The sequence below is a fragment of the Amphibalanus amphitrite genome, unplaced genomic scaffold (assembly GCF_019059575.1).
Source record: "Amphibalanus amphitrite isolate SeventyFive unplaced genomic scaffold, NRLGWU_Aamphi_draft 001059F_arrow, whole genome shotgun sequence".
Taxonomy (NCBI): Eukaryota; Metazoa; Arthropoda; class Thecostraca; order Balanomorpha; family Balanidae; genus Amphibalanus; species Amphibalanus amphitrite.
The window spans coordinates 132,653-251,327 of NW_024882553.1; the positions used below are offsets into that span (position 1 = coordinate 132,653).

The 118,675-nt window shown below is 47.8% G+C and overlaps 6 protein-coding genes and 1 non-coding gene across 8 annotated transcripts; 4 read left to right on the forward strand and 3 right to left on the reverse strand.

The window, feature by feature from the left end:
* Positions 1-777: 777 nt before the first annotated feature.
* Positions 778-7,579, reverse strand: LOC122369653 (transmembrane protein 220-like). Its single transcript, XM_043344559.1, has 7 exons — positions 7,549-7,579; positions 5,986-5,992; positions 5,798-5,915; positions 3,472-3,562; positions 2,946-3,111; positions 2,289-2,360; positions 778-1,776 (listed from the first exon to the last, which is right to left on the reverse strand). The coding sequence occupies exons 1-7, from the start codon at positions 7,577-7,579 to the stop codon at positions 1,683-1,685; spliced, it is 579 nt and encodes a 192-aa protein (XP_043200494.1). The 3' UTR covers positions 778-1,682.
* On the forward strand, positions 6,474-6,555 carry Trnas-gcu. The gene has a single exon. It is a non-coding gene; the product is annotated as a tRNA-Ser (tRNA).
* A 5,357-nt stretch (positions 7,580-12,936) lies between the features above and the next one.
* LOC122369660 lies at positions 12,937-37,729 on the reverse strand. Of its 2 annotated transcripts, none has more exons than XM_043344567.1 (3): positions 37,389-37,729; positions 19,331-19,493; positions 12,937-15,153 (listed from the first exon to the last, which is right to left on the reverse strand). In XM_043344567.1, the coding sequence occupies exons 1-3, from the start codon at positions 37,471-37,473 to the stop codon at positions 14,928-14,930; spliced, it is 474 nt and encodes a 157-aa protein (XP_043200502.1). In that variant the 5' UTR covers positions 37,474-37,729; the 3' UTR covers positions 12,937-14,927. The 2 variants fall into 2 exon arrangements, with proteins under 2 accessions (XP_043200502.1, XP_043200501.1); XM_043344566.1 differs by lacking the exon at positions 37,389-37,729 and adding an exon at positions 29,794-29,908.
* On the reverse strand, positions 30,744-34,393 carry LOC122369659 (protein FAM170B-like). Its single transcript, XM_043344565.1, has 2 exons — positions 34,014-34,393; positions 30,744-31,872 (listed from the first exon to the last, which is right to left on the reverse strand). The coding sequence occupies exon 2, from the start codon at positions 31,864-31,866 to the stop codon at positions 31,333-31,335; it is 534 nt and encodes a 177-aa protein (XP_043200500.1). The 5' UTR covers positions 31,867-31,872; positions 34,014-34,393; the 3' UTR covers positions 30,744-31,332.
* Positions 37,730-38,117: 388 nt separating the features above from the next.
* On the forward strand, positions 38,118-63,263 carry LOC122369662. The gene is made up of 7 exons (XM_043344568.1): positions 38,118-38,136; positions 49,239-54,429; positions 54,904-57,314; positions 57,733-57,942; positions 58,474-58,811; positions 59,341-61,959; positions 62,533-63,263. Exons 2-7 carry the CDS (start codon positions 49,276-49,278, stop codon positions 62,610-62,612), a joined length of 10,812 nt encoding a protein of 3,603 aa, XP_043200503.1. The 5' UTR covers positions 38,118-38,136; positions 49,239-49,275; the 3' UTR covers positions 62,613-63,263.
* A 2,209-nt stretch (positions 63,264-65,472) lies between these two features.
* Positions 65,473-74,423, forward strand: LOC122369663 (annexin A3-like). Its single transcript, XM_043344569.1, has 10 exons — positions 65,473-65,653; positions 66,199-66,622; positions 67,001-67,147; positions 68,227-68,294; positions 69,664-69,778; positions 70,208-70,418; positions 70,816-70,971; positions 72,836-73,009; positions 73,338-73,528; positions 74,086-74,423. Exons 1-10 carry the CDS (start codon positions 65,490-65,492, stop codon positions 74,140-74,142), a joined length of 1,707 nt encoding a protein of 568 aa, XP_043200504.1. The 5' UTR covers positions 65,473-65,489; the 3' UTR covers positions 74,143-74,423.
* A 2,468-nt stretch (positions 74,424-76,891) lies between these two features.
* Positions 76,892-83,957, forward strand: LOC122369655. The gene is made up of 3 exons (XM_043344561.1): positions 76,892-77,132; positions 78,370-78,502; positions 82,727-83,957. Exons 1-3 carry the CDS (start codon positions 77,060-77,062, stop codon positions 83,553-83,555), a joined length of 1,035 nt encoding a protein of 344 aa, XP_043200496.1. The 5' UTR covers positions 76,892-77,059; the 3' UTR covers positions 83,556-83,957.
* The last annotated feature ends 34,718 nt before the right edge of the window (positions 83,958-118,675 follow it).

Sequence of the window (118,675 nt, forward strand, 5' to 3'; positions counted from 1 at the left end):
GATAACTTATTTTCGGACCTACGATAACGATAAAACGATAAGAAAGGTTTGCGATAACGATAAATGAAAACGATAAAAAAATAAAAAAAATAACAGCGGATAGCGATAAAATGATAAGACGATAACGATAATTGTTTTTAACAGCGATAACGAACGATAAAACGACAAAACGATACCGATAATTGTTTTTTAACAGCGATAACAAAAGCGATAAGAAATACCGCTTAAATAAGTGTAGGTACTTACAGTGTACAAAGACGGAAACCTGAGCCAAGTTGGCGTAGTTTTTATGCTGAGTTTGACTTTCTGGAGCAAGTTCATTTACCTATATACTTGTTCACTCCCCCAGATATGCGGGAGTGGACCCCCCCCCCCCCCTGTGACTGACCTATGCCCGGTCCGCCGCGCAAATTTATACCATCGGTCGGCCGTCTGACAGATCTGTACACTTAGCAGACGGCAACAGGTTGGGCACACATACCTACTGTCGCGCAGCATAGGTCCACTGTCGATCGTCTTCCATTTTTCCATCATCCCGTTTTACATTTTATCGTTTATCGTTCACTATTTTTGTTACTTGCGACAAGTGGATCGATGAGCGATAATTTTGAAAATTTAGCGATAAACGATAACGATAACCGATTTACTTAACAGCGATAACTATCGTTTATCGTTTATCGCTCATCCTATCGCATGCGGAAACCACTGCACATAGGTACCCGTACACTGCTGGTCTGCCTGTAAGAAGCTCTAACAGGCTTTAACCACCTTAATAGATTGGAGCAAGATCAAATACATTCACATGACATTGGCAATATCGGATGCTGCTTATGCTAAAACGTGTAGCACACAGGCACACAAAACACGACATAGGTACCTACTGTATTATTATTTTAGAAACGGTATCATAATTTATACCTACCTATCTATTTACAGATAGACTGTATGCAGTGTGCATAGACGTAGGTAAGCGACGTTTAATAAACAAGCATGGTACGAGTTCGAACTCCGGTATAACATAAGGATTATCAGCGAAGCAAGAAATGCCTCAACGCTTCAACTTCCGAACTAACACATCTTGCACGCAACACAATACTAGTAAAGGCAAACAATATACATTTTGGCACCCAGAAAATTGGATAAGGTTCCGCAATAATGTCCACAGTTCATTGATCGATAACGAACACACACACACACACACACACATGACACGCGCACACACTGCACACATGTCACATGAAAAGGCACACACAGGTCCTCTGAGCAGTAATGGACAACGGCGGCAGAAAAGTCCCAGCAGATCCGAGCAGATCCGGGCAGATCCAACTTGCCAGGAGATCCACAACAGCAGTCACGACATATGCTATCAACAGGAGACCAAACAGAAGAGTACAACAGTGCCCATTCGTCGCTGGAGAGCTGCAACAGGAGATTTAGCAGAGGCCTTCAAGGACAGAGTCACAGACCTTGTAAGCAGGAGATCCTCAACAGGATCCCCAGAACAGGGCCTGGTAGCGGGAGACTCACAACAGATCTTGCTTGCAGGAGCTCTTTGACTGGCCCCGCTAGCAGCAGATCTAAGACTTTACGAGATGAGTTTGTTAGCAGGAGATCCACAACAGGTCCTATTAGCAGGAGATCCACAACAGGTCCTATTAGCAGGAGATCCACAACAGGTCCTGTTAGCAGGAGAGCCACAGTAGCCCAGGCACCGTCAGTGCTAGAATTAGCAGTCCCGGCAGAAGGCGACTTGTCTGATGACGACTCAGCACCAGCCTGTCAACCAGAATAGAAAAAAGTTAATTATAAGTTGAACATCGTTAAATATACAGAATTCATCCCACTGGGATGCCAAATTTTCCATATTTCGAAATTCAATGAATCGGCCTTTCCATCGGGATTTGCGATTATCCCCGTGCTTGTTGCATTCGTAGGTTGCCAGACTTTGGCTGAATGGTTTTTATTTAGTCGGTGGTAGCGACTAACTCTAGGTACTCTAACTATACGTACACTATCGTGGGGGTTAAAATCGCTGAAATATAGCTACGCAGTTCGCATGAGTTTTACTATATAAGTCATACCTACTACATACCTCTAATAATCAAGTATGGACAGAGACTTAAAATGTACAAAGGCTCCGCTTAAAATGGACAGAGGCTTAAAATGGACGTAGTCCTTTAGCTTATGACTGCAATGCGTAACTGCTCGTTCGCTTTTGGCTTACGGAAAAAAAAAACTCTTGGGCGATGTCTCTTCCTCTGTAATGAGTCCATCGCTTTGCAGCTTACCTTGCGTGGCTGTCGGAGACGTGTTTGGTCATCTTCATCCAGATCAAAGTGATGATTAGCGCCGCCATGTCCCTGGAAAATTGAAGTGGATACCGTCAACTTCCTATTACCTATATGTAATAAGACGTAGGAACGGTGGTCGAAATAGCACGTTGCTGAGTCGTTGCCGTTTATAAGATGTCGAAGGGCATATAGGAGATTAAGCACATTCACAAATACGAGTCATAAGTAATTACGTCAACAATACAAAATATGCTTCCACTTTACTTACGCTGGATATATTAATCGATTGTGTTCGTTAAGAGTTAAGACTTAATCTGTAAAAATAGATTTATTTGACTTTATTTTTTGCCCTTTTGTGGTGTCGATTGGTGGTCGTTAGTCTCCGGCTTTGGTGCGTCCATTAAATTTTGTATGCCACCCCCCCCCCCCTCCCCATCTTTATCCCTCCTCACTCACTCTCACTCTCTCGCTCTCTCGCTCTCTCGCTCTCTCGCTCTCTCGCTCTCGCTCTCCCTCTCTCTCTCTCTCTCTCTCTCTCTCTCTCTCTCTCTCTCTCTCTCTCTCTCTCTCTCTCTCTCTCTCTCTCTCTCTCTCTCTCTCTCTCTCTCTCTCTCTCTCTCTCTCTCTCTCTCTCTCTCTCTCTCTCTCTCTCACCTGGCACTATCGGATAGCTGGTGCGCCTGCAGCGCCACCAGCGGTTGGTGCCGTAGTTCCGTACGGCTCCGGTAGGCGGCGCGCAGAGTCTGCACCAGCACCAGCACCAAAAGGGCCAGCGAGCACCCCGTGTGCACCAGGTAGCATACGCGCCACGGCAGGCACCCTGCAGGTGACACGGAAAATAAATACAATTTTCAGAAATAGGCACCCTGAATTATGAAAACAACGGAAAACAAGAAAGATATTTACAAGCAGACTCCCTAAATGCAACGAAAAATTAGTGCGACGAATCGAAAGTAGTAGATTAGATTGACAGGCACCCTGCATGGGGCATAGAATGAATACGGCTAGATATAAGTGTACGGCAAGGCACACACTCTGGGCATACTTTATAGTGGTTACTGGTTACCAATCGGTGATTTAGTGCGCTTCGACTACAAAGATCATTTTTGTTTTGTATACCCATGTTGATAAGATGCGTCATTTGATGAAGCAGAGCATCATAATTTGCATATTGACAGACCTGCGAACTCCAGTTTGATGGCAACGGCGAAGCACAGAACGGCGGGCACTGTGTAAACTGGCACCCACATACAGGGATGGTCCGAGCCGATCTGAAACAGAAACACATGCGGATCTTGTGAGTTCGAGTAGACGGCGTCCAAGCATGAAGCATATGAGATGGTCCGGCCCGACCATGCAGGTTGAGACCAAAGAAAAAATGCAACAGGGAGTGCCGATAATGTATCGATGTGCTTAGGTACGAGTACGAGCTTAATTTTGTGGGGAGAGACTACGAGTATAGAGCTTCTACTATGTCAAATAGTTATGGAAATTTGCACAAGCACCATGCCGAGCTGGAGCCTGGAGCTGGGCTGATTTTGAGTTTGATTTTGACTTTGACGTGCACTTTTTTATTTATTTCAGCCATGTTCTCCTGCAGAGTTTTATCAGTTTCATAGAGTTGATAATAATTATTGCTTTATTAAGTCCCGAGGATATTAAACTGGCCTTTGGTCATGACCTGAAAACGGAAATTTCAGTCACTTTCTTATTTTATAAGATTACTGAAGCTTAGCACTAACAGTATGCAACTTAACAAGTTACGTCACCGATCGCATGAACATGTTTCAATTAACCCTCGCATGTGTGCGGCGTTTGCCAGCTTCTAATGTGTAGGGGGGGTCGGTTGGACCCCCCCCTTGCCGTTTGGCCCCTGATCGAGCTAGAGCTTCGCGGAAAAAACGAGCGTGTTGCCCGTGACGAGAGGAAGCCGATGATACCCAATTTTAAGGTCCTAGGTCATTGGTTGACCTTCCAGGTCAGGTCAATGACCCAAAGTCGGGAAAATCGGGACCTGTTAGAAAGTCGTAAAGTGTGGCTGCTAAGGGGTTTTCGGGGTGCTGATCACGAATATCGTGTTAGTTTTGATCACAGATGATGTCTTGAAGCATTTAGACCAGGTCGGGTCAGGTCAGGTCAGGTCAACCAGTAGGCGTCGTGACGGGTATTCGTAGTACGTGTCAACCGCCTCTGACGGCTTCGTAACATGTTACGAAGTCACCAAAACTACTTCGTAAATGTTCAAATGGTTGCTAAATTCGAATGCAGCTCCAAAAACTAGCCTAGAAACATGTAAAACTCGAAAAAGTGACCCGAGGTCACCCGAGGTCACCAAAGGTCAATGACCTGACCTGACCTTCAGGTGACCTTGACACACACGGGAGTAACATCAAATCACATGTTTGAACGTTTGAAACCACGAAAAGCTTGCAAACACGCGGCTAGTGCGAGCCGACATACGCGAAATCGCGATTCCGGCCAAACATGGTCTCGGAAAAGAGGTCACAGGTCAAAGGTCATTTGGGTCAGGGTCATGAAATTTTCAGGGTAGGTGTAAAATTGATCAATGCGAGGGTACTGAAAGTTTCGTCGCGATCAGCCGCTTTTTACGCGAGTTATTCGCGAAAAACCATGGGGGGGTCCATCCGACCCCCCCCCCCCTACACATGCGAGGGTTAATCCGCGCCGCGCTATTTGGTGAAAGAACCAAACCAAGTAACATTCCATCGCTCTACAAGCTTCATACGAAAAGCCATCCTCCCTTAGTACCGAATTCGTGGAACCCGTAAAAATACCATTCCCCGAACCAATAAGAGACTGCCCGCCGTCGTCTGGCATTTCTCTTCCCCTGTTCCCGCCGTTGTTTTAAGTTCCGCCGGCACTTGCCCTACAACTTTTGCTACTACCCAGGTGCCCACAGCCGGCTATATTCAGCCAGAAGTCGGTATTAGCACTTAGCACTTATTATTGGCACTTAGGCGAGCTATTGTCGGTAATCACAGACCCTCGAGCTGTCCATCTTCTGGGTTGTTGCCGAATCGATCGAACTTGTTGCCTTGTTTGCAGCAATGGGGGATCGACCAGACTCCAGGGTTTTCCAGGAGGAGGTGCGTGGGAGGAAGTGATTGACGCGTCTTCTCCCCTCCCCGGGCGGAGAGAAGGGGGGGATTAGCCTACAGGTGTTGAGTATTGTCATTTCCTAGAACACGGATGGCATTATTAGGCAGTAACGGAAGGGAGGGGCTGGGAGAGAGAGAGAGAGAGAGAGAGAGAGAGAGAGAGAGAGAGAGAGAGAGAGAGAGAGAGAGAGAGAGAGGGAGCAAGAGTGATAGTTACTAGATCGAGACGAGATAATCCTGCGAAACGCGTGATGCTTAGAAGCAGCCCTGTCTTATAGAGATCGCAGTTTTCTCTTCTTCTATACCAATTCAAGATTGAACCAATGGCCGTATTTTAGACAGAGACCACGAATGGAATTCCAGTCCGTAAAAACTTTTGTTGCTCACCTGACTCACGCCAGCCACGAGCAGCAGGCTTGCCATGAGCAGGGAGAGCGCCCTCCACACTGTGATGTCGGCGGAAGAAGACATCCTCGGCTCCCCGCCGCTACCAGATGTCACCTGCCTGGGGGAGGGGGGGGGGGGTTACAGCTGTTACCAGTTGCACCTGCTTGGGGAACAGTCATATTACTTACCTGTCACCTGTCAGAGGGAAGAGACTAATTGCGGCAGGTATTGGTAGGGCAGTGTGAAACATTTTAGGGAGACGTCTGTCAATTCTGTTCAATGAGTGAACTCGGCATGAAGAAGTACCTAAGAAGTTTCATTCATATAAGAAAACTCAAAGTATCAAACTGACAAAAAGCCTTTAAACGTCTTACACAAACGAGCCATTTGGGAATGCAGGAGTAGCTACGTATATACACAAATTTGGCATAGGTACGCTTACCTACTGCAGCGAAATAATCTACCTACTGCAAAAAAGTTAACATTCAAATTGCTGCGGTCCGGTGGTGGAGTATAATACAACTTTGTTCCGCTTCTCGGGACCGCTCTGTTTAGCGGCAAACGCTCAGTGAATTGATGGTGAACGGAGCGTAACGTAGCAGAGCGTGACGTAGCAATGTTTATAAATGGGGCCATCTGTTTGGCAGCGTTTTAGGTGAATTTGTATACCACATGTGACGAGGTGGCCGAGTGGTTAAGGCGTTGGACTGCTAATCCAATGGGGTCTCCCCGCGTGAGTTCGAATCTCATCCTCGTCGTCCGTTTTGAACTGTGAGGTCATTTGAGGTCAGTCGAGGTCATCATTTGTGATATCGAGGGCGAATTTATGTGATTGGAATAACCGGCATTTGACGTGGTTTATGAGATGCGATGGCGCCCGCAACGAAGTGCTCTTTGCTCAGTCGTTATATGTGCCCGGCATGCACTCGATCCCTCTCCAAACTTTGCTCTCATTAATTGTTTCCCTCATTAGGTATGCTTCCGAATTCACTAGGACCCAACAACCTTCAGATAGGGGGCGCCCAATGCCGCCCAGCATTCCTTGCATGTCAATTTTCAACACTGCCTACACCGAAAAGGCCTATAAAATAGGCTTTGAGTATTGAGTAAACCTAAATAAACAAGCAAAACCAAAGTCTCTCTCAACAGGAAATCGGTAAATGTAATTAATCACTGACTGCAAAGCTCCTGAGAGTACAAGTTTGTATGAGTTTGTTCGAAGTTGGTCACTTCCCAATTTCTAGACAGGCGAAGGTCAAACGAAAGGTCAGCTTAAACTACCTGTTCGACATAGGACCGTGCGTTCACCGAAGGTCAGTGACTTGAATTACAAGGCAGCTAGCATGCACGCTTAGTACAGCAATTCTGCTCTATCGATTGTTCACTTTTTTATGATATCAACTCTGAGTCAAAAGAAAGCCTGTTGGCAGTTAGATTAGGGCTTGATGCTTTACTTAGGAATACACTTCTTCAAATAATGTTTTAAGTAAATCTGTCAAAAACCTCCCAAGCGCTGCGTTTTATTTATCCATGATCAACTACACATACAAGCTGCGTATTTTCTGCACTGAATGCACGTAATTAGACCAAGCTCCAAACTTTGTTGTCTCACTGCCTTCCAGCGATTGTATCCAAAAACATTCAGACCATTCCAAAAACATTCAGTCATTCAGACCCTTGCCACTCTACGGTCTTACCACCCATACAGTATCTACAGTGTTTTTATATACCTTGTTACCACCCAAACTCACCCCTCAGGGCTGTGTCCAGGACTGCCGTCATCTTCCGCGGAGGGACGGCGGACGGTACGCGCCCGGCGGCGTACCGCTGGGGCCGACCGGACAAAATGGGACCCGCGGCGACCCAGTCTGAGGCGAGGGGTCGGCTAGGGTCGACTCGACTTAGTCTCGGGTCACTTTGGGTCGCTGTTGGACTCACGGGAAGGCTTTCTCGTGAGTTTAAAGCGAATGAAGACGGGTCGACTCGGTTTGACCTGCTTACTGCGGGACACTGTATGGGACCTCCGTGGCGACCAGTCTGAGGTGCAGGCCGCAGGGTCGACTCAACTTGGTCTTGGGTCACTTTGGGTCGCTGGGATTCACGAGGAGACAGACCCAGTCTGAGGTGCAGGGTCGACTAGGGTCGACTCAACTTGGTCTCGGGTCACCTCGGGTCACGGCGACCTAGTCTGGAACGGTCGAATAGGGTCGAGTGTGGGTTCCTGCCACTGTTCTGCGGCAACCTAGTTTGAAGCTGTGGACTAGGGTCTATTCACCTGGGTTTCGGGTCACTTTAGGTCGCTGTGGGACCCTCGTGTTGAACTAGCATGAAGTGGAGGGTGGGGGTTCGGCTCGGCTTGAGGTCTTGGTTGTTTTGGTTACTTTGGGTCGATATGTGGTTTCTTGGCGACTCGGCGAGGCGAGAAGATGGACGAGTCAATTTGGCTGGATTGGCTCGGAACCGTTTCTGGTCGGCTCCTTTACTGTGGCCAACAGTATGGACAGTCTATTGTAGACCGGGGACTGCGGACGACCTCAATATTTCAGAGCATAGATTCCACTGGCCTCAAAGTCTCCGACAGCTAACGTGGCTGGTTTGTCCCGTTTCGCCGGGCGATATTCAGAGCATCTTGCTCTCACCCCTATCTTGCGCCGAGTACAGCGTCCACTTACGTTAACCCAGCAATCTTGGACAGCAGACACGTCTGTTGCGCCTTCCTGCACCCGTGCAGTACCAACTTCCTCTAGCCCGTTACGCCGAGGCAGCGTTCACCACCACTCCCCTGCCGACCAGCCACTGCCGGTCTACCCGCGCGGACAGCACTTCAAATCAATGTCGCCATGGTGGCTCGCGCGCCACACACACCGCCACGTGGACCATTCTGGTCGGACTGACTACTACCGGGTCTCGATGCAGTGAATTTGTAGGGTATGTGATATATTCGGGTTTAGCATTGTTTAATGTGCAATTACCGTGACTATTGGTCAGTGGTTACAAAGACTGCTGAGACAGTCAATGGAACAGTTGTCACACATTTATGTATGCTCTAAAGTCCTTTTTTGTAAAAAAAAAAAGAAAATGGGTGCTTGAAGTTATATTTGCCTCAATCAAGTTGCAAGTCTTTGGTCAGAAAAAAAACATGTTTCAAAGACAGTACTGTTTTGTCATGCTAATGTAGAATATTTAATTATTTTGTCGCTCTGCATCGTTTGGCTAAGCTTTCGCCCGCGTTTCGATGAACGTTCAACATTGCCATATTGCTGAAAGAGGTGCAAGCATTTTAACATCGATTCTCATAAAATGCGTTTCAACAACCTTCATGTTGTTTGCAAGGAAGTATATGCTGCTGGTTATTCAGTAGAAGCTATAGGGAACGAATGACTATTTCTATCCATTACTCCGACACAAAGGAGAATTTTAAGAACCTCCTCTTCGCTGAGCCGAATGCCGAGTAACTATTTATATTTGAACCCACTGTAGTACGTTTGCTCAATATAGCCCCCTCCGATAGGAAAAGTTGGACATCAAAAGCTTCAGCGATATCAGATACGGGGGACACAACATTGAGCTGCAGGACACGGTTCCTTTCAACAAATATGGCCGAAAAACTCCCTGAACTGAAATAAAAAGTATGCATAAAACCTGTGCCACCGTTTGCTTTCAGAAACGCACATTTCCTTCTCCAAAACTGAACAGAACTTCGAAGAACTGCAATGGATCTTACGGAGGCGGAGCTTTTAGTAATATCTACATATGAACATTGAATATGTCCTACATTTACCAATTCAGTTCGTTCCACCTCTTCCTTCCGGCGGGCATCCATTCAACAGTTCAGAGTCCAAGACCCCACTGTATGTCCAATTCAAAGCAGCGCGACTGTCTCTGCTGCGGTGTCTACGCTGTGGTGGGCCTAGAAAGCTTGATTATAATAAAAACAAATAAAGAATCGACGCTCGTGTTATATTTCTTGCATTGTTTTTGTTTGAACCAAAACTTCGTCAGATTTTCAATAGGTAGGTATACAGCACAATATAGGCAGATATCATTTGTTTGAGCAGCTTTTTATATTTTATTAGTTCTTTCGATGTGATTTTATCGAAGTTTGCATTGGAAAGCTTACTTAACCCGCGCCCTGCTGGGGGTCCTGGATTTCCACGCCCTGCTGGGGGGGGGGGTGTTTGAACACCCCCCCTTGTAACTCGGCTCCTGGGCCATGTAGCGATACGCGGAAAGCGGCGTTCGAAAGAGCGTAAAAAATAATGACGAAATCACTTCGGTCAATTTTTTGGTCAGGTCAAAGGTCAGGTCACCAGAGGTCATTGAAGGCAAAATTTCGCCGATTTCCAGGTCGAATGTCGAAAGTTTCCAAGAAGCCAACGCATAACTCGGGAACCAATAGAGCTACAGCGCCGCGGAAAAGCGCATTCGATAGCCCTATTAACGCCCTTTCTGAGTAATTATCTCAGAGTTGACCTAACGTCAACGGTTTTGCCTGCAGGGGGCAAAAACTGCAAAAATAGCCGATTTTTTTGAAAACGGTTTTTCTGCAATAACTTTTGACCCAAGCCTTGTACGAGCTTACTTTTACCGGCATCGTGTTTCTCTCGTCAAGACGCATCGAATGAACTATAACTTGACCTTGAAAGGTCAACTTGAAAATTTGACCTCAGGTCAAGGTCATGACCTGACCGGAAAGGGTCATGTTGCATATCAGTCGATCCGTATCGTCGAGCTGAACACATCTAAGGCGTTTTCATCGCTCTAGCATGCCTCTATCAAAAGTTATTTGCGAAAAACTGTTAGCTAGCATTCGTGACCTAAGATGACCTCAGGGCATAAACAAGGGTCACGGACACCATTTTCAAGTTCAGTGTGTCTAAACCACTTGTAATTCGGTGTTTGGGAGTGTTTATAATGTCTTTCATCCAAAAGAGGCGCATTTCAATTTTCTCCCATTGACTTATAATGGGGAGGTCGCAAAATTGGCCTGACCTTAGGTCATCGATATCAAAATTGTGAGATATACATTTTGTACATGCTATTGCTCTTAGCAATCGCTGAAAGTTTCAAAGCGATCGGTCACTCGGTGTAGCTATGACAGACATTGAAAGTTTTTATGAGGTGAGGTCACTTCAAGTGACCTGGTGACCTGACCTTGAATGACCTTGGTCTGAAATTTTCACAATATGTGTAGAATTGATGTATGATAAGGTGTACCAAAAACGGCGGCGCTCCGCGCCGCCGTTTTTGAGATATTCGCGAAAAACCACAAGGGGGGGTGTTCAAACACCCCCCCCAGCAGGGCGCGGGTTAACCCGCGCGGGGCTGGGGTCTCCAGCCGAACGCGCGGGGCTGGGGGGGGGGGGGGTAAATTTTACCCCCCTGTTATCTCCCGAACTAATGGTCGGATTTGGAAAATTCGAACGCCAGTCGAAAGATCTCATCACGAACAACTAAAAACATGTACTTAATTTAAAGTTTGAGGTCAAGGTCAAGGTCAGGTCAAGGGTACAAATTGCAAGTTTCTACAGTATCGGCCTTGCACCGTAGTTGCCGAAGAATGGAGTCATGGACTGAGACTGATTGCCCAAAACGTGTTCTTAGGCTACCAAGACAATATTCGTTGCATATAATATCATTCAGAGGTCAAGGTCAAGGTCAGGTCAGGTCAGGTCAGGTCACCAAAAACAAAATAAAGAAAAGGGCGTGTGCGACACATGTTTTATGGGTCATTTTACTCATAGAATTCAATAGGCACACTCAATAAGTGATATGGACCACCTCTGGATGAATTTCAGGTCGAGGTCAGGTCAAGGTCAGGTCAAGTGAGGTCAAATTTTGAAGTTGGTTGTTAAGGCCTAAAAAGGTGTCTATCTGATGCAGTTTTTCACGGCGAATCGAATGGTGCTATTTTTGTTTCCGTACGAGGTCTAGAACTTCCAAAAAAAATCATTTTTCAAATTTTGTGTGTGCCGTGACGTCATAAAATTTTGAATAACTCCCACATTTTTGAACCGATTCTTCTAAAAATTGGTATGTAGGTGCACATAGACCACCTCTCTGACATATATACCGTTTTTTATACATTCAAAATTTTGGATTTTATAACTATTTTCCCAAAAAAGTCAGTTTTTTGAAGAAAAAAAAAAATTTAGGCCAAAATCCAAAATTTTCAAAAAACCGAGATAACCATTTGATAGACAAAGTAGAATTACGTATAACCTTTTTTGTTACGTCTTGATTCCTTTAAAAATGAAGATGTTAGCGGCGTTTGAAATTTTGCCGTTTTTGAGGCGAAAATGGCGAACATGACGTCACTAAAACGTCAATTTCTCAAAAAATTTCCGACGGATTTCGCTCAAATTTTCAGGGAACGTGTCAAATTGATGTAAGAAAAGGTACTGAAAGTTTGGCGGCGCGTTTTTGAGATATTGCCAAAATTCGCGAGGGGGGGTAAAATTTACCCTCCCCCCAGCCCCGCGCGGGTTAAGATTTACTGCTGTCTTATAGAAGTTCGCCTAATACACCTACAAAATAGAATACATCGTCGTGTCGTGGGGTATATAAAAATTACTTTAAGTTTCAGACATAGCGAACAATAAAAGAACCGCACGTGGGCACAAACACAAACCGAACAGTGGTCTCGGAGTTTTGAAGCGTGTTTGAAACAATGAAATGAAACAAGAATGAACGGTTGTTTGGAACTCTATGGACGTGTAACCTGTTTTGTATTGATCCGTATTACAAGAATTCCTTCCAGGTGCAACCGACACGATACGTGTAGCTTTTATTTTTATCACGATACTGATGGTAGAGCTGATAAACCGACAAACGCTTTCATTTTTAAAATGCGACTTTTCGAAACCAACTACCAAGTTTTGAACTAGTGCCGCAAAAAAAATGCGGGTGTATGACTTATGAGGTAGTGCAAATATTGTTATGTGTATGATTATCTACCGTTGCAAAATCTTCAATTTGCTATGAACGTTCAAATGCTTTTGTGATTTATGTGCATTGTGCACAGCAGCAATGTGCACATAAATCAGGTATGGGCCCCATGATTGTTCCCTGTAGTACCCCGAATTCATTTCTCCGATAACATGTCGCCTGATGGCACATCAGTTTCCAAACAACGTCGATGAAGTCTGAGGTTTATTCAACATCAGCGCATTACTATACGACACCGGCGCAATGTGACATCTTACATTAGCAACGGCGTCTTGCCTCTCTCCTACAGCACGGCGCATGGGTTCAGCCATAGACTACTGATATAGAATAGTCTATGGTTCAGATATAACACGGAGGCATGAACACAAGCACAAACGTAAACAAAACAGAGGATTCGCTCGCGAAGCGGTGCCAGGTCGAGCTACATGCCCAACTCACTGGCCTAAAAGAGGATACCACGGGTGTGGGAGAGGTTTACTCATCGTTCACAGAACAGCAGTGTGCTTGTTACACATGACGAATAGGAACGCCTCAACATGACTGTGGATAGGAAAAAGGATTCTTAGTTTCCCTTTTGACAAAAGATGGTACTTAACTTCATGCATCAAAAAACGTACATTCGTAATTGCAATGCCTTCAAATTCGATCTGAACTCTGAGTACATAAAACTTTTTGCATTGAAATGTCATGGCTCGGTGCGGGCAATGGTATTTACGCCACATTTCAATGCCTTGCATCGAAGTTTACAGATACGACCGTCATGGTCTCAGAAGGTGAAGCTTTTGCCATTCAAGTGGTCACGTTCGTTTCCGTTCGTGGTAATGCTACCTCCCTCCGGGATGACGGGCTTCTTCAAAAGGTTGGGTCCCCCGCTGGCCAAATGCGTCATCAGTCACTATACCGTGCATTGCGTGGGACGCACATAATTCCAGATGGCTCTATTTGGTTAGCGGACGGTCATGGCGGGAAAGTTTCACCAAGTTTGCGAGTAATTCTTCCTTAGTCTGAAATAGATAAGGATTGAGATGGCAGGGATGTCCCCTCAGCTTGGCCACCCAACGTGAGTTGAAAACAGCCGTTATTCGTAGACGACTTCTGCCTATGACCCGTGTTTCCAGACTATGAGGGCGTGAATCACATGCCACGTTGGACCACGGCCTTCATTGCCTTCAATGTCGTATGGAAGTGTCTTGGAATGAAATCGTCCGGCAGCATCTCTCAATTGTAATGCAGATCAACATTCGGAGTGCTCCGCAAGATCACTGCATACAATTGATCTGCCAGAAGTCTTCATTGGAATATAAAATAATTATATATAGCCGTTCCTTTTGGCACATCATGTCGGGTAAACCCTTCTCTATTGTGGTGTTCAAGCTCAGCAAGACATATAATCCAGGCTTCAAAAGCTGCTGCAAATATTATCAAAAGTCTCCACAGATAGCTACTGGTTGAATATAATAATTCGAAACAACATTTTGGTATGACTTAGGCAGCAGAAATAACTGAGCATAACGGCCAGTGAATGGCCGTTGCTCATTTAGAAGTTAGCAAAACCATCCGTCCCATGGGATCACGATTCGCGATTAGGGCAAAGTTCAAGGCTCGTTTACAAGCTTCGCTAAGAGCCAGTCTTTCACGAATGTTTCAACTAAATTTATCTCTATGCTGTGACTCAAAAGGCGTCTGACGCCTTTGGGCTAAATGGCTTCAGAGGAACTGAGCTGGGTGTTATTGAAGACAGCATGTTGTACTTTCTATGGAAACTTGGAACTCAGGAAGCTGGACAATAACCACAGATAACTTAACAGATGTTTTTAAAGAGTTGCAATAAAAAAAAACGCAGCACCCCATGCTAGTATTGCAAGTCAAGTAACTGATCTACCTCGGACGTAGGGGCGATTTATACAGCAGATGCGCCATTGGCAGGAACAATAAAATCTCTTACACTATTCTCTCCATATATCTGCTACATGTAGGATACCACCAGTCCACTCTGAGGATCGCGCCATGAACAGCAACACTTAGAACGGGTTTCTGGAACATCATCTTGTCTTCACTGGATGCACAAATACCCGTTATCTCAAATAAATAGCCGGTGACTGTTTCAACAGTCAGCCCCAGCGCCTGCTCTGCATAGCACACCAGAGCTCAGTGTCTCTCTCTTCCTCTCCTGCAGCAGCCTCTAGCTTTGAAGATCCTCTTCCGAACTGAGGAAGAGGACAACATACGCGTCCGCCGCACCACTAGCTGTATGAATACGTGCGGCGCGGTCCAGTTGACGACGCGTCTTGGGCCAGGAGCGGCCGGAGACTGGTGAGGGGTAGACACGCCGTACCAGTCGCCCCGGGAAGAGCTCGGCCAGCCACCCGCTCAGCCATTCGTGCTGTCGGATGTGCGCCACAGACATTCTGTCGAAGAGGAGAGGATGATTGTCAGAGGATAGCCAGACAAGACAGAAAGACAAGATAGACACGACAGACAGGGCAGACAGGACAACAAGACAGGCAGGTAGACGGACATACGAGACAGACAGACAGACAGGCGAAACAGACGGACAGATAGACAAGCACGACGATAGTCTGTTTTATGGGACAGCAGACAAAGGTTTGCCCGCGCCAAACCTATCGCTTTTTATGAACGATAGGTCGAGGGTGGAAGTTTGGTGCGACTCATTTTGCGCTAATTGAGCAAGAGCTTCTCGGAAAGATCGGGAGTATGTGTCTTTTTACAAGACCTTTGCTTGTGATTCCCAACAACTTTGATAATGCTTGATTTAAGCTAATATATAAACATCTACGCTTTTTGTTTTTTTTTTCAGGTTGGGACAAAATCAGTATGTAATTGTTCTATCCAGATCATATTATGAGAAAATGAAGATAGATACCCAGCACAACGTATGAATCAGCTTTATAAGGCAAAGTTCAGCCCACGTCCGACGTCCCCGTGGAAAATTCTCTCAATACAATTAGATGACTTATGGTCGACGCTGCATCCCAATGGAATTCTGTTTTGGATTTGGCATTCCTCCGTGGATTTCTGTTCTGACAGCATGATATGGTCGCATGACAGGGACGATAACAAGTATGAGACAGTGATGTACCCACTAGGGAGGCAGAGATAGACGAGTACGATATTTTCTGAAAACTTTGCGACAGGCTGAGAGGCTACGTGGGTTGGATTTTTTCCCCCGGCTCGTCCCAGAGCTGTGCGAAATATCAAACGTTTATTTGATTTCCACTGCTCATAGGCTATATCGGGTAAGTTATTGACATTTAACGCGGAAATTTGTTGTAACTGTCTATCCGTGGCATTTATGAACAAGTGCACTCTTTTTCTGCCGTGATAGTTGGATCTTTCGGCCACTGTTTAGAGTCATTTAAATTGACTTCTCGCCTTACGTAAACTGAATATCGGTCAGTATGGACTAGGACCCACTAGGACCTGCCCACGGAAATCGGTACCTAAACTCTCAAGACTATCGATCAAAAATAAAGGCGAGTCTCGCGTCACCATGTTACGCTGTTTTTACGTGGTAATTCCATACATTGTTCACGGCTCAATATCCAGGTGTCACGCTTGCCGCACGGGGGCAGCTTTGCCACCTTTTTTCACACCTATTCGACATCCGATCGGTGTGAATTTGCCCCAGAGCGTTTCCGTCCCAGGTGCAGGTAAAACCGAGCCGCTTTGAGACCGATCCAAATCTATCACCGATGGCTCTGATACGAATTCCTCCTTCAAAGCGGCCCATCGCCAGGTGTCGCTCGTACCAGAGTCTACTCAAGTGTCTGGCCTAGTTTCCTCAGAGTATCTGAACGGACCAGAACGTACTGGGGGCGTCAAGCGTCTGATTGAAGCTCTTGAAATGACCAGCTAATCTAGTTCGTACCAAACGAAGACGTGGGAGGATTAGACGGTATTGAAGGGGTTTGGAAACATAATCAGTGTGGGCTGGTTGAGACGTTACCAGGAACCGATGTTCCTGTTGCAAGCACACGGATAAACGAGCTTGTTATCTCGTAGACCAGACAGGCGGATTAAGTGTTGAGAGAAGTGTCATTTTAAAATGATGCTTTAATCCACCTGGTATAACCATTAAAAGCATTGAGCAGACGCGAGAAATGGCGCAACAAACCGTTACTAATTGATAGATGATTTTATCAACAGAGAAAAAACGTGCTAGTGCCTGCGGTTGCGCACGTACGTACATGTATGACTTAAGAGTCATGTTACCTTTTCCTCAAGTTATAATGAATATGAAATAATATTTTCGGAGTTTCTTGAGTGATATATATTGAAAAATTGATAGCAAATATTTCGATACTCGTAGTGGTACCTTTTTCAATGCGAGTGATGCACAGTGCGAGCTTTGTTAAGCACAACAAAATAACACAATTCCCATGCAATCGGTGGAGCTGGGTCCTCCAGTGCAGATAAAATAACCTATACGATACCGCCTTCCTAAGAACTTATACAATATCACTGTCTATCACGGAATTTTAATTAAATATTTAGACAATCAGCGCTAATTTAATAAAAAGAGCGTCACTTCAGTTACAGGTAAGTCACACTTACACAAGGTGACCCCCCCCCCCCTCGCGTGTTCGTTCAGCGTGCCAACCACTATTTTTTTAGCACAATGTCCCATATTGGGCTCAGCTGGACGCCACCGCTGTCGAGATTCATTGACGGGCGCAGCTGTCGGATCTCGATGGCCTCCCTGATTTTACGTTTTTTCCAGTGGCGTTCGATGGCTAGGGTTCTCGCCTCGAACGGGTTCAAGTCACCGCCACAGGTACAAAAGTGTCTGGCCGTCGCTGACGTATCGCAGCGTGCGTGCTTGATATCGGCGGTGTGCTCCTTCAATCTGTCCTGTTTTGGTCGCCCTGACTCTCCGATATAGTCACCGATATAGTCTCCGATATAGATATAGTCTCCGATATAGTCCGATATAGGTCTCCTGACTTTCTGCCCAAGTATCCAGTTTTCACTGGAGCGGGAGGTGGACCAGAAACTGCCGTTTTTGGACGTTCTTGTCCAGAGGTCAGAAGGTCGGCTGGGCACCTCAGTCTACCGGAAGGCGACCGCATCAAACGTGTACCTGAAGTACAACTCGAGCCACCCCGCGGCCATGAAAGCTGGTCTAATAAGATGCATGGAAGCCAGAGCAAGACGTGTCTGCAGCGACATGTCAAGTGTGAAGGAGGAGAAGAGCAAGATACGGGATGTGTTCGTAGCCAATGGCTATCCGGAGCCGTTTATCAAGAGGGCTATGAGACGCCGTGACGCCAGCCAGACCGTACAGGGGGAAGCCGCCGCCAGAGACCAAGAAGCCTATGCGGCAGTGCCCTACGTCCCAGGTCTCAGCGAAAGGATAGCCAAGGTTCTCAGGCCACACAGAATCAAGGTAGCTCACAAATCCAAGCGATTGAGGGGTCACCTGGTTAACGTCAAAGATCCCGTGGAGCAGAGCAAGAAGAAAGGGGCCGTATATGAGATAAAGTGCTCGTGCGGCTCCAGCTATATCGGAGAGTCAGGGCGACCAAAACAGGACAGATTGAAGGAGCACACCGCCGATATCAAGCACGCACGCTGCGATACGTCAGCGACGGCCAGACACTTTTGTACCTGTGGCGGTGACTTGAACCCGTTCGAGGCGAGAACCCTAGCCATCGAACGCCACTGGAAAAAACGTAAAATCAGGGAGGCCATCGAGATCCGACAGCTGCGCCCGTCAATGAATCTCGACAGCGGTGGCGTCCAGCTGAGCCCAATATGGGACATTGTGCTAAAAAAATAGTGGTTGGCACGCTGAACGAACACGCGAGGGGGGGGGGGGGGGTCACCTTGTGTAAGTGTGACTTACCTGTAACTGAAGTGACGCTCTTTTTATTAAATTAGCGCTGATTGTCTAAATATTTAATTAAAATTCCGTGATAGACAGTGATATTGTATAAGTTCTTAGGAAGGCGGTATCGTATAGGTTATTTTATCTGCACTGGAGGACCCAGCTCCACCGATTGCATGGGAATTGTGTTATTTTGTTGTGCTTAACAAAGCTCGCACTGTGCATCACTCGCATTGAAAAAGGTACCACTACGAGTATCGAAATATTTGCTATCAATTTTTCAATATATATCACTCAAGAAACTCCGAAAATATTATTTCATATTCACGTACGTACATTTATAGAGACGTGCTCTAAGCTAATAAGGTAAGTGATGAAGCGTTAATTTCGGGCAGAGAAAAACGTCATTCATCAGATTTGTTTACATGTTGCAAGCATGCATTTATTGCAAGTGAATGTCAAAAGATGAAGCAAGGCAGGCGAAGGAATACATGAATCCATTTGTAACTACTAAAAATGTGCTTAATATTATATTTGTTCCTTATACCCCCACGAGACAGGTTTCAGGTATATGACTAGATCACGGTCAGACAACGCTCTAGGTCCCGGGGTGGGGGGGGGGGGGGGAGGGGGAGGATTTTGGGCGCCTGGACTACAGTGGTCATCGGCGACGCTCTAGGTCCCGGGAAATAAACTGCGCCCCCCCCCAAAAAAAAAAATATGTAAAATATACTCACAGATGGCAGGGCGCCGCCTTGCTCCACTCTCCGCTGTTCCGTTCGTAGCCGAACTCCATGGTCTCGATGTCATCGGGCCCCTCACCCAGTGTCGAGTACTGGCCATCCAACAGCAGGATCTTGCCCAGAAGGCAGGAGTGACTGGGCAGTCGCCGTCGAATCACTGTAAGATAAGAGGATAAAACGTCATAAATAACATCTTTGTTTGTTTTGTTTTGTTGGGTTAGGCTCTTTCTGTCTAGCGAGACTATTTCAGAGCCGGAAGAATGATAAGATTTAGGGGGAGACATTGGTCTGGATGGGCATCCTGGTGCTCCGCCGGGGCTGAGCCAATCACGAGGACAGGCCACCTAGCCCCTTACCCGGCAGTTGCTGGGGTATTTCGCCACCCACCGTTTGCTGGGAAGGGGGGGGGGCGTTAAACGCCCCCAGCCGATAACTCGAGAACCAATAGGCGCAGCGAAACGCACGAGGCAGCAAACGAAAGAAAATGACGAGACGCTTCAGATGAGTACTTTAAAATTGAATTTTGAGGTCACAGGTCGGGTCAAGGTCAGGTCAAACACCTGAAATCGGGCTTTCAGTAGCATGGACTTCAGGACTTTGCAATGGGCGCCTCTCGTCATAAACTCTGTCAAAACGGTGCACAATCCTTCATATAAGGCCTACAAGAGTGTCAGCTCAATGTAGGGGTCAGTCAAGCATAGGTCAGGGTCAAGGTCAGGTCAACCGGGTAGGCACATATCCCCGAAAATCCAAACTGATATTCGCAGCCTGTGACACATGTTTTATGGGTAATTTGGGGCGTAGAACACGATGGTGACATCATTTTATCATATGTGTACGTGTTTGGCTCAAAAAGTCCAATTTAAGAAATGCATGTATCATGGTCGTGAAGTAGTTACGAGAAATTACCAAGATTCAGTTCAAGATTTTGGAAAATGCGGAACCACAATCAATAATCGAAGATAGCCATTAGATTGTTCATGGTATTGGCAGTCTAATGGCGTTTACGGCATGTCTGTATGTCTATTCTGTGATTTTATATGAGTTTTTGAACATATGCCGTTTTTGGTCGAAAACTCAGAAATCATGACGTCATTAAAACCTCGATATCTCAAAAATTTTCCGACCAATTTTTTTGAAACAATGTCACAATGAACTTCAATCAATTCCCTAGAGGTACCAAAAATTTGGCGCGCCTGCGGCGCGCCATTTTTATGCTATGGCCCGGCGAAAAAAGTGGGGCCGTTTAACGCCCCCCCCCCCCCACTGCAACTCGCGGGCTGACGGTCAGCGCACCCGGCTACTCCTGGGGTGGAGCTACCCGCATGGGGTAAAGGTGACCGTCCAGCCCGGAACAGGGGGTGGAGGCGTTGAGAAGGATTTGACTTTTGAGTATCCTGAGGATGGAAACGACGGGACTGAGGTAAATAACATCGTCATGGCCGTTTTCTAACTGCATTGTCAATATATGAAGGAACGTAATCCAAATCACTCATGAGTGTACTCTGCAATGAAAGGCAAAACAGTGGGTGTCTTGAACAACATGCGCTGGCGAAACTAAGCGATGCGGACGTTTTTTTTTTCTTCTTCAATTGAGCTGCCCACCCCCAGCCTAAGTCAAAGTTGCTCTCGAGAACGTCGGCCCTGCGTTTTATTGCTGAGGTTACGAGCTCCCAATTCACAGCCAGTCCACAACAGTTGGTTTGTTTTTTTTTTAAGTTATGATAATGAGCATGATATGTGATAAAAATATACGACTGAATTAGTGTAGACACGGCACGCTACTCACGGTCACGTCAAGCACTCTATCTATATGGCACGTGTTGCTAGCATACAAATCGCGAGTCGTGAAGTGCCATGGAAGGATCCCGTAAAGATGCATTATAGTTAGTAGGTCGTATTTACTACTTGTGGCCGTTTACAGACACAAGCAACGTGGCAGAAAAAGACAAAAAAAGCGACATAAGCTATAGGTAGGCGTGTATGTTTTACTTCTCAGCATCCAAACGATATCCAACAATATAATCTACATAGAGGAATTGCTAAGCAGCCTAAGTGAATTTGGTATTCGCTACAGTGTGTGAAATCGTATTAGAAGTAGCGTTCTCGAAGGTCCAGTTTGACATCTTTCAAGCCGGCTAATAAATAGACACACAGTTATGCACAAATTCAGCGAGATCAACTGAGCTGTCGCTTGCATGAACATAAGGATAAGCCAGCTTTGGTGAGGCAGATGACCAGAATAAGAGAAGCGAGAGAGAGAGAGAGAGAGAGAGAGAGAGAGAGAGAGAGAGAGAGAGAGAGAGAGAGAGAGAGAGAGAGAGAGAGAGAGAGAGAGAGAGAGAGAGAGAGAGAGAGAGAGAGAGAGAGAGAGAGAGAGAGAGAGAGAGAGAGAGAGACAGACAGACAGACAGACAGACAGACAGACAGACAGACAGACAGACAACAGACAGACAGACCGACCGACAGACGGACATGCAGACAGACAGACAGACAGATCGGCAGACAGACAAAGGACAGACAGACAGACAAACAGACAGACAAAGATCCCACACCTGGAATCCATTACGCAGAAGTCTCATTTACTACAAACCACATCACATTACATTACACGTCTCCCGTTGGCCATCCATATCGCGTTTTGGACGTGGTATTCCCCAGACAGAAGAAGCATGAGACCAAGCACTAATAGCAAAATGGCGAAGCGTGATATAACGATCCTATTCAATCAGTGACAAGGTATAGAGACTCAGATTGCATTACGGGGATGAACAGGCTACGGCATCAGTCGTCAGCTTTTTCAACAATATGTAACAATCGCGTATCTGTGTTAGCTGTAAATGATACGTGCGGGGATGGTTAGATCGTTGAATGGCGTGGGTTATGTCACATGATGAAGATGAAAGAAACGGGCTTGAGTCCCAGGGAGTAGTTTCGTTAGCTGTGGAGGTGAGCTCAATCCGGGTTCGTTTTCAGAACAACTCAACAATATATCCGCACTCTGCAGTCACCAAAAGGGAATACACGCATTTCTGTTAATTATTATCATTGTTATCTTATCTAACATGGCGAAAATAAAGTTTGTGGCCGTAACCTGAAATCCATCCAATTTAAGTTTTCATTCAAGCACGTTTGAATAAGTGTGACAGGCTTAGCATCCCTGAAATATTTAGAAAGAAATGCATTTTTTTCTTTTGGAAATGGTACCGAATAAACAAAAACGCTGGTATTCACAACGATGCGCATCAGTTCCAATGTGTTTCACATGATAAGCAATACCTTAATGGCTAATTTCTTAACATAATTTCTTAATTTCTTAACACAAGGCCTCACATTGTCTGGGAAGAGCACAGATCATCATTCCTTGCCACATTCCCGCCTCTTCAGTCTCGACTGCATCCGTCAGTGACGTCAGAACTAAGACAACAGCTGGCTGCCAGATCCGGCAGTTAATACACTGGTCGGTGCGATATTGTCCAGTCTGTGGGCCGTGCGGGGGTGATGGATTATTTACAATCTCCTTTAGCCGCTGGAACGTCCCGGAATGCCCCAACTGCGACACAAACGCTGACAGCTGTCGTTGTAATGGTTTCAACTACTCGCCAGCCTTGGCAGCAAGCAAGCTCCATTGTTGATCGAAAGCCGCTTGTACCTATCACGCGCTTCCGAATTTGGCTGCAAACAGCCAATAGTTTCCCAGGAGTCATTCCATCGGCTCAGTACAGCATGAAAGCGAACATCTACCGAGCGTCCAGACTGCAGGTGGCGCGGCGCGCCGTTACAAGCAACACTCGCCTGCCGGGATGGTCGCTGTAGTATCGGCTCGGGTGCGTTTTTACACAGCAGTCTATCCGATAACTGGTTGCCAGCGATGCGGACACCGCCGAATCGACACCATCGCGCCCACATTAGCGGTTCGACGAAGCTCCCCTACTGTCGATGGCGGGTGCTCTGGCTGTCGCCACTGGAGTCACGCAAGGCCGTTCCTATAACATGCCAGGAATGCCTATACGAACGACACCAGTTGGGGTGATCGTAGCGGCAAGGCGCAGTGCTCATAGCGTGCGGGTTCGTACGCCGCCAGGGAGGCGCCATCGTATTAATTTATAGCCCGAGCCACTGCTGGGATTTTCGGACAGATGGGCGCAGAAATTCCGGCTTGTCGCTCGGCCGTTTGTTAGTGTGTAGCCCGTATTTGGGAGTGTTTGGTACCGTCGACTCAAACAGGATGTCGTAGAAAATGTAAGAGAAGGGGAGCTAACACATGCTGCTCAAGCGGGTTAAATCTTGTAGGTACACAAGCTACCGACGGCGGGTGTATCCCCGCTGTGTGGAGGATAACCGGATTAACAGAGTCGCGACCTACCCGCACCGCCTTTGACAAGCCGGGGAAAAGTTGCGAGAGGGCTAAAACATGGACTGCAAATCGCACGTGACAACAAATGGTTCGGCCAACGGTATAGCGTTGTCAAAAAGTTATTTTGGCTATGGGTGAACAAGGTTCATACCATCGCCATTGTTATCCAGCGTTTTATTGTATGAGGTGTATCAGCATAATTTCAGAGTTCTTTGAAACGTTATGAGGAAAACCGAATAATGTCTTATATGATGTTTTCACCGATGTTTGCTGTCAAGCACGAAATTTTACATCGTTGGGCATGACGTAACTCCCGTAGATGTTTTTGCGAATCAGGTTCATTAATGTATTTTCCGAGAATTTCATCGGGTGGATAATGACATCTACAACTACGAGTCACCAAAGATATTTTTGGCCGCGACTTTTCTCTCAGCTTTATAGTTTTTTCTTTTTAAACATCTTTTTTTCCGGTCATTTCAGCGGAATTTCATGCACATTCCCCACCTCACACAAAGTGCACGTGGGCTGACCACTATACCGGTCCCCTTACAGACACCAACACATAGATCACACACACATATAAATGTCTCGTCAGACCACCAGCAACGGTACTCATCAACGTCACGTGCAACCTGCAACATCGCAACCAGAAACGGCGACCGAGCAACGCTCAACATGGTAATTTCTGCCTTGTTTGGCACCCTGGATGACGTCACAAATATTTCAGCACGCTGTGACATTACCAAACCGGTCACTACAAATCCGTACTTTTGTAAAATGGACAACTTACCGCAACTTCTCGTTACCTATTATTGCAAGCGCATAACAGCCGCATTCCTGACAAGAACGTAGGGGGCTGCACGAATCATGCCGCGCCAAATCACACTTACGGGACATCGATTATTTTTGTCATAATTATATGCTAACAAAGCGTGACCGTTAACTGCAAAGTGCGTTCGCTGTTCCCTGGGTAACCTAAATCGCGGCATCTCAGTTCTCGCCATGACTCCTGCTCTCATGCAAGCTGTGACAATGACAGTGGACAACATTTTAAAGAAGTTAAACTAGTTCATGGGGCGTTGAATAATACCAGAGATTACTTTATGTGACCAGTTGACCCCACCTTTTTAGAAACGGCTCCCAATTCTCAGTATAAATGCGTAATTAGTATCGGAGCTTCATACGGCCACCGAAAATGAGTGCGCCTAACACGTAAACGTGACGCAGCCTCCAGCATCATATAGCGTCGACGACGTCCCAAAGAGCATGTGATCACGTCATTATCTTTGAAACCGACGGTGTGTGAATTCATCACGAGTCCCTACTCTGGAGCGTTCGTGTTACGTCGTGAGATTCATATTTCTATTTTCACTTCTGAGCTTCTCAACTAGCACTTAAAGTTCAGCTGATTCGCAATTCCAAATCTACCTAATAACACGTTCAGCAAACTGATGCCCACTTGTGAACGTGCTCGTGAATTTGGCGTGAATGCGGTCACAAAATCCACCTAATAACGAGTGAATCCAGCACGAAAACCGCACCCTAATTTACCTTATTACAAGGGAGGCTATATGCCCTACTGATCATCAGCAGCGCGTTTTTGTCTTCGGTGCCGGCATGGTGCTAAACATTTAAAGTCCAGTACAGCTCATCTTGCTCCAACTCGATATCCATGGGACAATACGGGGAACGGGTGTCATCAGGCATGGCATGGGTGCTAGCGGCTAGCGCTTTTATGTTTTCTAAGCTTTCCTATAAGTACTACTTTTTATCTTATCAGGAAAACCTAGAAGGGGAGCTTTACAAAGGGAGATTCGCTAAAGGGAGTGTACTGGACTCAAACGAGCAGTTGGACATTAACAAGATGCGCGCTGAATGTCGAAAGGCAGTCCCGTTAGATGTCATCAGTGTGCCGAAAACTTATCGACAGTGTACTAAATATCGACAAACAGTGAGCTAAATACTGATAAACGGTCCACTGGAAACCGACAAACAGCCCACTGAACACTAACAAACAGACAAACGGCACACTGAACACTTACAAGCAGTACCCGGAACACTAGCAAACCATGCGCCATGTACCAAAGTGCAATGTCCCATGCCTAAAGTGGGCCAGCCAGCCCACTGAAGGGGTGACAATCAGATACTGTGGCACGTGTCAGTCCCAGTTGCACCCTGGCCTGACATGGTGGCCGCTCGCTCGTGTCTGCTCGCCTGATCGCGTGATTTGCACGACCGACCGCAAAACTCCATTTGTGGCTTTAACGCATCTGAATCTTCGCCAGGCGCATTTGGAGGCACCGTGCTGTCATTTTGGACATGGGACATTGATAACGCTTAAGTGCGCCGGTGACTTCACACGCAATTTATCATAAAACAGCCACCGCGAGCCGTGTTTCTCGGAGCAACAAAATGACGTAATGTTCAGAAATGATGTCAACATCGCCCCTTGCGGCTGCGGCACGGGGGGAGGGGCCGGTCAGTAACTGCAAGCTATCAAGTTTGACAGGTTCCGCTTCATTAGTCTCCTCCTAACGTCTAACGTTATCATGAAGTATCCCGCGCCTCAACCTCTCAGAATCCAATGAAGGCTCCGGTGTCTACCGTACCATCTTGAGAGTAGTCTGATCCAGTTTTATCCGGATATGATCTTCTTTTGTCATATGCATCTGTTCTGGATAGGTAATAGGTATGTACATACCTGTTGTTAATAACTGGGACGAGCGTCATTCAGATAATTATTAACGTCTCCCTGCCCTCGTGATGATTTTTGGTGCCATGGTAACCGATTCCTTGGTGCAAATACCCAGTAATGAGCAAAGTTTCCAGACATCCATTATCTGGGAATCTCCCAAATACCCAGTAGACACGCAAAAGGCTGCGTTGAATAATAGCTGTTCCAAGGTGCACGTTTAACAATTCTCAAAAATACAACAGCGGCAAGGTCGCATTAGGTTGACGTCGCATTTCATTTGGCGAATTCGCGTAGCTGCCCTTATGGATCACAATAGACGCATGATGCAATTGCACATACTGCATGCAACAATTTCACACGCGGTTGGTAACTAAATAAGAGGCTTGATTAGCGGTCTGTCGGGCGGCCAATCGTGATTCTAGATAAATCATTTGAACTGTAGGGACTAGGGAGAGGGACAGTCGGGCACATTTGAACGTATGTATGTGAGCCTGTTGTGAGCGTAGCAGATATTCATTAAACGTTTTAATCAATTGTGCCGGCAACATACGTAATCTCGGAAAAGAAAGAAAGAAAGAAAGAAATATTCTGACGTTCCCGCGATTCACTCGATAACACAAATGATTTCCTAAAGGTATCTAATGGGGCATTCCACGTCAAATCAAACACCGAAATCCGTCATCCCCTTCGATTTTTCTGAAAATTTGTAGGCAGACTGGGCATGGTTCAAAACTGAGTTACGTATAATATTTTCGAAATTTGATAACGTATCGCTGAGATATAGGTCATCGAATATAGCGAAAAATGCCACATATCAATTTTTTAAATGGCTATAACTCTGGTTCCTTTTCTGGTATCAAAATGATATTAACAGGGTCTTATAGGCAATTGATAAGGCTTTGATTTTTAATTATAAAATTAAATTGAAGTGACCTTGAAATGCATTTGACCTTGAATTAAAACAGAAAAATTTAAATAGCAAAAAACACGTCACCTTCGATTTCGGTAATTTTTACATATTATGTCCGTCACAATGTTCCTAACCATCTGTGAAAAAATTGGAGTGGGCCATTCATAACTTTCGCGGCAAACGCCGTTTTCATGCATCAACATCACGCAACCGCGCGTGACCTTGAAAGACAGAGTCAAGACATGCTTGCTTGTGTACACTTTCTGAAATGAATGATTGCTGATTAGTGATATCCCAAACTCTGCGAGAATGGAAATGCATAGTCATCGTAGTCAAGCATTCACGTTCCATAGTAAAAGTGTCTCAGGCAAACGGTATTTTGCGGTGAATTTTGAGCCGTGTGGAAATGCATCATGAAGTAAATTCAACGAAAACATTATCACGCAACGATACCTTCACGTCTTTTGATCTTCACTATACGAAAGAACATACATTTTTTAGTATGTATGGGGAATTTCTAGCTAATCCAATAATAAATATGGCAGTTAGAGGCCTGCTAAGAGTAACATGTCGCCGGCTGAGGCGGGCTCGGCCGATGCGGGAAACGCAGCAATCACAATTTTGTGTTTACACGTTCATATTTCAATTGTTTACCAACCGATTTTCAAAACTCTTTCACCATAAGATTGCCTGTACATTTCTTAGTCTTCTCACAAAATTTGACGCGAATCGAACGTAATCAGCGGTAGGGATCGCGATGTAAAGACGGAACCGTTCCGTTCCGTCCCGGCACAGTCTACAATTCAGGCGGCACGTAGCGGTCGGCGCCGGCTGCCGAGTCGCCGCGTCGCTGCGGCGACAGGATGTTCACTTTACACCGCTATTACTAGAACAGTTGTGAACCGATTTTCTTATTGCTTGCACGATGAGATGTCCAATTCAATTCTTGACAGGTAGCCATAATTAATTTCGCATTAATCTTATGAGATATTGGCGAAAAACAGGAGGGGTGGGCGAAATTCGCTCTTCCCCCTCCACTGCGCGTGCTAACATACGTTTGCATATGTGCAATTTTCTTCAAAACTTATGAATGGCCCACTCTAATTTTTTCACAGGTTGTTAAGAATATGGTAGGCAATAAAATATATGAAAATGAGCCAAATCGAAGGTGACGTGTTTTTTGCTATTTCAATATTTGTGCTTAAGAACAGAGTTAAGCAAATTTCAAGGTCATATATTTAAGTAGGTGCAATTCTAAACAAATGCTTAAGAAATTACCTAAACAGTAAGGTTTATTTCATTCAAATCAAACAAGTACAACCAAAGTTATGGTCGTTCAAAAATATAAAGATGCAACATTTTGTAAAAATTTGATGCCCTATATTTAGAAGACCTGTGGTCAGAATGTGCAAAAAAACATCAATGTTATGTCCGGGGCCACACAGGAACCCGCTCACAAATTTATAATGAAATCGCTGATGGTAAGGTGCAAAACAGCCGATTTTTGTTCGATTTGACGTGGAATGCCCCTAATGGCACCACACCTCATTGTATCTGACGACACCTGACCGTATTACATCATATCTTACTGGACCGTAAATCCCATACCCACACCTGAATGTTTCATTGTTTCATCTCTATCGCCGAAATGTAACTCAGATGCAGAATTGTGGTCAGCTACACAGCTATCAATATAGCTATCAGCTACTGTATTGTGGTTGCTGGTTGCTCCTTTATCGAAGTTTACTTGACTGACCGCATCTGATGGACTACACCACACTGCATCTTACCGGGATGCATCTTACGTTCCATATCTGACTGATCGTATCTGACTGTAATCGTATTACATCTGATCGTATCTCACATCCCACATCCGACCGACCGTATCTGACTGACTAGATACATTTAACCACACTACATATCTTATCTGACCGTATCTGACCTCACTACACCCAAGTATCTCACCGTAGCTCATGCCAGCACACCTCTAACTTGAATCTCACAGGCCGTTATCTGTTTGATGGCATCTTATGGCACCACACCGGACAGACCACATCTGAATGTGACACACAGTACCTTATCTGACCATATATCACGACCCCACATCTAGTACTGATTGTATCTTAATCTCACGCCCCCACATCTAGTATCTTATCGTATCTCACGCTCCCCAGACACCGGTGTCTCGTATCTGACTGTATCTCACGCCCTCTGACCAAGCATCTGACTGTGTGTCATGTCCCCCAAGCATATATCTCACACCAACCACTCGATTTCGAATATCTGACCGTATCTCACGCCCCATACCTAGTATCTGACCGTAACTCACACCCTCACACCTAGTATCTGACCATGTCTCACGCTTCCACACCCAGTATCAAACCGCGTCTCACGCCCCACATCGGTATCTGACACCCCACCAAGTATCTGACTGTATCTTACACCCCCAAATCCGAATATCTGCCTGTATCTCGCACCCCCACACTCCGACTAACCGTATCTGATGGACTGCAGGTCGTCTCCCCCGGATGAGATCTCTGCTCGGCAGTTACAGCTAACAGACAGCAGTAGCAGTGACAGGAGCACAAACCGGGCCATACTGAATGCACGCTGCCGTCCGAGCGCTCTCTGCCAGTCGCCGGGACTCGCGTGCCTTTATGAGCGCTCGCGTTTGGCGACGACCAATGAGCAGCGCCGAACGGCCGAAGACGTCTCTGAGTGGCTAGCGTTGGGCACGAGGCAGAGTATAGTGGAGGTGGAGGCAGACTTATCTGAGGGGACGGAATTTATATACCTAAACTGAGATGAATGTTTGAAACAAGGTGTTCGAGCCTGCAATGTCCAGTGTAAGATAAATCAATGACTTTTTTACAGGCTACTTAGTTCGAGAAAGACGAGACTGCGCGAGACGCGAGAGAGCCGAGAGTTAAAAAAAATCAACTAGCTTCGTTAAAAACCGTACACATTTTGAAAACAGCATCGCGAACAATAAGCGAAAGTAACACTACAAACTGCGAGATAATTGTATTTGATAACAAAACCACACGCACACCTAGTTTGTCAGTCCTACTCCTGACACTCCCCACTCTGCAAAGCAAATAAATGCATCAAACTTGGTTACCTAATGCTCGACACTTACACATTGCAGAGTGTTACACATATCTGCATACTAAAACACATGGCTGAGGCATACGAAATGTAGGTATAAGTGCATTGGTGGATCAAAGGGGCAGACGTTTAGGGCCTTTGTCCCTCCTTCAACGTCAGAAATGAATGCATGGGGTACGTTATCTTCCACGAAAAGTAAATTTATGGCTATTACAATTGTTCCAAATCGACAAGTAAAGTTAGGAAGCGAAATCAGATTTTTATTGGAAGACCTGCCAATAACTGAAAAGGTCTTTGAGGAGCATGCATCCCGCAGTAGACAAGCAATAGGTACCACCTTTATGAAGCCAACAATGTATTTGTGAGAAAAAAATCATGACTTAGTACACATTCTTCACATGGAAGTTCATTTATTTGAGAAGATCATGATGGATCAGCACATGAACACTTACGCACTGAGGAGGTACGGAAGGGTTGGGGGTAAGTCCGACCGAACACATGTTGACATGAAGTCAACTGAAAAAGAAAACATTCGTAACATAAGACCGCATCATTGACATACAAACAAATCCAGTGCTTTGGAATCCAGACAGCTCACACCAATTCTAGCGACCTCCTTCCACCGGTGCATGCCCCAGCAACTCTCAACTGGCCTAAGACACATTCTGCCACTGTTATAGACTTTGTCAGGCACCGCCCAAGACTCGAGCATACCTCGTTCCTGACTACGTCGGGTTTCTTTTCGGGTTCCCGCAGACTTCGTTCTCTACTCCGTCGACTAAATCATGGACTTCGTCGGGCTCAATGCTAGACTCCGCCAGAAACCATTTCACTCTGCCTTACTCCGATCCCAACTCGGGATGCTTTGACTCAAACTCGGGAACCCTCAACCTTTCCCCGACTCCAACCCAGGCTTCATCCCGAACTCATGAGGCCGGACCGGGGAAAATGATGGCTCCACCCGGTCTGCGTCTGAACTGAGCAGGTCGTCCCCGAACGGGAATCACGGGAGCTGGCCTCAGACTCTGCTGCTGCCGTCCCTGCTGCTGGAAAGGCTGCTGGAACTGCTGCTGCTGAAAGGGCTGTTGCTGCTGAAACTGCTGCTGCCGGAAGGGCTGCTGCTGCTGGAACTGCTGTTGTTGTCTGAAAGGTTGCTGTTGCCGCTGTATCTGCTGGTTTCCACCACGGTTCTGCTCCGGTCTGAGATTTTGCTGTCGCTGTTCCTCCTGCTGGTTCAGCAGGAACTGTGCCAGCTCCTGCTGCTGCTGCGGGCTGGGCCGACGCTCGGGCGGTAACTCTTGCTGAATGCCGGAGAGATACTGTAACAGCGTGCTGTGGTAGCCTCCAGGATGACTATCCGAGGACTGTGGTCTGCAGTGGACGTATGACATCAGGGACAGCATCACGAACACCAGCGGGATCAGGGGGCTTCTCTGATGCATCACCACCTGCACTGACATGGCGACCTGCCGACAGGGATACGTGAGAGTTAGACAGGCGGATGGAGCGCTGTTTATGAACATTGTCATGTGAACAGCGAATATCGACAATGAACAGCGATGAGCACCTATGTACGCATGAGGCTACAAATACATTTATTTAAGAGGGAGACACGTGAACTTCCAACCAGCTGATTTGCTGTTCAGAGTGAAGCGTGTTTATAAATAACAAAGGTCAAATTTCAGAAAGAACCAGATCATCACAGACCAGGTGATTCCCAGACCAGGCTTTCCAGTATTGGTTACGCGTGAGGTTATCCTATCTAGTCCATCAGTACGTGAGCGACCTTTGACTCAGTTCGATTATACGGATACATATCCGGAACAGCGGCAGGGAGGCGGTCCGAACTATGTATGTGTGCCGACGGATGTGGGAGGGTACGTGCGTGCTCCTAGAGTTGGTAAAGCCACTCCACTTGCACGTATTTGCCCCACATGCAGTGAAATTCATCCGTCACCAAGTGCGTAATTGAAGGCTAGTGACCGTTGAGACCGATATTTCAGGGAAAGTGGAAGTCACGTACGCACCCAGCACTGTACCTATTGATTTACGGAAAACTACGGAGGGAAGAAGTGGGTCGCCTAAACCGGATTTTGCACATGGGGACCTGCTTGCATGCGTCACTTGATCGATTTTGGAGCAATGCGAACTTTGGCACCTTCTAAACCGTTTCGGTACCTTATGTTTACTGATGGTACTCCACTCAGTTTGGCGAGCTCGCACTTCAACTTTAAAAGCCTCGGTGACAATGAGTTAACGTTTTTTTTTGGGGGGGGGGTAGGGGATTGGCAAACATTTTGGGGCAGTATGGCCCATGCAACATCCAATCATAAATCGGATATGTCGTCTGTACCCGGGAAAATTGGATGCGTCTAAAATCTTCACCCCAGTGAAAAAGTCCTTTTAGGCTGAACTCGGAACTGCGCGAAGAGTAGGTATAACTAATCTCTGTTTACATTTTTAAGAGAAGGATTTGTTGTTTCCAGTAGCTGCTCAGCTACATAGGCATGCCGTAATTGGTTTGGCCGCCTAATTGTTCGTACAACAACAAACAGGGATGGGAAACGGTCACTGGCAGATACAAGGCAAATGCGTCGCTTGACGCTTCCTATTCATTGTTTTTACAATGTCATGGTGACGCTAACACATTCATTTCTGTAGCCAAGCCGTTATTTGGCCAGTCGGAGCTCAGGGACCCTGTCATAGTTTGCTGCCAGTAACAAAAGGTGTTATTGAACGCTGCAGTAGGGACCATGCTCCAAAAAAAACCTTCATTAAAAAAAATATTCGGGTTTGTTCTTTTATGCCTTTCTATTTTCAATTCCGAGCACGCTTTTTCACTCGGCAATGACATCGAATTCTCATAGCATCGGACTATGCAATAAACTACCCGCCCTCATTAAAAGGCAAACCGTTCTGCATTCACTGTGAATGTAGCGCGACAAACGGCTGTAGCTGTTCGTGGCCGCCAAAGTAACTAATGCTAACTAAATCGAACATTGCACTCCAGAGACTTCGGCGTCAGGCCCAGCCAATAGAGAAATCAGCTCCGCAGTCATACATTAACCATGAGGAATTTTTACGACTGCAGTGCAACACTTCTTCCCATGTAAACGAAGCACAACGTCTACGACTGTTGGATACGAAGAACGCGAATAAAGTATAACCGGTATGAATTTCTGTCCTTATAAAATATCATGGTCCGTCAAGCTTTGACATACATCGTACACGAGGTCTCAATCAATGTCAACATTTGTAATGTTGCCCACTGAACACATGTTGCAAAAACACATTATTCAGTTCTGGTACGGCAATTACCTAACAAATACAAAATATCTACCCTGTTGTGAAATTTCACGAGCTACGGCTACGTTCATGTTCAGCCCGTATTGGCTACGTTATTCCCCACTAACAAAGTGACGATACACTCCTAAAACTGATTTGAGTTTGCAGCCGTGAAAAGATCATATGCAATACCTTGCTGGCTGCACTGCTAAGAGGGATCAAGGTGACTCATTATCACACCATTCAAGATAAATCTGCTAACTTGCAATCGATCAAAAGCACATCGATACCAAACAGTTCAACAAAATAGCGCTTGTCTCACCTGGATCAGTGCAGAGAGCTTGACGATCAGACAGTGAAGACCTCCACCAGCTCTGCGACTTCCTCTTAACACCCTGCCCTCTACCGCTCGGCCTTGGGTATAGCGTTATTGTCCGACGCGAATCGTTTGACCTTGCCTCCGCTCGTCACAACCGGACTCTGCCGCTCAGGCGTATTATCTCACTCCGGCGTCAATCCAAACACCGCAGGCCCTAAGACACCACCTTGGTGTACTCCAACCAACTGTGGATGCCCTACTGCGGCCGCTACTGCTGAGACTCGACTCGACCGTTCCGGAGAGCCCGGCGAACTGTGCGGCCGTCCCGGTACCGCTGTGTACTGCGTCATCGTCTCGCCGCCGGCGGCGGCAGACTCACCTCACCTCACCTCACCTGAGTCACGTGGGCACGGAAAGCACGCGGGATTTCCCGCCAGGGCGGCGGAGGTCACCCGGGCGGCATCAGTGCGTCAGAGGAAGGGGTGCTGAGGGGTGTTGTTGGGGTGATGAAGGGTGTTTAGGGGTGCTAAGGGGTGCTGAGAGGGTATTGGAGGGGTGCTTCGAGTACTGAACGGTACTGAGGAGTATCAAATGGCAGGTATAGATGGGTGCTGAGGGGTGCTGGAGAAGAGATGATGAGTGAGAGGTGCGGCTGGGTGCTGAGAGGGGTATTGAAAAGCCTTTGAGATGCTGAGGGGTTCTCAGAGGCCAGATAGGGTGCTGAGAAGTGCTGAAACTGTCGATGGGTTTAGAGGGAAATTAGGAGGTTTTCAGGGGAGCTGAAAGGTGTTAATGCCTAGGACATAGGAGATGCTGGAAGGTGCTCGGTGATTATCTTTGGCTTCTTATTCCTGCTGAGAGATTCCGCGGACTGTAAGGGGTTTGAAGGGGTGCTGGCGGGGCACCCGAGGGGATCTGGAAACCAAATCATGCACCCGGAAACAGCGCCGTACCCGAGTGCTGAGGAGGGACGACAATGGTTACATAGCTGACCTCTGTAATAGCGACGGCTGATAATGTGTGCACCGTGCAGCATGCATATCATATGTTGAACAAAACATCCCTTAGTTCCTGGTCCTGCCGTCTTACAAAATGCTAATCAAGTCCTCGATCCTGCTCCTAGTGCCATCATAAGAGGCCGGTCAAGTTCTCGGAAGTTAGTCCAAGGACCTGACCCGAGAAGTCATGAATATGTTAACGACGGAAGGGTATTCAGCGCTGAGGCATGAAGGGCTTACTGGCGTCCCGGCATCTGAAGTATCCCGCCTTCCGGCGAAATGCATATGCTCTATGACGTCATCAGATAACATTCCTTGTCCGAGTCATTCCATTGACTTCTTTGATTCCTTAACTCGGTAAGAATGCCGTTTGAATCAGCCAGGAAATCACGAAGGGAGGTTGGATTCATAATTCTCAAGAAGACCGTAAACTTTATCACGTTACCGATTAACTTTGCACTGAGCCTTTCACGATACACAGGGTCTCGTACAGTCATCTAAAGATTTTTACTGAAAGCCAGACGAAGTCAAAAGGCGGACCAGACTTCACTCAATATCGTTACCCTGGTCCAGATCAGCCAAATGGACAGTGCTAGGCGGCCAAGCCCATTGTCATAAGTCATATTGCGGACGGTCAGAGTGAGTCAACGATCCCCTGTCGATGAGCTCTTATTTGACTTAAAAACGCCACATTTTCATGGAAGGAAACATGTGCACGGATACAGGCGTCGGATTTGTGAGGTCACCGGATTTCAAAGATAACTGCGAGTTACGACTTACGATCTAATCTATGTGTTATGACGCCATTGGTTTCCGTATTGAAAATACGCTGAGTCTGGACATATGATCTCGGGAAAGGGTCTGTGAAGACAGCCCATAGTAGTTAGTACGCCTAGATTCAGCTAGGATTTAGCCCGGATTTGGGACGCTTCGGATCGACCAAAGTTGGATCGATCCGAAATACAAATACACTAATTTGGGGCCTTTACCTTTGTTGAACTCTGAGTGTTAAACGGCGTGGAGTGCCGTGCCGCCGAATGGCTAAGGCCACGTAGCTATTCCCTAATATGAGAGCTCTGTTTTGTGCCCTGCGGGATTTAAGTCAGCGTTCAGAAATAGCGGCCGAACTGGATATAAATGTGAGTAATTGATAATTGCGAGCCGGCTGGTTGGCCGAAATTAGCGCCTCACGGCTTACCGTAAGCGAGCGGCCCACGAAATCATTCGCGTGGACGATTGGTCAGCGAACAGGCTGCCTGGTCACTGGTGACTGGTATGTGGCAGGCATGCGCTTCAGCGCTGACGAGCCGGGGTGGCAAGAGAGCCGAGACCTTCACTCTTCAGAGGCCCGATAGGGACCCTTTGAACATGATAGGGGCCCTCAGAAGTCAGAGGCCAGTATGGGTTCTTATAAGCTTAGCGACTGATAGGGGTCTTCAAAGGCTGGCCTGGGCCCTCCGAGGCTGTTACGGGTACTCAGAGACCGTTTAGGGCCCCAGAGGTGGATAGGCCCCTTAGAAGCCGCTAAAGGCCTCAGAAGTCGTCAGGGCCTCAGAAGTCAGCAGGCGCCCTCAGAGGTCGGCAAGGGCCGTAGAGTAGAGACTCTGAAAGGTAGGGTAGGTAGGCGACCTCAAAATCCGCTATGGGCTCTCAGAGGCCGGTCCGGTAGGGGCCCTCAGAGGCCAGTAGGGGTCCGGTGTTATGAGGTTGGTAGGGGTCCTCAACGACCGGGAAGGGCCCTCAAAGTCAGGCCGGAAGGGTCGGGGTCCTCGAAGACCGGTAGGAGCTCTCAGAAGTCGTTAGGGATACATAAATTGGTGGGCGCCTTCAGAGGCAGGTAGGGGTCCTTAAGGGCCAGTAGAGACGCTCTGAGGTCGGCCGGGGTCCTCAACGGCCGGCAGGACCTCAAATGTCAGTAGGGTCTCTCGGAGGACAGAAGGGGCCCTCAGATATCGGTAAGGGCACTTACATATCCGTCAACTTCCAGTGGTGGCGGAACATCTTCAATTTAGGGGGGGGGGGGGAGGGCACTGCCGACTTTTGGTCCAATTCTTTCCACGGCAACGCCCATAGGGCTGATGTTAAAATGCGTAAATCAAAGGGGGGCACGGTGCCCCGGTGCCCTCCCCGTTCCGCCGCCTATGTGACAACTTCAGTTTGGGACCTTCGGGGATCAGCTGAGACGGGAGACCCCCGAATTTGGGCTGGGCCTCTGAAGTCATCTAGGGCCAGATCGGATCATCTATTTGACGTTATCCGACGACTGACGAGAGACGTCCGTCTCACTCATTCCACTTCCGACGTCTACGAGGAACCTCAGGACACTGATCTGTGCTCAATCGACCGTCACCAGTCTCAATCGATTAGCACAATGACTCACCTGCAATTGGAGCAGTTACATGCAATCTGGAAGTACGAAAAACGAGGGCTTTGGTTTTGCGATGGCATGACGGCATCCCATCCATTATTCAATAGCATCAGATCACATCCCCGGCCTCCGTATACTGTGCTTCAGCCTTCAAGTCACTGGATCGGTCGGTACTTATCGCCTTGACTGGAATTGGATCCATCTAATGAACGCTCGCTAGTTGCTAAACAGTACTTCAGGATAACGCATATAGTATATCAATATACCCAGCCATATACCACAGTATGCCACAGTCCACAACGGACAACCCTTGGATTACGGATACACGGAGAGCGCTCAGCGCGGTATTTCAATTTGATTTGGGGTTCCACTAATGTAAATAAACCACTGAAAATAAACACATGTGCTTTTTGTAGTCAAGCTAAAAATGTAACAAGCGCGCCACAAACGAGAAAATTATTACGCGCGTTATATAGAGATGTAAGAGCTCACAGTGAGAGGTACTTGATACTCATTAAAATACCAACGATAAGAAATATTTTTAAGTTTTATTACAAATATTAAGCTGCTCAGGAGCTTGATATTATAATTAAAAACATTTATAGTATAATTTAAAATAAAAAACGGCTAATAGGGCAAAGAAAAAGCATGAAATAACGAGAATTGAGTGTAAAAGAAGCTACTCGTACTCATTCGTTATAGGTACTTGCTACTCTCTAATCCGCCAGCCATTTCGCTTCTTGTGCGTGTCCGAGCTTGTGTTTGTTGGGAGATTGAAGTGGAAAACGTTTCACGCCCACGTGAACGTCTTCTTGCCATTTTATTGCCGTCTGATTATTCACAAACTGCGTTGATCATTTTTTCGTTGTACGGAGGCATGCCTGCGTTGATAATCTTAAGCAAATGGCGTGTTTTAATGGGCGCCTCAGACTACCTGGGAACGCCATAATTGTGTTTTACGATAATCGGAATCAACAGGGATAAGGTGAGCTCACAGTTGATATTTTAAAATAAGTCTTTTTAAAGTGACATTGCCAATTGGTGTCTGGACAAAATTTTGTCGGACACTTTTCGGCTATAAGTAAGCCTAGCGTCCCAGGAAGATGCCAGATTGGGACGACAAAGATATATAGACCAAAACAAACCTAACCTGACCTGACCTAACCTAACCTAACCTACTACGTACAAACCTACAACATACCCTACAAAGCTACAATCTACAACGGTATCTGGCATCTTCCTGGGACTGGGACACCAGGTCTAATTATACCTAGCCTTTTTGTTTGCAGATTTTCATTAACTTTTTTCGTCACATTTTTTCGTCCGCACATTTTCTTTCTGTGCATTTTTTTCATGCAGAAATTGCTTGTCTATATATTTTTTCTGTCTACACATGTTTTCATCCTGAGTTTTTGTATCTAGTAAATTTTATGTGTGTGCACTCACTGTATAACCACTGTTATAACTCCAAGGTTGAGTGAAGACATACTACAATGCTATCTAACTGTGACTTGTCAGGCAAATGACATCATAATAATACTGTGGACTAAGCAGTGCAGTGCCGCAGGCAATGCCTTAGGAAAGATTACAGGCAATGGTACCTAACTGGGCCTTCGGCCTGAAGCTCAATGTGCATAACCTAAAACATGTAACTTACCTTTGCTTGCAGTCTATTCATGCAGGTAGCCTTTTCTCTATTCCTCAGTAGGCAAAAATCAGTGGGGAAGGTTTGGTTATGTTGTTAACTTGTTACCATTCTGCTCCTTTGTGTATTCTCCATCCCACCTAATGTTTCTCTTTAAACTATTCTTCATTTTTTACGGGTTTGGACAAAGAAATGTCCAGGGTAGTATTTCCAAAAAAAAAAATGTAGACAAAAGATGTCTGGATGAAAAAAATGCTCAGATAAAAAATATATGGACAAAAAATGTCCGTACTAAAAATGTACGGAAAAAGCTCTGATAAAAAATGGGAGACAAAAATCTGCGGACGAAAAATTATCCGATGAAAATCTGCTAGACGAAAAAACATCATGGAATCGACAAATTGTTCAAGGGAACTTGTCTGTGAACTTTGATATGGAAGGCCACTGGCCAGGGATCATGTAACAGCAATATATGAAATTTTTCATTATGCATGTGTAGTGGTACCTACCTATGTTTTATCAACCAGGGTAGGGAACATAGCTTCACAAGTATGACATACCTACCTTACCTACCTTACCTTCGAGGTGTATGGGTAAAGAAGGCCAATTAGCCTGAGGATCTCGCACTCATCGAGCTAGTGAGGATGTACGGCTCTCCAGTAAAAGTCTTGTTGGTTTTGCTTTTTTGGATATATCTGGTCCTATATAATGTTCAAATGCATAAGTATGAACCCGAATTGTGTGTATGCACATTTACCACTAGACTGTAAAATTGCATCCTTGTATGCCAAATACTTTCTGAGATATTCACCAAAAACCTCATTTTCTGCCGTTTGGGGTATTCTGGCCGTATTCTGCCTGGGATCGCCTATGACATCAGTTGAGCCATCTAACGAGAGGAACGCGGAAACACAGAATCATGAATGAATCGAGCGCGTAGTAAACGGTGTATGAAAGGGAGACTCAGCAGAGGCTATCCGAGTGGCCGGCGGGCGGCGCGCCCTTAGGCATCGGCTGACCCTTCGGACCGCGGACCGCGTGGGGTCAGAGGTCGCGCGCGGGAAGTCTCGGCTCTAGGTTTTATCGCTGTGCAGTCAGGAAGGGAGGGGAGGATAGCGCTAGCCCGACTGACTATGTAGTATCTCGGCTGATTCGTGTGGGGTGGAAGGGAGCACAGAACGGGATGGTGGTTAGTGGTGGATGGTGGGATGGTGGTTAGGTTAGTGCGTTCTGCGTAGAACGTAGCTGAACATGCATTGTTTTTCATGACAAACAACATGCAGCATAATGTGCGGGATTATGCCAGAACTGATACAAAAAGGGAACTATATTTCGGGCGAGGGAGTGGATGGGTGCCGTGACACAGCATGACGAAGACGATGCTGCCAAAATCGGGATTTTTTGCCCCCATTCTTTTACCCCTAACATGGAGCGCTTCAAGGGTGTAATTTTCCCAAAATGATTGTGGGTGCCCAGCTGTAGGGGCGCCAGAAAGTTACGAGGGCGCCGTGAGACCATGACAAGGGCGCCATTCTCCCAGAAGGGCGCCAGGTGATGAAAAATGTTAATGATCCAAGGGGCGCAGAGAGGTCAGAAGGGCGCCGCACAGTCAGTAATGCTAAGTTGGTGGGGACGTAGGGGCGCCAGACCGTTACAAGGGCGCCGTAAGACCATGGAAAGGGCGCTATTCTCCTAGAAGGGCGCCGGGTGATTGAAAAGGCTATGTGGTCCAGGGGCGCTGAGAGGACAGAAGGGTGCCGAATAGTCGAGGGATGCACGGTGGACAGAGACATAAGGGCGCGAGACTTTCAGGAGGGCGCCGTTAGACCATGAGAAGGGCGCAGTGCTGTGAAAAGGGCGCCATTCTCCCAGAAGGGCGCTGAGTGATTAAAAACGTTATATTATCCAGGAATGCGAGACAGTCAGGAGGACGCCGTTAGAACATGCGAAGGGCGACGTGCTCTCGAAATGGCGCTTGTAAAAGAAGACTTGTGGGTGCATTTTCATTATTGTGGGGCATATTTCAGGATAGTGTGCATCTGCCCCCACAAAGAGATATAAAATTACACCCCTGGAGCGCTTGACCCGAACTTAGAGGCTCCCGACTGACCTTAGACCTTAAAATCGCACCCGTCAAGTGCGCAATCTTTTCTTCAGGGGCGCTCTTCCTGGTTGCCTCTGTTCTTACCAATAACTAAAGCAAATTGAACGTATAATTAAAAAGGCATACCTCAAATACAATTTCATTCACACCCGCTCGTGTGCATACTTGTTTTGACCTATATCTTCTCATATCATGATATATCACTTCAGTGCTTAACCCTCAACGGACTTTTGGGTATTCTGCATATACCCCGGCCGAGGGGGGGGGGGGGGCGATTACGACCCCTCTCCGTCTTTTCGCTCTTAAAGGGACTATCCCACCTTCTAAAATGTTGTTAAAACCAGTTAAATTGTGCCTGACTTTATAGATTGGATGACCAGGAACACGGTTCTGGCATTTATTTTTCATTAAACATCTTAGGCTTCCCATATTCCAAACACAAACTTTCAAATATGTGACGTCACAGCCCAAAATTACCTCCTTCCCCAGGCCACATTACTGTCATAAAGCTGATTCTTTTTACTCTGTAGGCACCACAACAAAGTTCAGACCAAGTTTTAAGCGATTTTTCAACGAACAAACCCATTTAAATCAGAATGACTAAACGAGGTGACGTCACACTAACGCTCGCTCCATGTTGAAGATAGGGCCTTGTACAAGGCCCATTTTCAAATGAAGGGAACGAATTTCTTCAACACCAAGAGGCCGCGGGGGTTGCAACCTAGATAGATAGTGGTTTCTGAACCTCGCCGCAAACTTGGCTATCTCAACTCAAACCCCATGTTAAAGGTGGGATAGTCCCTTTAATTGAACTAGCGCCTTGCGGATAAAACTGAGCACGTGCATCGTATGAGATGCAGCAGCTGGTGCCCGAGTTGAATTTCTCAGGTCAACCGATAAACTCTGAGGTCAAAGTGCTCTAAGTCGCGGGATCGGTTTTTGGTAAACAACTTCACCATAGTGGATACAGAACCAAGGTAATGGCACCATCGAATTTTGCATGCTCAAGCGCGTCGAATAGTATACGCTTTGTTTTTGTTGAGGTCAATTTAAGGTGTTCACCTCAGGTCATGATCAGGGCAGAGCCACTCAGTCCTCGAAGCGGGCCCAAGGAGGTCATATCGCTTATTCGATTCGGTAGGTCCTCACAAGTCCTTTGGTGGCTTCCCGACTCGCTAGCTCAATTTGATCGGGACTTTTTTGGTGAAAACTCCTGTGACCTTAGTGACGTCATAAATGAAGTCGCCTAAGATCAAGAATGCAAAAGTAAATGCCGGGGCTCGCAAAGATTGTATAATATCACGAATTAATGCGCTTCAGACAGCCTTAGACGGCTCCCGGCGCCAAAATAACATTTTTCATATTTCCCCATTGATTAATACCTAATCGTGAGGTTGCGTGACCGACCTGACTTCAGGTGGCTCTTAAGAGAAATACGAGATAACTACATACAAGTTGTGAGGCTTCTAGGAGATAGTACTATGTAGATCATATACCTAAGCTTCATTACCCAGGGAAAGGTCCCCTGGCACGAAGGGTGTTGCGACGTCGCGACATTTTGGGTCCTTACAGATGTTCACTTTTGACGTCATTGGTCAACGGCCTGACCAACAGACAGACAGACGCCCCTGAGTGTCGAACAGACGCCCCACTCTCAGTTTTTCGCAAATAACTCGCGCAAAAAGCGGCTGTTCGCGACGAAACTTTCAGTACCCTCGAGTTTATCAATATTACGCCTACCCTTAAAATTTTTATGACCCTGACCCAAAAGACCTTTGACTTGTGACCTGTTTTCCGAGACCATGTTTGGCCGGATTCGCGATTTAGTGTATTTCGGCTCACATTATGAGCGCGTTTATTGTCTTTTTTGTGGCTTTAAGCGATCAAACATGTGAAAGGATGTTGATCCCATGGATTTTAGTGGGTGTCAAGGTCACGTGAAGGTCAGTCATGTCACTGACCTTTGATGACCTTAGTTCACTGCTTCGAGTTCTACATGTTTTTAGGGTAGATTTTAGAGTTGATTTCGCATTTAGAAACCGTATGAACATTTACGAAGTAGTTTTGGTTCCCTCGTAACATGTGACCTGACCTGACCTGACCCGAACTGTACTAAATGCACGAAAACATCATCTGTGATAAAAGTTAACTTGAAATTCGTGATCAGCACCGCCGCAAAACCTTATAACAGCCTCATTTTAAGAAGCTCTAACAGGTCCCGATTTTCCCGACTTTTGACTTTTTTATATTGACCTATCAACAAATGACCTAGGACCTTAAAATTGGGTATCAACGGCCTCCTCTCGTCACGGGCAACACGCTCTTTTTCCGTGAAGCTCTAGCTCGATCAGGGGCTGAACGGCAAGGGGGTCCAACGGACCCCCTTCCCTTTACGCTAGACGCTGGCAAAACACCAATTTATGAGCGAGGGTTAAAATATAGCTGCTGTCATACAATTTCGGCTGGAATCAAAGGTCAGGTGTGCAAAATTTCAGCTCTCGCAGCAAATAGACATGTGGAGGCGGCACCCGTCTCCCAGCCCCCTCTTCTCCTCTCGGCCACTACCAGCGAGGTTTTAAACGTATCATACACATTACAAAGCATCATATCAGATGACGCACCCGAGCAGCCATATGCACTGAACAAAAGCTTATTACCCACCCTAGTCTATGGGCACCACCATAGCACATGGTCGAGACTGTCGTCAGTCACGGACGCGCACTCGACCAACCCTCCGAGCCCGTTGACTGCGGGTGACCTTGACATGTCAAGCCTGATCGGCCGCCGGCCGCTGTCGTGCGGTCGTTACACGCGGAGGGGAGGGAGACACAAAGCTCTACGTTATAGCTGACCTCTGACCTTTCCCCGTGCCCTGGTCACTGACCCCGCTCCATGTCGCTGGGCGGTGGCATGGCGGTGGAAACTGGTTCTAGCCTCTACACATGCCACCATTCTAACGCTCCCCTCCCCACGCTACTACGCGGCGTGGAGTACGCTCGTGCGTAACTGGGCGGAGCAAAGGGTCACGCGATACAGGGGCGGAACTGGTTGCCCTCCCGCTCGCCGAGCGACCAACGACTAATACCCTGGAGAACCGTACATTGGGGAAGGGGATGTCATACATGTTGTTAACTTACTTGACATGACACAATATTATTTCAGTTGGGCACACTGTGGTATCCATGGTTCATTTGTCAAAATGTTTTCATTTATGGAATGTTATTCAAAAAATGGAAAAACTGAAAACCCATTATTCCAAAACTGGAAATGCTCTGTTTCCATTTTTGGAAATGCACGTGCACTGTGACCTTCAGCAATTGGTGAGCTAAGCTGCTCAGTTCCGCATCAAATAAAGCTCACCATTCAAAAGAGCGCAATTCGTTAAGTATTCCCAAAGTTGAAAAGGAAAATTGGCTGTTATGGGACTTTTACTGGTCAACTATTTTCCAGACTTTATGCAAACAAAGCAAAGTTATTTCAGACAGGTACATTATTGCATTTTTGGTGAACCATACCACATGTAACCATTATAAACTTTGATCTTTCTTATTCATGTTTCCAGACAGATTCATCATTTTATTACGGTTTCTGAAAATGAACCCTAAACAGTGTGTGGGTGACAATTATGATCCAGATTCCAGAACATTTTAAATCATCTCCTTTATTTTGAATGGTGGTGACTGGTGAGCTGGCATTTTTCCTGCAATGGGTTTTTAAGTGGGCAAACATATTTTGGTATGGCATCCCACCAAAATAACGGGTGTCTACTAATTAATGATAAAAAGTTTAAAGGCTTATATCTCGGGTATTTTGTAACTTAGATAATCGAAAATTCGCATGCTTATGCATCCTTCTATTGGTTATCAAACACCTTCAGCGCAGCGCACTGAGCACACCATGTTTCACGTTACGCCGCACGCGCCACCCGACCCCCGTGGTCGAACGTCGCGGCACCTCCACGTCAAACGAGAACGATAATTCCCGCCTTCCCGTCTTCAGATGTCGGTCCAAAGCTACAGTCTTGTCCCCTGGATATATTTCTTTCTTGGCAAAGCCTCACAAGTATTCAATCGGCCACAGCTGCGACACGCAGGGTGGATTGTCTTCTCGATCTTTCATGGGTACGCCGACCCCCTCCAACATTGCGATGGTTTTAATTGCATAATGGACGAAAACTAGGTCAAATCAGAGTGCATAGTTGCCATTTGGGTAGTATTCGTCTTTTTTACCTTGGTGCCCTAAAAGATAAGAAATCAACGCGTTTATTTGCCGTCCCCCGCACTATAGAACATCCTCCCAATGATAACTCATTTTGGACACATGACTGGCAGCACCTCCCCTTCCGGAGAGGCCGTTTAGCCGCATCAGTAAACTGGAAACCGGTAAGGAGACGTGTCCACAGGTTGCAGTTGTATCCCCCCTCACTGGATCATACAAACTGGCAATATATGACATATCTGTTCCTGGGTAAGTCAAACAGCTCTCGTCACCCATGATCATATCAATGCGTTCTCACCAGTTGACAGCTTGTCCCTGATTAGCCGACGCAAACGCTGTTATTCTCTGCGTTGCTGCGCTTGACTGACCTCAGGTGCCTGTATGCACCTCCGGTACTCAATTGCACATTTTCTACAGCAAAAATTACGACATAATAGTGGCAAATATAGTGGCGTCACACCAGCAGGCACATTGACACCCCTCACCTTGCCCTTCGCACCCCATCGAAGGGGACCTTGTTTCTGTAGCGAAACTCGCAGAGTTGCAGCCACTTCAAACCTTTTCCAGCATGCTGAACGTTTCCTCTTACCTATCTCAAATATCATAAGCATGCTATTGGCACTTGGCTAAAAACCTTTAACTTGCACTTGGAGAGCCATAAGTGCCATTTCCGTTGTAGAAAGGTAATTTTTCTTAAAATTGGCGAAGATTGCTTAGAACCGTTGTTGGCTTAACGTTCTCATGGCGACTGACCATGGTATTTAAAGTTTTCGTTTTGCGTGATTGACATTCGCAACAGACATATCTTTCAGCATGTGAGATATGCAGATTATGTATTACCTTTAAAGGTTCGTATTTACTCCCTGAACTTTTTCTCATTAATTAGTAGACACCCGTTATTCTGCTTCCCTGGGTCTGGTATGTCACCAGAGCTGTAATTGTTTACCCAGCAGAATATTCTGCCAGGTGTGGAATAGGCCTCAGACTACACAGTGGGGCAGCTGAGTTGGGGAACTGCTCCAGCTATAAAAAAAGCTATAAAAAAGCTCAAGCTCCAGCTCAAGCGTTTAAACATGTGATATGATGTTGGTTCCGTGCATTATGGTGGGTGTCAAGGTCACCTGAAGGTCAGGTCAGGTCATTGACCTTTGATGACCGCGGCTCATTTTTCGAGTTTTACATGTTTCTAGGCTTAGTTTTGGAGCTGATTTCGATTTCAGCAACCATTTGAACATTAACGAAGTAGTTTTACTTCCTCCGTAACATGCTACAAAGCTGTCAGTAGTGGTTGACACGTACTATGAATACCCAGCAGGATGCGTACTGATTGACCTGACCTGACCTGACCCGACCTGGCCCAAATGCATGAAGCCATCATCTGTGATCAAAACTAGCTTAAAATTTTTGATCAGCACCCCGAAAAACTCCACAGGAACCTCACTGTATGATGTTTGAACTGGTACTAATTTCCCTACTTTTGGGTCATTGGCCTGACCTGGAAGGTCAACCTTTTGTCTAGGACCTTTAAATTGGATATCACCGGCTTTCTCTCGTCACAGGCAACACGCTCGTTTTTCTGTTAAGCTATAGCTGGATCAGGGGCAAGCCCCCCCCCCTCTCCTATACGTTCGAGGCTGGCAAAACACCAATACAGGCGAGTTTTAGCACACCAGGAAACATAATCCATTTTCTTCTAAATAAGAGGATCTTTATAAGGGGTATGACCCACCCTCCCCCATGCAGGTTTTCATACTTTTTTTTTTGATCTACCAATACACATATAGGTAGGTACCGTGCCTACTGTGCTTACCTGGGCTACCAAAATCACATTGCTTAGCTACCCAGCACTGCTGATAATTTTTTTTTCTGAATTGCCAGACTTTGCGACCTGAATATGTTGAGCTGAACCCTTCCATCTTATGACAGGCTAGAAATTGATCATATTTAGCCATTTACAGGGTGGGCCAAAAAAAGTGTGTCACTTTTCAGCAGTAATTTCTCGAAAGTGGTAAGAGATACGAAAAAGAAACTTTCACAACTTAAAGAAAATCTTTTGACAAATTGTATGATACCAACTTTATGAAAAAGTTTCAATCGAACTGACGTTGCCATCATCGATTTAAAAACGGGATCTGTGCGTCTCTTTATTTGCGCATGTGCTCGAAGTGGGCACCGCCAAGCTGAAGGCCATCTGAACGCGCTCCAGGAAGCTGACGCCCACCTCTCCGCGGTGTCTGCTGTCACTTCACGCACGTATGTACTGCTCGACGCTGACACGCAGCTCCTCCAGGCTACCGGGCTTGTTGTGGTAGACGCTGTCGCTGTCATTGCAGGCTCCCCAAAACCAGAAGTCCAGCGGGTTGAGGTCAGGACTGTGAGGAGCCCACTGCTTTTCGCTTCCCTTGGAGATCACGCGGCAACCGAAGAGCTCTTGGAGCAGCTGCAGTGTCTCTCGGGCCGTGTGCGGTGGCGCTACATCTTGCATGAACAAAGCTTGTAGCGTGATCACCAAGGGAAGCGAAAAGCAGTGGGCTCCTCACAGTCCTGACCTCAACCCGCTGGACTTCTGGTTTTGGGGAGCCTGCAAGGACAGCGACAGCGTCTACCACAACAAGCCCGATAGCCTGGAGGAGCTGCGTGTCAGCGTCGAGCAGTACGTGCGTGAAGTGACAGCAGACACCGCGGAGTGGTGGGCATCAGCTTCCTGGAGCGCGTTCAGATGGCCTTCAGCTTGGCGGTGCCCACTTCGAGCACATGTGCAAACATAAAAGACGCACATATCCCATTTTTTGAAATGGTGATGGCAACATCAGTTCGACTGAAACTTTTTCATTAAATGGGTATCACATAATTTGTCAAACGATTTTCATTAGGTTGTGAAAGTTTCGTTTTGGTATCTCTTACCACTTTCGAGAAATAGCCGCTGAAAAGTGACACACTTTTTTTGGCCCACCCTGTACTTGCTTGTAGCTTACCAGCTCTACCCAAACTATCTAACTATACCTGCTACTTTTCCAAATTGTTTGTCAAAAGAACACTGGGCTGGGCCTATATATCCATGGTGGGTGTCCTGTGACATTGACACCCACATTGAGCGAATCGTTGCATAAGAGAAACGCCGTATCTATGGAAGGAACGCTGCGTCACATGTTGGCACGTTTAACTGAAACCGAAAGTCGAAAGTTATCAGTGGAAGTCGGGAAGCACACTGATAATTTGCTGACAGGTCGAGGCGCCATTCTGGAATGACATGGTCGACATGGTCTTTAAAGTTCAGAAAGAGGTCACACGCAGCCTGCAGGTCAGGGGTAGTTTGGGCCAATGTCATGTAATTTTCAGGGTAGGTAGGTGTAAATTTAAAAAAGATAAACACTAAGGTGCTTAAAGTTTTGTTGCCCTCCGCAATTTTTGTTCGAGTCATTATTGGGCTTCTAAATAAACAAAAAATGATTGCAGTATTTAGCAATTAACCCTCGCCCGTATTGGTGTTTTGCCAGCTTCGAACGTAAAAGGGGGGGGGGGGGGTCCATTGGAACATCCCTTGCCGTTCAGCCCCTGATCGAGCTAGATACTTGCAGAGAAAACGAGCATTGACGAGAGGAATGCCCGTGACGAGAGGAAGCCGATGATACCCAATTTTTAGGCGTTGACCTTTCAGGTCAGGTCAGTGACCCAAAAATAGGAAAATCGGGACCTGCTAGAATTTCGTAAAGTGAGGGCATCTTTTTTTTTGGGGGGGGGGGCTTGCTAATCACGAATCTGGTGTTAGTTTTGATCACAAATAATGTCGATGCATTTAGGCCAGGCTGGGGCATGTCAGGTCAACCAGGAGAATTATAAATGAGCTCCTGGTGCTGTTTCTACCTTTGACACATGTATCTCTTGTCTGTTACAGTTTGTCGCTTGCATCGCACATTCTAACGGAACACACGATGGATGATTCCGGCGAAGAGATGCGTTTGGAGCTGGAAGAGGACCCTGCCGAACCGGCAGCTGATAGCTCTGATGGTCCGGCTGGGGACCCTTCCGTGAACCATGACGGTGCTGAAGCGGAGCGTGATGGACCTCCTGCGGACCATGATGGTCCGTCAGACCATGGTGATGGTCCATCAGAAAGCGGTCATGGTCCTTCAGACCGCGGTAATGGCACGTTAGCGAATGATGACGGTCTTCCAAGCGACGTGGAAGATCCGTCCAACCACGGTGATGGTTCGACGGTAGACCGTGACCACCCGTCGGACAAGTGTGACGATCCGTCGGGTGAATGTGTGAACTCGACCGGGGACGATAAAGGCCCGTCAGACAGTTGTGATGGCTTGACCGGGGACGATAAGGGCCTGTCGAACCAGGATATCGTCACGCCTACTAACCCTGGCCACAATGACGACTCGCCCAGAGATTGTGAGGACCCGTCAGGTGACGGCGAGCCTGAGAAGTGTGATGGCCCGACGGACCAAGGTGACGGTCCGTCGGATGATCATGACAACATCGGGAGGAATGTTGATAGTTCGTCTGCTGACCATGATGGCTCGTCGAGGAATATTGACGATTCGTCTGCCGACTATGACGGCCCGTCTACTAGCGATGACGGCCCACATGACGCGGTTGAATGTCTGGAGAGTGCCGAAGCGGCCGACACCGCCGAAGTGGCTGAAGAGGCGCGGTTACGACGACTCACGTGCGCTCCACCGGCCGATGCCGAGGCGGCCGATGAAGAACGACGTCGACGTGAGGCGGCTGCTTTGACTGAGGCGTTGCAAGAGGGTGTTTCGGTCCATTCTGTGGCGAAGAAGTATGGCATGCCGCGCAGCACGTTGTATGGTCGAGTGGAGCGTTACAGGTATCTGCAGAGTCAGTTGGCTAAGTCGGCGGCCGAGAATCCCCCACCCACACCTGTGCAGGACAAGCCAATTCGGTCGTCCAGTCGCCGCAGCTCGAGGTCCATGAGCTCTTCCGACACGGCCAGCCCCCGAACGCCCCGTCGTTCCAGGGCTCAGCCGCTGGCTGCTGATTCATCAACTCCCGCTCAACCATCACTTAGCGTACGACCGGCTGCCGCTGTGCCCAACAGTAGCGCTCAGCGTCCAAAGAAGAAAGAGTACCCTAGCTCATGGCCGGATCTCGCGGTACTCATCAGCCGACGACTCGCAGTGTCTCTCGATGAGGTAGAAGCCTACGATCGCGCCATCGTCAGCGTTCTTGCCGGCCGAGCGAGCGCGGAAGAGGCAGCCGCTGAGGTCGGTTGCTCTCCAATGTGGATCGTGGCTCAAACAAAGCGCTACCGTCGCGAACCAAGCCGGTTCCAGTTCCGTCGGCGATTTTCGGGCGCGGATAGCTGCTACCTTCCCGATTCCGCCACCACAGATACCGATCAACCATTTTCGGATGCGGACAGTGATGACTCGGGCGGTGGACCGTGGCACGGTTTTCCATTGGAGGTGAAGCTCGCGTGTGAGGCGGCCGCGCCGGCCGATGGAGGGGTTGAGCCGCTGCCCCTGCTTGATGCCCTCGTTGCCCGTGGGTCTGTGCATGGTTGGGGCGTCAGTGATGGCTCGGATACCCCTCGAGCGGCTGAATGTGGGAAGAGACAGTCGGACGATCAACCAGGTAGCTCATCGCCCTGTCCTTCACCGGTGCAGGATCGGATAGGCGGGTCCGCAACAGAACCGAGGGTGGGCGAAACGACAGGGCCCGGCGATGGTAAGACCGATCAGCACGAGGACACTGCACCTGAGAGTCCATTACAGCCTGCTGGAAGCCCTGTGCCGCCGGTGGAAAGTCTGTCGCCTGTTGAGAGTCCTGCGCCTGCTGAGAGTCCAACACGCGCTGACAGTCCAACGCATGTTGAAAGCACATCTCCTGCTGACAACTCGCCTGAGTTCTCGTCGGCACCTGCCGAGAACAATGCAACTGTCGCTAGTCCACGTCCTGCCGAGAAATCATCTCATCACTCATCTCCATTTGATAACAGTTCATCTGCTGATAAACCACTGCCTCAAGAGAGCTTACAAAAGTCTATTGGAAGCCCATCACCGCCCACTGAGCTTGTCGACAGCTCGAGGGCATCTTCTGCGCCCAAAGAAAGCCCACGAGCGTCTCCTGAGCCTTATGAGAGCCCACGGGCGTCTCCTGAGCCTCTTGAGAGCCCACAAGCGTCTGATGAACCTTTTAAAGGACTCCTTCCAGCTGATGAGCCTGCTGAGGAGCTTTCGTCACGTGCCGAGCCCGGTAAGAGTTCTCAAGATTCTACGGAGCCTGTTGAACCTGCTGAAATCTCTCGCACGACTGCTGAGGCCACTGAGAGTCCCGAGGCTACTGCCAAAGCCGTCGAGAGTCAGCAGGCTTGCACTGAGCCCAGCGAGAATCCACAGGTGGCTGAGCAGACAAGTGAGTCTGCCGAGGGTCATCAAGCAGCTGAGTCGGCCAAGTCCAGTGAAAGTCCACCGCAACCGACGGAGTCTGTCGGGAGCCGTCCTGACTCAGTCGGTGGCGCTGGCGACAATGGGTCTTTAACCAGTCCCACTGGCAGTCAATCTGACGCAGGTGGCACGCCAGAGAGGAGAACCACGAGAAGTCGAAAGCGAGCCGAATCAGAGCGAAGCAGCGGCCGTCGAGACCGTTCCGACGAGTCAGATGGACGGTCACAGGATAGAAAGAAGAAGAAAAAGAAGAAACATCACTCGTCGGATCGTGAAGATGGCAGTCGGCGGCGTTCGAAGGATAGGAAAAAGAAGAAAAAGAAACGACGAAGCTCATCACATGAGAAGGAGAGACAAGGACGATCTCGTCACAAGAAGCATCGAGATCATGAAAGTGTGGACGAGCTCATTCTGAAGACGAAGAGAAGGGAAAGTCTTAGGCTGGCAAAGGAAAAGCAGTCTCGACAGACTGAACTACAGCAGTCTCGTCCTGTGGAACCTGAAAGCAAAGACGATCAAGCCGCCAAGACAACGCCTTTTGCTGACAGCAATGTCCGAGATACTAGCAACACAGTACCAGCCGTGAGTTCCCCGAAAACCGACAAAGAGAAGACAGAGAGTGAGCCAGTTGCCGTAATTGACAAGTCGACCGCAGAAGCCGTAGAGAACGAAGAGGCGGCTGTGGATGGATCTTTGGAGGATAACCAGTCGCCAGGCAAACCCAGCGCTGGTTCTCCTCACAAGAGCAATGCGGATGAAGTTGGCAAGTTGATCAAAGGAGCCGTGGAGAGCGAAGAGGCGGCTAAAGATAAAGCTTTGGAGGATAACCTCTCGCCAGCGAAACCTAGCGCTGACTCTCCCGAGGAGAGCAAAGAGAATGAGAATGAGAGTGTCGCATCAACTGCAAATGATGGCGGGCAAGGGCCTCCCGCAGAAGCTTCGCAGGACAAGACACAACCTTCTAAAAATGGTGTCAGCGGAGAAGAGGCAGCGCCTCTCACGAAAGAAGAAGAGGCTACGCTGTTTGCCGATAGTGGCGCAACCGCTACAAGCAGTGAAGAGCCGCTACCTGTCACTAAGCATGACGAAGCTCTGTATGCGTGGCTGATCGGTCACATGGGCTCCAAGAAGGCGGCTGAGAAGTTTCACGTGTGTCGAAAACACCTGCGTGGCCGGCGAGATACGATGACAAGGGATCAGCGCATTAGTTTCCTGAAACGAATGCGCGACTTCTATCAGGTAAGAGACGCCGGGAAGACGAAAACACCAGCCGCAGCGCCTGCCCAGCGTTCACGACCACCCTCCACCCGACCATCCAAGCCGCGCCCATCGTTCGGTGAGGCCCTCATGCTTCCAGAGACTGCGATGATTTCCCCTCCTCGGCGCCGTGCCGAGACCGATTCGCCTCAGCCTAGCGGGGACCCAGCATCTCGACTACTCTCTGAGGCAGAAGTATGCGTCGTGTTGGACGAACTGCGCGCAGGCCAGAGTACAACTGCTATCACGGGACGCTATAAGATCACCCGAAACTGGCTGACGCGATTCTCTGATGAGTACGCCGCCGGTCGTAGTGATAAGGATATCTACCAACTTTATGTGCGCACGGCCTCCGCGCGTACAGATCAAGATAACATCGCACGGGCTGTGGCGCTCGTCCTCAAGGGTCACAGCGTCAAGAAGATCGCTCGACAGAGTAACCTTGGCGTTAACGTCCTAAACTATCACATCAAGAAGCATCGAGAGCGTCAGGCTGCTACGGGAGGCGCGGGAGATCAAGCTAAGCCAACTGGCGAGGTAGCTGCAGCAGCAGGGGCGCCAGAGGCTCGTCCCGAGCGTTTGACAAAGACAGCACTTCGTCACTTGATTCGGAAGCTGATGGATTGTGCTGAGACTGATGTCAGCGGTAAGGCGGAGCTTGAATCACAGCTGGCTTTGCCTCAGCGTCATGTGAACCGCCTCCTTCAGATGGCTAGTCGTAAAGGCACCGCGCCGGCAGCTGTGTTTTCCCTGTACTGTCGACTTTGGCGTGAGGCGGGTGACGAAAAAGCAACAACTACATCAAGTCGAAAGGACAGCCTTGCGGCCAGCGTTCTAGCTCATGGACCTGGGGGTGACGGTCCTGGAGCCGTGAGGGATGGACCACCAGGTTCTAAGGATGAACCAGTGGCTGAAAGCGGGCCGGCTGCTAAGGATGCACCAGCAACTGATGCAAACAAACCAGCATCCAAGAAGGACGAACCAGCAGTGAAGGACGACAGTGGCGATCCCGGAGCAGCCGCCACTGCACCAGCAGACGGAACTCCAAGTGGCGACACCCCTGGCCGCTCACGACGACAGCGTCGACCTCCAAAACACCTTGAAGGGTACCTCGACGTGGCGGTGCCATCTCCCGAACGGCCCGCAGCCCCAGCCGAGCCGGCTGTGGCCGATCTTTGCGCCCGTGCAGAGTCTGCGGCACGCGCGGCGTTTGCTGTAGAGCGAGGCGTGTGTCTGCCGTCAGAGGCGCCCGCCCGATTCAAAGTGACTCCCGAAGAGCTGGCGGAGGCTTCGCGAGCTCTCGGAAACATGCCGTTGATTAAGAAGAAGCTGAACACCCTGGGGATGCGCCGTGCAGTGGCTGCGGTCCTCAGGGGACACACCCAGCAGTGGGCGGTCAGCATGTGTAAGGTGAGTGATAGCTACGGGAGCCCTGATCATCTGGGTGGTGACGGGTAGATGGGCATTCCTACCAACGTGTTTCTGGTGATGATGGGAAATATTTGAGGGCTGGCTTCGGCTTTACATTCAAAAGGGTTATAGATACATTTTTGCTTGTCTTTTTTGTCATTAATTCCTTTTTCACTCCGGTTGATCGTTCCAATTACGGGTAGACCTGTTTTGTAATTGTCATTATATGATTTTTTATGAACTGATAAAACCGTGATGTATTATTGAGACGATACAAATGTACATAAATAGCATGATTTTGAGTACGGGAGAGCCCCAATCATAAGCAAACAGCAAGTGTTTTGTAATGGCCTCCGACTTGCCTTGTCCCCTTTATCGGGCTAGCTGACTATGTGTGCTCCATGGCAATCGCAAATCACCTGCCAGCCCAGAGTACTCAAGGTACAACACTAACCACTGCTCATTTGCCGCCAGGTTACACCGATGGGACTCTGGAAGACCCTGAAACGTCTTCGTCAGGCCGGTCTCATCGGTCAGCACATCGGCAAGCGTCGCTTCATCGGTGGCGACTCGGAGCCGGCACCTTCGAAGGACGACTCAGCTGACGGAACGGCGGATGAGACGTCACAAGAGGCGCCTATGGAAGATGCGTCTTCTGCCGCAACGGCAGACGATTCCGATGATAGTGACACCGAACAGCAGGTGTCTGATGACGAAGTGCCAATGGGGGACAGCCTCGACCTGTCGAACTTGGAGCCCAACATGCTTGCGGCAGTAAAGGCCGTTCTCAGCGGCGATTCCAAAGCATTGGCGGCCAAGAAGTACCGTGTTGAACGCAAGGACCTCATCGAAACCCTCCGTAAGCGGGCGGTCACGCCGATTGGAGTTCTAGGTTCAAGTGAGTTTCAATTGCGCGTGGATGGGTCTGCGTCATTATCCCAGCCAGTGAGGGAAGCGATCAATGCGGTGACCTCTGGGAAGATGTCCCGTGCGGCGGCCGCAGCGCACTATGGTGTCTCGGTGAAATACCTCTACAATCTAATTATAAACAAGAAAAAGAAGAGACAGCCAACCCGTGAGACGCTACCGTTGAAGACTGCTGCCGATTCCCGCCTGGATCGCATTCGTGCGGCGCTGGCCGAGGCTCGGAAGGGTAAAGAATCCAGAGCTGCCATTGCCAAGAAGTACGGCATGAGCTACTTTACGTTCTACTATTACTGGAAGCGGCAACAGGAGGGCAAACCGCTACCGTCAAGTTCCAGACTACGATCAACGAAGGCGACTGTACCGGACCGTCCTCCGCCTGCGACGCCTCCGTCTGAACAGCCAGCCTCGCCTGCCGTCGACCCGAGTAGCATCTCGGACGTGATGCGGAAAGCCATCGGCTCAGTAATCCTGGGGAAGATGTGTGTGAAGGCTGCGTCGACGCTACACCGAGTACCATTTGGTCAACTGAAGTCACTGTGCCAGAGCATGACTGCGCGCTACGACAGTAAAGGTGCCGTGGTGGTCGAGGCTGCCAGCGAGGTACCACCGCCACAGTCGACATCAGTAGCAGCCTCCCCGGCGCAACCGCAGGCTCCGACGTCACCGGCGCCATCCCCGGCAGGTGCGGGAGTAAGTGTGGACGAAGCGAGTCTGCTTAGGCTGAAACCGAACATGCAGGCCGCAGTGCGTGCTGTCTTGTCCGGTGAGTCGCGTATCGAAGCTGCTTATAAGCATCATGTAAACCGCTCCAGTCTCGGACAACACTTGCTGAAAATGGGTGTGCGGTGTCGAACGTTGTCCCACACACCGACGAGTGGGCCGGGGGCCAGCCGACAACAGTCCAAAGAATCAGAAACTGGCTCGGGGGTCAAGGAGGTCTCCAAGACGGCAAAGACTGAACCTCAAACAGAGCCAGAGACGAACCCACAGGCTGGCCAGCCGGCGGGCACTGAGCCTGCGAAATCGGGATCGACACCATCGACTGTCGATGAGAAGCGACTCGCCGGGCTGAAGCCGCAAATGGCGGCAGCGGTACGTGCAGTGCTGGCCGGTTCATCGCGAGAGGAAGCAGCCGAAGCGCACGGAGTCTACTCAGGAAAACTACTTCGGGTGCTGCGCTGCCGCGATCTGATCACGCCGGCCGTCTCTAAACTGACGTTGACCCGCACTCCCGCCGGTTACCAAGTGAGCCGTGCGGTGGCGACGGGCAGCAGCGGTAAGGACGGCCTGCCGCTTCGCGAGGCAGTGGAACGCGTGCTTCTTCTGGGTGAGCAAGCCAAGGATGTTGCGAGTTCAGAGTCGCTGGATGCGAAGCTGTTGGAAAAGCACTGCCTTCGTCGACCGGCGCCGGAGCCACACTTCCACGCAGTGCGGGACGAGATCCCTGTGATGTACGCAGCGATGGCTCTGTGTGATCAAGGGTGGGATATCAACACCGACAGTCTGCGATGGATGTTCGAACAGTTCCTCGAGAAGTCGGGCCAGTCTGTGCCTCCGGCAGACTCCGACTGGCTCAGTCTCGAGACTTTGTACTGTCGCTGGCCTGAAGTGCGCGATCAAATATGTACTGATCCAGGCAAACCCACTGCCGAATTCGAAGCCGCATTCCTTCAAGCTCTTCACACTGTCTGCGACGAACTAGAGCTGAAACTCGGCGAGGTGGTGCTACACGACGCGGAAAGCGCACGACGACGACGTACACGAGAGGTACTCCCTTTACCTGTAGCAGCCGAGCCACCGCCTGGTCACATCTGGGACAACCGAAATGGTACCTGGATACTGGAGAAAGACGGAAAGCAGCAGGCGTTCTTCGAAGTGGATACAATTCTGGCGAGGCGAGAGGCGGCGACTGACGGCAGCCAGCCAGAGTACCTCATCAGATGGAAGGGCTACACCGAGTAAGTATGAATAGTCGTGTGCACTTTTCGTTGCCTGGATTTTTATCCTAATATGATTTAACGTAAATATCTACAGTTCTTCAATGTTTGCTTTTGTCATTTCGTAGCCTGCATGCCACTGAGATCCTTAATCAAGAGTTACAGATGGCTGCCACCGAACTTTTGAATTTGTGTTTCAAGGTGCAGGCGAGAACAGTTTTAAAGCCTCTTTACTTATCGACTCTTAAAGGTCTTTTTAAACAGCAACGTAACTGGCTTTGAATATTCATTTCCTACGATGGCCATTCAAGTTCTCAGTTGGGTGCTTTATGGAATGCTGACGCGATGCTTACTATCGCTAACACGCCTGACTTTGAAGTGTGACCCCTCAGTTGTAGGGACAGTGGAATTTACCTTCGCCCGCACCGTCCGTCCACAGCGCATGGAACACCTGGGAGCCCGAGGGCAACCTCGAGTGCACCGACACGCTGGCGGCCTTCCAGCGTCGCTGGGACACGGTAGCGGAGGAGGAGCGTCGGCGGATCATAGCCGAGTTCAGCCCCGTGGCCCCCGCCCCTGGCCTCGCCCCGGCGGCGGCTGCAGCCGCGACGCCGGCCGCACAGCAGCGGAAAGGACGTCCGCCGAAAATGTGAGTATCGGCTGCAATTTGGTGTGTCCTAGGGGTCTGTACTCTAATGACTGTCGGTTTTGAGAGGTGATATTGGTTGTGGTCTGTTGGTGTGATTCGAGGCTTGTCTGTCTTCTATCGGTACCTTGTTTTTTTTTTTTTTTTGGCACGATTTGTTTGGCTCGGTTCCGTGAATGGCTGCGCTCGATGAGTACATGAATTTGCAGCTTGTCTTACACCACATTCATATAGCATATGATCTAGTTCTACGGTGCAGCTAGACTCTATAATTGCCCCAATATGTGCCGATCAGCTCGTTTCTCTGCCGTAACATGCTGCTTTCTGCTCCTCAACGTATCATTGTCAGAATCGTTTTTTTTTCACCCATGCCGTGTCAGTGGCAAGTAACTATCATAAGTCTAATTTACGTAGGCCGTGTCAGTTTGAGTGTCAGTGTCCCCTTCTCGTGTTGGTATGACAGCTTTATTACTCTCGCCATGTCAGTGTCAGTGTCATTGCTTTTTTAGCTGACTCGCTGCCGTTCCATCACAGGGGACAGCAAACGCTGGATTCCATGGCCGCAGCGCGGCAAGTCAAGGCAGAGAAGAGCGTCTCAAAACTCCGAGTGCGCACAGATCTGATGTCTTCGACTTCCTCACCTGCCACTACCTCACCGGCCACCGCTGCCACGCCTGCTGCCACACCTACAGCTACTCCAAGCGCTGCCTCCACGGAATCAGTCGAGCCGTCGCCGTCTGCCGATGAAACTCGATCCCGACGCTCGACAAAAGCACGCGCCAATGCGCTGTTCAAGCAGTGGCTGGTGTCACCTAAGCTGGCCACGAAAAAGGCGGTGCAAGAGTCGCTCGCTGATACTGCGCCTGCAGCCGGTACGTACTTCTGGGTGGTCAGCATTATATGCCTTGGGCTGATCATCTTTAGGGCGAACTGATTCATTGGGTCGAAAGTTAGATGCACGTATACTCGTAAAGCTCGGTTAGCACGTTGAGTGGTGTTTTAATATATGATCTAGCCAAGTGTGAGAATGCCAACTCAATGACTTGCATCAATAGCATAGTATTTAATGTAGGTAAAATTAAATTTGTCCAGACTCGTCTGGTTCCAGCTTTATGTTCTTCCTCTTTGCTTAGTATGGTTTCCCCGTGTGCGCTCTGGAAATCCCCTGATGGACTGCGACTTACCGTCCATATTATGTACTGCGTCCAGTGGCGGATCCAGGGGGGGGGGGGCAAAATGGGCATTTGCCCCCCCCCCCCCAAACGGCATAATTTTAACATTACGCCTATGGACGATGCATGGAAAGAATCGATAAATTGTTATGGTTTGCCCCCCCCCCAAACCTCTGAGCTGGATCCGCCTCTGACTGCGTCTGACTGGTCCGGTTGTTTCTTCCCGCAGGTGTGGACGACAGACCACCTCCCGGGATCCCAGCAACTCCTTCGCCATCAGTCAGCACCAAGACGAGCGCTAGCACAAGTGCTAGTGCCACTAGCGCCACCAAAGGCCGATATCGTCCAAACCTCAGCGTCTCGCGCGCCCTCTCAGGCAGTTCCAGGGGCGGTCAGCGGCGCATTGACGAGTTTGTCAGGCGTGGCAGCAGCGGCGGCGCTCGGCTGGGCCGGGCCCCTTCGCCACCACCACAGAAAGTGCCGCAGGTGACACCGCCTTCGGATGCGGCTTCTGAAGACAGCGAGAAGGGCAGACCGGAGCGGCGAACCTCGACGGAGCGCAGCCGACCGCCACCGGTACCGGTTGAAAAGGAGATCATCGAGAGCGAGACAGAACGACTGAGGAAGCTGGATGAGGAGCTGAGGCTGTTAGATGAGGAGGAGGCAGCTGCTGGGGCTGGCGCGGAGCCGGTGGATGATGGAGCTGTAGATGGGGACACTGACGAGGGAGAGGATGAGGCGAGCCCGGTAGAGACTGGCGAGACTGTCTCAAAGGATCCTGAGGAAGCGAATGTGTCGAAGCGAGCAGACGTGGAAGAAAGGGTTGAGACAATAACTGGAGAAAGTGCGACGGATGAAGACAATAGACATACGAGATCGAGTAGAAGGGTATCTGAGAGTGAATCTAGGACCTCAAAAGAGGCTGACAAGAGAAGAATCTCAGGGAACGTTGAAAGGGTGGAAAAGGAGAAGGTGGTGGAGAAAGACGGGGACCAAGAAAAGTCGGAAACTGATGCTACGGCTGCAGCGGGGTCAGAGACCAAGAGGCGAACCAGAAGAGACAGCGAGAGAGAAAGGCGAGCTTCGATTGACGCGAGGAACGAAAGAAGGGTATCAAGAAGCGCTGCAAGTGAGGAAGTACCTTCAGAGGGTGCTGAAAGCAAAGAAGCTGGTTCTACCAAAGCTGATAAGGAAATGAAACCCTCAGGGGAAGCCGGAAAGAAAAGGAAGGCTTCAGAGGATAATGAGAAAGTGGTTCCGGAGGAGGTCAGAGGCAAAAGAAGAGCTTCAAAGGAAGTTCTGAGCGAAAGGAAAGTTTCAGTTGACCTCGAGAAAAGTAAGGAGAAAGCTGACAAGGAACTCGAGAGGAAAGAAGTTTCAAAGAAAGTTGAGATTGAACGAAAGGTCTCAAAGGAGCCCGAAGTCTCAGGGAAGACGGAGAAGGAAGCAGTGGGCGAGAAACGTCCGGCGAAGGACACGAGTAACATAGAAAGTGACACAATTAAAACCAAGGATGTCGCGACGCCTCCACGGAAAGAAAAACCGGTGCCCGACTCGATCCCGACGCCTGCAGCCGCCTCGGTGACAGTCCAACAACCTGTGGTGGTGATAAAGCGTGGCAGAGGTCGGCCTCCAAAATCTCCAGAGAAGCGGGCTCTTCAGGAGGCAAGGCTGGCCGCTCTGGCCGCTTCCCCTGCGGCCGCGAACCGACCCAAACCAGCTCGACTTTCCCTACCACTGGATGACGATGCACCGCTTTCCAAGCGTCGTCGACCGTCCGCAGCTGACGAACCCCAGACCCCAACACCTGATTCAGCGGTCGGAAAACGTCAACGCAAGGTGCCGAAACGTTTCCTCGACGGCGAGACTTTACTCTGGGGAGAGACTCCGCTGTCTTTGATGGCGAGCCATCCAACCGACGACGGCGTGGACTCCGACCCTTCGCCAGCTGCCAGTCGTCCGTCTAAGCCATCCCCGGCCTCGCAGCCACCAGCGTCCAAACCAGCGCCGCGCCCGGCGGCGGCGGAGCCCGATTCTCCACGCCCCATCACCTTCGAGCCTCCCAGCAAGCGAAAACCGATCGTTTTTGTGTCTCCGATCAGGAAAGACGGCAGCACACCAGCGTCAGCAAGCGTTGGCTCGACCGCTCGCAGACTCGACCTGGATAGCTCGCAGGCTGGTCAGGCCACAAAGCGTAAAATTATCATTCGGACGGTGGGTAAGCCGCTCAAGCCAGCACCAAAGGCTCCGTCGCCTGACCCGCCGATGATGATTCTGGACGAAAGTGCGGATGTGGTCATCGAAGATGGCCCGGTGATCATCGACGAATCTGGCCAACTGGTTCCGGCGCGTTCGGTTCCCGCTCCTGAACCGACGCCTCCACCCCCACCGCCAGCCTCAGCTCCGGTCAAGACTGTAGTCGTAACCGTCCCGCCGCCAACCCCCACGACACCAGCACCCGACGTGCCTGTGAAGAGGCGACGTGGTCGGCCGCCGAAAATTCGCCTACCTGATGGATCGACTCCTGTATCTTCGCCTTCCGCCGCTAAAACAACGGCGGCCAGTCTGCCTCCTGGCAAAACTCCCCCGCCGGGCAAGAAGCGTGGAAGAAAGCCAAAGCCGAAACCTGAACCCGAGCCGGAGCCTGTACCTGAGGAAGTGGAAGAACCCGAAGAGGTCACCCTGGATCTTAGCTCCCTGGTGGACCCGCTGGCTGGAGCAGATCTGGACGCTGATGTCGGCTATTTTGACGTCAACGGACAGTTTGTTGAGAGGAGTCCCGTGAAGGCGGACTGGTCGGCCGGCGGAGCGCATTTTGGTCTGGACGCGGCGGTCGGCGGGGATCCAGGTAAGTCAAAGGACTGGGATTGTGTGGTGAGGGACTTGGGTTGTGGGATATAGTGTCTTATGTGTCGGTTGGCCAGTTGGTTTGTCTGATTTGTATGTACTTTGGTTTGTGAAACGGTCGATTGTCTGTCTGTTGGAAGAGCGATTGGACTTTTGCGTGGGTCAGCTATTTATCTGCTTTTTGAAAATAAGTCGAACTGTTGTCTCGTTTTTCTTTCTTAAATCGTTTGGACTTTCATTGATACGTATTTGCGGGAGTTGGTATGCTTGTCTGTCTGTTTTTCTTTCAGGTCGGTCTCCAGCAGGTCATTCGTTGACAAACGACACGTTTCTGGAGTACGCCGTTCGCGGTGTAAAGTAAAACTAATGATAGTTTACCCTACGTTGAGTCCGTAACTATGATTCCAACATCTGCATAGGGTTTGAACTCAACGCTGTAAGTTACAGATTCGTCGGTATGCACCAGAAATGTTCTATGAATACCCACAGGCTATAAACGTGAGTGCAGCTTTCCCTACTTCGTCCAATAATTTTTTGCTGGCTTTTTCGGTTGACATTAAATGTATTTTCACAGGTGTCCTGGACAGTTCGTTGGTACTGGTTCACCCGGACCCCCAGCTCGACGGACTTTGTATAGGCGGTGAGGCAATCTAGGCCCACTGCACCAAAGAACAACTGACGGAGGCGCAGACGTGGCGCGTCCGATAACGTCGTCAGAGCCGCTGGCAAAAGACTGACGCCAGAAAACTCGCCGGCATGGACTACTGGCCGGTGGATCTAGCGTCAGACACTTCTAACCTAGTGAGATGGAGGCCAGAGACACTACTATCTCGCAGATACTGTTGTCATATACTACTGGCCCTTGGAGGGTGACGTTTGAGACGTCTTACATAAAGAAAGCTGCCGTACTGGAGCCTGTACAAAAGTTTGCGCTCGACGCAGAGTGTAGACTAACGTTGACCTGTATCACTGAAATCAGTGGGTGTGAGGTCGGGGTGGGGAGGGAGGGAGGGGCTGGGGGTAATTTGCGCGTGTGACTGTGACGAGGCTGTAGAGTGTAGACCTATGCATTAGTCGTGCGCCGCCACGTTAGGCGGCTTCTTGTAGTCGTTTAAGCAGTGTCGCTGGCGACCGTGCAGCCTCCCATTCGTATGCTATTTTTGTGTCCTGCGGTCGAGATGCATTTGGTGAAACTGAGCAGTATTTCATTATGGAACTACCTGTCTGCCTGCGCAGATCACTGCTGTTGTATAGCGGCGCTCACTGTCGTTTCGCTGTAGCGATAATACACACAGTGCACTTGTTTTTAACTGGCTTTGGTTTGTGCTGACAGTGCGGTATTGCCGCTATAGGTGTCGCTTTTGCTGTTGCTGGACAAGCACAACTGTTTCGGCTGCTCTGCGGATCCGCAATGGTCGTATAGAAGCATGGCGACAGTTCGGTAATCGGCAGAGGTGCCACGAAAAGCTGGTAAAGGGATAGTTTCGGCTATCGTTTTTACCATTCAGTGGATGCCCACCCTACTTTTACGGTTGCTGTTACGGATCTGGGTGAACTATGGTCACGCCATTAGGGACTCGGGTTCTTGTCAGGATCACCACCACTGCGTGTTTACATGCGAAAGTGTCTTGGGGACCTTGCAAACCTACATTGGGTTGTCTGTGGTCAGAGCTGCTGCTTTAACGGCAACACCTGACCTCGGTCTTGCGATGGCAGTAACTTTGGTAGCGGCTCCTTCATCGCGCCTTGACGTGTTTTGCTTTGAGGTCGATTTTGCCACCGGATAGGGTGTGTGCACGATTGGCCCCGCAGAGGCTTGGGCTGCTCGTGCTTCGGCACTCCGGTCCTCGGCACTTGGCTTTCAGCGGCCCATGTCTCGGCCAGCAAGGAGAGTAGCACCCTCTCGGCCCCGGCTTGACATGTCTCGAAGACGAAGTAATCCTGATCTCCTTCAAGGGCTGACCGTGGTCAGAGTCGTTGCTTGACTGTGGTTATCGTATCCTAGCCTTGCGGGGGCGGTGACTTCGGCCAGTATGTGGAGTGGCCCCAGCTTGACGTTGACTTGAACTAGACCTCGATTTTTGTTCACCGGATGGATTGTCTGCAGTATTGGCGTCGCAGAGGGTAGATTGCGGCTCAGGCTGCTCCGGGGACCGGGATTGGGTTTTCGGGCCTTAGCTTCGTGGCTGTCCTAGTCCTGGTCAGCAAGGGGAGGATCTCAGTCGTGATGAGGTTGGCGATGAATACCTCAATGGCGAGGATCGGGCACTTGTTCTTGCCCTCCGGCGATGGGGCTGATCCGCCGCTGCCCCTGGTGGTGACTCTGTAAGGCGTTACGGAAGGAGCCGGTATTCAACTCTTCGGGTTGATGAGACATTCCTGCTCTCCTTCGGAGGGTGCCGCTAATTTCCAAACAGTCCGCTCGGTCATCCTAGGCCTCCTAGTGCCAGTGCCGCCAGTGGCTACAAGACTCAGCCGCTGCGGGGCTCAGCGGCTGAGCTGGCGAAGACCAATCCCTTCTCATGGATGCTGTGCCTAATTTTCTTCCTCTACTCCAATTGCGGTTCATATTTCGGCTTCGACCGATTCTCACTCCTCGATCTTCAAATTACTTATCCATCCAGGCTGCCAGAAATATGTCGTTAAAAGAGACCCGGGAGGTGGGAGGTGGAAATGTCAAAGTCACCCGGGGACCTCGTATGCCTAGCATGTAAATCGTCCGCCACCTCCCAGATAAGTTAAGCACAGCTCGTGCAGCTGCTCAAAAGATTCGGCCTCACCGTCGTATAGCCACTGGTGACTCCGCGAACTCTTCAGTGCCTTGGCGCCGCCGAGGGACGCAGAGCAGGCTGTTCAGCAGTCAGTGTGGGGTCCACTAGCAGCCCCGCTTTCTCCAGCGGAGAAGGAGACGGGTGGGCGGGGGTCCATCGCCGACAGGGTGGTCGGCGCCCCTCAGCGCCGGGTACGGGGACAGTGGACACCCACCCCACTCCGCCCTCGACCACCTACTATCATTGAGTCAGTTTTTCTTCGATGACAAAAAGTCTACGATCGAGGAGAGACGGGATACAAGCAAAAACGACTAGCAGACTTCCCCCAAAGGCATTGTTTGTAAGAGCATCGTTTTTTTCGGATTAGTTGAAAAGCGGGGGAAATCACAATATATCTACCTAAATTCAGAAGGAGCGCCGAGCGGGCAAGGAAATTCAATGGTACGAAGGCAGTTGTTATTGAAAAAATACAAGAAATTAGAAACAGCTTTAGTCGAAGAAATATTTTAGTTGTTAGGAACTTCAAGTCACTGATTTTAATTGTAAGTTGAAATCAACGCCTGGCTGATTCACTGTGTAGTGTGTATGTACACAGCACACGGTATCTACACAGCGCTGGTCCGACGTCTCGCCCGTAACCCCCCCCCCCCCCCCGTCCTCCCACCGCCGTCGCTGTGCCCGGCGGCTGGTATGCTCCTCCCCCTCCTCCCCCACTGGTATATAAACTGGCGTCGGCCGTCGGCGGCTGCCCGTCTCCACCATGTATCGTCCGCTGCTGCTGTTCGCGGCGCTCCTCTGCGTGGCCTCGGCCGGCCGCGTTCCTCGTGGAGTGCCGGCTCTCAACAATACCTGCCTCTGTGTGCCGTTTTATAACTGCGAGGATGGCCAGCTCATCACCGATGGCGCCGGTCTGCTTAACCCCAGGTAAACGGCACTCCCGATTGACTGCTCTACCTCAGGTAACGACAAATGACTAACCCGACCGCACAACTCCAGGTAACGACTAACGAGCGTTCGGGCTACTCAACCCCGGGTAACGACTGACGACGGAGTGCTTAGCCTTATAGGTTATGAGTTCCAATTTCATGAGCCATTTTTTATCGATAATTGAATGTTCATTGAAATGCTCATTGCTCAATCTAGGGTTTTATTTATCTGCTTAACTTTCAGGGTGCATTTTGAGAATATCAAACTACTATGCATTGAATACCACGGCGACCCTGATCGGTCCGTGTCCGTCTCTTATTCTGCTGTGACCGGTGCATGTTCCCGTCCCGGCTCCCATCCTTTCGAACAATTTGCGTCGTTCTTGTGTCTTCTCTAGTCCAGTATCACTGATTTTTTTTTGTCTCATTCACCCTGCGAACAATTTATGTCTATCTGCCCTGGTGGCCAATTTACGCATGCCCTTCTCAAACAATAATCATTAATAATGGCTTCTTGTTCCCCTCATCTCACCTCACTTGCAGGTTCGGCCCTCGTGACAAGTGCACCGACTTCAACATCTGCTGTAACGATGAACAGACCATCAAGAAAATCGAGGCCAAGCCCGGCGTGGACAAGAGTGTGATGACAACCATCAAGGACGGCATCAGCGAGCTCTTCAGCGGCGGCTCCAAGCCTTCCGTCGGAGCTGGAGAGTGTGTCTGCGTCGCTTTTTACCTATGCGACGGAGGAGTTCTTTCGAAGGAGATTGCCAACCAGGTCGACCTACGTCAGGTTTCCTCCACTGGTCGTTGCAACAACGACAATGAACAGTGTTGTTCTCTGCCGCGCTCGGCTGAGCCGACTGCGCCTCTGGTTCCTGCGTGCAACTGCACGAGTCGTCAGTATTGCAGCGAGAGGGATGTTCAGCCTCTGAGGCTCGGCCAGGTCGCCTGCCGGTCGGATGAGGTAAGTGGCTTCCTAATCCATGAGTATACAACTTGATATCCTTTGGCTCAGGCATTGATGCCCTGCGATGTAGCTCGGGGATCCTTCTGACGTTTCCTGTGACAGAATTTGCGGCATCATTTGTGACAGACTGATTTATATTCGGCCAATCGATACATGATTTATTTTGGGTAAATTTATGCGTCGATGTCGTCAATAGTAAGTTGCATAGCCGTGATAGGTACATGGGTTTTGTTAGAAAATAAGCATTAATAAAAATTCACCTTAATGACAACCTCAATGTCTAACCGGTATTACGTCAGCTTCAGGGTCCCCCTTCGACCGCCGCATTTGCCCATTTCCCGCACTGAGTTCCCATTCTCCCGACGTTATTTCCAGGTGTGCTGCAGTAACCCGCAGGTCCCCACGGGCGGATCGGGCACTGGAGCCGGCGGCATCGTACCCGACACGGAACGGCCCGACTACGACCTGTGGAAGTTCTGCAAGTCGTACCCACTCAGCGTGGCCTGCGTGAGGTCGCGGCAGGTACGAGTGTTTAACGAGCGCATTAGAGAAGAATAATGCGCTTAGAATATTGATTTGTTGTCACTGAATGGACAGACAATTAGTTAAAGCGTTAAAGGTATTGTTAGCGATTAGTGTCAAAACAATTTTTCGGCATATTTTTAACGTGGGCTTCTTTTACGTTATTTATCTAAGTACGGGTAGTTCGATTCAGTTTATGGATAGATAACGTCAAACAGTCATGTGACCCTATAATGTTGGTTTAGAGGCTTATCAATAAAGAAACAATTATTATTTTCCTTTATTGAGCCAAAAGTCAAGTAATTCGACAAAGATCCAGGCATTGTATAGTACGCCAAATGCACGCTGAACCGGTAAAATCACGAATAATTTGCGCCCATCTGGCCTTGGCCATGAACCCACAGCTCACGTTGCAGCCATGAACTCCCGGATATTATAAACGTGAAGTCATCTTCGTGTGCTAAACTAACATTCGCAGTTTGAATTCAAATTCAGTCAATGTACGCCAGCGTTCAAACGTAGCTGGGTTTTCCAAGGTTGACTCGACTAGGGTACAGCCTGAATGCAAACATCCTTGATCCTACTTCGGTTGCTAGGGCCTGGGGGAGCTAATGAGAAGTGAAAATAATGAGTCAGCATTTGCCACTTTATTACCGAGGTGTGGTTCCCGAAGCTTCAGTAATGAAATGCAGGGTCTGCGTTGGTGGCCATTGATATTTTCGCTTGGGGGCAAGAATGTCGTTGCCAACGCTATCGAGATGTGATGACGGTATCACTATTGTTTGACTTTTCATAACGGACGTAAGGTCATCTGTAGGCAGACGGATTACTTTTTATCGACCTTTTTTCCTACGTCTGTGGGTATCGTGGGCATGTGTTTGTCGGTATGCGTGTGTGCGTGCCTGCGCTTGGCTCTGTCTTCGCCTGTGTCGCTGTATGTGTCTAAACAGTTTACATCTACACGAGTGTATAAATCCGAGTGTGTGTCAATCTTTGTATATATGTGCCTCCGTCTGTGCCAGTCTGTTATAATCCCAAGGTTACGTTGTTGACTGAATGTCTCCCTCGGTCTGTTTCAGATCACCGGCAGACCGACCCTGCTGCCCGCCAAAAACTTCGACCCTGATCTGGATGCGGACGAACTAAAGTAAGATATACTCTGGCATATCAGTTAGGGAAATAAACATACCAATCATCAGATGCACGCGCCGCCGATCGGGATTCGACCTTTTATTTCTCGTCGTGGCATGCTCTAACACTGAATACCTTCCCTTTACTTGTTTGCATTTTAAACCAGGTTCGGATTTATTTAATGGTACCTTTTTTTGGTTACGTCTGTGAAAATTTGAGTTGCCTGGAGATTGGTCACCGGGTTTAGTTAACCGATTTTGCCTTGAGGAAAAAAATCAGCTATGGCGATTTAGGGATGATCGTACAAGCAAGCCTGTAGACTGTCATGCACTTGAAAGATAGCTTATGCTTAGTTACATAAGTCTGCTTATATTTAACTCAAGAAGACACGAATTAGGTAAGTTTTTTTCATGTAGAAGCAATGAAGCATAGCTGGATTGTTGCAAAACCATGCCATGACATTCGATGCCTTGATAGCTAAAAAATTGTCTCCTTATTTAAGCTTATTTTAAGCAGGCATCTATATTCAAGAATCTTAGACATCTTACATTGAGACAGTCAGCCGTGACATTTCAGCGTCAAGCGACGGTACATTTATGACTCAATGCGTCAGGAACTATATGTGGGACAAATCACTTTTATAAATGTTGGCGTGACCCGTCTTTCGAGACGTTAGACGGTGTCTTCGCGGCGAGCGGTGAAGCCTGGTGTTATCACTCGTCTTGTTTGTTTGAACCGCCGGGATCTGGAGAATCCAGCGCCCTTGTGGGCTCTCCGAATCCCACGGGACCTGCTGAGTCTGAGGGCTGGAAGCTGTTTATTCAGGCTGATAGATCTGCCACCGAGCGTGGTAGTGAAGATGGGTCGCAGGCACCCGGCAACGCCCTCTGTCATCTGTTATCTGCCCTCCAAACCGTCCTGTGTCCTCCGCTTTACGTCCTCCATTTTACTCCACTGTCTCCTTCTGTCCTCCATTATCTGCTCTCTGCCCTCTGTCTTCCGTTTCCTCGCCATCGCCAACCGCCATCTGTCCTGATCCCCCTCCTGGTCGGGCTTTGCGTATACAAGTTTGTGTGTGAGTGTGTCCGACGCGGTAGATTGTCAAATGGTAAACGCGAGGACATTTTAGAAACCGAGTACAAATTCCAGCGGGACGCCCAGTGCCTGTTTCGCTGGTGATAGTGGAAAGAAAACAGACGTAACGATAGACGATAGTATAAACGTGAACGCTGCGACTTTCAAATGCATTTATTATTTGTTTTGCGTGTAAATAAGATACTGAAAAATGAATCTAGTGGCATCAAGTAAAAACAGGTAATTGCATCAAACGACCTACCCAAATACCAAGTTTTCAGTAGTAAGCTGACATCCCGTTTCCGTTTCAGCAAGGCGATCGGCCGCTGGGACGCCACCGATTCGGTCTTGATCGACATTCTGACCCGACGCACCTTCGAGCAGCGCTACCTCATCGCGCAGGCCTACTACCGGAAGTCCGGCCGGGTGAGAAAATAGTGCTTCATCTCGTAGTAGATACCTTATATCCGCTAGGACGAGAATTTAAAAGGTATCCTTTATACCTTCCTGTCTGCATTTTAATAAAAAATGGCATCTTTCTTTGGGTATTTCTGCACCAGTTTAGCGGTAGAATGCATTTTGCATAGTGATATAAATTTCCATGTTTTCCACCCAAAATCAGATGAAGAAAAATGGTGTAATCTTGATTTCCTGATCGCATGTTTTCTCTAGAGAGAATATGAAATAATATCTTTCCTTTGCATCGGCATGCAGTCGATGTTTAGAGCAACTTTAAATAGGGGCCATTAGCGTGCAGTACAAGTCACAAACAGCTTTAACATACATATGTTTTCATTTCGCACATCATTCAAACGTCCCACCTTAGCCCTGACTGACTTATCACGCCCGTTTCAGAACCTGGCCGATGCCATCTCGTCGACAACTCGCGGCCACTTTGACGACCTGATGGTAGCCCTGGTACGTAACGCCGGCTACTACGAGTACCTCGCTGAGGAGCTGCGTGACGCCATGCACCGCGCTGGAACGGACGAGGACACCGTGCTGGAGACTCTGATCAGCAGCACCAGCGAGGAGATTCAGATCATCCGCCGACACTACAGCCGACGTGAGTATGCACGTGAAGACGAGCTCAGTTTACATGGACTGGGGAGGAGATGGGTGGGGGGGGGGGGAGAGGAGAGGAGAGGAGAGGAGAGGAGAGGAGAGGAGAGGAGAGGAGAGGAGAGGAGAGAAAAGGGAAGGAAAGAATAGGAGAGTGAGGTTGAGAGAAAAAGGCAGAGAGCGAGAGACAAGGCAGGGACAAAGATAAAAAGACACAGAGACAGATGTAAGGAAAAAAAAACTAGGAAGGCGATTACAGATAGCCAACTGAATAACAACCAATGTCCAGTAGATCAGGCGTTATTTCTTAGCTCCGATACCGGCTAGTCGCATTTCGTGTTACAACATTCCACGCCTCTTTGTACCAGAACCAGATGTAACGTGAATCCTCTCCCCGCCAGTGTCTGGCAATCCGGATCTGATCGCTGACATCAAGGACGACTTCAGCGGAGACCTGGAGGACATCCTCGTGGCTCTGGTGAACGGATCCCGCGACAACAGCTTCCGTGTCAGCAAGACTCTGGCTGCCGAACAGGCTGCTGCTCTCTACCAGGCCGGTTAGTATAGGGGTGGTAATCATACCAGGCTGGCTAGTATAGGGGTCGCATAAGTACCAAGATGTTAGTGTAGGGGCAGGCGCGTAACCACCACTGGGGACACTGGGGACCAGTCCCCAGTAACTTGTGGGTTACTGGGGACCGTCCCCATAGAACCCAGGACCTCCTCAATTTGCTTAAATAGCCAAATATTGTCTCTAAATCGACGTGAAGAGTAATATGTAGTCAACGGAAGACAAAACTATGGATGTTTTGTTTAGCCCGCGCCCGGGTGGGCCTCTTAGCCAACTTCGCCATGGTGGGGGCCTTTTTGGTCACACCAGATTATCTCGGAAAGTAAGCGAGCTAGAAAGACGCAGTAAAAAGCAAAATATAGCTCGCTACAGGATCTTTCAGAATTATCTAGGACATTTTTGATCAGGTCATCGCTGAGGTCACTGGAGGTCACCAAAGGTAAATTTTTACGAACTTTTGTTCCCGATTTTGGCAACTTTTCACACATCGGCGCATAAGTCGGGAACCAATAGAGCTGCAGTGCTGTGGGAAATCGCATTCGATAGCTCTTTTAAAGGTCTTTCTGAAAAATGTTCTCAGATTTGACATAATGTCAACGGTTTAGCCTCCAGACTCCAGAGGCAAAAACTATCAAAAAATGGCGTTTTTGCGGAAACGGTTTTTGTATCATAACTTTTGACTCCAAGCTTGTATGACGCTGATTTTACCGGCATCGCGTTTGTCTCGTCGAGACGCGTCGAATGAACTATAAGTTGACCTGAAAAGGTCAACCTGAAAATTTGACCTCATGTCAAGGTCACGGAAAAGGTCATGTTGCATGTCATTCGATTCGTATTGCTGAGCTGAACACATTCATGGTGTTTTCAGCGCTCTAGTATGTTTCTACCTAAAGTAGGTAATGGTAAAACACTGTTGTAGATATTTCATGACCTGAGATGACCTCAGGGACATAGGTAGAAAGAGTCACAGGTGCAATTTTCCGGTTCAGTGTGTCATGTTTGCCTATTGTTTCACGGTGTTTGAATTTGTTTTCGGCCAAAAGAAGAACATTTCAGTTTTCCCCCATTGACTTATAATGGAGAGGTCGCAAAATTGACCTGATATTAGGTCACCGATGTGACTTTGAGATATACGAATTGTTCATACTGACTTTCTCATGCAAAAGCCCGAGTTTCAAACTTCTGGTATGTAAACTGTAGGAATGACAGAGTCACAAAGTTTTTAGAGGCATGGTTACTTTACTTGACCTGGTGACCTGACCTTATGTGACCTGGGGTCAAAATTTTCACACACGATGCGAAATTAAGGTATCATAAGCTATACATCTAAGCATCGCGGTGGTGCGCACCGCGGTTTTTCCTTACACGCGCAAAAATTAAAACTGGGTGTGGTCAACCCCCCACCCCATACCCCCAATCGGGCAACGGCCAACGATAGATCCTGAAATATAATATTTGGTCTTTGCGGTCCTCCATGTGGTCCCCAGTAACTTCAGACTCGTGGTTACGCGCCTGTGTAGGGGTCGTATTTGTACTAAGCGGGCTAGTGAAAAGGTCGATAACTTAACATGTCTGGTTGATGTTGGCGCTCATACCAAATGATAAGGCGGCCGTACTCGCACCACCCGGTCAATATAGGCGGTTGTTCTACCAGGCTGGTTTCATGGCTGGTATGATGTCATGCTTACATAATTTTAAGATGTTTAGAAGCGCTGGCCTCGATCTAGTCCTTTAGAAGTGTGCAACTAACTGCAGCTTTGAATCAAAACTTTAAGTTGCTACTAGCATGGTTCGGCTCCTAGGCCGGGAGACCTAACTGGTTACCTAACAGCGTGTTTCTGTCGCCGCAGGAGAGGGTCGTCTCGGCACCGAAGAGGAGACGTTCAAGTATTATCTGACACACGAGAACTATGCCCAGCTGGCGCTCATTTTCTCCGAGTACGAGCAGCTGGCCCGCGAGTCCTTCGCCGAGGCGCTGGAGGATGAGTTCAGCCGACATGTGGAGGACGCTACCCTGGCCATCGGTGAGAAGGCTTTGTGGGTTTGGTGAGAAGACTGATCTCTTACAGCGAGAGGTGATCTTTGGGTCATTGGTAAAACATCATGCCCAATCATCAGGGCGTAAGTGATATTGCACTAAGAAGTAGAACCCAGAGGCTGGGCTTATCCAAGATAAGTGAGGAGCCATTAGTTTGCCATGATCACCAATGACCAAGACCATTTGAGTAGGACTATGTCGAACCATGCCGCCGTCATCATTTGCTGCTAAACATGCATATTTATACTTAACTCGCAAAGATCTGCACTACTCAACCACACGCTGACTTCCGTAACCACCCCATTTCGTTCCAGTCGAGGTGACCCGCAACCTGCCGCGGTTCCTGGCTCTACGTCTGCACGATGCTCTCTGGGGTCGCGGACCGCTCTCCAAGGACGACTCCTCACTCATCCGTCTGATTGTCTCTCGTGCTGAAATCGATCTGGGAACTATTTCCGATGAGTACTACACTCTGTACGACAGGAAGTTGATCGATGATGTTCAGGTGAGGTTAGAGGGAGAGGGAGAGGAGAAGGAAAGATAGGTGGAGAGGGAAAGAGGGAGAGAAAGGGCGGGATGGAGGTGGACAGGATGGAGAGGGAAGCAGAGCGGGAAAGAGAGATGGAGTGGGAATGAGAGTGGGAAGAGAGGAAGGGAGACAGAATGACGACGGAAGGAGGGGAAGAACTGAAAGGGAGAGGGAAGAGAGAGGGACGGCGAGAAGCTGATTGAGAAAGAAAAGAGAAGACTTTTGCTCACTGGGTTTGGAATAGGATGAAACTGAAAAGAATCCACAATTCTTATGGATCGAGAGCCTAGATTATCACATGTATACTGCATATCTAATGTTGTAGATGATTTGATGATAATTATGAAGCTATGGAGCGAAAGCGCAAACACTAGGTTATTGGTCTGCAGTCTGCACCCATAACTAACATGCATTCAACTATCACTATATCACATCTGCTGGAAGAGTGACCCTACTCATTTTCCATCTGTAGTTCCCTGAGTCCTGATCAACTGCAAAGTTAAGTTGTTGAATGACGGTGCTCTCATTTTCAGCTGAAATCCACTGGAGACTATGACACAGCGTTGTCCCGTCTCCTGGGCGGAAATTGAGAGAGTCGACGCACACCTAAATACCACATCTTCTCGCCGAGGGTCGCTCAAGGCTCGGTACTTGGACCCGTGGCCAAGCTCGGTCGGCCTTCGCGGTGCTGCGTGTTGAAAGTGACAGCATGTTTTGGTAGTGTACTGCAATGATTAGTGTCTGCAATTGCGGATGAGAATGGTCAGTTTTCTCGTGCGCCCGTACTGTTGGCATTACAAATGACCTTTTTGTGTGTGAAATGGACGTTATGTACAACGACAAAAAGTTAAAATAAAAAAGTTTCACATTATGGTTCGTATCAATTTTCTGGTGATATCTTTAGAGATCACCGACGACTTGATAGGAAGTCTCTTGCTTGACGCGCAATGGGTCTGGAGTTATGTTGCAACAAACAATTTAAAGCGTCCACAATGCCTTCGTATCAATTACCAAATAGCTACTGGCATGTGGAAAATATCACATCGTTTACATATGATTTTACTTTAATAGTTCCGGTAAATCGAATGTAACCGCGAGGTCAGCAAGAAGATATTGGGAAATGGAGGGAACGGGTAGTTCTGATATACGAGTGCTGAAGCAATTCCAAAGCGAGATATTCATCATCAAGACCTTGGCACGAAGTCTCAGCCGCAGAAATTGAGTGATAAAACCCCATATCTCCAAGCTGCTTCGCGTTCGCGCTCATTTATGAATTAATAATAAAGGCTGAACTCAATATAGCTGCGTCTGAAATCGCTAACGTCACAAGCCACAACGTGATACCTCGAAATATTCATGCGAGGAGTTCGACCCATTCAGCCTCGTCATTATGGTAGATGGCTGCACCGTGACTGACCGATTTCGATAGAGATAGAACTTCGTCACTCTTCCTTGTAAAACAAATGCTAAATCACTGTTCTAAGCATAACATGGGGAACGTGAGTGTATTGAAAAAGACAGCAGTTCTGGGAAGAGTGCGATTGAAGTCTTGCACAATAAGCACATGCTCATTGTTTTGAGGTCACCATTCCGTGCTTCTATCCTCAGGATGCTGAAATCCTTCTCCTCCACGTCGCAACCCCCCTCCGGGCTGGACAGGCAACTTTATCTCACGCGGGCTGCTCCTTTGGAGCGGCACCGCTGCTCCCGAGGGAGCGCACCCCGTAGCCGGGTGCAGTGAGTGCCTTGGAGCTGGTTGGCCTGTCCTCTGGACGGGCTCAGCCCCGGCGACTCACTAGGGTGCCTGTCCAGACCAATGTCTCCCCCTATATCCTATCATCCTCCCGGCTTTGAAATGGTCCCATTGGACCGAAAGGGCCTAACCCAACAAAACAAACAAGCAAAAATGTTTTGAGGTCATGTTTTCACAACAAAGGCATCACGAGGAACAAGTAGGAGATGCTTAACCCTCGCCCCGTTGGGGGGGGGGCATTTTGGCCCCCCTGTGGTTTTTCCTGAATAGCAAGAAAACGGCGGCGCGCAGCGCCGCCAAATTTTCAGTACCTTCCCGGCCATCAATTTGACACCTTCACACCAAATTTCAAGTCTTAGGTCAACTTAGGTCAGGAGTTATTGAGGTCAAACTGAGGTCATGTTCGAGCAAAAATGAGCAAAAAACATGCAATCTTGAAACGCTCACCAAATCTACAGTTATCAAGCAATTTCAAAGTTCTTTATATGGTCTAGTAGACAAAAAGCGGCGCTACAAAACTGCTATCTCGGATTTTCAAAATTTTTGGTTTTTGACCAAAAAAAATTCAAAAAATTGATTTTTTTAGAAAAACTTTTGAAAAATCCAAAATATTTCCGAATTTCGAAAAAAACGGAATATATGTGATAGTCCCAGCGCTCTTCTATATACATACCAAATTTCAGATCGATATCTCGTTTTTTTGCCAAGTTATAGCGAAAGAACTGTTCAAAAATGATGACGTCAAATTTTTTAACTCAATTTTTAGCGATTCTAGACCACGTACAGAAAAACAAAGACCACCATTGAACTCCCCGTGACGAGCTGCATCGATTCGATACCCATTTTATGCAAAAATATTAACTTTGAAATTTGACCTAATTTGACCTGACCTTGACCTGACCTTGACCTGACCTTGACCAAAACGTGACCTAAGCTGGCCTCAAAGGCTGCCTGACCCACATAATCGCATTTGTCATGTAAAATGGACCATAAAACATGTATCACACGACACTTTCATATTGTGACCCCCCCGTGACCTGACCTCTGTGACCTGACCTGGTATCAGTGACCTCAAATAGCAAAATATGTGTTTGAAGAACATTTCCCCATCGATGATTTTCAATGAAATGCATTTTACTCGATTTTACAACGCATTTCTTGAAATGCCTGTAAACGGTGAAAATTGGACCTTTGACCTGACCTGTGACGTCATCGGTTTGACCTAGGTCAATAAAATTGGGTCACAAGGTAGTTCCCCGTTGGGGCTATCCAACGCCGTTTACCGCTTGTCGCTATGTTGCGTGGTTCTCGAGATCTTAGGGGGGGGGGGGGCAAAATGCCCCCCCCCCAACCGGGCGCGTTGCTCGGCAGAGCCCAACGGGGCGCGGGTTAATGATTTGTTCCTACTTGAGTTAAATATCATTACCAGTGTAAACCACGCCTAAGTTTCACTCTGCATTTATCCGACTAAATCCTAGCGCTTCTAGGCTTTTCATAACGAGCAAAACCACCTCACAGGTAGGTATTCAACATACGGAAGCGACCTCCCTTCCCCTCGGCGCTGGCATCGCCATTGCCGATGTGTTTTCCAGGTCGCCCAAGGTCAGCCCCGCCCCTCCCCGCCGCCTCCACACGGCTGCAGATGGGAGGATGACGTAGGCATTGGGGCGGCTAGCTGGAGGGGTCACACAGTCGGTCGCCAGCCTCGTCGGTTGTAGGTAGGCTACTCACCGGTCGTGCTAGCAGACGAAGCTATGAACAGAGGCGGCGGATTGGGCTTTCTGCTCGTTGCAGTGGTGGTTGCAGCTGTGGTTCAAATTGGAACAGGTGAGCTGTTTTTCTGAGCTGTGCTGAAAATTTGGGGGGTTGGTTTAGGTCATTGTTTAGTATGTAAATGTAGAAGTGACGTTTGTGTGTGAGGCCAAAGTACCTAAATTTATTCATACGCGCTCATAATTATTCCATGGATTGCCTCTCATCGTTTCAATGTCCTGAAAATAAAATGCTCTCGTCGTATCGCACCATATTTACGGTAAATGTTCGCTTCATATAATCGCCATCTCTTGTCCCTTATCTTCTGTCTAAGCGGAAGCGTCCCTCGCTCGATGTCATATGCTACGAGAGTTGAGACCCGCCGTTTGCGGTTGTAGTCGGCGTCCTTTCCGACGTTCTTTATCTCGACGTCCTTTTCCAACTTCTCGGGCCAGTCGGCTCGGGCTCCTCAGCACAGGGTGAGGACAGAAATAGCCGCCGGGGCACAGACTAAACAGAGCTGGGCCATCGACAGGTAAAAGAGGTACGGCCGTCCAGCAAAAGAGTGGTTGGTTAGCCTATGTGTTTTTGGTGCAATAACTTCGAATGACAGAGACACTCCTGTAAAATGACTCAATAGAAATGAGAAGACGGTTCGTGCACACACTTCGGCAATGGTTTCAACATCCATTAGACGTATTCGTCAATGCAGATCGATTACCTATTATGATGATGGCAACCAACCACTTAATACCTCAGGGAGGGCCGTACCTGCAGCTTGAGTTTGTGTACCGCACAGAGCGAATCGATATCGGCGATTTTTTGGAGGGTAGTGATAGCATGGCAAAATCTGAATAATAATGTTTTCTGAACAGTGTCGACCCCTCCCCATGAACATGTGTGATAACTGTATCCTCTTGTTGGCTGCGTTTACTGTTAGCTTTAGGCGTAAAAAACATAGGTACTGCCGTGCTTCCGTCCGCTGGATTGGATCCTGCTCTTCCTTCGCCCATGCACACCACTCCCCTGTTGGACGGCTCCCAGACAAAAGAGATTGCCAGTCATGGACCTATCTTATCTCTGTATTGTTCGATCGAACCCTGCATGAGTCACCGGCACAGCAGCTGCCATACGCGACCGTCGGTTCTACCAAAAACAGGGTTGTGGCATATGAAAAATGGTAATGGAAAAATTGAGTAATGTGTAGCTATGACATCGCATCCAATATCGTGAACGTTACATTTTCTCGATGTTGACTTCCGACCTGTAACTGTTCCCCAGATGATTTGCTGAGTTTTGATTTCGCCCGCAGGCTCTGTTGTGGAGGACCAGTTCTCTCGTCTCCTGGGAGGCAGATGTGTACCGTCTGATATCGTCTCTCTCACCAGCATCGACTGTAACGATCATAATGATCACACCATGGAACTTCTCTGTATCGCCTCAATGTGAGGTCGGGTCAGGCACGTAGCTAGGATTTGGCCAAGGGAGGGGCGGAGGAATCCCGGGGGCCTCCTTTCTACAAGGGCCTCCTCCCTAAAGGGGCCTCCTTTCTACAGAGGGTCTCATGCCTACACAATTACATATACAACATAATGCATTCACTTTTGTTCAGCTTTCATATGGCAAGCGCACTGGTATGTTTCTTTATTCTTACCGCTGCAGGCTGCAGCGGTAAGAAACATACGCATATCACAAGTCTCCGAGTGGCATGATAACGGGCAAAAAAAAAAACTCGGGCGCTGGCGGCGGCCGGACCGCAGCAGGAGGGGGAGGATCTGCGAGGAATGGGAGGATACTGGATGACGGTCAGAGTAACACTTGGTGTATTATCATATATCGTTCAAGCGCTTAACCGTATTCCGGGCGGGCTCTGAAAGACTCTGAATCGGGCGGGGGCCTTTTCTGGCCCCCGTCAGAACTCGAAAAGCACGAATCGTAGCGACAAACGGCAAGGGCGTTTGATAGTTCGTTGAACGACTTACAACTTTTGTAAACAACTTTTTTTGGGTCAGGTCAATATTGAGGTCGCCAGAGGTCATAACAAATAACATGGTTTATAACGACCTACATAGATAGGTCAATTTCAAAATCTAACCTAGGAAAGTCACGCTGGGTACCAATCGACGCGTCATGACCTGGCGAACGGTTTGGTACACTAACAACTGTTTAGCCCCATCATGTCGTGATTTATTGGCTAAAAACTGTTGATGACCTCACCTCACCTCAGATGATCCTTCCCGGTGCTCCTGTCAGTAAATGCCACCTGGGTGCTTACAGATCAGATAATCTGACGTAATTCAGAAAGAATTGGGTGGTTTTGACTCGTTTTCTCGAAGCAGGACACAGTTCATTACCTATATTTTCCAATAGGCTTGTCACGATTCTGACCTTACTGACGTCTGCAAGATTGAAACTATACGGTTATCAATTCTTTCTGTGTGAATGATGCCACGTTTACTTGCTGCAAGTAAAACATGGTTTCGTTAGTAAATTTTCCTAGGTCCAGGTGGTTTGCTTCATTTACGCCGTAGATGAAACAAACAATCGATGGATAGGTATAATTATGAGTTGTGCGAAGCATGGCTATGGGAATATCACCACGGTCTATTAAATGGTTTGGGTAATTGCATCCATCGTAAAAATACCAACACAGCCACAGGTATATATTACAGAAATGGGCTGCTGTGTTCATGCATTAACCCGCGTCCTGCCGGGGGGTGTTAAACACCCCCCTGCAGTTTTCCGTGAATATCTCAAAAACGGCGACGCGGCACACTTTATCCTACATCATTTCTACACATGTTGTGAAAATTTCAGACCCTGGTCACTTAAGGTCAGGTCACCAGGTCAGGTCAAATGACCTCACTACATAAAAAGTTTTAATGTCTGCCAAAGGTATGTACACGGAGTGACCAAACGCTTTGAAACTTTCAGAGATGCAAATGCACAAGAGCGACAAAATGCAAAAAATGTATGTCTTGGAATTTTGATATCGATGACATAAGGTCAGGTCAATTTTGCGACCTTAAATTGAAAGTCGCCTTTTTAGACGGAAGTCATTATAAACACTCTAAAACACTGAATTACTAGTATATTTGACACATTGAACATGAAAATGGCACCCGTGACCCTTTCTATAACCCTGAGGTCATCTCAGGTCACGAATGGTATCTGACTGTTTTTCGCGAATAACTTTTGATAGAGGTATGCTAGAGCGATGAATACACCTTAGTTGTGTTTGGCTCGACGATACGGATGGACTGATATGGATCTTAGCCCTTATCGGTCAGGTCATGACCTTGACCTGAGGCCAAATTTTCAAGTTGACCTTTCAAGGTCAATTCATAGTTCATTCCACACGTCTGGACGAGAGGAACACGATGCTGGTAAAGGGAAGTTCGTGCAAATTTTGAGACGAAAGTTATCGCCGAAAACTGGTTTCCGAAAATATCGGCCATTTTGGCAGTTTTTGCGGCCACTGCAGGTAAAACCGTTGACGGCAAAACCGTTGACGGCACCCGGCATGATTTCTCTGAGCGCATTTATACAAATAATTTGTCTACATAGAATAGGGCCTTCTGTTTACAGAGGACCTCCTCCCCTGTCCCTTCCTACAGTGGGCGGCGACGCGGTTGAGAGTCTATTCTGTACAGTTTCCTGAGTTCTTAGTTTTCACTATAGTGAGAACTGATAACTCTCTATAGAGAGTAGCAGGGACCAGAAGCCAGAAGGTAATTTGCTCACAGTGGGCCTCCACTCTACGTACTTAATATACGACGCTGTCTTTGACTACCGGGGGCCTCCTGCCCACAGAGGGCCTCTTATCTACAGAGGGCTTCCTCTCTACAGATTGCCTCTTATCTACAGAGGGCCTCCTCTCTGCTGAGGGTGTCTCTCTCTCTCTCTCTCTCCAGAGGGCCTCCTTTACAAAGGGTATCCTCTCTACAGAGGGCCTCCTCTCTAGTCTCTACAGGGACCTCCTCTCTACAGAGGGCTTCCTATCTATGTAGGGCCTCCTCTCTTCAGAGTCTCGTCTCTACACAGGACCTCCTCTATACAGAGGACCTCATCTCTGCAAAGGGCCTCCTCTCTTCAGAGGGCCTTCACTCTACAGAGGGCCTCCTACCCACAGAGGACCTCCTTTCTACTGAGGGAATCCTCCTCTACAGAGGGCCTCCTCTCTTCAGACGATCTCCTCTCTACAGAGGGCCTCCTCTCTTCAAAGGGCCTTCTGATTTCAGACGGTTTCCTCTTTACAGAGGGCCTGCTCTCTACAGAGGGCCTCCTTTTTTACAGAGGGCCTCCTTTTTACAGAGTGCCTCTTTTTTACAGAGGGCCTCCTTTTTGCAGAGGGCCTCCTCTCTACAGGGGGTCTCCTCTCTAAGGGGGCGTCCTCTCTACAGAGGGCCTCCTACCCACAGAGGGCCTCCTGTCTACTGAGGAGTCAGAGGGGCCCTAGCGGTCAGACACAGACACTAGTGGTTATTCACAGGAGATGAGAAGGGCCCTAGCTGTCACTTGTCAGGCTGGTCAGAGGGCCCTGATTGTTCTGACGTCATTTTTTAGATTCCCGCGTGAATTTCGTTCGCCTCCGACGTGATTTTGGCCAACGTGGGCCTTCGGCCCACGTTGGATTCAGGCCGAAAGGATTCAGGCCAACGTGGGCCTTCGGCCCACGTTGGCCTGAATCCTTTCGGGGGGCCTCCTGAAAACCCCAAGGGAGGGGCGGGCGCCCCCTCCGCCCCCCCCTTGGCTACGTCCCTGGGTCGGGTCGAGATGGGCCAGTCGGGAATGGTCGTGAAAGGTGTGAGGCGGGACAGCTCAAATGTCTGGGGGTTATCCGTTCTCACCGCTTAACGTTACTCATTACGATACTCCACTTTAAAGGGACTATCCCACCTTCTAAAATGTTGTTAAAACCAGTTAAATTGTGCCCGACTTTATAGATTGGATGACCAGGAACACGGATCTGGCATTTATTTTTCATTAAACATCTTAGGCTTCCCATATTCCAAACACAAACTTTCAAATATGTGACGTCACAGCCCAAAATTACCTCCTTCCCCAGGCCACATTACTGTCATAAAGCTGATTCTTTTTACTCTGTAGGCACCACAACAAAGTTCAGACCAAGTTTTAAGCGATTTTTCAACGAACAAACCCATTTAAATCAGAATGACTAAACGAGGTGACGTCACACTAACGGTCGCTCCATGTTGAAGATAGGGCCTTGTACAAGGCCCATTTTCAAATGAAGGGAACATATTTCTTCAACACCAAGAGGCCGCGGGGGTTGCAACCTAGATAGATAGTGGTTTCTGAACCTCGCCGCAAACTTGGCTATCTCAACTCAAACCCCATGTTAAAGGTGGGATAGTCCCTTTAATAGTGATAATGCATGTATATCAATAACCAGCTTTCCAGTCTCCAGAGGGTCCAGAAGATACCGATCATCAGATTTATAGTTGGGTACGCACTACGCACGGACTTATCTTTAGTTTTTTTTTTGTGGTTGAGTGGAGATGATGTAGAGGGGAGGGTCTGCTTTCGCCTTTTACCGCTGTTCAAACTACCTACAACGATCTAAGGCAATATTAGCTAGCTTATGAAATACGTAATTGATATTTTCTATCCACCAACTCTCGCTAATGTGAATTGTTTCGTTCCAGTTACGAAATCTCCAGTGATCAAGGCTACGACCAAGCTGCTGGCGAGACCTACGTTGACAAGCTGAGCAAGGATAAAGAATGGACGACGAGACAGAAGGGCAGCCTGACCAGGTGTTACTCGATGGTTCTGGACCAGGTGCCCGCGGACAAGGAAGGGGCCTTCGTGCTGGCCTGCTGGCACCAACTGCTTCTTTCTGAATGTAACCGGAAGAACATGACGACCTATGTGGAGGTCGTTGACCCAGAGAACGCCAAGGAACTTGTGGAAGCCGTCGCCGATTTGGCTGAAGGGCCCTGCTTTGACGTTGGTCTCAAGTATGCCGACGAATTGGGGATGAAATGGGAAGCATGTGCGAGAAACAAGAAACTGGACATGTCTTTCCTACAGGGCGCAGCGCACTATTACATCCTCTTCAGTCAAGGCCAGGAGATCCCCGATGTCACCCTGGAGAACAACAGGAAGACCATGGAGCAGCTGGATAGGCTGAACGAAACGTCCCTCTGCTACGCCGAAGCTACAGGAGAGGTCCAACCCAACGGAGAGATCAACTATGATCTGATCAACGAGGCAACCCGAAACGCCATCGGTCCGGAACAGTTCAAAGTCGTCGACAGGGCCTTTGTCGACTTCTGCCGGGGAGGAAATCCTGGCAGCATTGCCGAGTACTACGCCTGTTTCAACAGGGAGAAGCCTTTCGCCTGCGCTGTTCTCAAGTCGTATGATATCGCTCTTGGTCGTCAGACGCCGAACGGAGCCTCAATCATCACGACGACGGTCGCCCCAGCCACTGCAGGCTTCATCGCCAGTCTGATCGGCAGTATTTTCTGATTGGCGGTGTCATCTTTGGCCAGTATTTGTGAACGACGTGATGAGAAAGTTTGCTGAGATGTCTAATGGCATTTCGGAATGATCATAACCAGGCGAAGTAACTTGTCAGTGGTTCGGTTTTCTGGACAACATTTTCTGCTTATCAGTATTTGAAAGTATTATTACCCCTTTTGGGTTCAATACCGTGAAGGCCGAGTGAACGATAAGATCTTTTGATGTTGATCTTCATCGTTACATCCTGGTATCATTGGACGCGTTCTTGTTACTCCCGATACAGCCTACACTGGTTGGAAGTTTTCTGATAGTATTATTTTTGGGTGCTGTGATATTGTGAAAAGCTTCTAACAGGTGTTTCGTGGTGTTTCTATTGACTGTAGTGTACGGAAATAAAAGGCCTCTTTATGTTCTTGTTTTCTTCTGAGCCTTTTCGTGAAGCGCAAAAGTGATTATTTTTGTTTAAACATTGAAACACAACCAGCTGTAGGTAAATGAATTGGTTGAACATATCTGCATTCTGCAGTTTTCTTTGAAAGCTGGAGGAATTATCCAGGAAATTAGCTTCTCTTTTTATGTCCTAATGGCTAGACTGCGGGAAAGTAACTATTTATGGGTCATATACCTGCCTTGTGACCTGCTGGTTGTTAGATAACAGATCATTTTGAGATCCTGGGAGATACATCACGTTTCACAGGGAAAACGAGTCCACCCAGCGCCACTATATCCAGACAATAGGCAGTGTTCCTCCCCAGGCCTTAGCGATGCTAGCGCCGCCCATCCTTGCCCTCTGATGGATGGTAGGCGGTGAAAGTGAACGGAGCTTCGGTAGGTGGCAGCACAGGAGCACACTGTTCTGGGGAGGCCAGAGTCGGAGAAGGCTTATCAGTGATCCACTGATTCAATGGGAACATACGGAATATTGAAAAAGTAACGAAGCATGAATATATCAGTATAGGAAGGTTTATGGCAAATATAGTTGTTCCATTTTTGTTATTTTCCTTTACGCTAAAGATCTAATTTTGTAACGTAATGTCTTTTCTTGGACGGTTATTCATCCTTGGAGATGGAAACAGAATGAGTATAAAAATATTGTTTAATCCTGGTGGTATATATGTCATTGGTGATAGATAAAAAAAACGATTCTTCTATCGGCATCATGCGCGCTTATGATGACTTACTAAATAAATGGCTAGGTAGGGTATCTCTAATCAATGTATTAGTAGATATCTTACATAACAAAAATATCAATTTGCCTCATCTCAACATGTCAAATGCTGATTGCGCTTATGCCTACAAGCCTCTATGGTGCCTGGTGGCCGACTAACTATCAAGAAAGAGGTGCTAAAATGTCCCATGTGGCGTGTAAAATCAGACACAGCTGGACAGATTTAATGGCATTCATTTCGTATACGTCACTTCCGTCTAGCACAGGTTTTGCACCGGACAGCTGACTCAGGTCCTGCTTCTCTCACTCACTCACTCACTCACTCACTCACTCACTCACTCACTCACTCACTCACTCACTCACTCACTCACTCACTCACTCACTCACTCACTCACTCTCACTCACTCACTCTCTCTCTCTCTCTCTCTCTCTCTCTCTCTCTCTCTCTCTCTCTCTCTCTCTCTCTCTCTCTCTCTCTCTCTCTCTCCCTCTGCACTCCTACCAGCCTCTCTTTCTGCGCAATAGACCGTGAGTTCTTAGGGAGCCGTGAGTGCGGTAACAGCACTTGCCATTGCAATCCCTTCACACACACTGCCTTCACGTGTAGCCGGCTAGCAATATTGCGAAAACGACCGTCTGTCTAGTGGTTTCCGGGCCCTTCTCTCGTGAATTTTTGCAGCTGACGTGTGGGCCCGACATTCGGAGTAAAACGCAGGCTGGGCAACTGTTACTCTGGCCAGTGAAAATGGGGTATAAAATGTCTCATTCTTATATTCATAGATGAGTCAATTAGGGTCAAGGTTGGGAGACTGTCGCTGACTGTTATAGACTGTCTTTGGACAGCTATTTTGGAATCAAATGGTGAATACATTTCCAGCAAAGATGACATAATCGTGGCCCAGAATTTGGCAATTGATCGGCTTGGTATGATAACATTAAGTTTGAACGGTCTTCATGTTTTCGTCGCTCTGAATGATTAAGGCCATTAGAATATTAAAAGGATCGGTTTCAAAACATAGCCTTGAGACGCTGGCAATATTCCCATAAAAATTGCTAACGAGTGACGAGGATTTCTAAATCGTAGATTCATCTAGCTCCGCTGTGATATAAAAAAAACGCCGCGGTTCAGCTTATATGCTATGCCATATCTGCCCAGAAAGGCAAACTTAATTGGAATTGCAAAACATACCTAAATGTGTCGCGACAAACCTTAACACCGACCATTTAGGACTGAGTCTGGCATTAGTCATTCACTGGCCACTCTCCACATTTCGCACAAGCCGTTTTTCACTCTCTTCCAGCTCCAGTTCTACTCCCATTACAACTGTTCATCTGGTGTGCGACTTCCTAAATCTCATTACATCACCATTGCGTCACCAGCGGGCACCGGATGGTGTGAACTGCTCACGGCAGTGGTGCAACTGTGCACCAGTGCACGGCAGTGGCACCACTCCGGTCACCGCGTGCACGGCAGGAAATGCCGCTCACAGTTGGGAGGGCACGCGCTGCCGAGAGTTGCCGAGCTCGGATCACGACAGTCACGAGGTAAGGTTTGCTGGAGATAACGGAAAGATCTGGCATTCATAGGATGAATGACTGACACGGAAGGGTCGCGAGTAACTCATGGCATGAGTGGCAATCACAGAGGGATAACGAGCCCACTGGATATTAAAAATCTTACACCAAACAATCACGGGTAACGGTCAATCCCGGACTCGACAAACGTTCACAGTATTACTGACCGACGAAGCAGCAGACTCGTATTTAATGATCACAGTTTCTCAAAATGATAACGGAGCTATCACGGGATCGAACAGCATGAATATCTCCCCTCCCCCTCTCTCTCTCTCTCTCTCTCTCTCTTTCTCCTCCCGTAACGGTTTAACCTCCAGCAAAGCCTGATTTAAAATGGAGCAAAGCCCGCGGGGTGCAGTCTCGACTCTTCCGCGCATGACCAACGGTCAAAGGAGCTGTAAGTGGCTGGTGGGTGACGAGATTCGAACTTCGTGAGCGACATCGAAGTGTTATTTCGTGATCGACGCTGCTGAGAAGCTTCGTGAGCCATGCGGGCGAAGTTGGCCGGTGGCTAGCCGGGATGTTTTGCGAACTGGGTTCCGAGCTGAATGGAATGGCAATGGGTAAAGGACGGACACATCAAACGTGCTCCAAATTATTTGGGAAAGGATATTATCACCGTTTAAGGACCTATTTGTGAAACAAATAGGTAGACTAACAAATGAATGAGTTAGTTAATAAATATCTTCTTTACGAGATCGCAGGCTCTTGATCGAGCATCCAAATGTACTGAGCGTATGCGTAACACCACTGATAAGTAAAGAACCTTAGCTGGGTACAGAAGGTCTTTCACTTCAATAGGACGATAAAGACTTACGTATCAGCACATCGTGGCAAGAAACGGAAATGCTTTCTTTGCAGGAAGTTTGAGCGGTTTCGCTTCCTGTCGTGAATCGAGACATCAGTTTTATGTACGCCGCACATAGCATTCATCAAGGTGTAACAAAGGTGCGTTTGTTACGTTTAGTGACGAGCAGATCGGTTAACAGATTTAATTTTTGCGCCATCGCCATTGTTGGTTGACATGTAGATACCGCCGATTGCTGAAGGATTGCTCGCCCATTTCCGCCATTGTGCATTGTTAATTGATACATTTGTTATCAACTGACAGGTCTGGTAGTTTCTCTGAAGATATCAGAACAATTATCGGCTACATTCGAGCACAAGAACCAGTAATGTGTCACCCGTCAGGGTCAGCCTTGGAGACTGGCTACCCATTGCGTTCGACTGGATGCGAAACTGAAACAGCCAATTGAAACATTCTGGCTCTTTAAACTAAAACATAACTTCATAACTCTTTGGTTACCACATAACTTTCATTCACGTAACCCTCTTAGGTACTCACGGCATGCATATCTCGCAAGTAACTCTCTTGCCATAAGTCATGGCGAATGGTCCAATCACCTCCTGGCTGTTGCTCTTCGCTTGGTGGTCTCCATCCTTTCTTCGCATCTCTTCCCGGTGGTCTCCGTCTTTAAACTCTTTTCTCTCTTTGTGGATCCTCACCAACATACCCGCTCGTGATGAGATCACCGGAGGACAAACGACGCACTTATGTCTCAAGAAGCGACTGTTCAGCCGTGCCTCGGCTGTGGAAAGCTGCTGTGCGTGGTGATACAATCTACACCAGTAAAGTCTGGTGTTTGTTCGGGCTTTGACGGGCGTGTGTCTAGCGTTTGTCAGGTGTATGTTGGGTGTAAAGTGTAAACCTTATAAAGGCTGTTGGGAGGTCGCGTCAGTCAAGTCTTCGACGAGGCTGATGGAAGAGCATTACAAGTCGAGTCTAAAATCTGTTTCTGGTGACGAAAACAAAATCCGAAAAACAATGCATGCATGCGACCTGTTCAACCTACCCGCCTTTCGTTGGAGCGATGTCTTGTTAGCATCGTCAAAGCCGAGATGACCCAAGACGATGTCTTTCTTCAATTCTACTAAATCAATGGCTATTGTTTGAGCCGAGCACTCAATGCAGGAACGTTGATCAACTAATATTCTAAAACTATACACATGGCGAGTGCCTTGCCAACTGCGCACGCCGAGCACACTCCACATCGCGGCCATTGCTCTGCAGTCCGAACCCCTCCATCCGGGTCATTACCTCCCACCCTCCCCTGACTCACCACGTTGCAGTGCATCACCAAAGGCCAATCATGCGCTGCAGCAGACAGCAATTAGTCGGCGTCCAACGGCCTTTGCAACGTCCTTCTCTGGAATTCGGCCTCCGGGGTCAGCTGGCCAGCGCACGAAGGGCCTTCAGACGACCTTGCTATGCCCTGGGGCGAGGCAGGCGAACGGTCTTGTGATGTGCCATTGCCTCGGGCATAGCAGATCATGTGATGGACGGGAGGGGAGGTGTGCAAGGGTGAGGGAGGGCGAGGAAGGGTGCATGGTGCAGTGCTGTGCAGCGGTGGATCGAAATCATAAGTTTGAAGGGGCAGAATAGATAATTTCACGAAAGCAGCGATATATTTTATTTTCTCACTGTTACGGCATGTTGTCATAACTACAAATGCAGAGAAGTGGTGCTTAGAACTTAGAAGTATGATTCTTTAACGATTTTGACAGTGTTAAAGATGAGGAAGACATTGATAGCTGTTCTGTGAAACGCCATCGGCATTTGAAGGACCTTTTCTAATTCAACACTATAGTTAGGTGTATAGAATATAAGATCTTGCTCGACCCTTGGATACGCGTCGTCACCCCTTGGATACGTGGAAAGCAGGGGGAGTTCTTAGGTCCCCAATAATAGTAATTGCCGGTCTAGCGTCGGCCAGTCGCCCTAGCTGATGGAAAGTGTTCCACGAAGGAACTTTCCATGGGTGCAGAAATAATCGTTCAGCCCAGGGTCATTTTTATGAAGGGGAAGAGAGGATAGTTAAGTGCACGGTTCGTAGGGTGTTTTGAAGGGGTACTTTGAGGAGCATCCAACAAGCACTTGGTTAGGGGAAGCGAGAATTGAATCGAGGACTACGGATGAATGGTGGAATTTATAAGAAGTTAATTTTGCGAGACGCTGCACGCAATGAGTGTGAGCCGCATGCAATCTTTTGGTGCATGAGGGTCGCGGAGTCAAATTCGGATAGTTCTTTCCCCAGTAATCCTTTTCCTTTTTAGTTCGTAAGAAGAAAACAAAAATGACACTGATTTCTGCTTGTAGTTATTCCGCCACTATCTTCTGATCGACTACAACACAGTCCACAGCCATCGGTCATCCAAGCGTTCCGGTATCCCTCAGATATTGTTCATACCTTAGTCGTGGTGACAGCCATTCATGTCATCAGCAGCAACCCATGGAGACAGTTCTACGGACAAATGCGCCTATCGTATCATCGGGCGCATGTGTGTTCACGTGTGTGTGATCCGCTACAACATTTGCTCGTTCCGTACCGGTTCTCGTCAATCGCTCCCTACCAGTAACGAAAATTAGTCCAAACAACCCCATGACTCACTGAGGCGTCCAAAATTCCATTAATGATCCTAAAAGTATCAGTTACGTGAACCGCGCTCAGTGCTTCCTCAATCATTGTCGAGAAATGAAAATGAATAGGTGGTGACAACTGGGAATTCCTGTAGGTATGCGGAATTCCTGTATTGTAACTGGTAATTCAGAACGGTCCTGCCTACTGAAGTTGGTCATATGCTCAGTATTCTTGATGTTTTGGAAGCATCCGCGTCCATTGAATCGTGAAGGAGGTGATTGTGTTTCCTTGTTTTATGTTTTACGTCTTCTTATTGGCTCGGCGTTATCTCAACGTACCTAAGTGGGTTTTATTTTCACCGATTGAAAGAAGATCGAGCGCTATTCATTTATCTTATTTTGTCCTTTTAACCGCTCGATCTTTTTGCTGGTGCGACTAGAGCAAATAAACAAAATAAACAAATAAACTTTTATTTGCGTGATGCTGATTTCAGTAATGTAACACCGCCGTGACTGTGATGTAAGAGCGCCACGAATTAGCCAGCCTCGCGTTACTGCCTCGGCATTTCCGGGCATGTTACATGGCATCACGTGGGCACAATCTGTCACAATCAGTTGAGCACCCAGCCGAAACACAAATCACACCGGGAACGGGAACCAACCCTGCAGACTGCCACTCACAAAAAGTAAAAGTGCAAACGGAGCGTAGCCGAACATAACCCGTAACAGGCCGACACGTATTACACAATGCGTGCGCACTGGGCACGCTCGTGCGTTCGTGGTCAGTGTCACGTGTTACGTGACATGAGCATCGCGTGACTGTCTGTCTCTCTCTGACCTTTCAGTATTTCTGGTGTGCATGCATTACTGTCCTGGGGTCTGCTTCTCACTCTCGCAAACGCATTCGTGCCATCGCATGTCCTTTGTCCAGTGTATTGTATTGTATTGTATTGTATTACCTTCATGGACAATCCACGCGGGGCGTGGCGATTACAGTCCAGAGTCTGAGTCGGGCACAAACAAAAACATGCGGGGACAAGAAACACAGGCATACAGATTCAATCGCTGGACATTCGCTCTCTCTATATACAAACGGACGATTCAAGACAGCACACCGCACACGGATGTCGCACCTCCTTCCTCTGACACGGGTCATCGTCGGGCGGTCGCCATCGCCGGACAGACTGCAGCCTTGGCCGCACGGGCGAATGGGGCGGGGCGCTGTTCGATGACACCGGGAGGCAGACTGTTTAGTAGCGCCGCGGCCCGGTAGCCGAATCGTCGCTTGCCAGTCTCGAGCCGCGAGCGTGGAAGGTGGAAAAGGTGGTCCTGTCGAGTGGACCTCTCTCGCGCGTCACTGTTATTCATGAAGATGGCAGCTAGTGCTTCGGGCTCGCCGTTGCTTATTATTTTCTGCGCAGTTACCATGGTTTTAACATCGGCCATAGCTTTCGGAGGCATCCATCCGAGTGAATCGCGGAGGCCAGAGATGTGATCGAATTTCCGGCGGCCGAATATGACCCGTGCTGCAAAGTTTAGAATTTTTTGAAGTCGGTCGAAGTTTTTCTGGGAGCCATTTCCATATACAGTGAGGCAGTACTGGACGCGCGAGATGACGAGTGCAGTCACGATCGTTTTGAGGATACCGTCTGTTCACCACCGTGTCCACCGTCCAATCACCTGCTTTGCTTTGATGGCATATGGCAAGGCCACCTGAAGACCCTTTGATTGTAAAGAATTGAGAATTTGTTTCCAACTATAACCCGCGACCGCCTGGGGGGGGGGGGGGGTCGGATCCGACCCCCCTCCGTTTTTCTTGAATAACTTATGAACCGCTTACGCTATCGACTTGAAACTTGGCATACCTTCTCCCCCATCAATTTGACGTCTCTTGAGCAATTTTTAAGAAAAAATTTCCAAGTTTTTTTTTTTAGATATATCGATTTTAGTGGTGTAACTACATGGCGTTTTCAGTCAAAAAGTGGTAAATGTTTAAAAAATCGTCAAAAATCAGGGTTTAAAGCAAATTACAAATTAAGGACATGAATAGACGCGGCTCAACGAGTTCTTTAAAATGGCCTTCTCGGATTTTCCATAAAATGCGTTTTTCACCCCTAAAAATTCAAAAAACTATATTTTTTGGAAAACAGCCAATAAAATCCAAAATTTTGAGAATTTCCAAAAAACCGGAATTATGTTATAGAGCTCTATTAGAACATTAGATGTCCCAAATTTCAACTTTCTATCTTGATTTTTGACCCCCAAATTGTTAAAAAATAGCTCCAACATGCATAGGGCATGGTGACGTCATAAGCATTTTCGTGAATTAGAGGCACTTCTGAACATTGCATGTGAAAACAAATGGCACCACTAGATTCCTGGGACAAAGTTCGTCTAGAAAAGTGCATTTTTATGTCAAAAATAAAAAGTTGAAAAATTGACCTTTTTTCTTAGCCCTCGCTTGGTTATGTATGGTATAAACGATTTTTACGCTTTCAATGCACACTTATCACCCAGCACAGTGACATGGGGTCACATATAACCATTACCATCGGATTCGGCGTGAAAAATAAGCCATAAAACATGTGTCGCACGGCCATGTAGCAGAAAGTGAAAACCGTGACCTTTCGTGACCTGACCTGACCTTGACCCGTACTTAGTATGACCCCTATACGCACATGGTACCTTCACTAAGTCTTTGAAGTCATTTTTGGTGAGTGTCGAGCAGCAGCTGTCGATTCCGCTGTCCGTAAGCCTAATCATGCAAAACCCCAGAATTTGACCTTTGACCTGACCTTGACCCGAAAGTTGACCTCAATCTTAAAATCTTAAGAGTGCTTTGGGAAGGTCTCGTAGAGACCTTTCGAACGCCGCCTCGCGGGGCTCGATACGACCATTTGTTCTCGAGATAACAGGAGGGGTCGCCCCCCCCCCCCCAGGCTGTCGTGGGTACGGAAATAGCCCAGGCGGTGCCGGGATAAGAAAGCATGTTTCGCGTCACCTCCTCAAATTTCACATAGCTGCAGAGTTTAAAAACGGTGTTCTGATGGCCTCGTTTTCCGCATCCTGCTTAGGAACTTCTTGACACCCTGCGCTTTTCACGCAGCGTGGTGTCATGACTTTTTACAATAATTAATGAACCTTTTGTCTACCTAATTACACTTCACTCTGCTCTATATTTATATGGAAACGGTGAACAAAACACAAAACAAAGAGCATTGTTAAACGCTTGTTGAAACTGTGTCATACAGATAATTATAGTTTTTCGTTTATCTTTCGCCCAACTTTTTGCTGCACCTACAGTTTAAGTTTGCCAGTATACGAGTATATGTAGTTGACAGTACCAAGACTTAACGAGAAAACACACGTTGCCATCGGATAACCGACACTTTCTAAACGAGCTATAATTTATTTGTTATGCCATAGATAACATGAATCATGATTCATGTTATCTATGGTTATGCTATTTCGCAGCAGACAGCATTCTGGGGCGTCATGCCTTAGTATGTTTTGACGTTCAGCAGAGCGCACATTAGGATCCTGAATTCCTGAGCTCAACCCAAAATAAGAACCTACATATGAGCCACTTCCTCAAGGAGCTGACGGGCAAGATCTTGCTCACGTCCGGTGTGGCCCCGATCGTTGTGATTTCGTGTTCGTGATTAATTTATTACCGCAGTGCGTGACACTCCATGGCACGTGACAATCACTACTTTTACCCGCCGAGTCAGATTGAGATATTGCTCTTGTCATTGCACAGCAAGATCCTATGGAACTTGCATTGTCCCCACTGCAGTTGCGAAGCACGACATTTCGTCCAATCTCTGCTGAGCTGGCTTCCGTAAAGCGGCTACTATCAAATCGTGTTCACTTTCGCGAGGATCGATCGTCATTTGGTGAACAGCTAGACGTGTTACAGCGCGTGCAGAAAAATGGAAAGTTTGGTAATCGTGTGAATTCGTTCGTTGATTATCCCTGTAGGGTGTATGGGTTGGGAAAGGTTACAGCGACTCCGCGATGACGGCATTGATGATCGTTCTCTGATGGGTGAGAGTGCAGCTTTTTCTGTAATGTCTCATGTGCAAGTCATGGACCAAACATAAACATTCGACAGGAAAATAAAATAGCTTCACGACGACGGAGTAACACGAAGGTCTGGTTATGTATCAATGGCTGTGCCACTATATTTTTTTTGTGTGTGTGTGAAAACCTGGGTATTTTATTAACATCATTTACATCCAGACTACTGTTAAGTGCTACAAAAAACTGCCTGCGACCTTACAGATAAATGATGTGATCCGTAATAAGCCAATGATAAGTGCCCTGTGTCCGTAAACTAATGTAATGTTTTGATAACGAACATCAAGACTATGTACATGTAGGTATGTGCAACTTCAGGACACAAAGAATTATGGATAGGTAGGCCTATAGGGACTTCGGGACTGTAAGACGTCAATATATAACTACTCTCGGCCTTCTATCCAGTTTAAATTGTTGGTCACACCAATTATCACCAGCGCGGCCACACACCTAACGACCTGCGCACCGCGCCACAACCGTCACAATCGTCCCGCATCTATCACTCTGAATGGGTGAGCTCCCTTCACTTCCCCTACCGGCTTCCTTCACGTGTGGGTCGCGTTGTCACGGAGCAGCCTATCCTTTCTGTGCTGTCTTCCAACGAGCTTGAGGGCATCAGACGATAGCGACAACTTTCACTGCTTGAATCGGCCGCAGTGGTGGTATTCGGAAGTTATCACTTTGGTGGGGAGTATTGCGCACAATGGATGATCAAAGTAATAAGTGATGAATTTACTATTGTTTGTCACTGATTGGACCCGTTGGTAGCCTGAAGGAGTTACATTAAAAGCGATAGAAAATCAGTTTCACTTTCGCTATCACACTCTGTGGCTATCGTCGATGATTTTTTTATACAAGGCGTATCTTCTTGGGAATTGCGTTGAGGCCTTCGGACTCATCAACAGTTTTGATTAGAACTTTCAGTTACACATCAAAAAATGATTTTTTTTGCAATCGCTTGCTCCCGACCAAAACAGGCATGGCAATGAAGCATGCATGCCTCGTGACACCCATTTCGTTGCAGATTTGTCTTGATAAAATTATTTGTTGCACGTCTTATGTCTTCATATTTTTGAGTTCCAGGTGCTCGTCTGCTTACTGGTTCTGCAGGCCATATCTTCGCACTTTTATCCGTATTTCTCCAGCTCGCTTGTCCCTACGACCGAACATATTTTAATGACTCAACTCTGATTTCGTTCACATTCGAGCATAGCGCAGCACCTTATTGCTGCGTTGTAATGGTGCGTTCCCACTAGAGATGCCCTTTTTGAACCCGCGAACCCGCTTTCTGCGGGTTTTCAAAACCCGCAGGGTTTTTGGCGGGTTTGAGAAGCAAAACTTGTCGTGTGGCGGGTATTTGGCGGTCAGACTTAAGAACCTATAATTTTTTTTTTTTTTTTATATGCAAAACACAATGCCAAGTGCATTTGCTCAGGTTAACAATACAACATTCATCAAAACAACTTTTAAAACAGAACCAAATATAAAAATATATCAAGGAAGCACATTTCAAATGCAAAACTGAAAACAACCAGCAATAGCATCCACAGTCTGGCAATGACCAAACCAGGGTACAAGCAATAAACTACTAAGCATAAATAAATGCTGATGAAAGCATTCCATAAAACATAAAAGACCCTGAAAGCAAACTTATAGGAAGCTGAACTGAAGTCTATGTGCACTGTGCAGTGTGCACTAGATATACATTATGGAAGAACCCAGACTTAAATGAGATGTTGAAAATCAGAGCAAATGCCACATGTTACTTTATTTGCGTCTGGTCGGCATAAAAAAGAGCTATCAGCTAAACAAAATTTGATGCAAATTCATCGATTACCTATCCTACTCTATGTTCTGTTCCACCCTATATTACGAAAATAACACACCAATCACCCTTACAAAAAATCAAAATATAGACTGGCCGGCCCAAACATAACGCAATACAATACTGGCGCACTTCCGACATTCTGACAAGGATGGGCATTTGACTGCGTCAATTTTGGTCTCTGAGGTGAAGGAAAGCTGTCATTGATGACGCAATAATTTTCAATCAGTTTTTCTGTCTTGGTTTTTGAATGCCTCAAAATAGCAGTTATACATGTTACAAAACCACGTAGCTGGTCGCATTTATTTCTTTTGTCTTTTTACGTCCTTATCATTTGTATGCCGACAGATGACCAGCCGGAGAGCATTACCAAGACCATCTATAAAATCATTACATTTAATTTAGTATTTACTGTCTCTTTATTTCTAAACCGGTGATTAACCTCTAAATTGTAAAACTTTAGCTGTTGTGTAAAATAATTTAATCAGAATGGCACATGAATATGCATTATACAACAGTGTTTTCGCAACAAGTTCGACTAACTACGGCCGCAATAATTTAGTCGCTGTAACATTCCTTCATCAGCTGTTGGTGACGCTTCTGACGCATGTTTCCAGAAATGCGTGGTTCATTGGTGGTTAGTTGCAAGGCCATATATGTTATTATAGTTGGTTTTTGCTGGGATTTTGCATGATTTGTTTTATGTGTAGATCGACTGGATACTCATTATTCACTGTGTCACTATTTATTTTTAACTGGAAATCGCATATCTTTTTATATCAACATTCATTTTGATAACAATATCATTCCAGAGGCCTAACATTGAGAGGGAGCCAGAGTGAAATTTTGATCCTCAGCCAATGCTGAAGGGTAAGGTGAGAGAAAGATTTTACTGAACTCTTCAGAAAGGAATTTCAAATGTATTGATGCATTATTCATTTTCCACTATCCAGTGTGCACTTCCTGAGGACTTAGCATAGCAATTTCAAGTCCTTACTATTTGTTTGGCTGTCTTTTTCTGCACAGCAATGAAGCAAGTAAGGTTTATATAGCTCTAGCATTGACTCAGCTGTATTTTTTTCTTGCAAAAGTATGTTTTTAAGATTGCGGGTTTTTTGCGGGTTCGGCTCAGACAAAATCAGCTTGCGGGTAGTTGTGGTTGGGCAAGGGGTAGCTGCGGGGCGGGGCGGGTAATGAAATTGCAAATTTGGGGCATCTCTAGTTCCCACCCTCCGTAAACGTTCAAAGAAATCGTCTCTTCTTTCGTTCATGCTCGAACAAACCGTCCTCCGGTTTATAATCGAATAAGTCACCCCTTCCTCCGTCACACATTCGAACCAAACAATCCTTCCACCGAATTCCTCACTCCTGCACAGTACCAAACTCTCCGTTCTTCCCTCTTTTCTGCACCGAGCCTCTCCTTCCGGACCTCCCTTTCTTTCGTTACCGTGGGTCAGCCCGGAAGAAACGACTATCCAGCACGACCCGCCCATCACACCACTCTCAGCAACTCTCTGCAACGCGGCTGATTGAGTTTTCTCAATATCGAACGACGTCCAATTCGGTGAAAAGCTTCCGGTGCACCGGTCTCCAGTAGCGTACGTGCAGCTGGTTTCTCACGGTGACACGCCCTTGGATTTCAACACGCGGAAAAGGCGGAAAACGGTCACTCGGAATCGGGACCGTCACAGTCGATGTCGAGTCGCTGTCGTTTAGCTACCAGGTCTACTTCTATTAGCGGGCTGTTTAGAAGTCCTGTTACGTCATCGCTAGTGTCCGGCTGACTCAAATTACACGGGTCGAGCGAGTAATTGCTCGGAATTATTTACGCATAGCTAGCGTGGCGTTGTAATGCTATGTCACGATTGATACGCTCTATTCAGGAACGGACAGCTTGAGGCACTGGGATGAAGCCTGGCTAGTAGCAGTGGCAGTAATGACGGCTTCTATCAAAAGAGAGAACACGCTAGCAGTGGACTCTGCCACAGTGAAAGTGAATCGTTTGATCCCGACCAATTATTGAAAGGAAGAGGAACGTTACAAGCCCGAAAGGTGGTCCATTGAGACTCAAATGCGGAAATAGCCTACCGGTGAAACCAATGAAAAACTCGTTCCGTGTCCAGTTTAAACGAGCTGCTCATTATTACTGTGTCCCATTGTTGTAGGTATACGGTGGACTTCGAGGTACTAATTGTTGTCTTTAAGTGTGATGTAACAGGCAGATAATCTCCGGTCACGTAAAACCGATTGTGGAAAATAGGACGAAATATTCGATTAGATCGATGATAAGGCGTTTAGGAGCCAGATTAATTGATAATTATTCATAGCACAATTGATGTTTACCTACCCACCATTCGGTATGTAGGTTCTATAAACTTTGACACTTGAGACAAAACCCGTCTCATGACACCACAATGGGACATTGCCACCCCAAAATTTATTCAGCTTCATGACGTTAGCTCAATGTGAGCAGCTAATTGCATTGAGCAACACTTCACCAGTCAACATAGGCACGTAGGTACTCGAGGACGGAATGGTCACATTGCGCTGTTTCGTGTTGATGAGACAACCATTGACTCTGTGTAGCAACCCTGTTGGGCTTCATTTGCTGTTAATCCTGCTGAATTTGGTGCCAGCTTCAGTAATACAAATGTCGGATTTACACAACTTTGGCTGCATTTAATTAACACTGAGTCTCGCTGAGGGGTTTATTTCACAAAGTTTGTATCATTGCGAAATATCTTGTGCACTGTTGCCTGTTTTGCTGGCATGACCATGACCCATTATGGTGTCCATTAATTAAGAATAAACCAGTAAACCAAGACAATGATGAGGACGAATGCAATGCTTAAAATGTCAGCTGAGCTTTGTTTGCAGGGTTTTAACAATTACCCTATACAAAGACTAAGCAAATGTGCATTGCAATCGGATTGCTGTTGAGACTCTGAAAAGTATACCATTAATCACATTGACTTGTTCATGCATCTGGAGTAGTTCATGCGCCTTATAGTCACGGCTTTTCATCATCAAAGAATCATCAGTATCTGGAGATACCAATCCATAGAATGCGGCGAAATAATGTCACCTGAAGATCCCAGTGACCTAACTATTATAGTAACTACTCCTGCGCCATTGCACCACCACTACCACTACACAATCAACAACCGCCACCGCCACAACCACCACCACCACCAGCCACCACCCACCGCTATCCGTTCTGGTTCATAATCACAGTGTTCGCAGGCCGCCCAAACCTGACGTGCCGTCCCACCACACAACTGAATGACGAGCCTCGGAACCCAGCTGACTGTGGAGACGACTCTGGCGCACCGCAGACGAACGCGACGCGGCGCGTCTTGGCACGGACAGTCAGTGTTGGTGCTGAGAGTCTGGGAGACGATTGTGTCAGTCTTCAGTGTTAGATCGGTTAGGTGTTGAATCAGTGCATATCGGAGACAAGTCAGAAGCAGCAAAGAAGAAGCTAAGTGTGGTGCCATTTGTGCAGCAACGATTGGAAGTGTCAAGCATTACTTGCTGTTCAGAGACGAGCCACGACCGCCAGACCTCCTAACCTTGCAACCGTTTCTTCGACCGTCACTTATGCCTTTCCGATACCTCATCGCGTATTACTTTTTGTAAACTTTTTTCGAATGGGAAAGCTTGAACTATCTGATTCAGCTTCCGGCGTCAGCAAGAGCAAAATTTCGTTTTCACATGTGACTACGTGTCCTTGTCATTGTCAGCGGGTTGCAAGACACTTTCATTTGAACTAGTTTCCCAGATACTCTGCAGCTGATAGCTTCCGTCCTGCAACTGGTCCCAATTATTCAAATGTGGTGCTTCCAGTGATTGCAAGATGTTCCCACATCTGTCATTTCTGAAGGCTGTCTAGTGTCTACCTGATATAAGTAGCTGAATTTGGAGAGAAATAACGGCATCAGAGATGCTCTTATCATTAAGTCAACGCTCGGTGCATTTCTCTGAGCACCACAGTCTGACATTTTGACAAGTGTAAAGAAGGATAGTGAAATTCTTCGTCAGCTAATGACCTAGGGAACACGGATTGAATCGGAATACAAAATGAAGTATCCATTAGATCGCTGAAAAGTTCAATCGGCAAAACTGGAAAAACAAGATCCTAGTCCAATTCTCGACTTCCGTCTACCGATCCCACCCATCCAGATCTGGAACTCGACTGAGTCGCTTCGAGCTCCAACCCCGTCGGAACCAGCTGTGAAGCTCACAGCGCGCATGCGCGGTGACCAACCAATCAGCGTCTTCTGCTGTCTTCTGCTGCGTTTGGCGGGAAGGGGGGAGCCCCAAACAGTGCAGCACAGCGGCGGCGGCGGCGAAAGTTCATGTCACAACCCTGCGCGCGGTCGATTTGGGAAGGGAGGCAAGCGGCGGCCGGGTGACCGGTGCGGAGGGCGCTCAAATAAAAGTTGCTGCCGCCGGTCGGGTCAGTCTGCGGCAAGCGTACGCGCGGAGTGGGTCGGTCGGAGCAGAGAGACGTGGACTTTGAGCGGATAGATCGGAAGAAGGTGACTGAGGTGATTCAGTGAAGTGGCAACTAGGGTTCGGCGGAGACTGTCGGTGATAGAAGATCAACAAGAAGGAACTCAACGGAGCTAACATGAACGCCAGGTAAGGCATAAATGATTCGAGAAGGAATTGAAATGGCGGTTGCAAATTCTTAAAGTATTACTTTTTATTTTATTTTATTTTATTTCATTTTATTTTATTTTATTTTATTTTATTTTATTTTATTTTATGTTATTTAATTTTATTTTATTTCATTTCATTTTATTCTGTTTCATTTTATTTTATTTTACTGCATACAAGCTATAAATGAAATTGCATTATATTTGGGTGATAGTATAGTAATTTTTGCAGTTGCATTTACAGGCACGACATGCAACAATTGGTACAAAAATAAAAAAAAACATCTGAGACAGTGTAGAATTGGTTATTGAATGTGTAACATAATCAAATTAATCAGTTTCTTAAGCTGATTGTTTTTGTTCTGATTTGATGGCTTTAAAGTTTAAAAAGGAATTGACTGTCCACATTTCTAAGTATTGACATATATATATATATATCCCGGCCTGATTTTTTTCCTAAAGATTTAATTTACTTGTACTTTAAACGGCAAAATACATACAAACGTTCTACGATAGCAAACTCTTTCTGTCCTCAATTGTGTTGGGCGGAAAAAAGTTGGTCCATTTTAATGCATATGCTTAGAAAGTTCATGCACCAAGTGAGATAAGTTAAAAATAGCCCTTTGTGAAATGAAGGGACTTTCCCGGGCTGAATAAAGCTTGTCTCATTTATATTATGTCTTTTTATATGTCTTTTATCGCACAAAGATAAGCTCTATGCCACGTAAGGTCATCACAATATATAATTTTATTTTTAGGTATGCAGTATCTTTGCCTTCAATTTTCTTCTTTTATATCGAGAGCTACACCGCATACACCTTCCCTTATTCCATGCTCAAACACAGCCCCCCTCCCCAAAAAAGAGATTCGTTCCTGTGCATTTTCCAATCAAAATCAAGTCTAAGCGAGATAGCGAAAAACACATCTGACGATGTTTCACTCTCTCGCGTTAAATCAGAAACAGCAGACGCGGAGAAGACGTCCCATTACCGACATTATTAATCGCTCTGTTAGCGTTCGCTAATCGTGTGCGGCGGAACAGCGGACCATTAATTTGGCGGCTAACTCTGAGAGCATGAGCTCTAGACGGCGCTAGACAGACGTCAGTGTGGATTTCGCCGTCAGTTAATCAGGTGATCGGTGGTTGTGGGAAGGACCGTCTTCTCCTCTCGGCTAATGAATCTGGTTATCATTTAGTGGTGGTTTCTCGCGTGATGACTGAATTTTGAGTTCATGGTAGAGTAATATCGTTTGCTATGTTTGAAAAGGAACAAGAAAAAACAGCTTAACCCTTCTGGTGGTGCAGGCTCCTAGTTAAGACTCCTACATCAGGAAGTACCGTGCAACATGTATTATCCTTATAAAACCCGCATTTTTGCGTCAGTTTGCTGCACTGTAAGCCGCTGAACCGTCCAGCTTTTCATGTTTAGCGCCCACCCTCACCACTGTTTTATAACACCTGGAGTGTCGTCATTGGCGCCCGGGCAAGGTCGTCCAGTTCTTAGAACACCGAGTCTTTGACCGCACTCGCCCGCGCCACCTCTGTGGTCCGTTTCTTATTCTCCGGCTCCCCGGAGTACGTGATGACACACGAGCAGTGCTCACCGCCAACCGTCACTGAGAAAAAGTCACCCCTTGCAGAGCGTGCCCCACGCAGTGCGTTTGTCCCCATGTGAAGCGTGCTTTAGGCGCCGTTTCGTCTTTAGTGCGCCGGATCCGGCGCTGGCTAGAGCAGGTCGCGTGCGGTCTTGTGGTGCAGCTTTATTTGCAAATGTGCTCTGCTCTGTTGGAGTGCAGTACGATGGGAAACAAAGGGGCTCACTTGCATCTGGGAACAAAAGAAAATGTACGCTACCCACGGTCTCAAGGAGAATGAATTCGTTCAGCTCGCTCCGCAAGGACCACCAACAAAACGTGCTTGTGCTCCGGTTCATTCCATGAAACGTATGATTACCGGCATCTGAGCAACTCGTCAAAAGCTGCTTACACTAGTGTTGAAAGGAGATCTCATCTCCTGGGTCCCAGGAGCCCGGTAGCTTGGCGTGCGTAATGCGTATCCCGCATAGGATCCGTTGTTTTATGACTGACTATTGTCTCAGTTCATGAGCGTCCTTGCCCTTCACGTTGCATCAAAGTTCGTGCACATGATTATGAAGTGGGAACTCTGAAAACACTGTCATGCAACGGCTTGCAGCACGTCATTTTATAAATGGGAGATCCTCTTGACGTGGACTCATCAACTGTCAGTCATTTATACGGGACGAGAATGAAAGGAGAAGGAAAGAGGAGAGAGAGAGAAAAAGAAGTAAGATTGATTGGTGTCTGTGAAATCTCTCTCATCTTATCTCATGAAATCTCTTCTTATCTGTCATGCTCCCGCTCGAGAAAATAAGAAAGACAACATCAATGGAGGCATTGCTGTAAATGCTGGCTGTATCCCGTTAAATTCGGCAGTCACTACCGAACCGGCCTTTTCTATCGTCCCTGATCTTTTGATGATATAAAACTGTATGTATAGTCTTGGAAGCTCCGTGCTTTCGGAATTTACGCGACATGCTGTATGGTTTTCCATGCTCGGCAAACAATGTGTCACAAACAATTGCGGTTTCCAAAAGGATCCAAACTCTTCACGGTATTGAGGAAACATGTGTATGTTTTTCACCCTGAAACAGCACATTTTGATTGTCAAAAGTAAAGACACAATGATCATATGTTCAATGAAGAAGTACATTTTGGATAGTTTGTGTTGCGCGTTTTCATAGTATTGCATTCCCATGTTCAATTCTTATCAATTTTCCGTCAGATCATTGTTGTTCTTATAAAGCAGCAAAACTGGATGGATATATCATGTTGAAAATGAGCTCCAAATTTAGTTACATGAACTATATCTGGTCCGGTAACACCTGTATGCATCGAGCCGGTAGCGGCAAGTGTTCGTGCCAAATCCAGTCAGTCGGAAACTTTACGATGCCGCCCGTCACACATTCTATGGCGTGGTTTCCCGGGCTAGATTCCGTAGTTAGCAGTCGGTAGAATACCGCGGTGTCCCCTCTTCACAACAGGACACCAAGACAACAGCTGTCCCAATGACGATTTGGCTTGGTATCGGAAAGACCTCGGATGTGTGGTAACGCCCCAAAAACCTCAACCGGTTTGAGCTCGTATAAAGTCAAAATAAATCCTGTTTCTATGTTGGAGCTCGCAACTGTTCATTTCACGCTCGCGTTCAAGCTTTTGAACAATCCTGTCAAGCATCCTACCAAATGCTGGCTTGTACGAACGGTGTCTTTAAGCAGTTCGTTAACGTTTTACCACGGTTCGTTATGATGGGGTGTGGCGTGACCAGAGTGGTCTGGCGACGAACAAAAGTCCTCCTTATAATCTGACGGATCCCTCTCCGCAGCTGCCAGCTTTCTGTTCTCGTTTCCATTGTTCGTGGGTCGACATTGTTTTGGATGCCTCGCTTAGCATGTGGTCCACTGGTTCGTAGAGAGATTAAAAAAGGAAGGCTAGTGGACACACCCTCATAAGATGTCGCTCTTGTGGATTATGTAGGTTATCACCTGGTCCTCTCCTTCCCATAAAACTATGCTCGTAAGCTAGAATCGTCATTTGTATCATGTTATCCTCTCGAGTGGGATATGCAGAATATTTCCAATGGAAGCTCTTCACCTGATATAAATACGGTAGATATGTCCACACATTAAACACTAATGTTGTACTTCCTTCGGGCTGCTTACTGCTTGCAGATAAGATTTAATTTCCCTAAACCCAAAATGACATTCAATGGTCTTGAATGCTCACACATCACCACCTCCACAGATAACCAGTAGATCCCCAAATTACGGGTGTTGGTCCGGCACGGGCCACCCCGCGGCCCATTGTTTGACCACCGGCAGCTGTCTCGTGCCGGGTCACGTGGGTCAGGTCAAAGGTCACCGTCAGCGCCGGGGGCGGTAGCTGGCCCGCCCATTGGCTCTCGTGACTGTCCAGTTAGCGGCGCCTCTTAGCGGCAGTAAAGTTAATTACCATTAAACGGTCTGAGCCGTTAGGCGTCTAGCGTGAAGAGAGGAGCAGGCCGGGTGGGTTGGTTGGCCACGTGCGCACTGAAAACTCCCGCCCGGGGAGTAAATAACTCCAGACCGGTCTGTGAATAATTAGTAGATCGGTAATGAGTACTGTGCCTGGGCGGTGGCCGCAGGATGGGGAGAGGGAGGGAGGAAAGGTGGAGGTGAAGAGCGGGACTCTAACAGGAGGCGGTCTGTGGCTAATATGGGGCGGGAAGGGGCGGACTGCTGCTGACAAGGATAGTGTAACGAAGTCAGCTTTATTTTCATTCATTCCATTCATTCTGTCATTCATTCTGCCGTTTTGCGGTAGGCTTTTGTAACGAGGCATGGCCGCCCGCATGATCCATTTTGCCCTCTCATATGCTGCTCCGAGGTAAACATGACTCGAAACTCAAGACATGATGGATGACAGCTATTTACTCGAGCGCTGTAAAACTAACACATAAATTGATAGTGGACAAGGGGCAATGCATCTCAGGAAAGCAGCTCATTTAACGAAATGAAAAACAAGAAACATTTGGACTTTCATGTTTCAAGATTTGGTTACAGATTCGTTTAAAATTCATTCGCGTACAACCCATTGTGCTGGGTATCTAATATATTTAGCCCGAAGCGATGTCCCGTTTGCACAATGGATTTGTCCTTCCTCCTTTCTCCGAGACAAACAAACCGGTTTGATCGACAGGACATCCTGAAATGGCCCTTTCTGACACGTCCATTACGTCCGATTACAAAACCAGCGCAAGGGTACCTCAGGGCACGATTATTTCCCCGAACGTTATATGTGTCAATCGTTCTGTTATAATCAGCGGCCTTTTTGGAAGAAGTTTGCACAGTAACCAGCTGTAAAGTTACCAAATTACGTCGGGGACTTTACAAATGTATCAGCCAAAGGCTAAATGTGTGTCCCGAAGTCATGGATGCAGTATCCTCTGTTGTACTTGCCTCATGCGTGTCCACTGTGAAATTTCCTCCCTCTTCTTCCTCCCTTACCTCTCCTCATCTATCCTTTTCTCTTCCCCACGTGGCTACCGGTATCTACCTTCATGTCGCTTCGATGGTCTTCATTAACACGAAACCTTCGAATAAACACATGACCGTATCGTAGAGTTTATGGCTCGCTTGTAATGAAGATGCGGGCTGGCTTTAGTTATGATCGTGTTAGTACGATGGATAATGGGGCCCTAATAGCGTTTCGATCATCAAGCCGGCGCCGCACGCGCCAGAGGAGAAATTAACACGCGCACTGCAGCGGGTCTGAGCCGAACACGAACTGCAGGGGGGGGGGGTTGAAAACAACCCCCCCCCTGAGATCTCGAAAACGGCGCAACGTAGCGACAAGCGGTAAACGGCGTTGGATAGGTTAAGATGAGATCGACAAGAAATACAAAGATCATTTTTGGGTCAGGTCAAAAACGAGGTCACCAGAGGTCACCGAAGACAAAATGTTACGATTTTCACAACAGGAATTTCGCGGTAGTTTTTCTTGAATAACTTGTCTTGCACACAAGACAGAGGATCGATTCGAACGCCATCGTTCTTAGCTCGTCAAGGCGCATCGAATGATATATAATATGACCTCGAAAGGTCAAGTTGAAAATTTGACCTCAGGTCAAGGTCATGACCTGACCGAAATAGGTCATGTTGCATATCATTCGATCTGCATTGACGAGAAAAACACGATAAACGTCGAACGGAGTCTCTATCTCTACTCAATCTCAAGTTATTGAAGAAAAACCGCTGGTGACCTCAGGTGACCTAAGATGACCTGGAGATCACCTTCCAAAGGTCATAAGTGATATGTTTCGGTGAAATCACCAACAGGGACCTGTAATACTATGATCCTGAGCGTATTGAAGTCATAGGATGGCATTCAGAGTAAGTTGAAATTTCTCCCATTGACTTATAATGGGCCGGTCGCAAAAATGACCTGACCTTAGGTCATCGATATAAAAATTCCGAGATATACAAGTTGTAGCTCGTGATGACTTTACTATTTCCTGTGGGTTTCAAGATCATATCTCAACAACTGTGGGCTTGGTGGGATTGCAAACTTCGAAATTTACGTTTCGAGGTAGGGTCACTTGACCTGACCTGGTGACCTGACCATAGGTCACCTGGGGTCAAAATTTTTACTCAAGGTGTGCAAAAGTTGTGAGAACAGGTATGCAAAATTTGGCGGCGCTACGCGCCGCCGTTTTCTCGCAATTTGCGAAAAACCACAGGGGGGGGGGTTGAAAACAACCCCCCCCCCTGCAGTGCGCGTGTTAAGTACATGTTTCTATGGGAAAGGTGGCATGTCTCACTTCAGTGTCCGAGAAGGGGCGAAAAAGCCTGGAAATAGTTTAGAGTCGGTCAGGTGACTACTGGCCTTCGTAAATTGTATCACGAGGGTCTTGGTCAGGGTGCATGTACACTCATATAGGGGTAGTTAGGAATCTGACCATGAACCGTTACACGGATAGTGCTGTCTGATGAAATGGTATAGGCGAGAGAGTCTGGTGAGACTGTCAGGATACATAAGTCTCTTTGACTGACTGGCGTCGGTCCATCACCGTCTGTCAGCACCTACAAAGTTATTGTGATACATGCTGACACATCTCTGGAGTTTGAGACAAGCATGGTCATTTATGACAATCTTATTTAACTTGCAAGACATGGGATCTCAATGAACGGGGCGTAGTAAAGGTTGTGTGCAATTACATAGCAATTACTGTCTCGTCACCTGACAAAACATCAGTATCTCACAATCATCTATTCAGCCCTATGACACTTTGGCTGGGGGGATCCAGAGCGTCGTAAGCCTCGTCGCAGCTGCGACGTGTCGCAAGTTGTGTAGTAAGTCGTTTTTGGAGGGATCAATCGATGAGTAGCGTTACTTAAGAAGTAAAGTCTATCGCAAAGTGCCTGATTTACGACACAACTTACGAATTTGAAATAGCAGTCGTAAGTTGTGTCGCAAGTTGATATGGCCTTGAGGGAGAGGTCACAGGTCACAGGTCATTGGGGTCATGGTCACGAAATTTGCATGGTACGTGGAAAATTGTTGAAACTTGAGATCCTGAAAATTTCGTTGCAATCCGTTGCCGCTAACGCGAGTTATAAAGCAAGAACCAACGGTTCGTCTATGAGGCCTCAATCCGCGCCAGCGAGAGTGTTGAACATGGTGCATAATATGTTATATTCACATTTATTGGTGTATTCAGGGATATGGAGTAGCCTAACACCATTCCAGCAACTACTGGCGAATCCAGAAAGGCGGTCTTGGACGTTGCGAGGGGCATCCCCCCAAAAGATTCTCCAAATTTTAAAAACGATGTGTCCCAGATGACCCCCATTACCTCGAATTGATCTCTGTGATGACCCCAAGTTGACCTCTGTGACCTGACGTGTCCCAGATGACCTCCAATTGAGCTTTGTGATGACCCCAAGTTGACCTCTGTAACCTGACGTGTCCCAGATGACCTCCGTGAGCTCCAATAGAGCTCTGTGATGACCCCAAGTTGACCTCTGTGACCTGACGTGTCCTTTGATGGCCCCCATGACCTCCAATAGAGCTCTGTGATGACCCCAAGTTGACCTCTGTTACCTGAAGTGTCCCAGATGACCTCCATGACCTCCAATTGAGCTCTCTGATGACTCCAAGCTGACCTCTGTGACCTGATGTGTCCCAGATGACCTCCAATTGAGCTCTGTGATGAACCCAAGTTGACCTCTGTAGCCTGACGTGTCACAGATGACCTGCGTGATCTCCTATAGAGCTCTGTGGTGACCCCAAGTTGACCTCTGTGACCTGACGCGTCCCAGATGACCTCCAATTGAGCTCTGTGATGACCCCAAGTTGACCTCTGTAACCTGACGTGTCCCAGATGACCTCCGTGACCTCCAATTGAGCTCTGTGATGACCTCAAGTTGACCTCTGTGACCTGACGTGTCCCATATGACCTCTGTAACCTCTAAGTGACCCCTCTGATGACTCCAAGCTGACCTATCTGACCTGATGTGTCCCAGATAACCCCCATGACCTTCAATTGAGCTCTGTGATGACCCCAAGTTGACCTCTGTGACTTGACGTGTCCCAGATGACCTCCGTGACCTCCAATTGAGCTCTTTGATGACCTCAAGCTGACCTCTGTGACCTGGCGTGTCCCAGATGACCCCCAATTGAGCTCTGTGATGACCCCGAGTTGACCTCTGTAACCTGACGTGCCCCCAAGTTGCCTTCTGTGACCTGACGTGTCTCAGATTACTTCCGTGGTCTCCAATTGAGCTCTGTGATGACCCCAAGTTGACCTCCGTGACCTGAAGTGTCCCAGATGACCTCTGTAACTTCCAATTGTGACCTCAATCTCCAACTCTACTAACTCTCTGTGACCTCATACTCTCTTCACTCATTTCTTCTAAAGCATCGCTTCTAGATGCCTTAAAGCGCCACGAATCTCCTGTGATCGATCCCAAAATTCATGGCAACTCAAGTGAGCGTTAGCAACCACAAGTCACCCAGTTGAGACAAAGCTTCAGAATCAGAGAACATGCTTGAACTGGCTGTCTCATAAGCTCGCAAACCAGAAGGGCGAATGTTCCTTTATGCTTGATAGAATTTTCGACCTTACTGACGCTTACTACGGGATCAGCTGATCGTGTAGCCTTTTAAATTCTCGAGTAAAGCGGGTATTTAAGCCTTGTCGCAGCTACGTTCTGTCGTATCCTCCGACAAACCCCTCTTTCCTCAACATCCCTCCTTTTTCGCTACGACACAACTTGCGACGGGACATGTGTCGTAACTTGCGACGTGTCGTAGATGGACTTGCGACGCCCTGGATCCCCCCGGCCTTTATATTTCCCCATATCGCGTGTAGACTTGGCACCATGCCAAAACACGCCACATTAGACTTGGTATCATGCCAAAGCACGAGTCAAGGCTGACTTCTATGGTGCAAGGCCGCTTTGTGCATGCAATGTGCACAATTGCACGTGCTCCTATTCCAGTTGATGATTTAGCTCCTCTGGCAGTGCAATGAAGAATGAGACGGAGGCTGGGGGGATCCAGAGCGTCGTAAGCCTCGTCGTAGCTGCGACGTGTCGCAAGTTGTGTAGTAAGTCGTTTTTGAAGGGATCAATTGATGAGTAGCGTTACTTAAGTAGTAAAGTCTATCGCAAATAGCCTGATTTGCGACACAACTTACGAATTTGAAATAACAGTCGTAAGTTGTGTCGCAAGTTGACCTTGCCTTGAGGAAGAGGTCACAGGTCACAGGTCATTCGGGTCATGGTCACGAAATTTACATGGTAGGTGTAAAATTGTTTAAACTTCAGATCCTGAAAAGTTGGTTGCAATCCGTTGGCGCTAACGCGAGTTATAGAGCTTGAACTGACGGGTCGTCTATGAGGCCTCAATCCGTGCCAGCGAGAGTGTTGAAAATGGTGCATAGTATGTTATGTTCACATTTATTGGGGTATTCGGGGATATGAAGTAGCCTAACACCATTCCAGCAACTACTGGCGAATCCAGAAAAGCGGTCTTGGACGTTGCAAGGGGCATCCCCCAAAATATTCTCCCAATTCCAAAAACGACGTGTCCCAGCTGACCCCGATGACCTCCAATGAGCTCTGTGATGACCCCAAGTTGACCTTTTTGACCTGGCCTGTCCCAGATGACCTCCGTGACATCCTATTGAGCTCTCTGATGACTCCAAGCTGACCTCTGTGACCTGACGTGTCCCAGATGACCCCCATGACCTCCAATAGAGCTATGTGATGACCCCAACATGACCTTTGTGACCTGATGTGTCCCAGATGACCTCCGTGACCTCCAATTGAGCTCTCTGATGACTCCAAGCTGACATCTGTGACCTGACGTGTCCCAGATGACCTCCATTTGAGCTCTGTGATGACCCCAACTTGACCTCTGTGACCTGGCGTGTCCCATATGACCTCTGTAACCTCTAAGTGACCTCTATGATGACCCCAAGCTAACCTCTGTGACCTGACGTGTCCCAGATGACCCTCATGACCTCCAATAGAGCTCTGTGATGACCCCAAGTTGACCTCTGTTACCTGACGTGTCCCAGATGACCTCCGTGACCTCCAATTGAGCTCTCTAGTGACTCCAAGCTGACCTCTGTGACCTGACGTGTCCCAGATGACCTCCAATTGAGCTCTCTGATGACCTTTAGTTGACCTCTGTGACCTGACGTGTCCCATATGACCTCTGTGACCTCTAAGTGACCTCTCTGATGGCACCAAGCTGACCTCTGTGACCTGACGTGTCCCAGATGGCCCCAATGACCTTCAATTGAGCTCTGTGATGACCCCAAGTTGACCTCTGTGACTTGATGTGTCCCAGATGACCTCCGTGACCTCCAATTGAGCTCTGTGATGACCCTAGGTTGACCTCTGTGACTTGACGTGCCCCCAAGTTGCCCTCTGTGACCTGACGTGTCTCAGATTACCTCCGTGGTCTCTAATTGAGCTCTGTGATGACCCCAAGTTGACCTCTGTGACCTGACGTGTCCCAGATGACCTCTGTAACCTCCAATTGTGACCTCCATCTACAAATTTCTTACCTCTCTGTGACCTCAAACTCTCGGAACTCATTTCTTCTAAAGCATCGATTCTAGATGCCCTATAGCCACGAATCTCCTGTGATTGATCCCAAATTTTATGGCAAATCACGTGAGCGTTAGCAACCACAAGTCACCCAGTTAATACAAAGCTTCAGAATCAGAGAACATGCTTGACCTTGCTGTCTCATAAGCTCGCAAACCAGAAAGGCGAATGTTCCTTTATGCGTGATAGAGTTTTCGACCTTACTGACGTTTACTACGGGATCAGCTGATCGTGTAGCCTTTTAAATTCTCGAGTAAAGCGGGTATTTAAGCCTCGTCGCAGCTACGTTCTGTCGTATCCTCCGACAAACCCCTCTTTCCTCAACATCCCTCCTTTTTCGCTACGACACAACTTGCGACGGGACATGTGTCGTAACTTGCGACGTGTCGTAGATGGACTTGCGACGCCCTGGATCCCCCCGGCGAGTCTCTTTAGAGGCTGGCTGTTCCCATCGCGATGTCGGTTTTTATTGTCATCGCCCTTTGTTTTTTACAAGGAGCTGCCTCGGATTGCTGAGTCATTTTCACTTTACAAAGAACTCAGTGTGCATTGTGGCTCATTGAAAGCCATTAGCGTGTAAGTGTAGTTCTTATCATGGCTCTAAAATTAGTGACTTCTCCATGACACTTTTTCTGAACTTCATAAGCTGATACCCAAAGCAAACTATACGATGACTAGTGCCTTGATGTAATCACTCACTTTTTCGCATTCTTAATGGACGGCAAAGTGGGTCTCTCTTCGAGCTACGCTTTTAGAGTGACTGACTCTTACGTCCTGTTCTTCTATGGCTGGCTCTCACTGTGATATATTTGCACTTTCCTGCAATGTTTACAGCGAATGGCTCCTACTCTGATGCACATACATTAATAAATTTGCAGTTCGTAATTCTCATTTCCGGCAAAAGCCGACATATCCTGGCTAAGGCTGCTTCCTAAATCCTACAATCTAGGTACATGTTATTAATTGCTTAGCACTCCTGTATCCTCACTGAATGCAACATGCGATACGTTCGTCCCTTTTACGCATACACATTCACAACTCCTGACTTCACCCAAAGCTCTCGAGGACGTTCACAAGTCACAACCGCCACCGGTCCCGTTTCTACCAACCACCTACCCTTCGGTCCAACAGACATTTATGACATGACTCTAGCCCATGCATCTGCAAGCCGAGACAAATCTGTCACGTGACCGAACCCTTGTGATGCCTCACCGCTTGCCCAGCCCTAGACTCTGTTCGTCGCTGATTTAGTAGACTCGCGTGCTATTCGGCGTGAAGTTCTGTACGGTATTTTGGGAAATGTCACACGGATTTCGGAGCTACGTCCTTGGGGTACCGTTTCTTGGTTGCCATGGGATCTGTTGGTGAAATATTACGCGAGAATACGGATAAGTTTGTGAGGTAGAATCAACGGTAGATTGTCGCATCTGTGACGATAAATACAAGCTTGGTATCGCCTCAGTGCAGTGGCTTGTCGAGCGTCTTATGCCCGTAATTCACCTGGCAAGTTCATGATGATTAACCCTCGCCGGACCTATTGGTTTTCTACATACGCGCCGGCCGAGGGGGGGGGGCGGGTACGACCCCCCCCTCGCCGTTTCGCCCCTGGTGGAGCTAGCGCGTCGCGGAAAAAACGAGCGTGTGCGCCGTTACGAGACGCAGAGATTGGTACCCGATTTTAAGGTCCTAGGTCAACCGGTGACCTCTGAGGTCAGGTCAAGTGCCCCAGGGTACGGTTCAGTTTTTGGTGAATAACTTCGCAAAAAATGGCCACAGAGCCGCGATTTTGGCAGCATCGTGTTCGCCTTGCTCAGGCGCGTCGAATGATATACTTTTTGTTCGGGTCAGGTCAACTTAGGGTGTTGACCTCAGGTCAAGGTCAGGTCAGCACCCCAAGGTCACGAAGTTGGTCGAAAGAGGTCATGTCGCATATCATTCGATTCGGCAGGTCTTCCTGAGTCCATTGGTGGCTTTCCCGACTCGCTAGCTCAATTTGATCGGGAGTTATTGACGAAATACTAATATGACCTTGATGACGTCATAAATGACGTCACGGAAGGTCAACATTGCAAAAGTGACGCATCTAACCTTGCAAGGAGTGCATCAAATCACGATTCTGTGTGCTTGAGATAGTTGGAGATCGTTCCCAGCGCCAGAATAGCAGTTTGAATTTTTCCCCATTGACTTATAATGGTGAGGTCACGAAAATGACCTGACCTCATATGACCTTTAGGAAAAATCCGAGATATACAAGTTGTGAGACTCATAATGGATACTAGATCCTGCAAGTTTCATTTCCCTGTGACATCTCCTCTGGCAGTGAGGGCGTTGCGAAGTTGCGACATCTGAAGACCGTGCAGAGGTTCACTTATGACGTCATAGGTCAGTGACCTGACCTGACCCAAAAATGCGGTTGGTGTCAAAAGATGCGGCTTGGATCAAAGGTCAGGTATGCCAAGTTTCAGCTCTCTATCGCCAGCGTGTTCGGAGCTATCGCGAAAAAACCCTATGGGGGGGGGGCACCCGCCCCCCCCCTCGGCCGGCGAGGGTTAAGTGCTTGGTAACTGGTTATGTGTATCCCGAATGAGTAAAGTTGCTGGGACAATTACAAGAACTGTGCATTGCAACGAAACCTGTAAACATTTCAACTATTTCGCTGGATTGTGTCCCGCTGATTGCGTTTTGGTTGCAGAACGTCGTTTTATGAAACGCTCTGTCCTTTTCTGGAGTGATTCTGAGGCCGCTGAGGGATTTCTTAGCGCTTATCCGATTTAAGCATCCATGTCTCAACCATGGTGGGCTTATTTGGAAGCAGTTCCTGACGCAAAATGGTGAAGCAGTAGTGTTGGCCTGAGTTTCTAAATGACCGCAGTCCTGAACATTTATGTTGCAAGTTGAAGCGTGTGTTTTGCGAAATGAAACACGAAGTTAGGTAGGAGGATGTAGACATCCAATGCCTAAAACGTCTATCAATGTTTCCAGTACACAGTCGAATTCAAATCAATTACAAATCAGTTGGATATCAGCCATAATCACATTCAGCCAGCATTTTTAACATATGGTTTGCTCTTATGAAAACAAGTCACTTCATTAATACCCCCTTAGTCCATAGACAGTTCGACTTATGGAGCTCAGACTCTTTTCAAGGCACATGCAGTTCAATCTTTTGCTCGTAATTGCCAGTGCTATTACTAAGACACAGCTGAAACTACCAACTCCAGTCATTCCAGAGGCTAGTCATGATCGCTGGTAGCTGAGCGCTTGAGCAACAGTGAGCTCTGAGCACTGAGCAGGCACCGGAGATCACACCGTTACACGGTAACTACTGTCGTCTCCCACAGTCGTATATTGTCGGAAAGTGTCCCCACCTGTTCGGCACATGTCGCCACTCAGGCCTGTTCCTGACCATGAAACTACAATGAAGGAGTATGTATGTAGTTTTTGGAGCTGCAGTTGGTTTGTGTGATCCTTTTTTAGAAAGAATACAATGGAAACAATTTTAATCCAATTCGTCCGAAAGAAACAACGTGTACACTGTGTGCATCACGTCATGTATTTACATATGTAAATTTGACTGGCATTGGCCAACTTCCAACCACATGTCCCAGAAGACTGACTAGTGATTATGGCTCAGTGAGATCAGCTTTGTCACTGCGAGTTCCAAGGATGATGACACGGTTCTTCAGCTTTACCGAGGGATACCCAGCATCCGGAATCCCTATGAAAACGTCTCAGTTTCTTATGACGTCACCAATGATTCTACCAATTACATGACGTCACGGTCCACTAGAAGTTGCCTTTTAGCAAGGGAAGGCTGAATAGGTGATGAACTTTTCTAAGTAGAAATTGGCGAGTGCTTGTAAATCGTTTGCATATTGCACGGCTGAAGGAGGAAGAAAGCATGCAAATATCCCGGAGAGACAACATACTAAGTGTTGCAGTGACAGCACAGGTTCAGTGGCTGCTAACAACTTGACAAGAACCAAGTAAAGATAGACATACATGGTTATTAAACCGCTCTAGCGAAACTAACCCTCCCTCCATGCTCATTTCTCAACTGGTGCTCAGTGAACAACACCCTCACCCATCCCCGTCACTTCCCAGTAATAAATCTGTAGGGGAGAGTGGGGCAAAGCGGCCACCCGGGGCAAAGCGGCCATCCATCGTTTTAGCCCTCCACAGCTGGCGTCAGTTCCAATTTATGATTTCCAATTATACTTCTCTTTGCGGTCGTTCGAATGAGCCAGACCGGGGTTTCAGGCCCATCGCCATTGTTCTGTGAAACACGGAAAAGCATTTCTTGCCAGGTTACCAATTATGTTTACAATTTTTAAATGTTATTTTATTCCATAACCATTTGAAATTTTTATAAGCGTTTTTGTCCATGCATTGCGTGGTTATCGTACATGCCTTTTACCAATTTTAATGCTTTTTACCCCACTAATAGCTGAGCTGGAATATTTTTGTCTCGGACGGTATGCGCGGGGCAAAGCGGCCGGGGCAAAGTGGCCAGCCCCCCATTGGCCATAAGTTGTTTCCATCTGGATAAAAACATTATTTATATTCAAATGTGTCGTCATGCATTCATCTTGGCCACTTTTCGGTTACATGAGTTACCAAATTATGCAATTAAATGTTTTTCCAAGAAAATTCTTTCTTTGTTTAGCAATAGGTGGGAAGATAACAAAGTAAACATCCATCTTCCCTTAAACCTTGTCACCATCAAATACCCTAGTCGTGCATGAGGCAACTATTCTGTTTCTCATATCGGGACTTGAGAAGTCGCCAGTGGCCGCTTTGCCTCAGGGATGGGGCAAAGTGGCCAATATGCTATAGGTTTAAAGTTTTGTCAATATCTCCCATATGTGAACGCTTTTGGAAATGAAACGCAGTTGGAATAAAAGACAATTTAATAGGGATCACATTGGTATAGAAAGAATCTTTCCAAGTTTAAAAATCAAGCGTTGGCATCGTTAGAAACGTTAGGGTGGCCGCTTTGCCCCACTCTCCCCTAGTTACCTAACCACCGTGGCAGTTCAGCCGCACAGGTCATCCAACAGGGCACCACCCCTCCCCAGGATGGGAAGGAACAAAGCCAGACGGAGCACATCCTCCCGCACCCTTTCATCACACCGTCTGGGGTCGTTGGTGTTACCCGTGCTTTTATGCCGTGAAATGCGCTCTTGCAGGGCAGCAGAGCAGTGAGCCAGAGAAAATGTCACCCACGAACTATGTATGATTCACATGTCACGCGATTTGTCTGTTACACAAAATCGTCCAATTAGGGCTGTGGATTTCAAAAGTCTGCTCGTTTTAGTGACTCTAAGGTAAGGTTTGGGGTAGTTAAATGCATGGACGCTGTTCCGGCAGCTGGTGAACCTATGACGTAATGTGAGGATGGGACTGTGACGTAACACGAGGGGTGATGGAGATATAATTGAGCCACGTGCGGCGACGTGCCTCGTGATGGTTCATGGTAGACCCGTCTCGCCGGCGGCGGGCGGTATATGCTTAGTCGTCCGTCTGCAGTACTCGTACAGTCGTGTACAGGTTGATGGTCCCCTACTCTTTATCCACCGGGTTCCTATGGCTCAGCATTGGCAGCAGCCGCCTGGTACCGGTAGGCTGTGCCGCATGACCGGAGAGTGAAGCGGCACAGCCTACCCACACTGTATGACACCGGCTCGGGTCGCCTGGTAGAGCGATTTGACCGGACGCTGCGTTACACCGGCTGAGGGGAGGGGGGGGGGGTAAAGGTCAGGCCTGTCTATTTAGCTCGGCTCGGTGGATGAGGCGGGCTGGAGTGTGGTGTGGGGCGGGGGTGATGTGGGGAGGGAGTGAGCGGACCTGGGGCTGGGTGTGTGTGGTCACTTGTCGCATAGAACCGATCGTAATCCACCCTCCAAAAATTCGCTTTAGAGATATTCACAAAACCCAGGGGGGTTCAAACACCCATCTCCCAAGTGGGGTGCGGAATGACAGGTAAGGGTCCATACGGACTTTGCCCACGGCCGGGGCAAAGTCTGGCCGGGCGGGCGGCGGGGCCGGGAGGTCGGCAGCAAAGTCAATGAATGTTTTTGTGGTTTCGGGTGCCGGTCGCTCTAGCTTGGTGGAATGATGATGGATCATTGGCAAAACTTTCAACGTGGAGTCCCGGTTCGAGCCTCATCGGGGCTCCGGCTACTTTTCCGAGTTAGGATCTGGTTTGATTTTAGCGGTTGCGAGCCATTTATACGGTTTTATATCTACATGTCGATTGTCGATTGATTGATTGATTCATTCATTCGTTCATTTATTACATGTCGACATTTAGCATACGAATTGACATCCAGGATCAATCTACCATTTTCATAAGCGTATTGCCTAAATATCATGCATATATGTGGCACAAGACCTATGGTTGCCTCGATACCGTGCCAAATCACGTTTTGCACAATGCACAAGTAAATTATATTCTGGGTCTTCCGTGCATTGTGCTTAGCAAAAACAGGAATGCAATTGTTAACCCTCGCCCGCACATGCCATTTTCCCATCCTAGAACGCACATGGGGGGGGGGGGGGTGGTTGCCACCCCCCGCGCCATTTCGTTCCTGTTGGAGATAGAGCTTAGCAGTAAAGACCAAAAAGATTCTTTGGGAAGAGGCGAATCCAATGATACCCAGTTTTACCTTCTCAGGACAGTCATTGACCTTCCAGGTCAGGTCAAACTAAAAAATATTGCTGTTTTGGGTCACCGTTGGATATCAAGTGCGCTGCTTATCAAATACCGATGACGATGCTGTTTTCTGGTGCCAAGCCAGCTAGAACCTCTTTGTCACACTACCCGACCAGAATTTTGCTGCTGAGGTCATTTCAGGTCAAGTTAGGTCAAGGTCAATTATATGTGTTTGTATGTCTGTGTGTGTCTGTGTGTATACTGATGTGTGCACCGATTGTTTTTGGGTCCATATTACATGAAATCATGATCTGAGAAGCTTTTACCAAAAATGCAGTCAAAAAACTTCACAAAAAGTAAATTCTGCTTGCATAAAACGCAATTATCTTAGATGACCTAGGTTGACCTTGACCCTGACCTTGACCCCTGTACATCGTCGAACAACATGTTCCATGATAGGTGGGAGGTAAGACTGGCAAAAAAGGCCGAAATCAGGGTGTCAAAAGCTCACAAGGCCCATGGCAAGCGCAAGATGTTGAGAATTGGCCATTTGGGTCATGACATGACCTGAAAAACAAGGTCATATCTCCGAAACCAAAAATCACAGAAACTTGAAATTTTCAGTGGACATCAAGAAAGGATAGAGGAGCAGCTATACGAAAAATCAGCCGTCTAGCTCTAAAAATGTTGAGTGCAGAGCAGAAAGACTGCCTGGGGGGGGGGGGGTGGCAACCCCCCCCCCCCATGTGCGGGCGAGGGTTAAGCGACGCAAAATGTGCAATGCAGCAAGTGACCACACAACCCGCCCAGCCCCATGGTCCCCAACACGCCCCACTCCACTCCCAGCGCACGCCAACCACCGAGACGAGCCCCTCCCCCCACGCTGGTCTGACGTGACAGTGGTCTACAACGCGCTCACCCGGCGACCCGAGCCGATGTCAAACAGCGTGGTAGACTGTGCCGCTTCACTCTCCGGCATGCGGCACAGCCTACCGGTACCAGGCGGCTGCTGCCAATGCTGAGCCATAGGAACCCGGTGGATAAAGAGTAGGGGACCATCAACTG

Bases quoted from the DNA above. Each gene is read 5' to 3' on its own strand.
- LOC122369653 (XM_043344559.1), bottom strand. From the start codon at position 7,579: ATGACGGCAGTCCTGGACACAGCCCTGAGGG. The intron at 3,112-3,471 runs GTCTGTCAATAT...TGTCACCTGCAG, and splicing joins CATCAAACTGGAGTTCGCAG to GGTGCCTGCCGTGGCGCGTA. The intron at 1,777-2,288 runs GTAAGCTGCAAA...TCTGGTTGACAG, and splicing joins GTCTCCGACAGCCACGCAAG to GCTGGTGCTGAGTCGTCATC.
- LOC122369660 (XM_043344566.1), bottom strand. From the start codon at position 29,896: ATGGCCCGGTTTGTGCTCCTGTCACTGCTACTGCTGTCTGTTAGCTGT. The intron at 19,494-29,793 runs GTTAGTCGGAGT...CTTATCTTACAG, and splicing joins CCTGCAGTCCATCAGATACG to TGATTCGACGGCGACTGCCC. The intron at 15,154-19,330 runs GTGAGTATATTT...CCTCTTCGACAG, and splicing joins AAGGCGGCGCCCTGCCATCT to AATGTCTGTGGCGCACATCC.
- LOC122369659 (XM_043344565.1), bottom strand. From the start codon at position 31,866: ATGTCAGTGCAGGTGGTGATGCATCAGAGAAGCCCCCTGATCCCGCTG.
- LOC122369662 (XM_043344568.1), top strand. From the start codon at position 49,276: ATGGATGATTCCGGCGAAGAGATGCGTTTGGAGCTGGAAGAGGACCCT. The intron at 57,315-57,732 runs GTAAGTATGAAT...GTCCGTCCACAG, and splicing joins AGATGGAAGGGCTACACCGA to CGCATGGAACACCTGGGAGC. The intron at 58,812-59,340 runs GTACGTACTTCT...TTCTTCCCGCAG, and splicing joins TGATACTGCGCCTGCAGCCG to GTGTGGACGACAGACCACCT.
- LOC122369663 (XM_043344569.1), top strand. From the start codon at position 65,490: ATGTATCGTCCGCTGCTGCTGTTCGCGGCGCTCCTCTGCGTGGCCTCG. The intron at 67,148-68,226 runs GTACGAGTGTTT...GGTCTGTTTCAG, and splicing joins CCTGCGTGAGGTCGCGGCAG to ATCACCGGCAGACCGACCCT. The intron at 73,010-73,337 runs GTGAGAAGGCTT...ATTTCGTTCCAG, and splicing joins GGACGCTACCCTGGCCATCG to TCGAGGTGACCCGCAACCTG.
- LOC122369655 (XM_043344561.1), top strand. From the start codon at position 77,060: ATGAACAGAGGCGGCGGATTGGGCTTTCTGCTCGTTGCAGTGGTGGTT. The intron at 77,133-78,369 runs GTGAGCTGTTTT...TTTCGCCCGCAG, and splicing joins TGTGGTTCAAATTGGAACAG to GCTCTGTTGTGGAGGACCAG. The intron at 78,503-82,726 runs GTGAGGTCGGGT...GTTTCGTTCCAG, and splicing joins CTTCTCTGTATCGCCTCAAT to TTACGAAATCTCCAGTGATC.